This window comes from Dendropsophus ebraccatus, chromosome 11, assembly GCF_027789765.1.
Source record: "Dendropsophus ebraccatus isolate aDenEbr1 chromosome 11, aDenEbr1.pat, whole genome shotgun sequence".
Taxonomy (NCBI): Eukaryota; Metazoa; Chordata; class Amphibia; order Anura; family Hylidae; genus Dendropsophus; species Dendropsophus ebraccatus.
In genome coordinates, this window is record NC_091464.1 from 48,391,115 (window position 1) to 48,502,568 (window position 111,454).

General features: G+C 41.2%; 1 protein-coding gene and 1 non-coding gene across 2 annotated transcripts; both read left to right on the plus strand.

The window, feature by feature from the left end:
* The first annotated feature begins 11,177 nt into the window (after window positions 1–11,177).
* On the plus strand, window positions 11,178–11,368 carry LOC138768225 (U2 spliceosomal RNA). The gene has a single exon (XR_011358956.1). It is a non-coding gene; the product is annotated as a U2 spliceosomal RNA (small nuclear RNA).
* Window positions 11,369–32,355: 20,987 nt separating this feature from the next.
* Window positions 32,356–96,362, plus strand: ITGAE (integrin subunit alpha E). The gene is made up of 32 exons (XM_069944806.1): window positions 32,356–32,530; window positions 35,477–35,594; window positions 45,480–45,604; window positions 46,665–46,735; window positions 51,142–51,268; window positions 52,223–52,357; window positions 56,030–56,131; window positions 59,376–59,491; window positions 59,870–60,024; window positions 61,294–61,447; window positions 61,602–61,749; window positions 63,959–64,026; window positions 64,543–64,684; window positions 68,267–68,409; window positions 69,626–69,766; window positions 69,880–70,092; window positions 71,325–71,455; window positions 71,722–71,849; window positions 73,530–73,675; window positions 74,856–74,981; window positions 80,976–81,049; window positions 82,080–82,212; window positions 82,397–82,498; window positions 83,098–83,177; window positions 85,089–85,166; window positions 86,400–86,472; window positions 86,562–86,669; window positions 89,111–89,167; window positions 90,019–90,117; window positions 91,520–91,615; window positions 94,096–94,206; window positions 96,091–96,362. The coding sequence occupies exons 1-32, from the start codon at window positions 32,452–32,454 to the stop codon at window positions 96,142–96,144; spliced, it is 3,633 nt and encodes a 1,210-aa protein (XP_069800907.1). The 5' UTR covers window positions 32,356–32,451; the 3' UTR covers window positions 96,145–96,362.
* Window positions 96,363–111,454: the final 15,092 nt, after the last annotated feature.

Below are 111,454 nucleotides of genomic sequence, written 5' to 3' on the forward strand. Positions count from 1 at the left end.
ATTTTTGGTGTAGGTTTTTTTTTTATACTGAATGTTTAAAAAAAAGTAAAAAAAACACTACATTACACTACACTACATTGAATAAAGTTTTACACTACACCACTACATACCCCATATACCAATCCCTATATAAAAATGGCCCCCAGGGCGTTTTTGGTGTCGGACGAATACGCTATTATTGCCTTTGACACCGAAACAGCCAGTGAGGATGAATGAGGGGATCCTTTTTTCCTCCATTCATCCTCATCATCCAGTGATGTGTCTGGGGGTAGCGTAGCGTACGCTGCCCCCCAGACACGTCTTTTCCGCCAGTACCGTCCCAATAAGAGATGACGGTATGGCGTGAAATTCTACAAACTCTGTGAGAGTACCTCAGGTTACACTTACAGATTTAGGGTACGTGCACACTGCGGAATGGCGAAGGATAACCCTTTGTGCATTCCGCAGCTGGCACCCGCCGGAGGACTGATGCAGTGTGTCTCCACCCATGTCATAGACTCCATCCTATGCAGGAACGGATTCCATCGTCCGTCCAAAGAATGAACACATTGGACGGAGAGCGGAATCCGCCCGTGCATAGAATGGAGTCTATGACACGGACGGAGACGCGCTCCTGCGCCAGTCTGCCGGTGGGTGCCAGCTGCGGAATGCACAAAGGGTTATCCTTCGCCATTCCGCAGTGTGCACGTACCCTTAGAGTTTATGAAGGAAGGGACATCCGAATGCAGCCCCCAGATGCCCCCCCCCCCCATCCTCGGAGTTAGTGGGAAGATCGTTTGGGAACTGATCTTCCCACTGCTGGATAAAGGTTACCACCTGTATGGGGATAACTTTTATACCAGCACCCCCTCTTCTGGTCCCTCGCTGCCCGAGCTACTGTAGCTTGCAGCACGATCCGAAAATATCAGAAGCAGTAATAGAGCCCTAATATTTAGCAGCCATGGAGTGGACCCAGCGCTTCTGGATATGAAGGACCCCGTATCGCACCAGGAAAATATTTTCCAAGTGACGTCCCCCACACTGGAAAACAGGAGACCCCAGAAGAAGTGCAGAGTGTGGCGTAACAGGGGGATCAGGAAGGACACCATTTTCCAGTGTGACACCTGTCCTGATCACCTCGGCCTTTGCATACTGGATCTCTTCAAGGCGCACCACACGTCATTGGAGTTCTACATTTTCTACATTCCTTCCCTTTTTCCTATTTCAGGGGTCACGTTGATCCGGGGATTATTCTGATTGCCATTATGGAGTCGGGAAGGAATTTTTTCCCAGTGATGAGGCTACTGTCGTCTGCCTTACGAGGGTTTTTTTGCCTTCCTCTGGATCAACACAGGTTGAATTTGATGGACACCTGTCATTTTCAACCTTATAAACTAATAATTGGCCTAATACCCCCAAATAAATTAGAATTGTCCCTTTTCCCCAGCTAAGTAGGTATGGCCGCCATTCCCATTAGAGACTTGCCATGTTGCATTTAAAAGCCTCTGTGCGGCCAGGACAGTAGAAACCGCCCACAAGTGACGCCATTCTGGAAACTACACCCCATAAGCAATCTAACAAGGGGTGCAGTGAGGATATGGCCCCCTGGTGACGGCCACATTTGGGACGTGAAAATGAAAAAAATTTTTATTTTTTATTTTCACGGCACATGTTCTACATATGTGCCTGTTACCAGTGGGGTCCATGTGCTCACTGCACCCCTTGTTAGATTCCTTATAGGGTGTAGTTTCCAGAATGGAATGGGGGGTTTCTACTGTCCTGGCAGCACAGGAGCTTTGTAATTGCGACATGGCCTCCATCCTCCATTCCAGCCTCTAAATGGCGCTCTGTCCCTTTGGTGGCTTGCCCTGTGCCCATATGGCACATTATGTCCACATGTGGGGTAATTTTGTACTGAGGGGAAATTACCCTACACGTTTTGCTTTATTTCCCCTTGTGGAAATGGAAAAAAAATCAAGGCTAGACCAACATTTAGTGTAATTTTTAAAAAATTTTTACTCTAAAACATTGATCTTGTCTTGATTTTTTTCATTTTCACAAGGGGCTAAAGGATAAAAAAAACACAATGTGTAGAGCAACTTCCCCTGAGTACGGAAATACCCCACATGTGGACATAAAGCGCCATGCGGGTGCAGGGTAAGCCTCCAAAGGGAAGGAGCGCCATTTGTTTTTTTGAGGCTGGATTGGATTTCGAGGGGCCATGTTGCATTTAAAAGACCCCTGTGTTGCCAAGACAGTTGAAACCCCCCACAAGTGACCCCATTATGGAAACTACGCCCCTCAAGGAATGTAACAAGGGGTGTAGTGAGCATATGGACTCCACTGGTGAGGGGCACAAATGTGGAACAAAGTGGCGTGAAAATGTAATATTACATTTTTTACACTATAATGTTGGTCTAGCCTTAAATTTATCATTTTCACAAGGGGTTAAAAGAGAAAAAAAAAAACACAAAATGTGTAGAGCAAGATGAACGCCATGTCGCATTTACAGAGCCCTCGTGCTGCCAAAACACTGGAAACCCCCCACAAGTGACTCCATTCTGGAAATTACACCCCTCAAGGAATCTAACAAGGGGTGCAGTGAGGATATGGACCCCTTGACGACGGCCACATTTTTGCCGTGAAAGTGAAAAAATGAAAATTTTCACTTTCACGTCACATTGTTCCACATTTGTGCCCGTCACCAGTGGGGTCCATATGCTTACTGCACCCCTTGTTAAATTCCTTAAGGGGTGTAGTTTCCAGAATGGGGTCACTTGTGGGGGGTTTCCAGTGTTTTGGCAGCACGAGGGCTCTGTAAATGCGACATGGCCCTTGAAATCCATTCCAGTGAAATCCAGCTTCCAAAAGCCAATTGGTGCTCCTTCCCTTTGGACCCTCGTGCTGCGCTCGCTTGGTATTTTATGTCCACATGTGGGGTATTTCCGTACTCGGGAGAAACTGGGCTACATGTTTTGTGGTTTTTTTTTTTCCTTTTATCCCTTTGTGAAAATGAAAAATTTAAGGCTAGAACAACGTTCTAGTGTAAAAAATACTTTTGTCTTTTTTTCACGCCATATTGTTCGGAAAATCTGTGAAGCACCTGTGGGGTCCAGATGCTTACCGCACCCCTTGTTACATTCCTTGGGGTGTAGTTTTCTAAATGGTGTCCCTTTTAGGGGTGTTTTTTATGTTTTGGCACCCCAGAGCCTCTGCCAACCTGAAGTGGTACGGTCAGAAATGACCAAATATAACAGAGCCATTGAAATTCCCTGGGCGCTCCTTTATATCTGAGGCTTGTGGTTGCGTCAAATAGCGCAATAGGGCCACATATGGGGTATTTCTATAAACTGCAGAAACGGGGAAATAAATATTGGGGTGCATCACTCTGGTAATAGGTTTATAATTATGAAAATTATTGAATTACAATAAAATCTCTCACACACTTAGCTTTTATTTCTGTGACTGTTAAAGGGTTAAAAAACTTTCTGGATGTGCTTTTCCAGAGTTTTGCGGGTGCAGTTTCTGAAATGGGGTGCTTTGTGGGGCTTTCTAACATACAGTCCCCTCAAATACACTTTAAGGCTGGGTTCACACTACGTATATTTCAGTCAGTATTGTGGTCCTCATATTGCAACCAAAACCAGGAGTGGATTGAAAACACAGAAAGGCTCTGTTCACACAATGGTGAAATTGAGTGGATGGCCGCCATTTAATGGCAAATATTTGCTGTTATTTTAAAACAACGGCTGTTATATTGAAATAATGGCAGTTATTTACTGTTATATGGCGGCCATCCACTCAATTTCAACATTGTGTGGACAGAGCCTTTCTGTGTTTTTAATCCACTCCTGGTTTTGATTGCAATATGAGGACCACAATACTGACTGAAATATACGTAGTGTGAACGCAGCCTTAAACCTGAACAGGTCCCTAAAAATATCTGATTTTGAAATTTTACTGAAAATTTGGAAATTTGCTGCTAATGTTTTAGGCTTTCTATTGTCTAAAAAAAATGAAATATAGTTTAATAAATGCCGCCAAAATAAAGTTGACATGTTGCTAATGCTATTTAATATATAATTTATGTGGTATAACCATTTTCTGTATAAGCAGAAAAGTTCTAAAGTTGGAAAAATGCATTTTTTACAATTTTTCACATTATTATGGGTTTTTTCATAAAGATTCGTTATAACTATCGACTCCAATTTACAAGTTCCTGATCGCTGGCTATTAGGTTTAATTCCCTGGTCCCAGCTCCCCCTGACTGTTCCTGCGATCCCCATCCTGACTCCCTCTACTTGCTCGACTGTGTTACCTGACCCCTGGCTTTGACTTTTGACTATCTGACTGTTACTTGCATTTGTACTGTACAGCCAGTTTGGTTTTGACCCTGCCTGTTCGACTATCCCATATTGTGTTTGTTTGTCTGTCTTGTTCTGTGTGCACATATCCAGTGCAGGGAACGCCATCGTGGTTGTCCATGGCCACCTAGGGCCGGTTGAGGCAAGTAGGTAGGGGCAGTTGGTGGGTTCAGCGTCAGGGCTCACTGTCGTGTCTGTTCCCTACCTGCCCCGTCCTGACGTGTGTTTTATAATGTCATTTAGGGGGGTATTATTAAAAGAAAAACAGAAACTTTTATATTTTCTAGGTGGTGCATTGGCAAGTGTTTTTTTATGAATTTTATCCACTTTCTTCAGGGCCGTCTCTAGGACATTTTCTGGATAACCTCGTGCTCTAAGGCTATTAAGTTTGGCTTGTTTTAGGCAAGTTTCTTCATCGCTATTGATGCGTTTTAGACGCAGGAGCTGTCCATAGGGGATTGCATTTTTTACGGATTGTGGATGAGAGCTATTATAATGTAACAAAACATTGCGAGAAGTAGGTTTTCTAAGCCTTCTGTATATGATTTTTACAGTGACATCTAAGAAATCCAATTGTTGTCCTGTAAAAAAACATATTCATGTTATTTATACTCTTTAAATTACCAATAAACTCGCAAAATTCTTCATTTGAGCCTTCCCATACAATAAATACGTCATCCATGAAAGGTGAATAATACTTATTTTTATGTATGAAAGGGTTATTTAATGCATAAATATATCGTTTTTCAAAAATGGCCAAAAATAAGTTAGCATATGAGCATTAAACTGGCGTGCCCATAGCGGTACTTTTTGTACCATGTGTTATTAAATTTGAAGTTATTGTTAGTTAAAATGGACCAAAGTGAGTCACAAACAAATTTTTCGAAATATATTTCATTTTTCTGTGCTCCTGAGAAATTCATTGATCGCCTGTACACCTGCATCATGTGGAATGCTGGTGTACAGGTTCTCGACGTCAAGAGACACAAAATTGTAATGATCTTGCCATTCAATGTGTTGTATTGATTGTAAAAACTTTGTATCTTTAAGATAGGAGGGGATATGTGGCAGGAGGGGATGTATAAGCCAGGCCACATATTTTTAAAGTGCCTAAGTCACTGACCTGATCCCGGCCACAATAGGGCGGCCTGGGGGTCGGTCAGTGATTTGTGCACTTTTGGGAGGTAATACCATTTTGGTTTTTCAGGTGACAGTGGTATCAGTTTATTGGCAGTTTTTTCTGACAAGATACCTTCCTCAACAGAAATATGAAGTAAACGTCTAAATTTTTCCAGGGTTTTAAGTGTAGGGTCCGCAGGTAATTTAGTGTACACTTTGGGGGCACTGAGTTGTCTAAGGGCTTCTTTATCATATTGGGCATGTATAGGACAACAGTGCTGCCCACTTTATCTGCCCTTTTTACAATTAAATCGGGGTGATTTTTATAGCCATGTTAATGCCCTTAATTCCCTACTAGACAAATAATTCATTGCTTGAGGATATATGAAAGCTTTTATATAATTCATAACTGTTTTGGTAAAGAGATCTATAGTGCCCCCGGGGTCTACTTGTGGACAGAAGGTAGATCGATTACCTCCGCTAAAATAAATCTCCCTATTTACAATTTTAGATGCTACAATATCTGTGGAATCGGCTGTTTCCTCCAAAGTATCCAAACACTCTTTCTATTTGTGTAGTGATTTCAATAGCACTGAAACCTAGTGGTCCGATCCTACTTGGAGTCTCCCCCTCCCTCCCCCTAATTATGTAAATTAACTTTACACATAGAGCTCTATCTCGAATAAGGCTAAATCTAAGTTCTCTGCAATTCCAAAATTTAATCCCTTAGACCAGTGCTTCTCAAACTTTTTCTACTGGAGCCTCACCCAACAGACCAAGGCAATGCCTGGGCCTCACCAGACTGACCAAGAGGGTGCCTGGGCCTCACTATCTATCTGTGGTAAGAGTCCAATTAAAAGCTGAAAATAATGCTAGGGCTAGCTTTCACCCATCTTCCAAGCTCTATATACTAATAAAGCAAAAACAAAATAAATTAATAATGTTGTTAAAATGGAGATTTTTGCAGGCAGCAAAAGGACCGTGCAGATCATAGTTACTCTTGTGAAAACTGGCTCCTCAGCTGGGCCTCACCAACAACTAGGGGGTGCCTCACAGTTAGAGAAGCACTGCCTTAGACAGTACAGATAAACAGTCATCATCAAAGGGTACTCCAGGTAAATTCATGACATTTGTAGGCTCTATTGTCATCTCCACATCACATATTTCCTTTTTTTGGTTTTCTTCCCTGCTTGATCTTTTCTTTCGTCGTCCTCTTTGGGTTAATCTTCTAAAGGGATATCTTTAACTGTGCTTGTTTGTATGTTAGCTGCTCTAATTGTTCTTTTCTTTTTTTCCTTTTCTGGGTCTAGGTTGATGGAACTTGAGTCAGATTCACTCGTTCCCATGTCTGAATAGGGCGAGGTTGAATTTTTCCTATTTTTTGGGAAGCATCTTTTTAATTAGATTTTGAAGACCACGAAAAAATCTGCTATGTCTCATAATCACTCTTGTCTCTCAGGTACTTTTTGCGTTTCTTAAAGTCAAATGTCAGTCTATAAGTTGTTCCATGTTTCCAGTTTACTCTTCTGGATGATAATTACAGTTTCTCCTGCTACATATAGGTGTCAATATTAACCCGAACATCTCCCATTGACTTTAATAGGGTTTGAGTTCAAGTTCACTACTGATGGACTCGAACAAGAACATATTACTGTTCAATCATCACTAATTAAAATGGCCCTATTGTGACTCTTACAGCACTTTTTTCACCTGCTGAGGTTGTATGGGGCATCATTTTTTTGCGCCACAATCTCTACTTTTTATTAGTACCATATTTGTTGGACGTGTTAATCACTGTTTAATAATTTATTTATATGTATGAAATATAATAAAAAAAATCTGCAATCCTGACCATTTTTACTGTCTTATTCCCGTAGTTTACCGTGAGGGAATAATAATGTTTTATTTTAATAGATCGGACAATTACACACCTACAGTATATAATTATTTTTATGTGATTTATTTATAAAATGGAAAGGGGGGTGATTAAGAGTCTTATTGGGGGAGGGGCTTTGGGGAATTTTTTAAAAACATTTATTTATTTATTTACTTTTTTAGTCCACTTAGAGAACTATTACATGCTATGCCACGTTACTGGAGTCCCTATCGGTAAGTGACAGGAGCTTCTCCTGTCACTTATACTTAAACGGCGCGGTCATGGCGTGATTGCAACGTTAATGGCAGCCCACCATTGAGGGTGAGGGCCCGCTGCTGATAGCAGCTGGCCCCAACCTGCTATGAAGCAAGCTCAGCTCCTGAGCTCACTCCATAGTGCACCCCCCAGCAGGGCGTACATGTATGCTCTGCTGTGTTAAGGCTCAGGCAGGCCCACCGTTGTTAAGGGGTTGAAGCCAACTAAACATCCACACATGGCTATGTAAGTACTAAAGGTGAGCAAATTTACAGTAATATTGAAGCAAAGAGCTTTGTTAACTCTGCAATCTGCTCATCAGACGGCTGTCTTATAACTGACTGCTAACGAAATACTACACTGGAACAACTTGCCAAGCAGAACAACAGCAGTAAAGTCAGAGACATTTCCATAATAACCATGCATGTACCTTCAGCAAACTGGGGTTTAGTAGTCAAAGACCAACAGGGATGTCCCTGATGTCCCCAAATCATTGTAAACAATGCTTCACATGGGCCAATGGAAGACAACAATGGCTGTTGGATACAGTACATGGCAAAAGTTTGTCTGGAGTGATCTCCATTTCCTGCTGAAACATACACAAAGGTCCCCATTTGGCACAAACAGCATTTAGAGGAATGCAGTTGGTTAACTGCTCGAGTTCAATAGGCAGGTGAGGGCAATGTCATGGTTTCGGGAGAATTTTTCTTGCATGGCCTAGGACTGTTGGCTATTATACAACAGTTTTTGAACGCTATAGGGACCTATTAACTAATGACCTACAATCTATGTCTTCAGCACCTCTTCCCCAACCACAATGTCTTTTGTCAATAGGGTCATTGGTCTTAGATCACTAGGAACAGAACGGCAAATTCTCTAAACCACATTGACCCTAAAACTCACCAGACTGTAATCCGATTGAAGGTGTTTGGGATATGCTGGAATAAATTGTGAGATTTCATCTTATTCCTCACACTTCATATCAGTCTTTACAACTTGCACAATGTATAGCTGTATATCGATAAGTAACACAGATTCTCTGCTGGTTAGGAAATCAGGCCTGTTGGTTTTTCAGCAATTTCTTACGGCTTACTTTCTGTACTTAATTGCTATTTTATTATAGGTAATAAGTGGAGCTTCTGTCCATTGTAAATCGCTGCGTTTATCAAGGTGAGAGGTTAATGATTCGTTCTTCCTTTAGTTAGGTGTCGGCTTAATTTACTCTGTTTCCATTGTTGAATTAATTGAGAGAGGAAAAAACAGGACAGTCAATTTCCCTCTCTCTAATTACAGTCATTGACAATCATGCAAGTTCTTTCATAACTTAGCTGTGTAGACTGTGCGGAAAGCAAGAAACACTTTGAATCTTGGTTTAATTTACATAACTCTATCTGATATCTGATGACCATGTCCCCTACCATATTTCTCCTGTTAACCACAGATATAACAGATCTAAGGGTCCTATTACACGGGGCGATTATCATGCAAAAAATCGTTATATCTTTCAAATTTAAACGATAATCGTTCTGTGTAATTGCAGGCAATGATCGAAAAATCATTCGTATGTCGTTGATTGTTAATTTAGATCTGAACTTAAAATTATCGTTAATCGTTTGCTGTAATTCCACATTCATTTGCTCAAGTTCTGCATTTTTTCACTAATAGTTCAGTGTAATTGCACATTGTTCATTGTTTTGCTGGGATCAGATAGAATAAACGATCATAGTAACGATCGCAATAACGATCGTAATAACTATTGTATCTAACGATTATCGTTCTGTTTAATATGGTGAATTTAATGATAAACTATCTCGTTTGCGATCATTAATTGTTAGTCGTTAATCGTAAAAAATCTCTGTGTAATAGGACCCTAAGTTATAAGAAAAAAGTAAATCTTTTACTTAGGAATGGCTTTCCTTGATGCAATCTAGTCCCACCTTGGCAAAAAAAGGAATATACAGTGTATTGAAGAAAAAAGTTAACGTAAAAAAAAAAAAAAACTTTTAGGAAGAAAACTTTTAACTGGACCTTCGAACCATAGCCCCACTTGACGATACACTTATTTAGTCTGTGCCAGGACACGTGTATGAAATAGGCATAAATAGGCAGGTCCTTTCGAGTTAGAGGAATCGAGAAGGTGACAGGTGGCATTAGAGGTGGGAATGTAAAAAAGATTTTAGCCCAGAAAGAATGCCGATGGATACATGTTCTGGGTAGTCTGACCCCTCATGGTCTAAATGAACAGCGGAGCTTTGTTCCATTTCTTTAGTCTCCTCATGTGCATTGATTTTTAATTGCACTTTATTCTTTTTTAACTCTTGTCTTTTTGTATATTTATATTTTTTTAGCAATTTTGGTGATGGGTTGAATTAAATGTGATGTGGATTCCTACGGGTGATGGGAAGAAAAAGAACAGATTTTCAAAAAATCATGGATAGACACCATTGGAAAAGGAGGACATACAAACTGGAATATAATGGTCTTCAAATGTATCACTTGGCATGCACTTTATATTTATTATCACTGGCATCTGATTGTAATCAGCTGTCACTAACAGCTATGGTTATTTGGGACTGTTCATAATTATCGTTAGACTTGAGATATATGTTTATAATTATGCCCACACTCTATATATATACTTTGCACTTTAATATTGAACATTTTTATATTTATTATTGATTTGTATTTTTTATGGTTGTATTGACACAGTGAGATTTTTTGCACGATTGCACTTTTCTGATGTGATTTCACATGCATACGGTATGAATATACTGATGTACATTTATGCACTTTATTCATATATGTTTTCACTTAACTTGATATATTTCCTATGACCAGATGTATGTACATAGCCTCCCGATAGGGAACAATGATTACCATCCGTGTACGCGAGTCCGGGGAGAATTTGGCGCAGGCGCTCTTCCAACTTGGTCTCTTGAGTCGCTGTGCGCATGTCCGCCTGCGTTCCACCGGCGGACGTGCGTTCCAGTGACGTAGGCCGGGAGGAAGCTGCGTGATCCCTGGCCACTCCTTTGACCCGCGTCGTCCCCCGGAAGGAATCCTCAACATTAGTATATATAGTGCGCTAGACATGAGTTGTATATGCCCCTTGATAAAGCGATCTGTACGCGAAACGTGCGTCGGGGTTGCGGATACCAGACACCACGATGGGTAAGCGTCTTTTTACATTATCATTTACATTGTGGATATAGGCTGACATTGTTTTCAGCGATCCGAGGCTGTGTAGATACACTGCAGGGCTAGATGTATATTGATTGTGACGGTTACATGGTATAGTGGTATATGTAAAAGTTGTTACTAGAATTACGGTGGTCTGGCTATCAATCACTGCTGGATTCCCTTTTGCACTAGTTAAGAAAAAGAGTATTTTTTTATTGATTTTTTAATCATGTTTAATAAAAATTAATATATTTTAAATTAGCTTGGTGTGGTGTAATTGTTATTCTTTAAAAGCTAATCAACTATGTTGGACTAGTTATGGTATGGTCAATTATCTCCGTGGTGGTGAGACCAATATTGTTTGAGTGTCCATTGGAGCTATTGTATATAAAGGGAGAACTATCATCGCTTCTCGGCCTTTTAACTAAGATCAAGTGTAGTATCTCTTCTTATCAGTTTAATATCTGATACGTCCCCTATCTGGGGACCATATATTAAATGGATTTTTAGAATAGGGAGATGGAAAAAGGGCTTGCTCTGTCCTCTCCAGGCATTGACCTGGTATTGCAGTGCCTCCAGGTTCAGTGCACAAAAAAAATAAATAAAGGGAAAACTATCAGCAGGTTAGAAACATCAGAGTGCTGAGGATAAGGGTACTTTTTTTTAACCTTGGTGCTGGCCAGCCTGCCTGCCCCTCTTAATGAATTTTGGCAGAGAAGAACACCGCCCTAATATTAATTAGGAATAGGGATCAGCCCACTTTATTAGCATATGAAACAACAAATACAATATACAAATATCCAAAAAAACTGTGCTAAGGATTTAGGTAAGAAAAGTACCTTCATCCTTAGCGCTTAGTGCGTTATAAGGACATATCAGGAGGTTAGATGCTTCAAACCTTTAAAGTGTTTTCTTTTAAAGACAGAGGACGTTTTTGATATATGGAAGGGGGTGCACTGGTTAAAAATATTAAACTGCGCTTACCTCCCTGGTATCTTGGTGTTTTGTTCCTACTGTGCGGACATTCCTGGGTTCTGAGGTTGTGACGTTGCAGGTCCCCTTAGCCAATCAGTGACTGGGGTGGGAAATTACTGCAGCCACTTCCCGTAAACAACTTCCTTCCTTCCCTCCCTTTCTTTCTTCCTTCCTTCCCTCTCTCCCTTCCTTCCTTCTCTCCCTTTTTTCCTTCCTTCCTTCCTTCCTTCCTTCCTTCCCTTCCTTCCTTCCCTTTCTTTCTTCCTTCCTTCCTTCCCTTTCTTCCTTCCCTTTCTTCCTTCCCTTTCTTCCTTCCCTCCCTTTCTTCCTTCCCTCCCTTCCCTCCTTCCCTCCCTTCTTTTCTTCCCTCCTTCCCTCCCTCCCTCTCTCCCTCCCTTCCTTTCTTCCCTCCCTCCCTCCCTCCCTCCCTCTCTCCCTCTCTTCCTTCCCACCCTCCCTCCCTCCCTCTCTCTCTTCCTTCCCTCCCTCCCTCTCTTCCTTCCCTCCCTCCCTCTCTTCCCTCCCTCCCTCCCTTCCCTCCCTCCCTTCCCTCCCTTCCCTCCCTCTCTTCCCTCCCTCCCTCCCTCCCTCCCTTCCTTCCTTCCTTCCTTCCTCTTCCATTAAAAGGCTACCTGGCTTTTAGAAATATGCTTGTGTGCTAGATTTTCTCTTTCAAGTTTATGAGAAAATGAGGTTTTAACTTTGATTTCACCCAAAAGTTACCATAATCCGGAATTATCTACCAATTCATCATTTGCGACTTTTAAAAAAGTCCCACAAACAGGTGCAGGCCTACGTCTGGTCAGTACCAGGTGAATATAATTGCGCAATTTTTGCAACTTTTTACTTAGATACATTTACTATGGCAGTGCTACATTTTAATAAATCAGTCACAAGATATTGGAAAAAAATACACACCAATCCTCATTAGAATAGTTGCACACATTAGACTCCTTAACCCCTTCAGGACCGGACAAATTTTTGTTTTTGCATTTTCGCTTTTTCCTCCTTGTGTTCAAAAGGCCATAGCGCTTTTACCTTCAGACCCACACGAGCCCTTATTTTTTGCGCCACTAATTGTACTTTGCAATGGCAGACTTAATTTTTCCATACAATATTCTGTGAAACCAGAAAAAAATTTAGTGCTGTGAAATATAAAAAAAAGGAATTTGTTTTCATTTTGGGGGGGCTTCGTTTGTACATTTCCCAGAATCACGTATAAAATCTAACTTTTATTAGATATGCATTAAAAGTAAAAAATGTATTAAAACAAGTGTTCTACACATATGAAATCGGCACTTCACAACAGATCTAGGGTGTTGACCCTCTGATAGGCTGGTATACTTAGGGATAGATTAGCCCAGATATATAAGGATAAAACCAGACTTCAGAAAAAATTGAGATAAACAAGTATCTCTGTCTCAATCCAAGTCTCTACGCGTTTCACCCAGATATGTCCCTGGGATCATCAGGAGACCTTCACAAAACACAGTGGTTACTGTTTAGAGATTATATAGAATTGTTGTGTTTAAATAAATAGAAAAATCAGATAAATATAGAAAAGGGTAGGAGACAAGTGGGGATATATATAGTGTGTATACTCTGTGTGTGCGTCGGGTGTTCACCCTGGCCCGGCCTCCGATAAGCACTTGGAGCGACAGGTCAGGATAACCCCAAGACACAGACAAACCACACACAATACAATCAGGAGTACACTTTTATGGCTGCAGTATTACACGTCAGAAACTGTATGTATGACCAATAGGGATAGCAATGGCCCTCAGAGACAGTCCTTTGGGGTTCAGGTTAGATACCAGTATCCTATGATGTCACAAGCCACATGCAGATATGATAACATGCATAACCTCTACAATAATCTATGGCAACCATGCATATACTAGCTATGTCTGCCGAGTACTAGAGGAACATCCAATCCTGGAAGATGAAAAAGGTCTCATACAGCAGGTACAATCACAGAAACTGGCAAGTGCATGAAGCATATATACTGACAGTGTTTGCCAAGACAGCCATGATGATAAGTCACAGTGCAGATATGGTGCACTCATCCCCACAGGGATTACTCACTACCCCCAGCGTGCCCAGGATGGTGATTCTGGTGCCGGACTGCTAGGATGAAGAGGAAGTACAAATATCCACTGGGAGAGACCAAGTGAAGACAGGGGGGGAGGGGGGGATAACAGGGTAGCTGGAATAGATATATGGTACAGAGGAGCCACCTGCTATATACAGATAGAACATATCTCCCCTGTGTCTCAGTGTCTGGGGGGGGACAGCATGGTAACTGAAATAGATATATTCTACAGAGAAGCCGCCTGCTGTATACAGATAAAGCATGTCTCCCCTGTGCTTCAGTGTCTGGTGGTATAACCAGTCCCTCCCCCTCTGCTGTGTTAGGGTACTATTACACGGAAAGATAATCGGCCGAATTGGCCCGATTCGGCCGATTATCGCTCCATGTAATAAATGCAACGATCAGCCGATGACAACGATCATCGGCTGATCGTTGATATAGGTTAGACCCTATTTTCGTCGGGCGCTGACCACGCACCGCTGCGTGTAATAGCGGTGCGTGGTCGGCGACTAACGATATACATTACCCATTCACGTTCCAGGACTGCTCCTGCCGTCCGCTTCTCCCGGGGTCCCGTGCACGCTCTAGCTTCACAGAGGGCTGTCAGCTGATAGGCCGCTCAGCCAATCACAGGCCGCAGCGGTCCCAGCCTGTGATTGGCTGAGCGGCCTACCAACTGACAGGCCGCTGTGAAGCTAGAGCGTGCACGGAACCCCAGGAGAAGCGGACGGCAGGAACAGCCCTGGAACGTGGATGGGTAATGTATGCCAGTTTAGCAAGGGCTGCAAGGACTTCGGTAACAATGTCCTTGCAGCTCTGAACGATTATCGGGCCGTGTAATAGGCCCAGTAAACGAGCAACGATCTAGCAGATCGCTGCTCGTTTACAGGTATTATCGGGCCCTGCTCGGCCCGTGTAATACCACCCTAAGTGTACAAACACACACACCGTATACGCAGCGTATTTACTGCTGCGATACGCAGCAAATACGCAGCAGATTAGATCTATATAACTGAACACAGCATCAAATCTGCACCATCAGATCTGCTGCGTATACGGTGTGTGTGTTTGTACCCTAAGTGTGACTGTGGAACGCACTCAGCGTTCCACAGCCTTGCTGGATCTGTAGTCTCCTCCCTGATCACATGCTCCCTTAGTCACATGACCAGCAGGCAGATCAGTGCTGGAGCACAGCCTGCACTCCACCCCTCATGATAAACACATTGTCTGCCCCACTCTGGAATGCAGCTTGTGTTTTAAAACATAGTGATTGATATATAGTGTAGCTGGAGCCGGAGTGGATTCAGAGGGGATCAGCAACTGGAGAGGATAGAGTGAGAAGTGGACTACAGTGGACAGGGTTGTACAGTTGGTGTTCTGTATAAAATGAAATAGGCTCAAATAACAGCCTCCTAGATCAAAGTGGACATGATTTCAGGGATGGAATTAAATATGGAATAAAATAAACATAATTATGAAACAACATCCTTTATAAAATAAGGTACACATAACTATGGAAATATTACCATTCAAGAGGGCTAGGTGACCTATGAGGCTTCAGAGACCCTGTAGGGGTATATGTTCTGCCAGGTTATCCTGCTAGTAGATATTCCATTGGTGATAGCATATAGTGGTATCATGTGATGTTAGTGATCTATTGTAATGTTATATGATTCAGAGGGAGGATAAAGAGATAAACCGATAGAGACCCTCCCTACCTATCCAGGAAACTAAACTTCCCTACATCTTGGGGTCCCTAGTATAACCCTATAGATCCTATCTAATACGGAGCACTCGCCCTAAAAAGGGCGACCCCGTCCGGAACCTGCCCCTATAAGCCTACCATGTCCCTGTCCATCTAATATGAAAATAGAATATGGAAATCTCTTCTCCTCTCCCTGTCCATCTGTCTCTCCATTCTCCCCAGAGCTATTGACATCCGGAAAAGATTCACCATCAAAAAGGATACGTATAGAAATTATTTTGTTAGAAAAAATGGATACGAAAATAAACAAGCTTCCATCAGTGTGGGAAGATGAGTATGGGTTGGCTTAGCAACTTTACTTGCGAATATGCCAAAGGCTAGTCCATCCATCTAGAGGTTTATCAAAAACACATTCCTGTGAGTAACAAACCAAAGAGGCTTATCCTGTCTAGTATCTGACCCTTAGTATCAGTGCAATAGTGAATGGCCCAACAACCAGGAGAAACAAGCAGACGAGGAAGAACAAGGAAAAGACATGGATAAGAGAAAGGGCACAGAAAAAGGGGGGGGGGGGGGAGAATTTATTAAAGAAGACTGTTAATCTATAGTAGGGATTTAGATAAAGCAGGTGAAATCAAGTTTCTCATTTAAACCAAATGGTTTTTGAGATTTCAACCTGTAAATCCACTCGGACTCCTTACACAATAGTCTCTTGTCCCAATCCCCTTTCCGAACAGATGGCCTGAACCAATCGAGACCCACAAAATATATCTCCTTTGGTGTTGTTGTATGATGTTGTAACATGTGCTGAGCAAGCGGGGTATCTCTCTTGTTCTCTATGTCACACATGTGTTCGAGTACCCTCCTTCTCATTTCTCTAAAGGTTTTGCCTATGTAATTGCATGGACATGGGCAAACTGCTTGATAGATGACACCCTTAGTTCTACAGTTTATGAAGTCTCGAATCGTGTACTGTGTGTCTGTCACTGCCGATTTAAATGATCTTGTATTTCGTATATATTTGCAAGCACTGCATCTCCCGCACTTGAAGCATCCCTGTATTCTCCGGTCCAGCCATGTGCCACGTTGTTGTGGGAGACTATAATGGCTGTGGACCAGGCGGTCTCTGATACTGCGTCCCCTTCTAAAGGTAATGTTGGGGTAATCCTGCAGTTTATCTGCAATATCTGGGTCAGACCTCAGAATTGGCCAGTACCGATGTAAAATCTGTCTTATCTCTGGGGTCTGGTTATCAAAGGTTCCTATCAGTCTGATAAGGTCATCCTTCCTGTCTTTCTCAACCGGTATCATCAGGTCCGATCTAGGTTTTTGCAGTGCATTTTTGTAAGCCTGGTTCAAAATATGGGGGGGATAGCCACGATCCTGGAATCTCTTCTGTAGAGCTTTCGCTTCGACGTGGAAATCATTGTCCCGGGTACAATTTCTTCTCACTCTCAGATATTGACCCTTCGGGATCCCGCTTTTCAGGGTAAATGGGTGATGGCTTCTCCAGTGTAGCAAGTTGTTCGTTGCTGTTGGTTTCCGATATAGGGTTGACACTAGACCATGATCATTCTTAGTTATTCTAAGATCCAGAACTTATCATTGATCTCACTGGTAAACGTCAGTCCCATATGGTTGTTGTTAAGTTCGATCATAAACCTGGAGAAGTCATCCCTTGTACCCGTCCAGATAAGCAGAACATCGTCTATATAGCGGGTCCAGAAGGGTATCAAGTCTGTCCACCACTGTTCCTCAGGGAAGACCACAAGGTCCTCCCACCAGCCCAGGAGGAGATTTGCGTACGTGGGGGTACATGGGCTCCCCATTGCGGTCCCCCTGAGCTGGTGGTATACTCTCCCGTCATAGAGGAAGTAATTATGTGTGAGTACATATTGAATCAGGTTGAGGACAAAGGTGTTATGTTTCTCAAATTCTGATCCACGCTTCCTCAGATAATATTCAGCATCTTTCAATCCATCAGCATGTAGGATGGAACTATAAAGAGCTTCCACGTCTATGCTTGCCAGGTAATGGTCAGGGTCTACATCCATATGCTGTATTTTACGGAGGAGATCCATACTGTCTCTAGTGTATGATGGTAGGCTCTCGACATACCCCCTCAAAATTCTGTCAATATACTGACTGATATTTTGGGTAATTGAGTCGATGCCTGAGACGATTGGTCTCCCCCGTAATGGATGCAGGCCCTTGTGTACCTTTGGCAAGGCATAGAATGTAGCAAGCTGTGGACATCTGGGTAGGAGAAAAAGAAATTTGTTTTTGTCAATCAAGTTGTCCTGGAGAGCCCCCTCGAATAATGGTTTAAGTTCCCTCATGAAAATATCAGTCGGGTCCCTAGGCAAAACCGTGAAACAGTCCCTGTTATTAAGCATTTATCATATTTACATGTGGCTTGTGACTTCATAGGATACTGGTATCTAACCTGAACCCCAAAGGACTGTCTCTGAGGGCCATTGCTATCCCTATTGGTCATACATACAGTTTCTGACGTGTAATACTGCAGCCATAAAAGTGTACTCCTGATTGTATTGTGTGTGGTTTGTCTGTGTCTTGGGGTTATCCTGACCTGTCGCTCCAAGTGCTTATCGGAGGTCGGGCCAGGGTGAACACCCGACGCACAGAGTATACACACTATATATATATCCCCACTTGTCTCCTACCCTTTTCTATATTTATCTGATTTTTCTATTTATTTAAACACAACAATTCTATATAATCTCTAAACAGTAACCACTGTGTTTTGTGAAGGTCTCCTGATGATCCCAGGGATATATCTGGGTGAAACGCGTAGAGACTTGGATTGAGACAGAGATACTTGTTTATCTCAATTTTTTCTGAAGTCTGGTTTTATCCTTATATATCTGGGCTAATCTATCCCTAAGTATACCAGCCTATCAGAGGGTCAACACCCTAAATCTGTTGTAAAGTGCCGATTATATATGTGTAGAACACTTGTTTTAATACATTTTTTACTTTTAATGCATATCTAATAAAAGTTAGATTTTATACGTGATTCTGGGAAATTAAATATAATTTACACGTATTTTGACCGTGGTTACTGCACGCCCTTACGAGGTGGTGCATCTGTGATTGCTTCGTTTTTACACCTTTCGCCTATGGTAAAACTGACATGTTATGCATATTCCTTAAGTCAGTGCAATTACAATGATACATAACTTGCATCACTTTTATTTTATCTGACAGCTTTTAAAAAATTAAAACCCTTTTTTAAAAAAAACTAAATGTGTTTAAAATTGCTCTATTCCCAGCCTTATAACGTGTTTATCCTTTGGTCTATGGGGCTGTGTGAGGTGTAATTTTTTGCGCCATGATGTTCTTTCTATGGGTACCTTGCATATATGCCACTTTTTGATCACTTTTTATTACACTTTTTCTGGATTTAATGTGACAAAAAATTAGCAATTTTGCACTTTGGTGCATTTTTGCGCTTACGCCATTTGCCGTGCGACATCTAGAATGTGATAATTTAATAGTTTGGACAATTACGGAAGCGACGATACCAAGAATGTTTGATTTATTTATTTTTATTTATAAAATAGGAAAAGGGGGGTGATTCAGACTTTTATTAGGGGAGGGGATTTTTCTATTAATAAAAACACTCTTTTTCTAACAGTATACTTTATCTTTTAGTCCCCCTAGGGGACTTTCATTATTACTGCATTGATCTCCTATAGAGCCCCCCCCTCTGAACGCCCCCTGCCGCATCAGGATATACAGTTACGCCCTGATGCGGGAAGGGGTTAATAAATGTCCATTGTTCCATCCTTTAAACCCCACACTTGTCCATAATGACTACTAGAGATGAGCGGACCGAAGAAAGATTTAAAAAATTTGGAACGAGTTTGTGAAGATGGCGGCCGCACAATAAAATACACAAGGCAAAAAAGGGTATGCTCACCTGTCCACACTTCCCCAGTGTCCTCCTACTGGACTCCAGTGTCTCAAGCGGCCTCCAGTCTGCTCCCGAGATGAGAGTGAACCTTCTTAATCAATCACCGACTGACCAAGGCAGGACAGCTCCTCGGCCAGTAATAAGCTAAGCTGGCTGTCACTAATGAGATGAAAGTGAAAGCCTATTCAGCCAATCACAAGGCGCAGCATTGTCCCCTCTCAGTCAGTGATTGGCTGCAGGAGACACCCGAGACCACAAAATAAGGACACCTGTCGACACTGGATAGGTAAGTGGAAATTAGCAAACTTGCTGAACGTTTGTAATTGTTTAGCTGTTTTACAAGCTACAAACTGTGTCACAGGTGTGCAGACTAGCATACTTATGTTATACTGTTAAAAACCACAAGGCAGTACTGAAGAGTAGGACTATACCTCAGTAAGAGGAACGGAAATTACATACATCAAACTAGTTTTCAGAGATCCTTAAAAGAAATACACGACATATAAGGACAAAAATTGTACCTATAGTGTGAGCGGTTGGCTCAATAAAATATACATTTATCACATGCTATAATGAAGATTATGGGAATTGCATTAGACTTTACTGCTAGCCCTACACCCTGGCCCCACTAGTATACTGACACACAGGAATTAAGGTGGATCTGGCTGTACATTAAACTGGTTTGCCACTATAAACACAGCAAATGTGAGATGGAAATTCATTTTTTTTTACATATATTAACCCTTTTCCCTCCGCTTTTGTCCTTTTCCTAGCTTTATAGGTGCAATTACTTTTTAATACTTCTGTTGACAGAAGGGCACTGTTGTACTTTTTAACCCCTAGACGACCAAGGACGTACCAGTACGCCATGGGTCACTGTCCCCAGACGACCCTGGGCGCACCAGTACGTCCTAGGCTATGAAGCGTGCTCTGGAGCGGAGCGCGCTTCATAGGAGGTGGGGGCCGGCTGCAGTGAGCAGGTGGGCCCTCACCGTTAATGACAGGCTGCAGCGATCGCACTGCAGTGTGTCATTAACCCCTTAAACACCACGATCGCGGCGTTTAAGTGTAAGTGACAGGGGCAGTCCCCTGTCACTTACCGATTGGTTTAACAGACCACCGGAGGTCTGTCACCTTCCTCCATGCGGTCCGATCGGCACTCTGATGATTAAGTCTGCCACAGGCAGAGCGCCTATCAGACTGATCACTGAGCGCCCAGCAGAGCGCCTATCACACTGATCAATGCTATGCCCATGGCATATCAATGATCAGTGTGTATAATGTAATAATTGTATGTAAAAGTCCTCCCAAGGGGACTTAAAATGTGTAAAAAGTTTAAGTCACCCCACTATCCCATTATATAAATAAAACATATAAAAATAAATAAACAAACATATAATATACCGTAGCGCGCATAATTGTCCGATCTATTAAAATATAACACTCATCATCACTAACTGTGAACGGTGTAGACGAAAAGAGGGGAAAAAACGCCAGGATTACCGTTTTTTTTTTTTATAATTTTTTTTTTATTTTTTTGTTACATTATATATAAAAAATTTTTTAGAAAAGTGATCAAAACGTCCGATCTTCACAATTATGGTGTTAATAAAAACTAGAGATCATGGCTCATTTTATTAATAATTAATTGCAATTAAAAAAGGATTTCATTAAAAATATATATATATAACATTAAAAAATCTGTGTAAACCTGCATATGGTTGTGTTTAGACTGACCTTTAGAATAATGGTATGATGTCTTCATAAATAATATTTTTGGGGTTCCATCATACATGTAATGGTAGAATGAAAGACGCCATTACACAGTACAACTATTCCTGTAACAAACAAGCCCCCACATGGGCCTGTAGATAGAAAACTGAAAGTGCTAGAGGTCTTAGAAGGGCAGGAGGAAAAAACGAAAACACAAAAATGAAAATTTACGCGGTCCACTGGGTCATTTTGGGCTTGGTCCTCAAAGGTTCAATGGCACTGTTTTTTTTTTTTTTTTTTTTTACTGTGCAATGTACTGAGAAACTAGAAACAATGCAAAGCCTGCAGCAAGATACAGCAGTCATGGTGCACCAATGATTAGGTTAGAGGTAAGTGGAGGGTGCTTAAAAATGATCTAAGGGACTTAGGGTGGTATTACACGGGCCGAGCAGGGCCCGATAATACCTGTAAACAAGCGCCGATCTGCTAGATCGTTGCTCGTTTACTGGGCCTATTACACGGCCCAATAATCGTTTAACAAGAGCTGCAAGGACATCGTTACCAATGTCCTTGCAGCTCTTGCTAAACTGGCATACATTACCCATCCACGTTCCAGGGCTGCTCCTGCGGCCTTCTCCCCGGGTCCTGCGATCGCTCTAGCTTCACAATGGCCTGTCAGCTGATAGGCCGCTCAGCCAATCACAGGCCGGGACCGCCGCGGCCTGTGATTGGCTAAGCGGCCTATCAGCTGACAGGCCGCTGTGAAGCTAGAGTGAGCGCGGGACCCTGGGTGAAGCGGGCGGCAGGAGCAGCCCTGGAACGTGGATGGGTAATGTATATCGTTAGTCGCCACCCGTGCACCGCTATTACACGCAGCGGTGCGCGGTCGACGCCTGACAAAAATAGGTTCTAACCTATATCAACGATCAGCCGATGATCGTTGTCATCGGCTGATCGTTGCATTTATGACACGGAACGATAATCGGCCGAATCGGGCCAATTCGGCCGATTATCGTTCCGTGTGATAGTACCCTTAGGCAGGAAGCTTGGGACAATCCAAAGTGATTCTCCAAAATATCTGTACCATGAGCTAGACCAGAGAGACAGCGGGAGATTAGGGAGCTAAAGTGGCTCAAGAGCTGGTGTAGGATAGAGGGGTTTGGTCATAAGAGGAAAGGAAATATGGATAACTATATTAAGTGTATGTATACTAATGCCAGAAGCCTTAGTAATAAAACTGGGAGATTAGAACTGATAATGGCGGCAGAGGAATATGATATAGTGGGGATAAGCGAGACATGGCTGGATGATGGCCATGGCTGGGCGGTTATTCTGCAGGATTATAGTCTGTTCAGAAATTATCAGAAAAACAAGAAAGGGAGAGTGTTCTACCTATATGTTATATCCTGACCCCCCTTATAGGGGCACTCTAGCAAATCTTTAATTCAAATCAACTGGTTTCACAAGGTTATATAGATTTGTAATTTCTATTTAAAAATCTCAAGTTTTTCTATACTTATCAGCTGCTGTATGTCCTGCAGGAAGTGGTGTTTTCCTCCCATATTCTCTGCATATTGTAAGTGTTCTAGATGTTTTTAGAGCTAGAATGTTTTCATTCTCAGTCAGCAAGCAGAGGTCTAAACCTATACTACACACCCACCCTCAGTAAACAGATACCTGATATGCAGCACATAGCTACACCATGGGTGTGTCAGCTCTGCTACATCATCAGCTAGTATGGAATACATACTGAGGTGATCTCATGCAAAATCAGTGAAAAAAAAACTGTCCTGTGTTCCTGGCACTGTTAGAGCAGCGTGCGGCGTTTCTGGCACTGCCTATCCTAAAGTAATTTTCCGGACATGAAAGTTACCCATTATATCCCTCAAGCAGTAGGTAATTGTGCCCCATGTAGTAGCCACCACAAATAGTGCCCCACATAGCAGCCAGCCCTCCCGATAGTGTCTCATATAGTAAGTAGTCAGCCCTCCCAATAGTGTCTTATATAGTAACCAGCCCCCAATAATGTCTTATATAGTAGACAGCCTTCCCAATAGTGTCTTATATAGTAGCCAGCCCCCAATCGTGTCTAAAATAGTAGTTAGCCCTCCCAATAGTGTCTTATACAGTAGCTAGCCCTTCTAAGTGCCCAATATAGTAGCCAGCCCTCCCAATAGTGTCTTATATAGTAGCCAGCCCTCCCAATAGTGTCTTATATAGTAGCCAGCCCTCCCCCAAAGTGTCTTATATAGTAGCCAGCCCTCCCCAATAGTGTCTTATATAGTAGCTAGCCCTCCTAAGTGCCCAATATAGTAGCCAGCCCTCCCAATAGTGTCTTATATAGTAGCCAGCCCTCCCAATAGTGTCTTATATAGTAGCCAGCCCTCCCCAATAGTGTCTTATATAGTAGCCAGCCCTCCCCCAAAGTGTCTTATATAGTAGCCAGCCCTCCCCAATTGTGTCTTATATAGTAGCCAGTCCTCCCCAATTGTGTCTTATATAGAAGCCAGCCCACCCCAATAGTGTCTTATATAGTAGCCAGCCCTTGTCAATAGTGTCTTATATAGTAGCCAGCCCTCCCCGATTGTGTCTTATATAGAAGACAGTCCCTAAAGTATTCTTTTGTATAGTAGCCAGCCCACCCCAATAGATTTTTTTACAGTAGCCAGCCCTCCCCAGTAGTGTCTTATATAGCAGCCAGTCCTCCCAATAGTTAATATATAAAAAAGGTAACAGCACAAACTGCCAATGGGCAAAAAGTGAAAAGTCAAGACAGTGCACGCCTCACCAGATTGAACTCGGGCATCCGGACATCAAGCAATGTTATAAACGGAGACAGCACTTTGTGAAGATGAAAAAATCTTGTGGCTTTATTCACACCCCTGCGTCAAGCTTGAGAAAGGCTAGTGTGTATAGCCGAAACGTCGCAGGGGTGTGAATAAAGCCACAAGATTTTTTCATCTTCACAAAGTGCTGTCTCCGTTTATAACAGTCCTTCCAATAGTGTCTTCTATAGTAACCAGCCCTCCAAATAATGTCTTATATAGTAGCGAGTCCTTCCAATAGTGTCTTATATAGTAGCCAGCCCTCCCCAATTGTGTCTTATATAGAAGCCAGTCCCTAAAGTAGTCTCTTATATAGTAGCCAGCCCACCCCAATAGTTTTTTTTATTTATAGTAGCCAGCCCTCCCCAACAGTCTCTTATGTAGAAGCCAGTCCTCAAGAATAGTCTCTAAAATAGACACCAGCCCCTACTTTAGTTGTTCATGACTGCCCCCTAGCTTGGACTCCAGAGGCTGTAGGAAGCGCTCGTCGGAGGACGCACAAGAGGACTTCACCACATTGCCAGCAATGGGGCACTACTGAGATACTTCTAGGCCACAGGCTAAAAACTGCCTGCGGCCTATGAGAATATAGTATGGGTGGTCCAAGCAGCTCTACGGAGCACCCATATTATAATCTGCTGCAACGTCAGGTGGGCCAAATTTAACAAAGCAATGGAAAAGCATGGCGGGCCAAAAATAATGGCACCACGGACCAGATTTGGGCCGCAAGCCAGAGTTTGACAGGACTGTCATAGAGCTAATATTAGACTCCCCTCCTCCAAGCTGGGCTGCCCTGCTCTGTTTGGTTTCTGTCCATAAGATGGCAGACATGGAGGAGCATGTGACCATGCAACGCCCCCTGTTTCCTCCATTGGCATATAAAGGCTCAGTGATGGACACTGGGGGGGGGGGGGGGGGGGGCTGGTCACATGCTCCTCCATGTCGGCCATTTTATGGACAGGAACACCTAAAAGCAGGTCAGTATAGCCTGGAGGAGGGGAGTCTGATTTTAGCTGAGTGAGGTACACAGTGTTTGAGCGCCTTTTTTGCCAGCCAATCAGTGCAGAGCAGAAACGTCATTGCTGAGGTGTAGGAGTCTCATTGGCTGCTAAAATCACATGACCATGTCACATAAAAGTCACTGTGCTGCGTTCTGGGCGCCATTTTTTCCTCATTTAGCGTCCTGTATGGACGGCAATCGCAGTGTACCATCGTTTGCCTGCACGCTGCCATTTCCATTAATCACTGAGCTGCATTCTAGGCGCCATTGTCTCCTCACTCATTCACTCACTGTGCTATAAAGACGGCTATCACAGTGTATTATTTGCCTGCATGCAGCCATTTTGAGTAGTCACTGTGCTGCATTCTAGGCGCCATTGTCTCCTCACTCTCACTTTTCTGTACATACAGCTATCTCACAGATAGGGAGTGAGATTAGAGAGATTAGTGGGGTGTTTATCAAGGTTACACTAGCATATTTGCAACAAGCATTTTCCTGTCCATAGACACCATTGCAGCCATAGCAATACTTAGCTTTGGGATTACAGGCTGCATATTGGATTTGCCAATTCATACATAGTGCCCAAAAGTGTATTTTGGTCTGTAGCTGTATTCCTATAAACTGAACTGTGAACTGTGCATTATTAAACTCCTCCACACCTACAGCCCTCCAACTGGTACTGTAGGATTAAATAATTATTAACATGTGCTGGGGTGATTTGGGGCATGTGAGAAAAATATGCAGCAAGGTGGGTGATAAAAAGGAATGGAAAAAATAAAGACAAACACTGCATACATAAATAACATTTTTCTTATCAATAAAAAAACTCTTCCTTTGGCGTCGCCTTGCCAGCATTGCCTACATTTCTGCAAGCTCAAGTTGCAGACCTCTCAACAGGTGACTCGCTGCATAAAGACAGGTGGACATGCGCCGGCATGCTGCCTCCAATTCAAAGTCCATGGGTATTTCTGTTGAAATACAAAAAAGTTATATAATCAGTATAATAAACTATCATTTTTAACTTTCACTGCCTTGATTAACCCGATAATAACACACGGATGTGATTTAACTTGCTCTTCGTTTCAGCCCTGTTCTGATTGGCTGGCAAAAAAGGCGCTCGAACACTAACGCGAACGCTAACTCGAACAAACAGAAAAATGTTTGGTTCGGTTCGAGTTCGAGAAAAATCGAGATGTTCGACTCGAACCTAACTTTTCTCGAACAGTTCAATCAACACTAACCATGAAAAGGGAGCATTCTCTAACTCTAACTCTCTGCCACGTGGTGTTGTCACGGCTGATTCATTAAATAAGTTCAAGGGAGGCCTGGATGCTTTTCTTGAAAAATCTATTACAAGCTATGGGCACTAGATTACTTGTGATCGGACGCTGATCCAGGGATTATTCTGATGGCCATTAGAGTCTGGAAGGAATTTTCTCTCTGTGATGGGACAATTGGCATCTGCCTCATAGGGGTTTCTGGCCTTCCTCTGGATCAACACTTTAGGGTTTCTGTAGGTTGAACTTGATGGATTCGTCTTTTTTCATCCTTATTAACTATTTTACTATGTAAGGTCTACCACCTCCATGCGCCTTGTATAGCATTCATGTTGTATTTTGGTGGAATTACCAGAAGGGAGCAAAAGGCTTCAGCCCCCAGACTGCCCCTTTAAACACTTTTTGGGTGTTTAGTATGGTTTTGTTCCAGTAAAGACATGTCCACGTCCCACAAACATTTCCTCATACATTACTTCTCAGTTTAGATAAATGTGACCAAATATGAGTCATTCTACACAGCAGTGAACTACACATACTGTTACTGTAATCTGGCTATGGTACAGAAACTAATCGAATGACCTGTGGTTTGAAGAGATGTTCATTCTGAGACGCCTTATGTGACCTATGCTACACCCCAAATGAGCAAGCGATCACAGGGCTCTAGTGACGTGATCATGTACAGATAGTCATAATAAACTCAACTTATTGTCCAATAACATATCCACTGCCTTTTCTGCAGTTCCTGGAGCACTTGGATGGAATCAGCGAGTTATATCACCCTCATGCTTCATTTACAATATGGGAATGCATACTGTAAGGCAGGGATGGGGAACCTTCGGCCCTCCAGCTGTTGCAAAACTACAATTCCCATTATGCCTAGACAGCCGAAACTTTAGCTGTCCAGGCATGATGTGACTTGTAGTTTTGCAACAGCTGGAGGGCCGAAGGTTCCCCATCCCTGCTGTAAAGGAAAGGGAACCTGTCACTATTAAAATCCTACTCACTGGCAAAATGAAATAACCAGAATGATGATTTAATGAGGAAAGATTCAGTATGTAAGATAACTTACTGATTTAAAACCCTGCTTTTAGGCTTCGTCCAGTGGGAGGTCTCAAACAATAATTGACCTTACCTCCAGGAACATGAATACAAAGTTAGTTGCCTAGATAGGATTGCCTACTGGAATTCCCAGAAGAAGTAGGGATTCCCACAAAGCTATACAGTATATCAATCTGCTCAGCTTTTTCTGCTGTTTAAGGGTCCTATTACACGGAGCGATTTTTAACGATTAACTATAAACGATAGCAAACTAGATTGTTTATCGTTAAACGGAAATTGTTCACCATATTACACAGAAAGATAGTCCTTAGTTACGATCATCACTAGGATCGTTATTGTGATTGTTACTACGATCGTTTACTCCTCCTGATTCCAGCAAAACAATGAACAATGTGCAATTACACTGAACAATTAGTGAATAAATGCGAAACTTGAGCGAACGAATGTGGAATTACAGCAAACGATTAACAATACACCGAACGGTTAACAATAATTTTAGGTTTAGATCTAAATCAACGACATACGAACAATTTTTCGATCGTTGCCCGCAATTACACAGAACGATTATTGTTTAAATTTGAACGATATAACGATTTTTCGCACGATAATCGTCCCGTGTAATAGGGCCCTAACACTGCAGATCAGACTGCATGACCAACATAATATATTTCCTTTAACCTCTTAACTCTGCAGTAAGGTCCGGGACGTATTTTGTGCTATTAACTTTTTGAAACAAGTGATTCTAAGAGAGCCACAGTTAGGTACAGCAACAGGGAACAGGACCGACTATCAGGTACAGTAACATGGGTGACTATAGGTGTAGCAATGGGGAATAGGGGGCACCACCAAGTACAGTATTAGGTGACAGGGATGACTATTAGAGGCTAGGAAGGGGGTTAATGTGTGTTGTGTTTGTGTTAGTGCTTACTGTACTGAGGGGCTATTCTCCGCTCCCAGCTCTGAATTCTTCCCACAGACAACCAAAGAGATCAGAGACAGAGGAGCTGTCAGAAGCCAGTCCCTCTAGTCACTGTGATCGGTCTGTCATTACAGACAAACGAATCACAGTGATCCCCAGCCAAGGTGACTGGTTATAGGTCTCTGGCTGGTTTCCAGCACCTGTCACCAGTTGCTGACATCACTCAAAGCTAATCTGACGCTGCATAATTTCAGTTTGAGTAATTCATTAACATGTTAGTGGGAATACACTAATGCAGCAATTAGGAGTTGAAGCAGTTTTTTAACAAAAACTTTAAGTGCATCTGTCTTCCCCTTACACAGATGTTGCACATGTATTGTTCTCCATTATAGTATATGGGAGATTGGGAAACAGTCAAATGTCTTGTCTTTCCCTGTGGCATAATAAAGGACGTCAGTTGATTCTAGTTGGCTATAATACACAATGTTACTTGGGTTCACTATGAGTGAGGCTGGGTTCACACTATGTTTTTGCAATCTGTTTTATGCAACCCCCCCCCCCCAATAAAAAAAACTGTTGCATTTGTGTGCATCCATTTTTCTATTTACTTCCATCATAAGAAAAAGGATCAAAATGCATGTGACCATCCGGGGAAATGAAAGGAGAATCTAACCTGCTGGTGCCGAGGCAGTGCACCTAGGGGTGCTTCGGAGCGAGGATTACACAGGCCTTCCTCCTTAGGGTCTCCTACGCAACAGGGCGCTATCAGCAGGTTATATTCCTCTAACCTGCTGGTAGTTCCCCTTTAAGGAATGACAGTCTTTTATCTGTTTTCTCTATCAGTCTGGTGGCTGTCTAGCACTTGCATAACACTACTTGATTTTATCAAGTTTTCAATGTGTTTTATGTCTTATTTTCAGTATTAGTCTTCAGGAGCTCAGAATGAAACAACTACCGCATGATACATGATTCATTTTCTCTATACAGGATATTAATTACTGACGCATCCTATTACTAGAGGGAAGTACCCAGGCCCGCTTCTGCCATGAGGCAGAATGAGTATTCCGCCTCATGCGGCAGATTCTGCGCTCCTGCAGGGGGTGGCAGACAGCAGCCTTGCAGCCGCTTGCCTGTCCTGTCACCAGCGCTCACCACTGTACCCTGCCGGGCTCCCACGCAGTCAGCCAGCATCTCCCTTTGCCCTCTAGCCTGTGGTGAGTGTCGGCGGGGGCTACGGTCGGATCGGAGCGCGCGGGAGCACCGGGGGGTATGGGGGTGGGGGTGGGGGTGGTGGGTTTGTATTCCTATTAGGGCTGCATTCCCATGTCAAGGAATGACTATTTTCATATTACAAAAGGGGATACCTCCAGGGGGCAGCGATACTTACATGAGGGGCAATATCCGCCAATTTAGCATGGCGGGGTGGAATACTACAGGTGAGAGGACTTACGGCCAGGGGGCATGAGACATGGGGCACAATTACCTTAAGGGAGGGGAGGGACTGCCTACATGGAGTATACCAATTTACTGGGGGGGGGAGTAACTACCATGGGACTACTTACAGGGGGGATGCACAGAGGGGACCTACATACTATATGGGGACACAAAGGCACCTTAATACTATATGGGTCATAGCAAGGTCTGCTGTATGGATGCACAGAGGGGGCATAGAAGGGGCCTTTATTATATGGGTGCACAGAGAAGACTTGTGCCATATGGAAGCACAGAGGGGGCTTGTCTATTATTAGGAGGGACATATTGAGCATAATTGCTTATATGGGGCACAGACAGCCACTGATACTATGTGAAGCAATACACATGGAAATTTGTGTAGAGATGAGGACAATGTTGGGGTGAGGAGCCTAAAATGTTTTTCTGCCAGATACTGTGGAGAAGAGTCATGTCTGAAGACGTTTTCATGATGGCTGGGCAAGATGGAGAAGAAACGGAAGAGTGAAGAACTACGACTTGCAAAAAGGTCACAAGAAGAGATGATGGCCCTGTAAGTAACTGGATGTATCACTTAAAAAGTCTGCTGAATACAGTTGTCACTGCTGAGGGAGAATATTGGCCTTTATACAGTAGATTTTACGCAGTAACAGTACAGTAGTATTATGCAATGGCAGCGTGGAGTGAGGCATCACTGGTCAAGGGGGTGCCCAAATTGAAGTTTCGCACCAGGGCCCATGACATCCTGATACAGATATTTTACTCAACCATATGCTTCAGTTGCTATTCTTAGATTTGTAGTCCTTCATATTGGTGAGTGTTTAAACGAGGCTGTCCTGATAGGTATCCCACGAAGATAGCTCAAGGCCGGTGGCACGTATTGCACTTGCAATGTAAGTCCCAAGCCTGAGTACTCTGTGACGTCACAAGAGCTACAGATCGCTGTATGAGGCAAACTTCCTCAACGCGTTTCAAAGGTTACGACCTTCTTTCTCAAAGTTCAAGTTTATCAAACAGGAGTAAAGTAAACATAGAAGGATAGCTGAAGATATTGTATACCCTACTGGTATTGCCAATGCATTAGAAAGGGGCTGTGACTAACATACTAAGCTGCTTTCAAGTACTGGTTTTGTTATAGTGGCATTTCGGAAAGTTATTCCAGGACTATGCGCAACAGCTATGCTTACAGTTAAGAAATTCATTAAATTATTGTGATTATAAACAGTATGTGCCAAATCGTTATATTTCTTCTTGTTCCCCTCTTTTAACCTCATATTTGAAGGTATACATATATCAGGAGTGTTAACTAATGTATACTTCTGGAGAAAGGGGTCACTGAATGGGATTCAAGTAGGGTTGTGTTGTAGTCCATCTATAAACTGCCCAACACAAATAATTACAGCTCAGGTTTTAGTTCTGGTAAAATGGAAGAGGAGCTGGGATTGGTTGCTGTGGGAAGTTTACACCAGTCTATATTTTACACTCTTTGATAAATCTCCCCCAAAGAGATCAGAAATTTATGTACATGGTGATCCCAATCAGGTCCTGAGATACCAAACTGAGCCAACTCCATGTTCAGCTCAGGATACAAATTAAAACTTTCTTCATCTCTCAGTAGTGGTAAAAAAACATTATTATTTAATGTTTAAAAAGAAAAAAAGAAAAAGGCACACCAATGTGCTACATGCAGGGCTGGCTCTAGGTTTTTGCAAGCCTTTGGGCAACACAACCTCATCCATCATCCACTTTGCCATCATCATATTGTACACACAATGCACAATCACTTGAGACACCACTAAGGTTTATCTGACAGATTTTTTAAGCAAAAGCCAGGAATGGATTTGAGAAGGGGAGGAATCTCCGTTTTTCATGCATGACCTGTTCCCTGTTTATAATCTGTTCCTGGCTTTGGCTTCAAAAATCTGTAAGATAAATCTCTCTGTGCAAAGGGACCCTAACATACACAAACACACATTACTAATATAGACAATTAGGCTACATTGACACAGAACAAGGATGTGGAACGCCTGTACACGCACAGAACTACTATAAATATAACTAGAACACACATATAATACAAAACCAAATGCTATATGTAAAACATTTTATTTTTAATCTTTTATTTTTACTTTTTCGGTAAAAAAAAAAAAAAGTGTTCCTAAAAATAAGTTATTGAGGTTCCCTATAGTGTTGTGCACATATGCTCCCCATAGCCTCAGCTACAGATACTGAACCCTAAGCCTTCCTATAACACTATACCTGCAAAAATGACTAAAAAAATCAGCAATGGCAGTAACCCCCATGGCAGTATGTCAGTCACAGTTAACTCTAAGAGTGCCAGCTACATTTCTACCCACATTGATCATTCCTTTGCATGACTGCTGACATCATACACTGTCATTCAAATCTCAGGCAAATAGTCTTCTATTGCACTAATATGGGAATATTTAGCGATGTCAACTGCTTGGCCACTAGTTCTGCCTGGTGACTGTTTAAGACACTTATAGAAGCAATTTACATGTTTATATAGAGAGCACATTTACAGTTTCTTTTTGAAATGTAAAAACCAATTGTGGTGAAGATTTTAGCAGAATGTGGAACAGCAGTGACAAGAACACAACGTGTGTGCAGAAGAGAGACACACCACAAGTCTACTGGGGCTAGTAACCTAGTCTTACTTCTCTCATCTCTGATCAGTTCTCTGCGGACTGCACGCAGTACTGCAACATGTCACCACTGCCCTTCCGTGCCCTACTCAAGACTTGTATTGGAACCACAGCAGGCCACCTTCTACTTCTGCTACTATGTAAGAAATATTTTATATTGGCCGTCTTTTCATGTTTTGTTTTGTACATTGTTGACTGAAATGTACTTCTGTCTGTTCTGTTGCTAAAGCAGATGTTAAAAACTTGAATTTTCTTGTTTCGCTCTTATCTTTTCCTATCTTTTATTTTTCTAGCCAGTATTAGTTTGCACCATATGGTACAGTCTGTAGTTGTAGCTCCTCTGCTTTGTCCTGCTTACTGTATTGATTCATATAGCTTATATAATATCCATATTTTAGGCACTAGAAATAGATTTGCAAGGTGACAGAAGACATAGCCTCCCATGTAACTGCAGTAAAATTGGTGGCTCAAAGCTAACGTTTTGTTATTTTAGAATTAAGCACATAGTGCTAAAAAAACCATCAAGAAGGCTTCTCCTAGATGGACACTGCATCTTTATCTAATAAATATATTCTACCTGCATGTAGCAGTCCAGTTAATTCTGGCGTGGTCCATTTATTTTAGTATTATACTGTAGTGACGGTTACTATTTCAGGATCATGTAAAACAATGTTATGCTACAGGTCATTAACACTTCACCACTGCCAAGCAATTCCTAGTTATCTCCCTATTATTAAAAAAAGTTATATTATTGTTTGTAGAACCTGCTTAGACCAATTTTAATTTTATAAAGATAAGTGTACAATAAGGACAACCCCAGTCTCTATATATCTATTACAGGATAAGGACATCATTCTAAGCCAGAGACGGGTTACTAAAAAGTTGATTATTAGGACAGTTTTCTCTCTGTAATACCACATTGAGTCTGACTAGCCATGAAAAACGTCCCCTGGGGGAAAACAGCATAAATCTGGGGTATAAGGGCAGGATCTGCAGTGACTAGCTGTAAGCATACTATCTATAGCAGGGAAAGGGAACTTTTTTGGCTGAAAGAGCCATGAACACCAATTTTTTTTCAAATGTAATTCCGTGTGAGCCGTACAATCTGAATATAACTAAATTAAAAGTAAATGTCTGCATTTTATGTAAGACCATCTCTTTTAAAGTCTCTGAATTCTTTTTATTAAAGTATTGTATTGCCCCCCAAAAGTTATACAAATCCCCAATATACACTTATTACGGGAAATGCACATAAAGTGCTTTTTTCCCTGCACTTACTACTGCATCAAGGCTTCACTTCCTGGATAACATGGTGATGTCACGACCCGACTCCCAGAGCTGTGCGGGCTTTGTGGCTGCTGGAAAGGATGATGGAAGAGGGATGCTCAGTGTCCCTCCAGTGCCCTGTGTCCCTCAGTGTCCCCCTGCCATCATCCTCTCCAGCAGCCACAGCCCGCACAGCTCTGGGAGTCGGGTCGTGACATCACCATGTTATCCAGGAAGTGAAGCCTTGATGCAGTAGTAAGTGCAGGGAAAAAGCACTTTATAAGCATTTCCCATACTAAAGTTTTGCTGATGGCTTTGTAGTCCCCCACACACACTACCCCACCTGACCCCCCCACACACTACACCACCTGAGCCTCCCACCACCCCCACATGTACACTACCCCACCTGAGAGATGAGAGGATGGGGGACTTCTGCTGCCAGGATACCTGGGTGACCAGCAATATGGCCGCCACTTAACGAGCAGAGGTTGAACAGGAGTGTGGGGCCACTGTGGCTGGTTGTGGTGTGTAAGCAGTGGTTGGATGTGTGCGCCATGGCCGGCGGCAATGGCCCCATGCTTCTGCTCTGTGTTGATTGAAGGAGCACATCTAAGCACTATGTAGGGTGGGAGGTAGGTGAGGCTGCCACTACTGTCATTGCAGGACCGGCAGGCTGTGAACGGGTAGTGGGCAGGCTGCAAGCCATAGGTTCCCGACCCCTGATCTATAGAGAAGGGAATTCATGAAATTACTCTTTTATAGGCTTATTCTTGCTGTATACAATATACTTATTCAATAGTCTGTCGCCTCTACTCCCCCATCTTTATCACAGCTGGGCACTAATATACATTTATTTAAAAAAATGTTTTTAATGAAATATAAATATACCTTTTTATAGTGTGTTTGAATCGTGTTTCTTATGGACACTGGCAAGTTACCATTATGGCTAACAATGAATTAATGCAAATCAATAGAGGTGTTTTAAAAAGTATTAAAAGTGTCCAGTAATAAACAAGAAAATAACCTAAACAATCTAATAAACCAAAATGTAGCCTTGTTTAGCTTTCACACAATTCCCAACTTTATTGTTGTACTAAATATCTCAACTTTAAAGTGACTCTGTACCCAGAATCTGACCCCTCCCCCCAAACCACTTGTACCTTCAGATAGCTGCTTTTAATGCAAGATCTGTCCTGGGGTCCGTTCGGCAGGTGATGCAGTTATTGTCCTAAAAACCAACTTTTAAACTGGCAGCCCTGTGCCTAACAGCCGGGGCTTAGATTGTGTATGCATTAGGCTGGCACAACTTCTCTGTCCCTTCTCCCCACCCTCCTTATCATTAGGAATGTTTCAGACAGATTGTCTCCTATTCCTCAGCTGTGTAAGAACAGCACATGGGCTGGATCATTAAGGCACCTGTGTAATGTTCAGACAGGAAAATGTTTCAGTGGCATTCCTAATGATAAAGAGGGTGGGGAGGAGGGACAAAGTTAGGGCACAGATACTCCCGTTTGGCACGGGGCTGCAAGTTTAAAAGTTGTTTTTTTAGGACAACAACTGCATCACCTGCCGAACGGACCCCAGGACAGATCTTGGATTAAAAGCAGCTATCTGAAGGTACAAATGGTTTGGGGGGGGGGGGGGGGTCAGATTGTGAGTACAGAGTTGCTTTAAGGACAGATACAACATTTTACATACCTTTGCAAATTTGTAACTCCAAAATCCATGCAATAGAACAGTATTCTTTTCTAATATATCGGGAGACCTAACCATGATTCCTAATACTAATGTTATAATCTTTCCTTTGTTATGTTCTGTAGTGCTGGCTCCTTCCGAATGTTTTAATATTGATACTGGGAAGGTATGGAGTTATAGAGGGAAGGAGAAGTCCTTGTTTGGACAGAATGTAATGCAGTATAATCTCGGTCCTGATAAAGGGTAAGTCGATCACAAATAAAGGTTAATGGTTTGTTTTCATATTAATTCAGTTTAAAAAAAAAAGCTCCTATCATGCTCTCTCTTTCTTGCTCTCTCTCTCTCTCTCTCTCTCTCTCTCTATATATATATATATATACACATAAATATATATATAGTAACCAAGAACTGGTTTAGGCTATGTTCCGACTACAGTCATTTAATGGCCAAAGGGAGCCATCTAATCATAATGACAGACGCAAATAATGTTCATCATCATTACATACGTCATTATCAAGATGGCCACCTCTTCCCGGTTAAATTAGGTGGTAACACAGCCTAAGGTCGGTCAGACTGCTTTGAAGGGATACTTCACTTAATAAAATTTCTATTACATAATTTGGGCCCTTTGTCTAAAGCACATCCTGACTTACACCCTAAAGCTGCAGAAAATCCTCACTTCCTGGTCCACATGGTCTTGGCTCCTCATTTCCCCTCTCCCTTCTGAGCCTAAACTCATGTAATCCCTGTCTCTTCTGTTGCCAGCCAAGCTGTAACACCTCATCTCTAACCTCGCCCACCACTGACATCAGACCAATCAGTGAGCACCTGGCCAAGGGGCAGGGAAACAACAGAACAGTGACAGCCTCCAGAGCAGTATAGGGAACACTTTTTCATCTCTCTCTTTCTAATCCATCTATGTAGATGGACATGTGTCCCAGGGTAAGCTTGTCTGTCACTGTCAAGGATCAATTATTATCTCTGTCTGGCAGTTAGAGAATACTGGAAGTGCCAGCACACAACATTGCTAGTTCTCCAGCAGTGAGGGAGTTAAAGCGACTCTGTACCCACAATCTTTTCCCCCCTAAACCACTTGTACCATCAGATAGCTGCTTTTAATCCAAGATCTGTCCTTGGGTCCGTTCGGCAGGTGATGCAGTTATTGTCCTAAAAACAACTTTTAATCCTGCAGCGCTGTGTCTAACGGCCAGGGCTTATATTTGTATATGCATTAGGCTGGCACCACCTCTCCGTCTGTCCTCCCCACCCTCCTCACCATTAGGAATGATCCAGGAACATTTACTGCTGTTTGAGCTTTGCACAGGTGTCTTAACAATCCAGCCCATGTTCATTATGCACACAGGTGGGGAATAGGAAGCAATCTGCCTGGAGCATTCCTAATGATGAGGAGGGTGGGGAGGAAGGACAGAGAGGGTGTGCCAGCCTAATGCATATACAAATGTAAGCTGTTAGACACAGCGCTGCAGGATTAAAAGTTGTTTTTAGGACAATAACTGCATCCCCTGCCGAACAGACCCCAGGAGACATCTTGGATTAAAAGCAGCTATCTGAAGGTACAAGTGGTTTGGGGGGGTCAGATTGTGGGTACAGAGTTGCTTTAACAGAGCTGTTTTGTGAGAGAAAGTGCATAGAAGGATCTCGTGTGGAGACCAGTCAGTGTGTTGTGAGGTAAAAGCTCCTGTTGTGTGTGAGGTAGAAACAGTGACAGAGAAGGTCAGATTTATGTGAAACAAGGGGAGAGAATTCATCCTAGTGGGAATAAAATGGATTACAGGATGGGACTGGTGAAAGTCAGGTATCTGCTAGAAAGCATTTTATCATTGTCACCACTGATGTTTATTTTTGTTGGAGCTTACTGTATATTCCCTCAGAAACTCAAATAACAATATCCAACACTGCCATACCATAAGGGTGTCTGTAGATAACAGATAGATATTTTGTGTAAAACAGAAGCAGGTTGAGCCAGGGATGGGCAGGTTCTTGGCAGTTAGCTCTGAGGTGCAATGCATGCTGGGAAATGTAGTTTCCTATCTTGCATATAGATCGGCTGTAGCTCAGGAACTGTAGCTCAGGAACAGCGGCAGCTAGAAAGACAGAAGTCAAAATACTTGGGGACTTGTTGAGTAAGACCAGCTAGGTTTGGGAGAATTTCATTTTTTAGCTCCTTAGTGGAATACCCCTTTAACCCCTTAAGGACAGAGCCTAAAATGACCTTAATGACAGCGACAATTTTTATTTTTGCATTTTCGTTTTTTCTTCCTCGCCTTCTTAGAGCTATAACTCTTATTTTTCCATCTACAGGGCCATGTAAGGGCTTGGTTTTTTTTCAGGAACAAGTGGACTTTGCAATGTTGCCTTTAAATGTACCATAAAATGTATGATGGAACCCCAAAAATATTATGTATGGGGTAAAATTAGGGGAAAAAAATGCAATTCTGCAAATTTTAGGGGGGGATTCCGTGTTTATGTAATGCACTTTACAGTAAAACTAAAATTATTTTTATTCTATAGGTCAGTCTTAATACAGCTATATGCAGTTTATATAGCTTTCCTAGTGTTCTACTGTTTTTATCAACAGTAAAGCTTTTTTTTTTGCAAATAGGTATGATTAAAATGGCCCTATTGTGACTCTTATAGCGCTTTAATTTTTTCACGCACAGTATTTTTTGGGGGGACTATAACAAGCATATACATTTCATTCATTAACACTGATCATTGCCATGCCATAGCATAGCATCAATCAGTGTTATCTGCGATCATTGCATAGAGCCTGTGGCAGGCTTTATTTACTGATCGCACGTCTGACTGCTGGGAGAAAGGTAAGAGACTCTATGGGATCACATCTGTATGGGACCGACATCTATTTGACATACCCCTTTATTTGCTACTTTTTTTGGTTATACCATTTTTTCTAGGGTGCAGAGGGCAGCCGAGTATGCCTTCCGAGACATGGAGGGGCAGTGCCAAGTTGCAATATTGAATATTCAATCATGACTTAGCCCTACCCCCAAATCTCGGAAGGGGGGGGGGGGGGGCGGAAAATTTTTCAGAGCTGGAGATAAAAAGGTTTTATTTTCCTTTTGCTCCCTGGACAATCCATTTAAGCTACAGTACCAGACATAGCCAAAGACATAGAGTGTGCATTGATGACAGGTGCACACAAACCCCCACCAATCTTCCTCCCCTTTTGCCATGTTTATCACATCAGCATTTTTCTCATTCAGAAATGGATCCATCTATATTAAAAAGACGGATAAGCACAAACTGATGAGCAAACTGATTGCAAAATAAATAGTTTTTAATGGTCTGTTAGCATTTTGGCTTTAATAAAAACTAACTTTTGTACATGTTTGCTTCAGTCAGCATCCGTTTGCATATCAGTTTATATTCCATTTTGGTTTCTCACTTCTCCTGCACATGCTCTGTGATGACGGATAACTTGCAAACAGACTTGAACAGAAACACTTTCGTTTAGGCCCATCATTATTGACTATAATGAAAGAAGGGCTTTGTATGTTTAACATCAGTTTTTAAAACCAGCGGAAAAAAAAGGTGCATGAACAAATTATGTCCGTCCAAAAAGTGAATGTGATTTTCCTCTAAAAGCTTAACTGATCTTGTGACCTTACACACTGGGCTGAGCTGCAGTGAAGTTAGTTGGTTCCTTTAGATATAAGACAACATAATTTCACACTCACAAAAGTTAAAGCTTCAGTATACCAGAATGCCCACAAAGGTTAAAAATTGGGACAAAGAAGTAAAGTCATAGAACAAGAAGCTGCACTGACAGAAGCAGAAATAAGAACTGGGCGTGTTAACCTCGTTCTCTGCATTTGTCAGAACACAACATGTGGCTACCACTTATGGTATCTTACAATTCTTTCCTACAACAAGAGTTAAAATTAAATCATTTTAACTCATTATTATGCAGAATCCTTTAACCTCTTAATGCACTGGACTGTACTGTACAATGGAGCGTTTGAAGACAAGCTCAAAAGCAGAGCTTATGTCATAGTGCCAACACTCACAGCTATTGACTGACAAGGGCAATCTTGCCATGTCAGTCATTTAACCATTTAAATGCCATAATAAATGATCAGTTATCATGGTATTTGAATGGCTTATTAACCTTTTAATCCTGAGGTTTGGGGCCTCAGGTTCCAGCCGTGAGACCTGCTGTGTTCCTGCTGTCTGTGGTTCCAGCCATGTGTCCTGCTGTGTCCCAGCTTGCCTGTGGCTATGCCATTCCACTACACAGAGATAAGGATGCAATATAAGTAATGTATGTGAGCAAAGTTTACATGTGCTGAAGAAACAATTTGATTTCTTTTTCTACAAATAAATTAGAATGATAAATTATGACATTATGACAATGTTCCTGGTCATTGCTCTCAAGCTTTATATGCGTATGCAAAGTATAATATATTTTATTTATCTCTACAACTCAAGTTGTATCGCTGCACATGTCAGAAATGTAAAACTTGTCATTATGGCTGCAACTCTGCAAGATATCCAGGAAGGGTTAAAGGCAGAATATACTTTAAGCATTTCATGTTACAGATGTATTGGTGTAGTTGTGTAAATGTTGTGGTTTGTTTCTTTTGTGTCTTGTTATTCAAAGTTACCAGCTTGCGGTCTTGCTCAAGTAGCTATGAAAATAGAAATGATATGAGAAGCTGAAAGGCCAGAGCTTGTGGAATTTCTGGGTCCTAAAAAAGCTCTTCTGCGTAACGATGGCAGACGTAGCAGAGAGTGTGTCATCAGAAAATGACAGCATCTCTCTATGGAATTACCTCTTCACAGGTCACAGAGTTTGCTCAGAAATGTTTCATATTCCTCTTAAAGGCACAGACTCTGTCTATTGTCATCTATGTCTATGAGTCTTGATATAAAGCGTGTTACTAAATGCTTTTAAACATAGCTTAGGGAAGATGACAGAACAATCAGCCCCCATAACAATGTCCAAAAATAGAAAGAAAGAAAAAAAATGACAGTCAGAAAATAGAATTTTTTTTTATTCTAATCAGTAAAAGAAAATTTAGGTGATACATTCCCTTTAACCAGCTTTTCATTGCAACTGCGCTAAAAAGAACTGAATTCTCGACAGTCTTTGGGATGTTGACATTTTGGTGAGGCAGTCTAAATATTTGACATATTGTATACTGACTGCAGTGTAGACTAAGGGCCCTATTCCACGGGACAATTGTCGTTCGCATAATCATTAATGATAAACGATTTCAAACGAACAGCCTGAAATCGTTTACCCATTTACATGGAACGATAATTGTTACTTATGATCGTTCTTGCGGTCGTCTTGTCCTCGCTATTGCGTTCGGCACTACTGCGAACGACCGAACGTCTTATTCAATGCGAACGATTTGCGAAAGAGCAACGGTAAAAATAGGTCCAGGTCTTATTAAACGATGAATGATTTCTCATTCATCGTTTAATCGTTAACTACTATTCAACCGAGCGATTATTGTTTAGATCCGAACGATGTAACGATAATTCGAACGATAATCGTCCCGTGGAATAGGGCCCTAACTGTGACACAAATAAGTAGTGAATCTTACACAACATTGAAAGGTGTGTAGAAAGTTGAACCCTTTTTGAAGGCTTCTATGAAGATTTTATTTTAAGACTATGCATCCACACCGTAAAATAATAGAAATATAAAAGAAAAAAAAAAGAAAGACTTTCCCATTGACTTCAAGTAGCATATGTAATAGGAAATGTGTGACTGACAGCTGATTAAAAGGAAAGGCTGCACCTGGCCACACAATTATCGAGCAGATCAGCACCTATTGCATGGCGGGTCAGGCAGTCTAGTACGGCCTTTACACCATCACTACTAAATAGGCTGTGGCACTATATGTAGAGACACACCCCAACTGATAACATCAAGGTGCCAATTTATTCATTCTAGAAGTAAAAACAGAGAAAAAGCACAATACAGATTTCTAATAAAAGGTTTTTCTGAAATTTGATCCTCATGCATTTATTACAACAGTTGTCAGACAGATTCTAGGGCATCTGCTAGAGACTCAACCTTTCTTTAACTGTTGTTAGGGGAATTCTTTCTCTAGCAGCAGAGAGATCAAGACAGAACACAGGAAGTTGATAGCGTTGAGCACTGGAGCTGTGAGCACCCCTTTTGGTTTGTACTTCATAAAGAGTAGTGATGAGTGAGTACTAAAATGCTCGGGTGCTCGTTACTCGAGACGAATATCTCCCGATACTCGAGTGCTCGTTTTGAGTAACGAACCCCATTGAAGTCAATGGGAGACTCAAGCATTTTTGCAGGGGACCCAAGTTCGGTAGGGGGAAGGTCGTGTGAAAACCTGTTAACCTCAGAAAATGATTGAAACACTACGGAAATGGACAGGAAACAGCAGGGGCAGAATGTATGCATGCCTCTGAGGCTGCCTAATGGCACCATTATGTCTAATTCTGTGCAACAGCCTGGTTAAAACAGAGGTAGGCATATGGACCACCCAAAAAACTCAGCCTGACACAGCATGGCAGTGAGAACACAGGGAACCATTAACAGAGGTAGCATAGCATGAACCAGCCAAAAATTTGAGCCTGACACAGCATGGCGGTGAGGACAGAGTGAACAAGGTAGAAGTGGTAGCCAGTCAGCTTTCCAAAAATTATACCAGACCTAGCATGGCAGTGAGCACACAGAGAACCATTAAAAGTGAGTGAGGAAGCAAGTGAGCCTCCCAAAAATTAGGCCAGACACAGCATGGTATTGAGCACACAGAGAACTCCTGGGAGCAGCAGTAGTCAACATGGAGGCAAGGGCAGGCACACCAGTAGTCAACATGGATGCCAGTAAAGGCCCAGCGGTAGTCAACATGGATGCCAGTGAAGGCCCAGCAATAGCCAACATGGAAGCAAGGGCAGGCACAGCAGTAGTCAACATGGATGTCCATTACTGCTTTGGTAATTCCTGCCTTAAAAATGACTACAACATTGAAAAAAGGTAGAAGTAACTGGTGAAAGAATGGCATAGGACACCCGTAAGATAAGATGACATCCACAGATAATATGGTTTGAAATGGACAAGACAAGGAAGTAAGGGCAGGCACAGCAGTAGTCAACATGGATGCCAGTAAAGGCCCAGCAGTAGTCAATATGCCAGTTAAGGCCCAGCAGTAGCCAATAAGTAGCCTTCTACCCCCAGCACCCTTTCAATTTTCAATTTGACTGTAGCAGTTGGGTTAACATTCTATTGAAGTTTTATGCAGGTGTACTACAAATCCCAGCAATACAGTGTAGTACCCACTAGTTTAGGGGGGGCTGTACGGTACAATGTGGTAGTGGCTGGACCTAGATACACACTGTGATACCCCCTTACAACGAGCATTGAAGTTTTTTTAATGTGTACTACAAATCCCAGCAATACAGTGTAGTACCCCCTAATTTAGGGGGTACTGTACGGTACTATCAGGTACTGGCTGGACCTAGATACACGCTGTGATACCCCCTTACAATGAGCAGTGAAGTTTTATAAAGGTGTACTACAAATCCCAGCAATCCAATGTAGTACAGCAGGACCACCAGCCCCAAAATCAAAAAAGAGTACACTGAGAACTTCTTAGGGGTCTGTATGCAACACCTAATGTTCCCTTTCTGCCAGCAGCCGGTCACCACAGTGTGCTGGTTAGATTGTGGTAGCAGCACTGCAAGTCCCAGCCAGCAGTCTGTAGTAATACTATTAAAAAATGATTTGAAGCCCTGGAAAGGGCTGTTTGTTTGTATTACTAGTATTCCCTGCCTACTGGAAAGCTAAATCCTACACTGACGCTCTCCCTGAGAAGCAGCAGCTCTGTTCCTAATCTCTCACAGCATGTGTCTGAAGCGAGCACTACCGGCTGCGCGTTTTATATGGCAGGGTCATCTGATCTGGCCAACCAATCGCTGCTATCGACATGTATGGGTCCCACGTGATCGCAGGATTTACCAAAGAGTCTCCTGCATGTTTATTGGCTGAGAAATAGCGCACAAATTTACAGGAAACGGATGATGAGATTTTCTCAAGTATCAAGCATACTCGCTCATCACTAATAAAGAGGTATCTAGGATTTGAAAAAAAAAAATAAAGATATTTTCTTCAATAAACATCACCACTCTCATCCTAACTTTGTGGTATTACAGCTCAGTTCTATTGTACTGAATAGAGCAAAGTTGTAGTACCACACAAGCCTGAGAATATGGGTGGAACAGTTTTTTTTAGAAGCTGTTCTGGAATGTTTTAAACCTGGATAACCCCTTAAAATAACTATATAGTTGTGATCTCAGAAATTGTTAGTTGTGTTGTAGGTTGTGTTTAAAGTGTCCCCGTCGTTGTAACTTTCAAAATGTAAATCAACAGTAGATGTGAAATAAAGCAAGTTTTCCATTTACATTCACTATTATTTATTTTATTTATTTATTTTAGTTCTCATGCTTTAAAACAAAGCTTTACTTGTATCTAGGTTGGTTGAAAAATGAGACTAAATGCAAGACGTCCCGGCCAGTACAGAGTGTCATGTCTCACTACGTCCATCAGTCATATGACTGCCTTCTCTATTAGCGCTCAGATGGTCATCTGTGCTCACACAGTAGGCAATCATTTGAGTGACAGATACATTGAACCACGACACTCTGTACTGGCCAGGACTTCCTGTATTTAGTCCCTATTTTTCAACCAACACAGGACTAAAATGCTGCCTTCAGGAGACTGGACCTGCAGAAATGCGTTACATGATTACTGTCATTTTTAATAACTCTTGATATGTTATCCGACATATGAAAAGTTACTGATCGTACCAGGTCTTCATCCTGATACCTAATGTGATCCCAAAATACAGCCAGTAGGAGAGTGCAACATTGCGCTCCACTCCCTGACGGGTAGAACATCAAGCTTGTTTGCTTTATTAATGTCTATAGAGCTAAGGAGCTAAAATCTCCCCCTGCTGTATTTAGAGATCGCAGTAGGTCTCAGGATTGAGACACAGTGCGATCAGTAACTTTTGTTTTGTCTAATGACTTGTCAAAAGTTACTGCAATTGACAGTAACACTTTAAGGATCTGCTAATTTATCCTAAGGCTTTTTGATAAAAGTGATCTCACATCTTAGACTTGTCTAGCTTTTTATTTGTCTTTGTTTGATAAAATATCTACACATTTTGTCACTCACCATATTACTATGCAGCCTGCTGATATATATTGAAAGCATCTGGTTTGTCTGACACATAAAAGATAACATAAATGCTTATGGCAGCGGTAAGACAGCCACATCCTGTCTAATTCTGAAATGGTTTAAATTACTTTAGAAACTGAACCTTGTAGACCTTTATATAGAAGTTCACACTATGAAGATTGGCGGGAACTACAGTTCCTCAGCCCACTCTTTTCCTAAGTAAGGTATATCTAAGTAAGGTCAAATCTTCAAACATGTAACCTATTCTGTGTAAGTCGAAATCAAGAAAACGCTTGCCAAGAGAATTTTCTTTATTTCAGGATTGTCATATTGGATAATCTCTTGGTCACCGATCATTTTTCTAGGCTACAAATTTCTAGTTCCTAAAAGTATTGTTTGCATATTAACAAAGCCTGTAAAGCAGATGTGGTTTAAACCAAACAAGGAATTGGGAAATCCTCACTTTCCTCCCACGGTCTACGTCTACAACTGGCAGACGTGGTTGCCCAATGCTTCACTAAAGCCCCTATTACATTGGCCAATTTTCACATCAAGTGTGCTCATCGTTCCCCTGCCTGCTGCCGGTGCTATTACACGTGCCGATAGCAAGCAGGTAAGTGGGGGAGGGGGGCTGCCCGAGCGATCGGTATTACATGGAGCGGCAGCAGCAGATTGTTGCTTTCGTGGTCGTTTGTCTTTCAACATGCTGAAAGACACTGAAAGACAACTATCAGCCGACATCGTACATATCGGCTAATCATTGCCTTTTATTACACAAAGCGATTATTGGCCGTAATGGCCGATAATCGCTTGGTGTAATAGGACCTTAAAGCTTAGCATTATATTATATCATTGTCACTATAAATACTTTGAGTGTTCATATTGTCTAGTGATGTCTTCCATTCTTTTCTTTGCAGGGTTTATGTTTTCTCGCCATTAAAGGATCCTGAAAGCAGAACGTTTGAAGGGCTATATAAATGTGAACTTAAAGACAATGATCCACATCTGCAATGTAAAATGGAGAACATTAAACTGCCAAAAGGTATCCCCTATCTCCCAGACATGCCTTATCTTTCTATGACCTCCTGAGCCATTAAAAATATTTATGTATGGATCACAAAAGTGCAATTTGAACCAAATGAAAGCACCAGTGTTTACTGATGTGTCTAGTCTTACCTTTCCGTGAACGCAAAATGGTTAATTTACATATCAATGGGTAAGATAGATCAGCTAACACAGTGTCAAACGCTGCCTGTTCTGCCAGACATAACACAGATCCGAACATAGACTTGGTCACCTGAAAATACTGGCAATTTAGATTACATTGTCAGTCCCATTGAATTCCAATAGTTTCCTCTGAATCAAAATGCTAACATTTATAGTACATGTGGTTATTCCTAATGGGGGAGATTTATCAAACATGGTGTAAAGTGAAACTGGCTCAGATGCCCCTAGCAACCAATCAGATTCCACTTTTCATTCCTCACAGACTCTTTGGAAAATGAAAGGTGGAATCTGATTGGTTGCTAGGGGCGACTGGGCCAGTTTCACTTTACACCAAGTTTGATAAATCACCCCCAATATATTTATTTCTGCTGGGAGACAACACATGATGTCACCTGGGCTGATTTAGTTACCCGCATCACTGTATAAAGGTCCCATGCAGCTCGCGGCATTTACCGGCCATGGCAGCAGCAGCTTTATACAAGAGAAAATGAAGTTTTATTTCCCGGGCACACGGCAGGCAGAGGCGGGCAGGCAGTCATCTGGGCAGCTCCCTGTCCGTGTGTAGTCACTGCTGTCTGCCTGTCAGCATGCTAGGAGGGGATTATTGATAGGCAGAGAGGCTAATAACTGTGCAGAGGTGGCTGCAAGGAGCATTGTGTGCCATTAAAAAGGCTACATGACTTCCTGCAGGACATACTCCATCTGATAAGTACTGGAAGGCTTCAGGTTTTTAAACAGAATTAATTTAGAAGTTGTATTTTTTTCTCAGGAGTTCCTTTTAAATCTGATGAGCTCTGGTATGAGTAACATAGACAATAAATAATTCTATCTTTAGCTAATTTGAAACTTCATTTACATAGATCTCTTATTTCTAGGACAAGACCAGATACAAAAAATTGTCCCATATCCAATTGTTTCTCAAGTCAGAAATTCGGACAGCTTTATGGTAGGTTGTTCCAATCACCTCAATGTTATTTTTGGTCAGTCTATAACCTCCTCCTTTAGTCTACATTCACACTATTTATGCAGTATGTTTTTTGATCAAGACAATATAAGTCACAGATAATCAGCTCCCCATCCATGCACTATGATAATCAGCTCCCCATCCATGGGCTTGTGTTTGCACACAACAGAAGAACTGGACTTCACTTGTAACCGTTATTTCTGGGTCCTAACTGTGGCTTCAGTACTCAGATATCCCCAGGACTGTATGATAAACAAATGGTTGCAAGCAAAGGCAAAGCCTGTATCAATGCTAGTGGTTAGAAAATAAACAAACAATAGAAACTCACCACCTACTGATGATGTATAATCGATTGATGGATCACATGTATTCCTAATCTTTTGCTATATTTTTCCTAAACACTAAACCTTAAATCAGACACCAATAAGCCTCACTGTCCCTACAAATATTCTTTTGATTAACCTTACCTGTGAACTCACCCTAGAACTAGGACCCAGAGACAAGACCAAGACTGCAAGGAAATTAAGGAAATAAGCGGCTAGGTAACTGAGACAAAGAAGTAACTGCAAATACAGACACAAAGACTACATAAAAATGAAACGAGAACTAACCTCAAAACTAGACAAGAATAAAGTGCTAGAGACCACAAGAAATGCAGTAAACACATTCACAGAAAATACACTATAATCTGCATCATACTGCAAAATCCAAGAATCTTAAGAGAGACTTAAGCCGCTATTACACATGGCGACGAGAGGAAGCAAGCAAGCGCTGACCTGTCAGGTCATTGTTTGCTTGCTCCTCGTCCCCCATTCGCTGCCAGCGCTATTAAACGTGTCGGCAGCGAACCCTATTCCACGGAGCGACGGCAGCAGATCGCTGCTATCCAGCAGCGCTTACATTACATAGATGCAGGGCAACCTCTAGAGCAGTCATGTGAAACTCTGGCCCATGGTGACAATTTTTTTGGCCCGCCATGCAATTCAGAATTTGAATTAAATCTGGCCTGCCATGGTTACAATAGACAAGAGACCATTGGGGAGGGCTGGCTACTATATAAGAGACTATGAGGAGGGCTGGCTACTATATGAGACTACTGGGGAGAGCTGGCTACTATATGAGACTACTGAGGAGGGCTGGCTACTATATGAGACTACTGGGGAGAGCTGGCTACTATATGGGCCCTATTCCACCGGACGATTATCGTTAGCATAATCGTTAACGATTAACGATCTCAAACGACCGCTATTGCGAAAGACCTGAAAACGTTCACTCATTTCCATGGAACGATAATCGTTACTTATGATCGTAATTGCGATCGTTTCCTCTTCCGTATTTCTTCGCTATTGCGTTCGTATCTATTGCGAACGACCGAACGATGTCTTATTCAATGCGAACGATTTGCGAACGTTTTGCGAACGAGCAACGATAAAAATAGGTCCAGGTCTTATAAAGCGATCAACGATTTCTCGTTCGGTCGTTAATCGTTACTGCATTTCAACCGAACGATTATCATATAGATTCGAACGATTTAACGATAATCTGAACGATAATCGTCCGGTGGAATAGGGCCCTATGAGACTACTGGGGAGGGCTGGTTACTATATGAGACTACTGGGGAGGACTGGCTACTATATGAGACTACTGGGAAGGGCTGGTTACTATATGAGACTACTGGGGAGGGCTGGCTACTATATTAGACTATGGGGAGGGCTGGCTACTATATTAGACTATGGGGAGGGCTGGCTACTATATGAGACTACTGGGGAGGGCTGGTTACTATATGAGACTACTGGGGAGGGCTGGCTACTATATGAGACTACTGGGGAGGGCTGGCTACTATATGAGACTACTTTGGAGGGCTGGCTACTATATAAGAGACTATAAGGGAGGGCTGGCTACTATATGAGACTATTGGGGAGGGCTGGCTACTATATAAGAAACTATGGGGGAGGGCTGGCCAGTTTCACTTTACACTATGTTTGATAAATCTCCCCCATTATGTGTAGAGATATTGGGGGAGATTTATCAAACATGGTGTAAAGTGAAACTAGCTCAGTTGCCCCTAGCAACCAATCAGATTTCACGTTTCATTCCTCACAGACTCTTTGGAAAATGAAAGGTGGAATCTGACTGGTTGCTAGGGGCAACTGGCCCAGTTTCACTATACACCATGTTTGATAAATCACCCCCAATATATTTATATATTTGTAAGACAACATATGATGTCATCTGGGCTGATTTAGTTACCTGCATCACTGTATAAAGGTCCTATAGGTCCTATAGGTCCTATAGTCTATATAAGAGACTATAGGGGAGGGCTGGCTACTATATAAGAGACTATGGGGAGGGCTGGCTACTATATAAGAGACTATGGGGGAGGGCTGGCTACTATATGAGACTATTGGGGAAGGCTGGCTACTATATAAGAGACTATGGGGGAGGGACTGCTACTATATAAGAGACTATGGGGGAGGGCTGGCTACTATATGAGACTATTAACATACTTTAAGGTTTTAATAATGTCCCCCATTTCTCTTCTTTCTTCCAGATTATACAGATTCAAATCCTTAAGTCTTTCCTGATATGTTTTATACCTCACACCCTCTACCATTTTTGTAGCCCGTCTTTGGACCCATTCTATTTTATCGATATCTGAAACAAAGCATAAAAAAGATATATATCAAACACAGCATCTCCCACATTATACTACCCACAGCCCTCACATACTCAGCAGCAGGGAAGACTTGGCAATTTTGCTTTGATGCTTGGTTTTATTCCATTAAATAAATATTTCAATATATTTGTGACTCCTAGTGGACAATGCTATAATACAAAGCTAGGAACACAGACTCAAAAACTATACCTACTCTTGTGATATTTGAGTTTTAGGAGACTTTAATGCTCTACATTTGTGACTTATCAACAAAATCACATATACTGTATTCATGTGTTACAGGCGTTAAACCTACAATTGTTACCAGTGGCTTGCTCCAAATACATCAGAGAGATGACATAGATTTTGGGGGCTTATGACACACTTTTGAATTTTGAGAGCAGTTGTCATATATGTATCAAAGTCTAAAGAAATGATAGCTTATGAAAATACAGCACATTTAGGTTATATCAATTCTAGAGCAGCTTAAATTTACAATGTATCTGTGGGGCACATTTGTGAAAGTCTCCCATGCTAGTCACTTAAAGGTTTGGATACTGCTCTTGTGGTGTCTAAGCAGTTTTCTCAGCTCCCTTTGACTTTACCAGCAGAGCATTGATCTAACAGATCAATGCAATGCAAATGCATTTATCTATGTAAGCAATAAAATTAGTACTTATAATAGGCCTAGAGGGCAAAAAAGTGAAAAATCTTAAAAAATAAAAATAAAAAATCAAATACCCCCTTTTTGGTATTGCTGTATGTGTAATAGTTCAAACTATTAAAGCGCCTCTGTACTCACAATCTGACCCCCCCCCCCCAAACCACATGTACCTTTGGATAGCTGCTTTCAATCCAAGATCTGTCCTGGGGTCCGTTCGGCAGGTGATGCAGTTATTGTCCCAAAAAACAACTTTTAAACTTGCAGCTCCGTGCCCAATGGGAGTATCTGTGCCCTAACTTTGCACCACCCCTCCGTCCCTCCTCCCCACCCTCTTCATCATTAGGAATGCAACTGGAATATTTTTTTTCCATACTGAATATTGCACAGGTCCTTAACGATCCAGCCCATATGCCGTGCTGCCACAGGTGGGGAATAGGAGGCAATCTGCCTGGATCATTCCTAATGATGAGGAGGGCGGGAAGGAGGGACAGAGAAGTTGTACCAGCCTAATGCATACGCAATCTAAGCCCCGGCCATTGGGCATGGGGCTGCCAGTTTAAACGTTGTTTTTTAGGGCAATAACTGCATCACCTGCCGAACGGACCCCAGGACAGATCTTGGATTAAAAGAAGCTATCCGAAGGTACAAGCAGTTTGGGGGGTCAGATTGTGGGTACAGAGTCTGTCGCTTTAAGGTATAGCAAAAGTGAATCCACATGGTCAACAGCATAAATACAGAGAAATGCAAATTACAAAATTACTGATTTTTGGACACATCAAATCACAGAAAAAAGGAATAAAAACAAATCAAAACGTCACATATTCGCAAGTGGGCTACTGACAAAATCACAGTTCAGGGCACAAAATAATGATCCCTCACACAGCTCCTGGAAAAAATAAGCCTACATAAAGCTGTCAGTGGAAAATATTATTGGTCTTAGAATGCCAAAACTGTAAATTTGTGGGATGGGGAAAGGGTTTAAATCTAAATCCTCCTGATTTTGGCATGCTACATAATACTATAGCCTCCAGTTGAACCTCTTTGAAATATTCCTTTACTTTCATGCAGACTTGCCAGCAGTTCAAGAGACGGAAACAGAAAACCACAACTGGTGAATTAAATGGAGATTGTTCACTACGTATCAATGAAAATGGCTTTTTAAAGGAGCAGGTTTATCCAGATCTTGCAACAACTGGTATGTTTGGGCTTCTAAATGTGAATCAGTGTTAGGCCTTGTCTACATCAAAATTGGTGCCTCCTAGGCACAGATATATAGGTAGAATCTGAAAATTGGCTGCTAATATATCTAAGCCCCAGATGGGCACGGGCACCATTCAAATGTGCTATAGACATATATCAGTAGGTTAGAAACTTCTATCCAACAATATGCCTTCTGAGGAAGACAATGCTTTTCAGTCCCAGCCGAAACTCATATGTGCTTGAAAAATGACCCAAATGTAGTTACTAGCTGTCTAAGTTTGGGTCATTGAATTGAATTGAATGTCACCCACACAGAACTATATACATTATATATATATATATATATATATATATACAGGCATGAATTGTGGTGTGAACCTAGTCATAGATTTTTATAAATGTCATGTTGTCTACAGCAAACAATTTACTTCATTTTTACTTCATGAAGCTGTGAGACACAAAGAATATTTCTCAGAAACAGATTTCTTATAGAAACCCAATGTATAAAACATGGTTTCAAAGTGAAGTGGGATAGGAGCTAAGGACTACATTGGTGGGTTCATCAGCATCCCTGAAAGATGCTCGAACAGGGGATGTTTACTCCTTGTCCTTTTGATGGTTGCAGTGGGGAAGATTTAGATGGATTGATAACTAAGCAAGCACTTGCAAATCTTGTTAAATGAGGTTTTATTGTTGGGTGGTGCGCCAGTGGTTTTTGATAACCTTTTATGTCGATAGTAGTGAAATATGGATAGTGGAGAAAATATGATTATTCCAGTCATGTATGCCAAAATGGAGCTTACACCTATTCTGTTGGCGCTATACAAATAAATATATTGTTATTATTATACAAAATTCAGTTTCTTGTTTAAATTGTGGTTTTCTCTATAGGGCACTTTGATCCAGGCTTGGTTATAATGTAGATTTTATACTCTTATATCTCATGCAGTGTTTGAATTTTTGGAGAAAAAAAAGGACAACGGCAATAAAAACAACAACAATAACAACAACAACAGTAATAATGATGACAACAACAATAGTAACGACGACAACACTACCATGGATGGACTACTACTAAATAAAGGTGAATGATGTCAGGGGCTAGTGCTTGGAATCTTGAGACATAATGTAAAAACTGTAAATCTCTTTTAGAAGTGTGTAGTCTCTTGTATTAGGGTCTTGGTCACATGCATTTAATGCAATACTGCATTTACCAACCCCCCCTCCACCCAAACTGCTGGTACCATCCGTTTGAGAGTAAATCCTTACCTTGGTTAGGGTAAAAAAAGATTTTTAATCTGCAGCAGCCGAGTCAATGTGTTGTGGCCTAGAGTGTCTTTGCCCTAGGCCTGTGATGTCTCTCCTTTCTTTGTCTCTCCCTCTTCATCATTAGGAACGCCCCTGGATAGGATTTCTCCTATTCATTACTTGTCTAACCAGTGCACATGTGCCTTTACAATCCGAAGCGGCACATATGTAGTTTCAGACATGCAATGAATAAGAAAAATCCTGCCGGGGCGTTCCTAATGATAAGGAGGGAGGGCAGGGAGAAAGGAGAGACGTCACAGACCTAGGGCAAAGACACTGTAGGCCACACCACAAAGACTCGGCTGCTGCAGATTAACAAATATTTTTTTACTCTAACCAAGCCACTGGGCACATTTTGAAAGACATGGCCGGGAAGGACTTACTCTCATCAAAGAGATAGTACTTGTGGTTTATTGGGTGGGTTGGTGGATACAGTATTGCTTTAACATTAAGGCTATGTTCCCACACCCTTGAAATGACAGCTGTTTTTCTTGAATGGTTGTCATTTAATAGCAAATAATAGCCATTATTTTATTTATTTTTTTTAAAAAGGGCCTCACTATACAAACAACCGCCATTATTATAAAAAAAAGTTATTTGCCATAAAATGGCGCCTGGCTGATAAAAACAGCCATCATTTCGACAATGTGTAAACATAGCCTCACTGTGTAATTTAATTTGTATTTATAGCTTAGCATAGATTTTTACCTTAATTGATGACCACTATGACTCCTATAGAGGTTTGCTACCAGATTGTTTAAAAACAGCCCGTAATATGGGGTTGATACCCTTGAGTTCTGTACCTTTAAAAAAAAAAAAAAAAAAGTACAGACAGACTTTCAGAGACCCCATTTCACCTCCCCTTCACTGTCCACTGGCCCAGCCAGGAAGGCCCAAGATATTCCAAATCAAGCCTATTCCCCAGGCATCAATCTGCTCTAGGTTGGAGACTAGGGCCTACAGTGAGTTAAAACTTAGTTAATAACTACTGAGGAAAAAGACCACATCATAAGAATAGAAGACTACTCTAAACTGGACAAGCTCATCTCCCACTTTTAGCAGATGATGGTTGGAATTGAAGGTTAAAGGGCTTATCTACCTAAGAGCTAAAAAATAAAATGCTAAAACCAAGCTGATCTTACTCACCAAGTCCCCCTGAGTAATTTCCTGTCTTTCTAGCTGCTGCCATTACTGAGTTACAAGTTTTTCTGAAAGCTGATCTATAACCGAGATAGGAAACTACATTTCCCATCATGCTTCTCCCTGATAAGTCTGTTCGTGTACTCGCCCCCTTAGCTTTCTTTCCTGCCCACTCCTGTAATTACTAGAGATGAGTGAACCAGGTTTGGGTTCGAGTCGATCCGAACCCGAACGTTCAGCATTTGATTAGCTGGGGCTGCTGAATGTGGATAAAGCTCTAAGGTTGTCTGGAAAACATGGATACAGCCAATGACTATATCCATGATTTCCACATAGCCTTAGGGCTTTATCCAAGTTCAGCAGCCACCGCTAATCAAATGCCGAAAGTTTGGGTTCGGATCGACTTGAGCATGCTCGAGGTTCGCTCATCTCTAGTAATTACTATTGCACAGTAAACACAGGACTGTTTTTTTCACTGATTTTGCATCACATCAGGCCAATATGTATTCCATACTAGCTGATGATGTGTACCACCAAAGAACACTTCCTTCACATGGAAGAGATATTTGAGCCCACTACAGATAAATTAATCATTAATAAAGTTTACTTGAAGCAAATGTTATAAACAGACACCATTTAAAAAAAACTAAATTACGTAATATAAACATACAAGGAGGAGGACTACAAAGAACAGACACTACAAACAAAAGGAAAGGGAAAACCGACACGGTTCATGCATGAAATAGTTGGAAAAAAGACTAAAACATGTTTTGGCCAGTTAGTAGCGTATATTACAAAGTGCAATAGTGCAATATGCAATGGACAGACATAACAAAGGCAAAACATGTAGGATAAATCTGAAAATTGGCATAGTTCATACAGGGTTAACTAATCTAAGGTGCTGAAGGTAAATTATAAAGTGCAAATAGTGCTTAATATTCACTAGCAGTCACCTCAGATAAAAACCATAATGGTGATAAATGCCCAAAGTTAGCAGCTAAGTACAAGTATCATGCATGTATGCCGTGCGGCTCCCTTACCCACAGGAACACCCCAACGCCGTTTCGGTACACCCTTCGTCAGGAGGTGTATGATGGGAAGGTGAGGGGAGTATTTACAGAGGGAAAGACCAATCAAACATGTTGCCTCACAAGTGTGTATAGTTTTCCCATCATACACCTCCTGACGAAGGGTGTACCGAAACGGCGTGGGGGTGTTCCTGTGGGTAAGGGAGCCGCACGGCATACATGCATGATACTTGTATTTAGCTGCTAACTTGGGGTATTTATCACCATTATGGTTTTTATCTGAGGTGACTGCTAGTGAATATTAAGCACTATTTGCACTTTATAATTTACCTTCAGCACCTTAGATTAGTTAACCCTGTATGAACTATGCCAATTTTCTGATTTTTCTTACATGTTTTGCCTTTGTTATGTCTGTCCATTGCATATTGCACTATTGCACTTTGTAATATACGCTACTTACTGGCCAAAACATGTTTTAGTCTTTTTTCCAACTATTTCATGCATGAACCGTGTGGCTTTCCCTTTCCTTTTGTTTGTAGTGTCTGTTCTTTGTAGTCCTCCTCCTTGTATGTTTATATTACGTAATTTAGTTTTTTTTTTAAATGGTGTCTGCTTATAACATTTGCTTCAAATAAACTTTATTAATGATTAATTTATCTGTAGTGGGCTCCAATATCTCTTCCATGTGAAGGAAGTGTTCTTTGGTGGTATATATGTAATAAATTATGGGTTTGAGCATTTATTGGGTGTCCCTTGTAGACTAAAGAATTTTTTGGTTTTTGGCAAAGGGTCGTTTTTTGGTTTTAGCTGATGATGTAGCAGAGCTGATGCGCGCATGTTGTGATGCATAATGGGCATCTGTTTAACAGGGGTAGGGGTGGGGGTGTAGTGTAGGTTTTGATCTCTGCTTGCTGACTTTGAATGTAAACATTCTAGTTCCATCCAGAACATCTATAACGCTTACAATATGCAGAGCTGTGACACAAAAACAGGTACACATGCCTGCATTCACTGACAGCAAGCAGAGATAGCACTATAACTTTTCATAAGCCAGAAACCTGTCTATATGGCATGTCTCTGTGACATGTCAAAAGTTTTTTAGGGTGACAGCGACACTTTAAAATAAGCACTTTCTTGCATTTAGGCCTCATGGATATGGGTGCTCCATACATTGTCTGCACAGTATTGTAGTCCACCCATTCTTTATCACTGTATGATTAGCAAATCTCATCTCTATGTGTTACCTTAAAGCTGACAATTCTGACTCCTCCTTCTTTTAGGTGTCAATGTAATTGATGAACCACTGGAAACAAAGAAAGGCAAAAGACAAGACTTAAACCATAATAACAATAATAACGTTCCTGGCGATGATGAAGAGGGTGGTAGGTGTTTCTCTGTGAGCTGTTTACTTTATTCACTATGTTTCACATCCCTTTTTATACATCTAGATTTGTCAGTTTTACCTATTTACATGCTGACTGTAGAAGTGGATACAGTGCTACCACATATAAACTCAGCAAATAACTTTGATTATTCATACAGGAATCTTAGGATTATTGCTGAGTAGAGCGAGTGACAGAGCTTCATTCTGATGACCAGTATCATAGTCAGTCAGTATATAACTGGTCTATAGGACCAGTGCAGTTTCTAGGCCAATTTGGCCACAGGACAAATCTAAAAAAAAAGTGCCCCCCCCCCCATCCCCAATTGATAACAGAAAACCACTGATCACTGCTGAGTGAGGTGTGAGGTCTGGGGTGGGGGTGGGGGCTGTGTGACCACAACTCCCTTGTGAATAACAACAACTACAACTTTAGGAATGCCTTACACTTATGAAGCTCTCGGGGTATGCTGGAAGTTGTAGTTTGTGAGGGAACAACCCCTTAAGGTGTCTGTTTATTTGTACTTCAACTTCCAGCATATTCTAAGGACCGTGGACTGGACAGTAAATGCTGGGAGTTGTAGTGTTTGCAGCTGCTGCAGTTAGAGGGTCCCAGGTGCATTGATTTATCATGATTTATGCCTGCAAACAGTTGTAAATCATGGCAGAAATCTATACCTGCTCCGAAGCAGGCGCAGATTCCACTGAATTTATTAAGAGGTGTTTGATCATCATTCATTAATGAGTATTCCTAAAAACGCTCATTCCCCTATGGCCATATAAAAGGCCCAGCGATCAGCTGACAGGCAAGTAAATACTCACTGTGCTGATTGGATATTTTGGGTGGCCATATAAACTAAATGTGTATTTCCAGGAGAAAATACATAGTGCTTGAAAAGAGTGCCCCTTTAGGAGTGACTTTGATACCGCCCCTTTAAGAGCGACTTTGGTACTGCCCCTTTAGGTGTGACTTTGGTACCATACCTTTAAGAGCTAATTTAGCTCAGACTGTTTAAACGCAAATTTGACACAGGCCCTTTAAGAGAGACTTTGGTACATTCCCTTTAAGAGCGACTTTGGTACATTCCCTTTAAGAGCGACTTTGGTACCATCCCTTTAGGAGTTACTTTGGCCCTGTAAGAGTGTATTTGGCACCTGCCCTTTAAGAACAACTTTGGAACGGCCCCTATAAGAACAACTTAGGTACTATCTCTTTAGGAGGGACTTTGGTACCAGCCCTTTAAGAGTGACTTCGATACTGACTTCTTAACGTTGACATCCACAGCAGCCTAGAGTCCAGTTCACTCTACGGAAATTCCGTTCGGAACCCCTGCCACAACATGTCAATTCTTTGAGCAGAGAGGCGCGGAGAGCGGAGGCGTGCAAGGCCTCCTATTGAAACACATAGCAGGCAGGATTCAATTCTGTAGTGTGAATGGAGGTTCATAATGGTAAAGAAAATTGCTTGGTTACCATGACAATCTTGTGGAAATCTGTATTTTTGTCAGTGAGGACGAACCGTTAAGGGCCTGCCATCTTCTACATCTTCTATTGGCCAATTGGGAACTTGACTGCGTGACTGCGTAAATCTTGTCAGGCATTGAGTGAAAGACCTGAGAGTTTCTATTGTCTGCTACATTTCAGCTATTTGCATATGTGCTGTGATTGGCTGGTTAGTCTGTGCTATGTGCTGTTTGAGCTGTGCTAGACATTCTGCCAATAATTCCTATGGGAAATTTTGGGTCTTTAAACAAAAATTTCTCAAAAATAACAAACCCAATTGAAACAAAAAATACTTAGCACACCTGCCAAGGGCTTTGAAATGCAGTTTGAACTGAGTCTGTGCGCAAAGCAGTTTGGGCTGTATTAATTGCAGAAAAAAGCTGAAAGAAGAGAGAATACCGATTACAATATAGTGCTTTTTCAAGCACTATAAATATTGTTTTCCGTTGCTCATGTCCCTGTGTAAACAGGGGATGTGTGGCCAATAGTAATGTATTTAAATGGCTGCACTAACAATAAAGCAGCCTGACTGCACACAACTGCATAATAGACCATGTAAAAATACCCTTACTATAGTAATCTGTCACTTCTTTGGCTCCTTCAGTTTCTCTTCATCAGAAACTTTTTTATTGCAGCAAAGACATATGTTTAACCCTTAGGGCTTATTCACACGTCCTGTAAATTATGGGCCCTACGGATAGGGAAGCCCTGTAATGGAGTGTTTCCCCGCCCAGCATGATGTATCAATATCATGCTGGGAGCGGGGAAACTGTTTGAATCTCTGTGGCACTGTAATGACACAGCTGCTGCCCTGGGCACAAACAATGTCAGCCACTGCTGATGGGTGAGATGGGGGTGGGCGCCCCCTAGCTGTTAACAACCTGTGCCATTGTCTATCCCTCACAGTGCTAAAAACGGCCCTGTATAGGACCATAAGTGGACCATACTGATGGTATATCCCCAGCACATGGTCCACTTGTCTTCAGATCTTGATCAGTGATTCTAGGGGCTCTTTTAGACCTGCAAATTTCTCATCTGTTGAAGCCACAAATGAGTGCCACAAAAATCAGCAGAATTCTGGCTTGTTTTCTGTGCCTTTACACGGAAGGAGAAATAAAGGAGATGGGCTGCACAAATGATTCTTGTATCATTCATGCAGCCCTGGAAACTTACAGCACAAATATGTATATATGTATGCTATCAATTTCTAGATCACAGACAGTAGTCTATGTGGCACAAACGACAATGTGGGAGCCTTTATTTGTTAGTGGCTTTCCACTCTAATGCAGGGAGCCTCTATGTTATCACGGGGGAGTTGGACATCGATTATTTTTAAAGGAATTGTCTCATCATGACAGCCTCTTACTGTAATGAAGCCTGCTTGTGAATCTGTGGGTCTAGCTGCTGAAATGTCCTTTGATGTCTGGCGAGTATTAAATGATGGTCATTTACTGAAAGACCGTCTATATAGTATACAGTAAAGATGGTCAAAGTCTATCAGAGAGGTAACTGTTGATACATTGTGACTTTCCATTCTGACCTATAGAAAGGAGTCTTAAGCCAGGGATACCCTGATATATAAGATATTTTTATTGCTCATTGGGGTAGTCTCTAGGCTAAAATGTAATTTAATTTATTTTTTATGTATTATTAGTGGAAAAAGAAATGTTTTGAAACTTCTTATTAGCTACATTTCTATTTCATACCACATCTATTGTAACCACAGTTTTTAATCTTAACAGGAACGGAGATTGCCATAGTTCTAGATGGATCCGGAAGCATAAAGCCTTATGATTTCCAGAAGGCAAAGGACTTCATATTAAATCTCATTACAAAAATATGGGAAAAATGTTTTGAGGTTTGTAAGATGAAAAGATTTCATGAGAAAGGACAGATAAAGAGAAAAAGATTTTTTTTCTAATGTCATCGAAATGTACATGATTATATAGTTATATGTAACAGTTATACTACTAAGATACTTGGCATATACCAAGTCCTACCATAAGTCAGCCCCCTCCTAACTGAAAAAACGGCCGCTGGCTGTTGGTCCAAAGAGGGCTGCTAAAAAGCTGGACTTTTTTTTGACATTTTTCTCCAAAAGTGCTTTTTTGCCAATTTTGGGGAGCTGCCAAACGAGAGCCATAGGGGCTACAATTAAGTTTGAGGGCTCTTTTAAGAGAATGGCGGGAGTTCTATAAGCCCACCCAGCTTACCTTACCTGTTCTTTCTTTTTCAGTGTCAATTTGCTGTTGTACAGTATGGAGATGTCATACAGACTGAGTTTGATCTTCTGGACAGTCGTAAAGACAGTCTCCTTATTCTTGATAAGGTTAAGGAGATTCAGCAAGTTGGAAAAGTGACAAAAACAGCATCTGCCCTTCTTCATGTTCTGTAAGTAATGTATAAATGCTGGAGTCCATATACACAGCACCTCTGTCAGAATAAAGCTATTGACAGAAGTGCTGTGTATGGGGGGAAGCTGGTATGCAGGGCAGGTGTCCCCCCTGTGGCCCACTTTCCTATGCTCCTGCTATACCTTACAGTCTGTCAGCAGCACTTCTTCCCTTGGAAACACAAATGCCTGGATGTGGTAAAGTAATGTTCCCCAACCAGTTGTTGGCTCTCCAGGTGTTGTTATTAATAAATACTAAAATACTATTGCGCATTTGTGGCACCATCATAGCATTACTAAAACTTGGTACAAGAGTCAAAACCACACCACTGCCAATAAGCCAATGTGTAGGCCATATACTTATTAAGATTTTAATTTTGACTGGTCACAGAGGCTATCCTATATAAGACTGCCTTTCAATGTTTAGACATTTAGCAGCCTAGAGCAGACTACTCCTGTGGTCAAATTGGGCAGCAACTAGGGTCACGCGGAAAGCTTCATCCAAATAACAGGAGATTATCCTCTATGGGGGCTGCATTCCTCTTCAGACTGCCATCGAGATGGAAATGGCAATTCTTGCTGGGGTAGAAACTTAAACTAAGCCTGCAGATCAGCATCTTGTTGGGTGGATGTAGATTGTGTCCTGGGGATGGGGCTCCATAGGAGTTCTGGTTAGGTCCCCTTACACATTGCCATAATTTGAGGCCCCTGAATAGTATATGTCCTGTTATAGATTATGAATGCCCAGACAAAAAATAGGACATGTCATTATTATATGGAAGGTATCTGCAGCCCAGGCTCTGTAGACGTTTATTGGCCTCACAGTCTGTGATTGCTCCAAAATGTACATAGGCCATCAAAGTTTTTTTGCAGTTTGTGGTTTTACAGACTACAAAAGTACACAGAAGGGCCTAAGACTGGAGACTGGAGCGTATATGAGAGTTGGTCAAAAGAAGTGTAAACAATTAAGATTTCCATGCCACTTAGTGACAAGGGCTGCAATGGGAGGAACAGATAGAGTAGTTGTAGTGGTACATTCACTTTAAGGTGGGATAAGAAGCATGTGGAGGCACAAGAGAAAATAAGTTTTCCCAGGAATTGCAGAGTAGACATAGAATCTGCCTATATTGATGGCTCCCCAGCCTTCCCCCTTCAATAAAATAGTTGTTATAAACCATATTTATGAAGTTAGGTTTTGGAGGAATGGACTTGTTAGGTTACCCCCTCCCCCCTACAAATGCAAATTTTTTTTACTACTTATTTTACAGGAACAATATTTTCAATGAAAGTCTTGGATCTAGAGATACAGCCAACAAAATAATCTTGGTAATAACAGATGGAGATATCTTCATGGATCCAGTGAACATAACAACTGTGATAAATAATCCAAAGATGGAGACCATTGAACGATTTATCATTGGGGTTAGTACTAGTAAAGACATGTTAGCAGTTGTCATGTGTAGCAGAGCTGAGTTTGTGTAATGCTTAAAAGAAAATGCAAAAAGTTATACAAAAACACATTAAGAACATTCAAGTATTTCATGGTATTATTTACTATTTTTGGTATTCTCATTAGGTTGGAAAAATCTTTAACGAGACCAATGCCTACAGTCAGCTAAAACTGATAGCTACCGAGGAAAAAGACCACGTCATAAGAGTAGAAGACTATTCCAAACTGGACGGGCTTATTTCCTCCCTGCAGCAGAAGATGGCAGGAATTGAAGGTAAATCAACACTTTAAATGGAATGTGTCATCAGAAAATGACTAAGGCTGGGTTCACACTACCTTTTTGCAAACTGATGCATTTGTGTGCATCCGTTTTAATCTATTTTTCCATTGCCTTTTATTATTAAAAAAAATGGTTTTAAAATGGATCCTTTCATTTAACGAACACAAAAATGAGGCCAACTACGTTTTTGTGTACGTTAAAAAAAAAAACTGATCCGTTTAGACCTGTTTTTTTATTGGAAGTCAATGGAAAAACGGATGAATATGGATGCACACACATGCATCAGTTTTTTTCATCCGTTTAACATCTGTTTTTTGCCTTGTCTGTGGTGATAAGAGGAGGCTGCTGTAATATGGTCTGTACAGCTTGCAGCGACATGTGACACTACTAGAGGAGACAATAGCAGCCCCCTATGGAATGACCTCTTCAAGAGTTACAAAGTGCACTCAGTAATGTTTCACATTAATCTCAAGGGGACAGGGTCTGTCTAATGCCATCTATGTCCACAAGTCTTGCAGAAAAGCATGTCAGTAAATGCTGTTAAAAACAGCACAAGCAAGATGGCAGCCCCCATAACAATGTACAAAAAGTGAAAAAGAGAAAATCAGAAACACAAACCGATTGGAAAAAAAAAGAACCAGTTTTAGTTTCTGACTCTAATCAGTAAAAATTTAGGTGATACATTTACTTTATGTTAAACTATAGAGGAAAGCACAACATCAGTACTTAAAGAGATATTCATTTATTCATTTATGATATAACCACATAAATATCTAATAGATGCTGGTTCTAGCTCTGAGACCCAACAATATCAAGAGTAGAGATCCCCTGACCCCCATCCTTACTAGATCCTGATGTAAGGCGGTGTCCAACCTGGGGCGGTGTCCAACCTATCCTGTGGATAGGGAAAAAGTTAATTATTCCTGGAATACCCCTTTAGGCTGGGTTCACACTATGTATATTTGAGGCTGTATTTGGTCCTCATGTCAGGTCCTCATAGCAACCAAAACCAGGAGTGGATTGAAAACACAGAAAGGATCTGTTCACACAATGTTGAAATTGAGTGGATGGCCGCCATATAACAGTAAATAACGGCCATTATTTCAATACCACAGCCGTTGTTTTAAAATAACAGCAAATATTTGCCATTAAATGACGGCCATCCACTCAAATACAAGATTATGTGAACAGAGCCTTTCTGTGTTTTCAATCCACTCCTGGTTTTGGTTGCTATACAGCCTCACAAATACAGCCTCAAATATACATAGTGTGAACCCAGCCTTAAAGAGGATGTACCACCAGGTACATCCTCTTTAACCTGAAGCCACCGATCGAACGGCGCCGGTGCCGCGGTCCGTTTTCCGGACCGAGGTCCGGTTCCCGTGCACGGTGCTGTTCTACGTACTGGAACCAGCAGGTGCTCAGGCACTGGAGGTAGTCCGGCCCGCCCCAGTGGGAGGGAATTCCCTCCCCTGTATGACGCGGCCCCATTCATTCTAAGGGAGCCGCGTCATGGAGGGGAGGGAATTCCCTCCCATTGGGGGCGGGCAGGCCTACCTCCAGTGCTTGAGCACCGGCCGGTTCCGGTGCATAGTACGGCGCTGTACATGGGAACCGGGCCTCGGTCCGGAAAACGGACTGCGGCACCAGCTTCCCCGTGCCGGCGCCATTCGATCCGTGGCTTCAGGTTAAAGAGGATGTACCTGTAGGTACATCCTCTTTAACTGATTTCAGAAAGTTATATAGATTTGTAATTTACTTCTATTCAAATCTCCAGTCTTTCAGTACTTATCAGTTGCGGTATGTCCTTCAGGAAGTGGTGTATTATTTTCAGTCTTACTCTGCTGTCACCTCTGTCCAAGACAGGAACTGTCAGTAGAGCAGTAGAGAATCCCCATAGAAAACGTTTCCTATTCTGGACAGTTACTGACATGGACAGAGGTGGCAGCAGAGAGCACTGTGGAAGACTGAAAAGAATACACCACTTCCTGCAGGACATATAGCAGCTGGTAAGTACCAGAAGACTTTTAAATAGACTTTTAACATATTCTGCCATGTTTAGTGTTTAAAATGGACTGTGCAAAGCAGACAACTCCTTTAAGAAGTACATTCAATGTGATATTTTTAGCATGTTTAACTATCTACTATTTACCCTTTATTCATTTACAATTGAATAGTAAGGTAAAAATGTATTCCCTTGCAGGTACTAAAGGTGATTCATTGGAATTCGACTTGGCTGAAATCGGCTTTTCAGCACATTTGAAGGATAAGGTATGTGATTATGCAGGTTCAAGAAAAAAAATCAGCAGATAACATGGGATATGAACTATGAACTATACTATTTGTTATTTCCTTCTATTGTGGGAATAGGTCAGCCCAATGACAGATAACAAGCATTAATGCGATACTGTCACTTTAAAAAAAAAACTTTTGACGTGTCCCATGATGTTACTAGATGGAGCCAGGAGAAGCTGATGGCTGAGCGCTTCACTTCTGTACGTCCAGTCTTACTGCAGTCTGATTCTGTAGTAAGTGTGTGAAACCTGACTCCTTCAACTAGACAAGTATAGCAGCAAGCCAGGGAGTGAAACGCCTAGCCTCACACTTCTCTTTCCCCTGACACTACTATTATAACAATAAATCTTCAAAATAACCTTTATTTATATAGCACTATATATATATATATATATATATATATATATATATATATATATATATATATATATATATATATAATACATATAGATTAACCCCTAACATAAAATAAACAACCTTTTATCTGTGCAGAATACATTGGTACTTGGTACAGTTGGTGCCTTTGATTGGTCAGGGGGTATGATGGTGTATTCTACAGCATCTGAGCCACATAAAATACGCTTTCTCAATGAGTCATCCAAGCTTTCAAACACAGTTGACTACAGCTACCTAGGTAAGTACTAAAATATAGATATATTCAGCTTTGTTGCATTTATTTTTGATTTTAGAGATTGCGCTAAAATATAGAACTGCCTTAGTTGATTTGTATAATTAAGTTACTAACTTACTTCTGATTAAAGGGGTGGGTGACTTTATAGTAAAATTACTGAGTGTTCAGTATTGGGAAGTGTACTGACAGCAGTGTCCTGTGTACTGTACCTCATAGAGCTAAGTCTGCCCATAACCATTGCTATAAAGTGGACAACCCCTTTAATTTAATTAGGTTTTTGTAAGTGCTGTTGATGGTGTTAGCTGAAACTACTGTACTTGGCCAGCTGAAAATTAGGAGTCTAAAAGCTCAACTATACTATTTGTTTTAAAGGGGTACTCCAGTGAAAAAAAAATTCTTTCAAATCAACTGGTGTCAGATGGTTATATAGATTTGCAGTTTATTTCTTTTAAAAAAATCTCAAGTCTTCTTGTACCTATCAACTGCTTTATGCCCTGCAGGAAGTGGTGTAATCTTTCCAGTCTGACACATTCCTCTCTGCTGCCACCTCTGTCCATGACAGGAACTGCAGAACAGAAAAGTTTTTCTATGGAGATTTGCTACTGCTCTGGACAGTTCCTATCGGGGACAAAGATGGCAGCAGAGAGCACTATGTCAGACTGAAAAGAATACACCACTTATAATTTTCTGATGCTAGTTGATTTGAAATATTTTTTTTTCCACCTGAGGGCTCATTAATAAAAAGCAGCAATACTTTTTTTGCACATACAATAAAAAACCCTTCTCCATGCCACCATGTGCCAGTTTTATTTTGCAATAAAGGTTTTAATTAAAACTTTTTAACCATTCATTGGAGATGAAAGTCTAAGTACAACAAACATGTCTTTATTTCAGGGTTGTACTCACAGGACGGTAGAGTAGGCGGCTGCCCAAGGCGCCTTTGAGAAGGAGGAATATATGATAGACCCTTGGGACCTGCATCTATTCCCTAGAATGGGGGTTCCTGAACCCCAGTCCAGCCTTGTGAGGTGGCCTTTGGTGGGAACAGAGAGGTGGCTGAAATTACAGCAGCCACCAAGCTCATTGTGGTCTGCTGGTTTTGCAAGTCCCATATAGGTTAATAGGAGTAACAGTATCAGCATAGTTCACTATGCTGCCCTCATTCTGTAAAGCTCATGTTAGAAAACAGTTTAACTTATTGTGCTATATTGTTTCCACTTTTGGAAGAGTTACTGAAAGGTTTTTTTTCCACTTCGGGAAAATATCTGGAAAGGCGGCCGTCTCGTAACATAGACAGCTGCCTATAATGATCATGGTCATTATTAGTGTCCCTCTATATAACAAGAGGGCCGACTTTAACCGATATGTTCCCAAAGTAAGAACATAGACAAATAGTGGAACACGGCTAGTATGGCTGCTTCTGAATTTGAGGAGAGCTGGTCCCACCCCTGCTTAGACTATGTTTTTTTTTTTTTTTTGGAATGAGAAATTGAACCATCTTCTACCAACTGTGCACACATATTAGGTGACAGCATCTCATTAGACATTAAGGTGGCGCTGTCCTATCTCCCTTTCTTATATGATATACTATGAAAAACCATTTCACTTTATGTATATGTTTATATGTGTTTCTAAAGTTTAACCCCTAGGCGACCTAGGACGTACTGGTACGTCCTGGAAGTCTGTCCCCAGACGACCCTGGACGTACCGGTACGTCCTGAGCTATGAAGCGCGCTCCGGAGCGGAGTGCTCTTCCTAACAGGTGGGGGTTGGCTGCAATTAGCAGCCGGCACCTCGCTGTTAATGACACGCTGCAGCGTCACATTAACTCCTTAAACGCCGCGATCGCTGCGCGGCCGCGGCGTTTAAGTGTAAGTGACAGGGGGAGTCCCCTGTCACTTACCGATCGGGACCCACTGCAGTGTGACTGCGGGGGTCCTGATTGGTAAAACGGACCGCCGGAGGTCTCTCACCTGCCTCCGTGCGGTCCGATCGGCGCTCGGTTCTCTGAGCCTGCACAGGCAGGCTCAATGAGCGGAGCGCCGATAACACTGATCAATGCTATGCCTATGGCATAGCAATGATCAGTGTAAAAATCAAAGTAGTGCATGTACAAGTCCCCCAAAGGGACTTAAAATGTGTAAAAAAAAGTTAAATTCACTAACAAACTACCCCAAAACCCCTCCCCCAATAAAAGTTTAAATCACCCCCCTTTCCCATTATATAAATAAAACATATAAAACTAAATAAATAAATAAACATATAATATACCGTAGCGTGCGTAATTGTCCGATCTATTAAAATATAATAAGCGTAATTGCGAACGGTGAACGGCGTAGACAAAAAGAGGGAAAAAAGTGCGCGGATTACCGATTTTATGATACATTATATATTTTAAAAAATTAATAAAAAGTGATCAAAACGTCCGATCTTCACAAATATGGTATTAATAAAAACTAGAGATTATGGCGGAAAAAAATTACACCCCATACAGCCCCATATGTGAAAAAAATAAAACTGTTATAAGCGTCACAATAGGCCCATTTTATTAATAATTAATTGCCAAAAAAAAGGATTTCATTAAAAAAAATATATATAACATTAGAGAATCTGTGTAAACCTGCATATGGTTGTGTTCCGACTGACCTATAGAATAATGGTATCATCGCTTTTACCATATAATGCATTACGTAGACACAGGAACCCCCCAAACGTTCCCATATTGCATTCTTTTTTACGATTATATCTATTTATATCTTCATAAATAATATATTTGGGGTTCCCTCATACATGTTATGGTAAAATGAAAGACGCCATTACATAGTACAACTATTACTGTAACAAACAATCCATTACATGGCCTTGTAGATAGAAAACTGAAAGTGCTAGAGCTTTTAGAAGGGGAGGAGGGAAAAACGAAAGCGCAAAGATCAAAATTTGCACAGTCCACTGGGTCATTTTGGGCCTGGTCCTCAAAGGGTTAAAGCAAAAGAGTTCTTAAAGGTGGTTCTATGCAGATATTGTTTTCAAATGCCTCTGGGTGCTGTAAAAATAAAAAACCGAAGCAATACTCATAGGATAGGGGATAATAAGCTGATCGTGGTCAAGTCCAACTGCTAGGACTTTAAATGATCCCAAGAACAGGGACAACATTTTTCCTGGGGTGAAAGGTGTACACCGCACATATGAGAACAGCATTCCATTTATTCTCTATGGGGCCATTGAACATTTAAAGAAGTGAACTTGAATGAATAGAGCCCTGGTGGCACACCATTCATTGTTGTCCCTGTTTTTGGATTGGAGGGGGTCCCAGAAGTCTAACAACTTGAGATAAGAATACCCTTTAAACTAATGTGAAAATATTATTATTTCCTTATTCTTTAGCTTATCAATGGGATCAGTTATGATCAATTTAAGAGATCCTTTATTACATGTAAGGATCCGTCATGATTGTTTGTTTTTGTTTTTTTTACCACTGACTAAATATGGGTCTAGATACCCTCTTATAAAGAAAATACCATATATATAAAAAAAAATACAATTAATTATAGGATTTTATTTTTTATTGCTTAATATGGAAAACAGGATACAGTGTGAGCACAGCAAACAGAAAATACTTGTCCCTGTATATAGCTGGAGCACCAAGACATTCCAATGTTGGGAAAGTCCTTATCTTTGAAGAAGATTTTAGAAATTACCACCTCTGGCAGACCCTTACAGGTGAACAGGTAAGCAATGATTATCCATCTTTAGTCTTTTAGCGGGAACCAATCATGATAAAATCACCCCTGCAGCTATAAATAGATTACAAAGGCCCTGGCACTGTTTCCAGGGATGTAAGTAATTGATATGAGCGTTACTTACAGTATATGACCCAAAACATATGTTGTAAATCCTACCTATGTAGACATGGGGGTAGTCCTCAGCTCCTAAATAGTCACCACTGGCAGGGAAGCTGTTCGGCAATCATACCTCCTTGGGAGCGTCAGTGCTCAGGGACAGGCCCTCTGTCGCACTGTAGGCTCCTATATGCCGATGCTCCCAGGGAGGTGTGATTGCCGAAGGGTAGACATAAGTGAACCGGGCCGAGATGGCATTTGGCATTTGACTCCCACTGTCTTCCTGTTCCGTGGGGAAGGTGTAGACGAGCCAAGCCCCACCTGGAAAGCAGGGATACAGCCTATCACATAGCCCATCCTGCCAGTTGAGCTGTGTAAAGGCTCATCAAAAAAGTGCCTATCACCAAGTTTGACCATCTAAAAGAATCTTAAAGGAGAACTCAGGCGAAAACAAAAAATACAGTGCAGGCTGGGGGGTGATGGAAAATAATAAAGAATCTATACTTAACCATCACAGTTCCCCCGCAGCGCTGTATTAATGCTTGTGGACCCCCAATGGGCTCCTGAATATCCTGCTCTTTCAATGTCACAACCTGGCTGAGGAATGCCCACTCAGCTATTCAGTGACAGGGTGGGACATTGCTGTAGTCACTGACAGGCTGAGCAGGCACGCCCCGTCAAGTCTCGATGACAACGGAACATGGGAGAAAATGGAGACTGGAGGGTAAGAGCGAGGTGGTGACTAGGCTTGAAAGAACAGCGGAAATTCTTAGGTTCTATCGAACTCGAACCTTGCCTTCCTGGTCCGTGGGGAAGGAGGAGACAGCCGCCTGGAATTCCGGGATTCAGCCTAGGTAATAGGCTGTATCCCCGAATTCCAGGTGGTACCCAGGCTGTCTCCTCCTCCCTATGGATCGGGAAGGCATCAGGAATCAAATGCGGAAGGTTCGGCAAGGTTCGAGTTCGATAGTGATAGTCTTACTTGTCCCACACCCACCTGCCTGCACTTTATTTTTGTATTTATACTTTTGTTTTCTCCTTTAAGACAAGAGTTGAAAAGTAAGAAGTATTAAAAACCTTTTCTTTCGATTCTGTGGACACACAGCTTGGATCCTACTTTGGTCACCAGCTTTGCACCATAGATGTCAATAAAGATGGATATACAGATTTCCTTCTAGTTGGGGCACCATTTTACCATATCAAGGGTGAAGAAGGACGAGTCTACCTTTATAAGCTTATCAATGAGGTAAAAATGAAATTGTGTTACTACCATGTACGGCATGCTGACAAACAGAAATACAACTCTGGGGATTCACTTATGACTTTTACTTTTATGTTTCCAATGTTGTGTCTGTACAGAGGTCGTTCACACTTGTTTTAAAACTCGAACAACCGTACTATTCATTTGCAAGGTTTGGTTACTCCATAGCTCAGATTGGGGATGTCAATCATGATGGTTTCCAAGATATTGCTATAGGAGCTCCTCTTGAGGGACGTTTTGAAAATCCAGATTCTTTTGGCAGTGTCTACATCTATAACAGTATGGCAGATGGCATCCACAAAACACCTCAGGTATGAAAAAATATAAGATCACTGGGACTTGTAAACTTCTAAACCACAGCACTTTGGAACCTTTTTTTTTTTTAAAGGCATGTTTTGACTAATACAATCTATATGGAGTACACAGTTGGTGGTACAACAATGTAGGGTATTCCTAGATCTTACTCTAGGGATGTTCAACTTTGTATATTAGTAAAGCAAAGCCTAATTCACACACCCCAAGCTTCATATTCACACGCCTCTAAACCTAATATAAACCCCATTAGGCTCATAGTCACACCATCTAAGCCCAGCTTTAACAACCCTTTTTAAATAAAGGTCCTGCCCATCTGACAAATCCATCCATGAGACTTCCCCCTTTCCATCCTGGTGACCATGGGATCACCAGTTCAGGGTATCTGCAGTAGATGATGAAGCTTAGCTAATATAGCCAAATTTAGCAATATCAGCAAATCAGTAATAATAATAATAATTAATTTATTTCAATGTAAAAATGTCTTGGGGAACAAAATATGTCAAATAAAAAAGTAAGAATAAAGAAAAAAAAACTGAAATAAATATAACAAATAGAAATAAGAACATAAGGTCCAAACAATGCTTCTAGCCCCCACACCATATCCATAACTTATATAGAAGTGACTACAACACAAAGGGGGAGATTTATCAAAGGGTGTAAAATTTAGACTGGTGCAAACTGCCCACAGCAACCAATCACAGCTCCTCTTTCCTTTCACCAGAGCTGGAGGCTGAGTTGTGATTGGTTGCTGTGGGCAGTTTACACCAGTCTAAATTTTACACCCTTTGATAAATCTCCCCCAAAGGGCACACAACTAAAAATTTTAGCAGCACTTTGTGCCTTTAATAAAAACAAAACTACATACAATTGCAATTTTTCTCTATTTTCCCCAATATCACAAGCATTAACAAATTATGTAAAAATGGCCAGACATATATATGAAAAAAAAATTCAATCCGTTATTTTCTTTTGATAATGTAAGTCAATAAGAAACGGATTCTGCCGTATGGCATACGGCACCATCCATTTTTAAACAAAAACAAAAACACATTGTGAACCCAGTCTAACAGAATAAGAAGACGCTTTATAACTTTCAAATCAGTGAGTAGTAATAAATCTGAAAATACATGTCAGGAAGAGGGAAATGGGCCCAGTCTGGAAGTGATTATATTTGAGAGATATAAGAAATCCCCTGTGATTTTTAAATCTATGTTATATTCTATTACAGAGAATTAGATCAATGGATTTCACTCAGAAGCTGCAGTTCTTTGGCCAGTCTATAGATGGGGGCCTGGATATTACTGGAGATGGATATATTGATATCGCAGTCGGGGCCTTAAGAAATGTTATTGTTCTTCAGTAAGTTATTGAAACTTTGAAAAAGTCTAATATTATTTTCCTTTCAAAATGTTCCATGTTTTGACACTGTTGCATGTACATAAATTACCCTATAGAACCACCAAGTGATGTATAGGAAATCCAAAAAGGCTTAAAATAAAAGCAAAGTTACAGTATACTGCAACATACTGCACAAACATTTGAAAAGCAAAAATCAAAGCAACCTCGGCACCACCAGAAAACACCTTTTATCATCTGTCTGAAATATGTATTTATTTTTTTTACAGGTCCTGTCCAGTGGTTAAAATAAGGGCCATCATGCATTTTGAGCCTGATAAAATCCCAGTGACTCCTACTAACTATAACACTGTAAAGGCTAATCTGTGCTTTTTAGTAATACCTTTCAACCAAACAGGTAAGCAAACATATAGTATCACAAATACCCAAGGCTCTCTGGAGGCTTGTGTCTATAGGGGACCCCTTGGAGAGTTGCACTTGCTATGTTGTATATTTATACTATGGGGGACATTTATTAAGTCCGGCGTTTTTTACACTGGACTTATAAATGTCCCGGACATCTCCGGACTGCCTCTACATAAATCCCGTGCGCTCTGGTGCGCACCGCCGAAAACCTACGCCAGCTTAGCACTGGAGTAAGTTTTCGTCGTATCTTTTTGCGGAACGGATGGTGAATCGCGCGGACTCTCAGTCCGCGCCCTCCGTTCCGCCCCCTTCATACCCCCTTCGCGCCCCCTGGCGTAAAGTGCCGATTTGCTAATATTTTATTCGCAAATCGGCCATTTGCGAATAAAGTATTGCGCAAATTTCTGCCGAAAACCCCCGGACCGCACGATGATACATGTCTCCCTATATGTTAGTTCTAAAATTGTGCCATGTGCCGCAAAAAAAAACAAAAAAACTGGCAAGCCATTGTGTGGTTGTAGTTGCAGCACTGATTATGCTAAAGATGCACATCAGTATTACTGTCCATAGTCGTGAGGGGCTCAAGAGTGGCAATAAAGTGATTGTGCTACTTCATGTTTACTGTTATTTAGAGAATTTTTTAACATGTCATAGACAGACTTCCCTTTAAAGGGAAGACCCACTCACTATCGCAAGCCACTTGCTTAGCACGGGATCTCTGAATGGCGGATACCAAAGCCCATTATAGCTGTGACCTCCTCCAGAAGGGGGGAGTCATGGGAGTGGTTGCTGCGGGCGCAGAATTCTTAAAGGCACCAAATTAGGTGAGTGGCGATGGGTACTGTTGCTATGAGGCCCCATGAATCCTAGTTACGCCCGTGTGTGTGTGTATGTATGTATCTGTGGGTACATATGTATATGTCATACTAGGAGCAGCCAGGCTGGGAGAAGTCTTCAAGATAGCCTGGCCTGGTTACAAAGGAAAAGTGAATGATTCTGATATTAGATCTATTAAAATATAACAACCGTCATCGCAAATGGTGTAAACAAAAATAGGGAAAAACGCCAAGATTACCCATTTTTTGTTACGTTAAATATATATAAAAAAAATTATTAAAAAGTGAGCAAAACATCCGAGCTACAAAAATATGGTATTAATAAAAACTAGAGCTCATGATGCAAAAAATGACACCCCATACAGCCCCGTAGGTGAAAAAATAAAACTGTTATAAGCGTCACAATAGGCCCATTGTATTAATAATAAATTGCAAAAAAAGGATTTAATAAAAAAATATAAATAACATAAGAGAATCTGTGTAACCTGCATATGGTTGTGTTCGGACTGACCTATAGAATAATGGTTTCACCAATTTATATCTTCATAAATAATAATTTTGGGGTTCCATCATACATGTTATATTAGAATGAAAGATGCCATTACAAAGTACAACTACTCCTGTAAAAAACAAGCCCTCTAAGAGCTCTTAGAAGGGGAGGAGGAAAAAGCGAAAACACAAAAATGAAAATTTGCACGGTCCACTGGGTCATTTTGGGCTTTGTCCTCAAAGGGTTAAAATATATGTGGTGTATATTATGTATATACAGTATGTAGACAAAACAAAAATAACAATATAACCTCTAGTAATTCATCCACCTATGACTCAACTTTCAGAGCTTAATAAATCCCATCTTGATTACAAAATTGAGCTGGATGTCTCCATGGAGCAGAAACGATCAACTTTCCAAAATGAAATCTCTAGCAGAGGAAAACTGTACTTCACTCATCAAAACTGTACTTCATTTTTCCTGACAATACAGGTAATTATTGATTATAAAGTCTTATGTCCTAAAACCGCCTTAGAATACACAGTATGTCGCATGTTTTGTTGTAGCAAGGAGTTGAGAAATATTGCTCTTGCTTTTAGTGACACCCTTAAAGGGAAGCTATCAGCTTCCAGGTCCTACCTAAGGTGCTGACAGTGTGCTGTAGCTGGCAGTCCCCTTGTGAGCATGGTACCATTTGGTTATTTGTGCAACACTCTGGCACACCTCACCACTCCTTCCTTCTCCCTCCTCTTAATGAACAATGCTTCTTGCTAAGCTGTCAGCCAGTGTCTCTGCTGCCTGGCCTCCTGCTCACTCATCTGTCAGTCAGTGTCTCTGATTGCAGATCAGCCCTCTGTAGGCAGTTTATGTCTGAAAGAAACAGATATAGTTGAATCTGTAGGAACTGTGGTCAACGGGTAACTCACCTGTCTAGAGACCTGCCAGCAATTCATTCTTTGGTTCAAATCTTCTGTTATTTTTTTCTTATTATTATTTTTAAAGCCATATTCACACACAGTATTTTTGCTCAGTATTGTCAGTATTTTGAGACCAAAACCAGGAGTGGATGGAAAACACAGAAAGGATCTGTTCACACACTGTTGAAATTTAGTGGATGGCCGCCATTTTATGGCAAATAGTGGCCATTATTTCAAAACGATGGCCGTTGTTTTAAAATAATGGCAATTATTTGCCATTAAATAGCAGCTATTTAGAGGAGACCTAGAGAAGGAAACCAGAGGAGTGCAGACAATTGAGAAAATATTTGTTGTTCTTTAGATGTACAGCTGCCATATTCCCAAATTCCCAAATGAATCTCTGTTTGGGAGGCTTGGTTTGCTTATCTCTAACACAGGCATATTTGCTACTGGAAATACATTAGATTTCCAGTTTTATTTTGTGGCGAAAAGAAACTAGCTATTTATAGATAGCATCGGTCAGATCTAGCATGGGTCAGTGACATAAGAGCATGTAGCCTTCAGCAATCCTGTGATCCCTCCACTATGGTCCATACACAGCCTACCGTTGAAGTTTAGTGCCCCTATGAATTTGGTCCTAAAGGCAACTGCCTCTTTAGCTCCGACCACGCAATGGCACTCTGTTGCCATGTCCTATGTAACCTTATAAAATTTATACTGATTGTTCTCTTTTTTTTTTTTTTTTTACTTTACAGCCTTGTACCTATGATTGTTTCAGTGATATTGTAATCAAGGTATCTTACACTTTGATTTCTGACTCACAAAGAGATCTCCCCCCACCAGTGCTGGATTTCTATGACCACAATTATACTCATATTCAGGTAAAAACATTGGAAAAAAATATGTTGATATAACAAGAGAAGACTAATAATTGTTGACTTATCCAACATTATTAAATCTAGTGAATGAATTATCTATCTCTCTGTTTATTCTGTACATTTGGTATGAAGGCAGCATTTCACCACTTTAATGCTAAGGAATCTAAGAAACAGGACTATCTCATTTCCTGTAAAAACATAACCATTTTCCGGATTGGCTCTCACTTACTGGGACTTGTCCTATTCATTTGATTAGCTGGCAGGTAACACTACAGTTCCTCTGCAGTTCCTCTTAAGTTCACACCGTGTTATAGTGGGATACATTGAAGGGAAGAACTTGGGAAGCTCTGAAGATCTAATTGTCCATATATGGACAGTTCTATGATATGGGTATTACATAGTTACATAGTTAATACGGTTGAAAAAAGACACATGTCCATCAAGTTCAACCAAGGAGGGGATGGATACAGGGAAGGGGGAGGGATGATAGGTTCTATACATATGCATTTATATTATTTTGCTCTAAGAACTTGTCTAGGCCAGTTTTGAAGCCCTCTAATGTTGTGATCAGATCCTGTGGGAGACTGTTCCACAGATTCACAGTTCTCATGGTAAAGGCTTGTCGCCTCCGGAGATTGAACCTTTTTTTCTCCAGGCGGAGGCAATGCCCTCTTGTCCTTTGAGGGGGTTTTACTTGGAACATCTTTTCCCCATATTTCTTGTAGGGGCCATTTATATATTTAAATAAGTTAATCATATCTCCCCTTAAACATCTCTTCTCCAGACTAAACAAATGTAATTCTTTTAATCTCTCCTCAAAACTAAGATGCTCTATTCTCCTTATTAGTTTAGTTGCCCGTCTTTGTACCCTCTCCAGCTCTAGAACATCCTTTTTATGAATCGGGTTCCAAAACTGGACAGCATACTCCAGATGAGGCCGCACCAAAGCTTTATAAAGCGGTAATATTATATCCCTGTCCTGTGAGTCCATGCCTGTTTTAATGCATGAAAATATCCTGCTGGCCTTAGAAGCAGCTGACTGACATTGTGTACTGTTCTGTAGTCTATTATCTACACATACACCCAGATCCTTCTCCATCAGCGACTCTCCCAGAGTAACTCCCCCCAGGACATATGATGCATGCGGGTTATTAGTGCCCAGGTGCATAACTTTACATTTATCCACATTGAACCTCATTTGCCAAGTGGACGCCCAAACACTCAGTGTGTCTAAGTCATCCTGTAACATCTGCACATCCTCCATAGACTGTACTGTACTACAAAGCTTGGTGTCATCTGCAAAGATAGAAACATTGCTGTTAATTCCATTCTCAATATCATTAATAAACAAGTTAAACAGAAGAGGGCCCAGTACTGACCCTTGGGGTACACCACTTATTACCGGGGACCATTCGGAGTAGGAATCATTGACGACCACTCTTTGGGTACGATTTTTAAGCCAGTTTTCAATCCAGTTACACATTAAATTTTCCAAACCGATAGACTTTAACTTACCCATCAGACGTCCATGAGGAACTGTGTCAAACGCTTTTGCAAAATCCAGGTACACGATATCCACAGCCGCGCCGCCATCCAGGCTTCTACTTACCTCTTCATAGAAACATATTAGGTTGGTTTGACAGCTTCTGTCCTTAGTAAAACCATGCTGGTTATCACTTATAATACTATTAGCCACTACATATTCCTGGATGTAGTCCCTTTTAAGCCCCTCAAATAGTTTCCCCACAATGGACGTTAAGCTTACAGGTCTATAGTTACCTGGGGAAGTTTGAGAGCCCTTTTTGAAGATCGGCACTACATTTGCCTTACGCCAGTCCCTCGGCACAATACCAGTAAGCAAAGAATCACTGAATATTTTATACAAGGGTAGAGAAATTACAGAACTGAGTTCCCTAAGAACTCTGGGGTGTGATCCATCAGGCCCTGGAGCTTTGGTTACATTGAGTTTATTTAATTTATCTTGGACCATATCTATAGTAAACCAGTTCAGTACATTACATGTGTTAGCAGCACTGGCCCCACCCACCTCAGTACTGGCCCCACCCACCACAGCTCCATCCTCTTCTTTTGTATATACAGAACTGAAGAAGCCATTAAGTAACTCAGCTTTCTCCTGATCCCCAGTTATTAATTCCCCGTCGCCATTATTTACGGGTCCTACATGCTCTGACCTTGGTTTTTTTGCATTAATATATTTGAAGAATTTTTTGGGGTTTCTTTTGCTATCTATGGCTACCTGCCTTTCATTGTGAATTTTTGCTGCTTTTATTAAATTTTTACAGGTTTTGTTGACTTCTTTGTAATGTTTAAGGGTATAAACCCACACACCGTATATGCAGCGTATTTACTGCTGCGATACGCAGCAAACACGCAGCAAACACGCAGCAAATACGCAGCAGATTAGATCAAAATAAATGAACACAGCATCAAATCTGTACCAACAAATCTGCTGCGTATTTGCTGCGTATTTGTTGCGTATCTGCTGTGTATACGGTGTGTGGGTTTGTACCCTAAAGGCTAAAGTTGACCCCTCTGATTTGTATTTTTTGAATGCCCCTTTTTTCTCCTTTATAGCCCTTCTAACCTCGGTTGTAAGCCATGTGGGATTTGATTTTTACCATTTATATTTGTTACCCATAGGAATATATTTGGCAGTACAGTTATTTAATGTGGATTTGAAGATTTCCCATTTATTAGCTGTATCCGTATGTGACAACAGCCGCCCCCAGTCTATGCCCTGAAGTTCAGCCCTTAACCCAGGAAAATTGGCCCTTTTAAAATTAAGAGTTTTTGCCCTCCCAACATGTTTTTCTTTTCACACTTTAAGCTAAAAGTCACTATATTGTGGTCACTATTACCCAGGTGTTCATGGACAGTGACATCCCCAACCAGCTCAGCGTTGTTAGAAATAACCAGATCCAACAAGGCATCACTTCTAGTTGGCTCCTCCACAAACTGGCCCAGAAAATTATCCTGCAGGAGGTTAAGAAATTCCCTCCCCTTTGTGGTTTTAGCTGAACCGTAACCCCAATCTATATCTGGGTAGTTGAGGTCCCCCATTACCACTACTGTCCCCTCCCGGGCAGCCTGCTCTATTTGTCTATTGAACTGGCCATCTATCCCCTCAGTAATGTTGGGGGGTCTATAGATTACACCAAGAATAATTTTTTCACTCTTTACCTCCTTCTGTAGTTCTACCCACAATGCTTCCACATTATCACAGTCATCGCCCACTATTGCATCTTTTACACTCACTTTAATATCATTTCTGACATACAGACATACTCCTCCTCCCCTTCTGCCCACCCGGTCCCTTCTGAACAACGCAAATCCTTGAATATTGACAGCCCAGTCATGTGAGGAGTCCAGCCATGTCTCAGTCACACCAACCACATCAATGGACTCCTCCAGAACCAAGGCCTCCAGCTCCCCCATCTTGCTGGCTAGACTTCTGGCATTAGTAACCATACACTTTATATTACCATCGTGTTTACCCGCTTCATTATAAGAAATAGGATTTATTACTGTGCTGTGGCTACAATCATCCTCACTGTTCATCCGCAACATATGGATCTCCCTATGCACTGGTCTTATCCTCCCCCCACAGGACCCTTCTCCTCCCTCCTCATTGTTCTGTCCCCTCTCTAACCTATCTGCCACTACATTACATACTACATTGTCCTCCCTCCACATCCCTAGTTTTAAAACCTCTCCACCCCTTCTAGGATTCTGTCCCCCAGCACAGCGGACCCCCTTCCATTAAGGTGCAAATTATCTGCGGAAAACAGTTTGTACACCAATGAAAATTCAGCTCAGTGCTCTAAAAACCCAAACCCTTCTCCTCTACACCATGACTTGAGCCATGCATTTAACTCCCTAAGCTCCCGCTGTCTTTCCTGTGATGCGCATGGCACAGGCAGTATTCCAGAGAATACCACCTTGGAGGTCCTTCCCTTCAACTTAGCACCTAGTTCTCTAAAATTATTTTTAATAGACCTCCACCTAGCTTGTATCCTGTCATTGGTTCCCACATGGACCACGACAGCTGGGTCATCCCCAGCCCCCCCAAGTAATTTATCCACCCTTTCCACCACATGCCGAACCCTGGCACCAGGGAGACAGCAAACCATTCGGTTGAGGCGGTCTTGGCGACAAATTATTCTATCCGTCTTCCTGATTATGGAATCCCCTACAACCACTAACTGTCTAGGCCTACCTACAATACCATCCCGCCCACTACTAGTTGGACTGTTCCCCCGGCTGTTAGGGAGAACAGGTTCCACTAGTGCTGCCATTTCTGACACTGATGCCCTTGCATCACCACCTAACTTGGCAATTTTGCTTGGGCATACAGTAGGAGAAGTGGCCTTCCTTTTCTTGGATCCCTTACTGGTCCCTCTAACTACATTAACCCAGCTACTTACTTGGGCCTCCTGATCTATATCACCACCCTCCATCTCTAACCCACTAACTTCCTGCTCAGTGAGCCGAAGTTCCCTCTCAAGGTGGCCAAGTTCCCTCAGTGTTGCAATATGCTTCTCCAGATCTCTAATTCGAGCTTCTAGATGGGCAACATGCTCACATCTGTCACAGCGGTAATCACCCTGAAACTCCTGCTCCAGGTGTGCGTACATGCGGCAGACTGCGCTCTGAATGAAACCTTCCATCTCGCTAGCCATCATCCTCAGTGCAAAAAAAAACAGTGAAAAAGAAAGAGATTTAGCACTTACCAGAACTTTTAACTCCTTTTTTCAACTCCACTTATTCAAACCACTTGTCAGCAAACCACAGCAGTGAATATGTGTTGTAATTTCAAATATATGGGCAGTTATATGTCGAAACCTGGGGAAGTCGGATAGTTGGCTCTGTTCTGATCCATACTCTCTACCTCCTGAAAAGGAGAAGTATTGCAGACAGCCACCCAACAACAAGACATTGGATGGCTGTCAGTATCGTGAAAGGGGAATAAATTAGGAGAGAGTAAAGCAATCTGTTCCTCAGGAATCTTGAGTAATAGTGTCTATAAGTGGATGTGATGTCACTGGAGATTGCCAAGTTATCTAGGTGCCTGTAATGAATGCCATACTTTGGCATCATTCACCTTTCTAGACATACAGACTAAGTAACCAGAAACACATTGTGAACCCAGCTTTTTAAGGTGCCCATACACATTACAGGTTGAAGTTGATAAAAACAGGTTATAATAACTAAACTCATTGCTGACCTTATAAAGGGAAACTAAACAACAGGTTAGAAGACTCTAAACTGCTGTTATGTTCCCACAGCGCGTAGAATGCTTAGAATAAAGATCCATTTCTTACCTTCATCCTCAGAAAGTTGTACTACATCTTCAATTTAATTAACATGTAAATTAGGTAATTTGGTGCACTGGGGGTGGTGCTCTGCAGTAATGTTACTCCTGTAGAGATGAGTATTCATGCGGAGGGATGGATCGGTGCACTTAGGTCAGTAGTACCGCTCCCAGTGCACTAAACTGCCTAATTTTCATATTCATTTAACTGAAGATATAGTGAAAACAGTGCTGAAGATGAAGGTAAGTAAATTACCTTCATTCTCCGCGTTCAGTGAGCCAGGTTGGAGTTTTTGTCATCTTCTGGAAAGTAGTTGGCTGTGTTTGACATTTCAGGACATGTTCCCAGAATATTTCCAGAAAGATTAATCATTCTTCTATCTAATGCAAAAATGTTTTGCACTCAAGGAAAGAGAAATTATGTAATAAGTGAGGCCAGAGGCTTAGAAATATAGAGGTCTTCCTATTCTAGAATTCTGCTCTACTAGCATAGTTTATACCATAGTTAGTGGGGAATACTGTATAATGTTTAAAATATGGTCAAAAGTAAGAATGAATATGTGCACATAGGAAGGTACACATCCTATACACAGGATTCCACAAATGCAGATACTGTTAATATGTCCAGCATCATGACCGCTAACTCTGCCATTGTATTCATGTAGTTACCATATGAAAAGGATTGCAATAACAAAGAAACCTGTGTTCCAGAATTGTCACTGAGCACCCAAGTGTCCCGGTAAGACTGGAGTTGCGGGTGATAATACTGAAAAGTCAGTCGAAAATTTTTATTAAAGTACTGTATTGACCCCTAGAAGTTATACAAATCACCAATATACACTTATTATGGGAAATGCACATGAAGTGCTTTTTTCCCTGCACTTACTACTGCATCACGGCTTCACTTCCTGGATAAAATAATGATGTCACGACTCCCAGAGCTGTGCGGGCTATGGCTGCTAGAGAGGATGATGGCAGAGGGATGTTCAGTGTCCCTCCAGTGCCCTGTGCCCTCAGTGTCCCCCTGCCATCATCCTCTCCAGCAGCCACAGCCCGCACCACTTTGGGAGTCGGGTCGTGACATCACCATTTTATCCAGGAAGTGAATCTGATAAGGTGAATTCTACCTTTTCATCCACCTTATTCACAAGTGACTATCCCTGTCCAAATTGAATAAAGCTAAGTGCTAGCGATAAGAAGAAAACACTAGACACAAATAGTCAGTATTGCCTTCTCTTTCAGCTGAGATAGAAGTATACTACCCTTTATTTAGTTTCCCATTGATTATATGTTCCTTCATTATAGGCGGAGTTTCAAGTCACAAAGAGCATACATATAATACTGTGATTGGTTATTCCATAAATGGTTAGCTATTTCCTGTTCGGCGAAGTGAGCTGGGTAGTGGTTAAGTGTTATCAGTTATTAGACATCATCTTCTCCTTTTGTGAGTTCAGGTTGGGATCCTCTCGGGGGGCCAACATTCCTTGTAGACCAGCTAGAAGCGGTTCCAAAGCTGGAGACATTTGAAAGATTACAATGTTTTTCCAAAAGTATTAACTCTTCATGGTCACCTTCACAAAGCCTTGATGCAGTAGTAAGTGCAGGGGAAAAGCACTTTATACGCATTTCCTGTAATAAGTGTATATTGGTAATATGTATAACTTTTGGGGGACAATAAAATACTTTAATAAAAATTTTCGCCGGACTTCTCCTTTAAACTCTTAATGTCGTTGATTATATTAATCATCATATTTTCTCTTTCATTTCAGAAGTCAACTGGTAATTGGCTATAACAAAGATGTGATGGTGACGTTGTCCCTGACAAATGCAGGAGATAATTCTTACATGACCAATGTGACATTAACTTATCCAAAAGCCATGCAATTCTCCATGATTAAACCGGTAAATGAAAAACCAAAAGCATATTTTCATCATATGATATTGTTAGTCAGTGGTTGGCTGTTTTGTCCTTCAGAATGGTCAGTGTTTTCCTTTATGTTTTTGTATTTTATCTCACAAATTATTTCACTACAAATTACATTTTATATTTGTTGTTGTTATTAATGTTTTTATGTTTTACTTTTAGCCTAATAAGCCAGGAATTAAATGTTCTCCTCCCAAGGTCACTTCCTCAGCTAATTCTTCTATGACGTGTGGAATCCGGCATCCGGTGTTTCGAGCCTCGACTGTAAGTTAAACTTTTAAATATAAAGAAGATTTTTAGACAAAACAGATTGATGTGCCATCTACATTATTGGTCATGAAACACTGATCGACAGGGTGCCAACACCTGGCACTGCAATTAGCTGTTCAGTGCCCACACTACACAGTGAATGGGGCAGGAAGCAGTTAGCTCCATTCATTGTGTGGTGGCCAGGCCTGGTAATTTTGCATGTGTAAATCAACTGATTCCTAATATAAAGACATCATATATTCCAGCAGCTCAGGAACGAGGCAATATCCCAAAAACAAAATTTTTATAGAAGAATAAATAACTTTCCTATAGGTATACAACCAACCATTCACATGGGATGACATGTAATGTACACATCAGTTGCATTGCTCAAACCAAACGTAAATGTAATCTAGCCCTAGGGAAGCTAAAGTTTCTCTCAAGAAAGTTTTATGAACCTTTCCTACAACATGTGTGTTAGCCTCTGCACTGCCTACTCTGCTTTTTTTTTTTTTTAATTATTGTTATTTTGTGTTATTTATTATTAATTTATGGTCTAAAAGTTGAATTAGTTGATTGTGCTCAGGAGTAATAATCTATATCTGTTCCTGTAGGAAACATTTTCTGTTATTTGGCAATTAACCGAAGAGAAATTTTCTACTGCAGAGGCCACTATTTCTTATGTGGTTAACAAGTAAGTATATTCTTAGATTCTAAAAACCTTTACCATTTCTTAATATTTTCTAACCAGGATCTGTCCACTTCAGGATTCTGCAAAACATATAGTTTAAAGTGACTCTGTACCCACAATCTGACCCCCCCCCCCCCCCTCCAAACCGCTTATACCGTTGGATAGCTGCTTTTAATCCAAGATCTGTCCTGGGGTCCGTTTGGCAGGTGATGCAGTTATTGTCCTAAAAAACAACTTTTAAACTTGCAGCCCGTTATCAAATGGTTGTGGCCTAGATTGTGTATGCCTTAGGCTGGCACAACCTCTCTGTCCCTCCTCCCCACCCTCCTCATCATAAGGAATGCCCCAGGCAGATTGTGTCCTATTTATCACCTGTGTCAGCATGGCACATGGGCTGCATCGTTAAGGCACCTGTGTAGTTTTCACTGCAGAGGAATAGGAAAAATGGTAAAGAGGGCAGGGAGGAGGGACGGAGGGGTGGGGCAAGATTAGGGCACGGATACTCTAGGCCATGGCAGTTAGGCACAGGGCTGCAAGATTAAAAGTTGTTTTTTAGGACAATAACTGCATCACCTGCCGAACGGACCCCAGGACAGATCTTGGATTAAAAGCAGCTATCCGAAGGTACAAGTAGTTTGGGGGGGACAGATTGTAGGTACAGAGTCGCTTTAAGGGTTTCTTATTTTGACACACACTTATCATAAACCTACAATCTAAGGTTATGTGTCAAATCCATGGATGGAGGACCTTCATACCTCCAGCTGTTGCAAAATTACAATTTTCATCATTCCTGGACTGCCAAAGACAATGCTTTGGCTGTCCAGGCATGATGGGATTTGTAGTTTTTCAACAGCTTAAGAGTAAAGGTTCTGCATCTCTTGTCTAATCCCTACTCGAAACTCTACTGATATATTCATTATTCTCACTAGAGCCAAATGAAAAGCATCCAGAATTGGTGGAGGTCTGAACACTAGAATTAGCAGGGAGAAGAGCTCAGGAGATGTGTTCTATAGACTTTCTATAGAATCTGTCTCCCGCAGTGAGGATATAGATAAGGAGAGAAGCGCTTAGCCAAGTGCTTCTTCCAGATCATTGGGGGGTCTGAACCTATGAATAAGGGCTGTCTACAGCTGGAAATGTGGCAGGGATGCCTGCCGTGTCCTGATGTCTATGTGTCCATTTTTGTTCTTGGATTCATTTTTAATTGGTCCACTAAAGTTGAGGATTTTACCAGGAATACAGAATACTTCTGTTGCATGTTTCTAAGTGGACGTGTAGTAGAACATTAAGAGTAATGGCATTCACAGAAACACGGAATAGAGAACAAGGAATTGCATCACACCTCCAGCAGATATCTGGGAAATTTGGGATAAATTCATAGGTAAGGGGGGGGGGGGGGGACCAATGCAGTAAGATATTACACTGGTTCTCTTTGTACAGAGTGCACAGAGAGGACTGCAACACCATGTCATATAACCTGCCGTGTAGATATAAGTGAACATTTGATAATGCCATTTAAGTATGTAGTTGTGCTTCTGCATCTTATTAAGCAGGTAGGTGGATAAAAGTCTTCCTTGCTTTCTAGGAGTTACCTTGAGTGCATAGACATTCAAAGGGAGCAAATTGAAAACGTTTAAAAGGTTGTATATATATATATATATATATATATATATATATATATATATATATATATATGAATGAGAAAAAAACTTACCTAAGGATGGAAACTTTTTCTTCTTTTATCTATCATGTCTCGGGGCTTCCATGTACAGTATGTCAGATGTTTTCATGCTACTGTCACACAAGCTTATTATTGGTCACTGTGATAAAAAAAATGATTATACCCTGTTTAATAAATGCTGTATATAGAACTATTTTTCTTAAACCTTCTGTAAATATTGTTATTGATTTCAGCTTTAACAGCATCTCAGCCCCACTGTATCAAAAAACAGTGCTCCCAGTAAGATATTCCTTCAGCGCCGTCCTCTCTGTGTAAGTCCTTGGAGTGTGTCTTGCATAAGATGCTTTAATGGTATATTTAATACGAGAGTTGTAAAAACATAGGATATTCACATTCATTTAATAAGAGGAATAAATCATGAGCAACTTGCAAAAATAAAAAACTATTTACTTACTTGTTTGCAACCAAGTAAATAGTTTTCTATTTTAGCCAGTTAGTTGTGGTACTTCCGTATTCTAGCTCATAGCAGTATGTTAGTAGTACTGGACCGCATGTTCTTACCATTGGCATTATACACCTGTGCCTGGCTCTTTTTGAGGGTATCCCTATCCCAGACAGATATTGCTGGGAACCATTGTGCATGTGCTTCATTCAAGGCTTGTCCACAAGCAACCCGAGTTGGCAGCTGTGTGAGATGAACATGAGATAGAGCCTATCCCTAGCACAACTGAATCAGTTAAGCATTCATATGTTCACCTTTCTTATGGCTCCTCTTGTTGTTCATTCATATACTACAGGGGGCACCCCTCTCTCTATTTTCTCTGTCCTATGGATAGGGCATAACAAGATGATCACTGGGGGTATAATGGCTGGAGCCCACACTGATGCCAAGAACAGGGACAAAATTGTCCCTAGAATGAACAGTGCACACTATATACAGGCAGGCAGCACTCCACTGATTCTCTACTGAGGGGGCAATCATTTTAGGTTCAGCACCCGAGTTCAGCACTTGGAAATGTTCAGCTGCCCCATAGATAATAAATATAATGTTGGCCACACATACTACATGCGCACCATTCATTCCAGGAACATTTCAGATTGGTATCCTTTATCCTGTGGGTGGGGAAATACAAAATAAAAACAAAAGGGAAAGGCCCTTGTCTACAAGAGCACACTCTCCATAAGCATCAAAATGATATAGAAAATATAATACACACTCAACACCAATAGCCCTACAGAGCCATCTGTTTTATTCCAGCAGAGCTGCATCCATGTGTTTTATAACTGTAACTGGGTCATGTGATCACTAGTCTGACCCATAGAAAATCACAGTGTTTAATGTATTAGTAGTGGTCTGCAGGATGGCATCATCATGTATTAGATCTCTCTTGACCGCTCCCCTTATGATGGTCTAGAAAACCTCTTAGGTCATTTTTGACAGTATATAATTCATGCACTGACACTGGCATGCTGAATATCACTGGCACATGACTTGCTTCAATATCTATTGCCAATAACCATTTAACATTTATCTACTAATCTAGCCAACCTGCTGCACTTTTTGTGACAATACCACCTGACCGCACGCTGTATGAAGACGTCTATTACACATTTAATGTAAGTGTGCAGGATTCCTCACAGTTTGTATTAATGCAAGCAGATGATTTTTTTTACACCCATTTACAATGTTTTAATTCTGTCCACAGGTGAATGCAGAGAATCCATTTGGTGCTGAACTAAGCCTAGAGTTAAAGATCCCCATTATGTTTCAAGGCATTCTTATTTCGGAAATAAAATTTGTCCAGAAGGTCCAGGTGCGTTCCATGCCCATCGTCTGATATTTATTTTATATATATATATATATATATATATATACAGTATGTATTAACAATCAAGTAGCATTAAAAGGTTACTATGTTGTATGTGGTAGACAAACATAAAGGGGCATATTTATCATTCTTTTTGTGCCATTATTCTGGCATATTTTGTGTTTTTGCCCTGGGGCGTAAAATGTTATGCATCATTTATGAAGCAGTTTGCACTATTTTTTTATGCTAACTGTGCCATTTTAAATTTTTTTACCGTTGTGCTCTAAAGTTTATATACCCCAGCAGAATTTTTGCTTTCTTGTCCTTTTTTTCATAGAATATGAATGATACCACAAAAACTTTATTTTCACTCCTGGTTAGTGGTTGGGTGAAGCCATTTAATGTCAAACTACTGGGTTTTTTCCTCTTTTTAAATCGTAATGACAACCAAGAACATCCAAATGACAGTGATCAAAAAATTACATACTTTTGTTCTTAATACCGTGTATTGCCCCCTTTCACATTAATGACAACTTGAAGTCTTTTGTGGTAGTTGTGGATGAGGCTCTTTATTTTCTCAGATTTTAAAGCTGTCCATTCTTTTTGGCAAAAAGCTTCAAGTTCCTGTAAATTCCTAGGCTGTCTTGCATAAACTGCGCACTTTATATGTCCCCAGAGTGGATTAATGATATTGAGGTCAGGAGACTGAGATGGCCACTCCAGAACCTTCACTTTGTTCTGCAATAGCCAATGGCAGGTCGATTTGGCCTACTGTTTTGGATTGTTGTCATGTTGGAACGTCCAAGTACGTCCCATGCGCAGCTTCTGAACTGATAAGTGCAAATTTGTCTCTAGTATTTGCTGATAACGTGCTGCATTCATATTTCCTTCAACTCTGATCAAGTTTCCTGTGCCTTTATAGCTCACATATTCCCAAAACATCAGAAATCTACCTTCTTGCTTTATAGTGAGAATGGTGTTTCTTCATAGGCCTTGTCGATACCTCTGCAAATAAAACGCTTATGGTTGTGGCCAAACAGTATGAATTTGGTCTCATCACTCCAAATGACCTTGTTCCAGAAGTTTTGAGGCTTGTCTCTGTGCTGTTTGGCGTTTTGTAGATGAGATTCTTTGTGGCATTTGTGCGTTAATGGCTTTCTTCTGGTGTCTTCTCCATGTAGCCCATTTTTCTTCAAGTGCCTCCTTATTATGCATCCTGAAACAGCCACAACACTAGTTTTTCATCCCAAACTATTTTCCTGGCAGTTGTGGCCAACATTTTTGTTGGTCTATCTGTGGTTTGGTTTTTACAGAGCCTCTGATTTTTTATTTGTTAATGGTTCTGGAGTGGCCATGTGAGTCTCCTGATCTCAAAATCATTGAGTGGAAAAAAGGTTTTTGGATTACCATTCATATTCTCTGAGCACAACTGTAAATCACATGGAATGGCAGAACTGATGTTACGCTGTGCTACATAGCAAGTGTCAGACTAAGGAGCAGGAATGGTGGATCACACATTTTTCTTGATACCAAAAATGCATCCCCTTCCATTACTTTAGTACTTTGGTGAAGGAAGAGTAGGAATTTAAAACACACTTTGATGTGGTTTCTTGTTCAGTACTATATAGGCGCAGACTGATTGCCTCCACATAGACATTTATCTAAATGATAACATATTTGCTGTCACTGTTACAACAGTGGGAGTATAGAAGCCTTCCACATACACAGATCAGCCATAACAATATTGACATATTTTTTATTCAGTATGACATTATAGACCAATAATGAATTTCAAAGGAGGACATCCATGTTACTGCTACAATATAAAATTACATTCTAGAGAAGCCATTCATGTCTCATATCTTTGTGGCTACATAATGGGGAAAAGTATGAGACGAAGCACAAGCAACACAGAAAAAAATATATAAATGGATGGAAACTGGTGTGCACCTCAACAGACCTGGCCCTAGTCTACACATTCAGAAAAAAGTAAAGGCAGCAGTCCATTAAATCATCACTTACATCAGTCCATCTCACAATCCAAACACCACATCTCATATACACTAGGTCCAGTTTTATAGGAAGACACCTAACCTAGCAGTATATTTTTGGAATCTGGGACAGAAAATGAAGATTTAAGATAAACCCACAAAAAGACAGGAAGAAAAAAATGTTTTTATAATGATGGACGTAAGAAATGATTATTATAAGGACAGCCATGAATAATGATAATTAGTAGAGAGGAACGAATCATTTAAAAATGTGGTTTGCAACAAGAACCAAACTTAACAAATGAATACATACCTATCCTTGCTCCCCTGGTGTCCTCTACCGTGTCTTCATCCTCACACATAGCCAATCACTGGCCGCAGCGCTGTCTGTTTTCAGTTATATTGTGCAAACAAAGGCTAATTCCGCCATTAATAAGACCACATTTTTCTATTCAGAGTTCAACTCAATGTACAAATGATACCCAAGCACGAAGATGTGGAAAAGAATTTAACGTAAGTTTTATAGGACTTATATTGTGATTATTATAATATGTCTTAAAGTATTATTCTTATATGTACAATAAATACAAACTTTATAGTAATGACTTTGCCATAAGTGTTATAGTGAAAAAGCTGAATATAGCCTACAGCACTCACAGAAGTAGGTTTATAAAAGCCTAATGGGGATGTTGCAAACACACTGGAACCAAGGACCGGCCTTAGTGGTTATCGGCAATGTTTTCAGAACGTCATCACCAGAGCAGTGCCATCAAAATGATAAAAATCTCAGCAGAATCTGATGCACCCCATTAGAACAAACCGGGGCCATCATTCCTCATATGAATATGTTATATGAGATGGCATATGGGGTATAAATAAAAGCCAAGAGAGTAGTGTGAACAGAGCCTAGAAATGATATAATGTCAAATGTTATCACTGTTCATACACCTTATAGGGATTATTCAAGTAAATATTTTTAATGTAAAAAAAGGATAAAAGTTCTCAGCTGCCACAGATGCCAGGGCCATCTCCACTGCTAAGGCCTTTCTGTTCTCCAACCCACCAAACATGCAGGAAATGCCCGCTGAGTCCATTTCTGGCTGTGACCATAACCAGTGATTACTGAGCAGGCATTTCCTGTGCACTAGGATGAAGAACAAAACGCTCGGAGCAATGGGGAATCAGCAGCAGGTGAACACATTTTTTTATTTTGTCCCCTCATCCTGAGCACTTTTACTAAAAAAAATACATCACTGTGCCCATTAATCCTCCAGTCCCAACAACAAAAATAAGGCAAAAAACTGTGACATTCTGAACCATAACCATGTACAACAAAGTTTAATCTACCCACATCTGTTTATCAGAATGAAGACGCAATGTGCCTTTTTATCGAGTGCAAGGTCACATCTGGAAGGGAAGAGATAAAGATAGCATCAAGATTATTTTTGCAAGAACTTCATGAGGTAACGTTTCCTTATAGATTACAAATTTAACATCTAATTTAACTTCTTCCAATGTTGTTGTTTAAATTATCTTCTGTTATGTGTGGGTAACACTAGAATTTGACATAGCTGAACCTCAGAATGTGCATGGTAATGAAAAGCTATAGGCAGAAGAGTTAGATCCATATTCTCCCTCCATGGATCTCTTCACTTCCTGGTTTCTTCTCTGAACTATGACCCTGCTGTTCCCACAATCCTCCTTGCTTGCAGGCTTAGTGGAGACCAGTTGCCATTACTTCCTGGAGATTGCAGTTTAACTGAGTATACCTGGCCCACCTCAGTGGGTTAACCAGCGGGTAACCAAGGGCAACCAGTTATCAAAACAATGTAGGCATACGTGGGAGTAGTAAGCCTATCTCTTTAATAGTACATTATCAAAAATGCTTGTACATATTTCATTTCACTAATGCATCAGCCATTTTCCTAATGATGCAACCCCTTTAAGGGGGTTAATCAATGCTACAAAAACATGGCCACTTTCTTCCAGAGACAACACCACTCTTGTCTTCAGTTCAGGTGTGGTTTGCAATTAAGCTCTATTAACTTCGATGAAACTGAGTTATGCTACGTGTACATATAATAATAATTCGCCCAATCGATCGTTTAACGATTTTGTAGCAACGATTTGGTTTTCATAACGATCAGCGTTTAGACGAATAAATCGTTATAAAATTTGTAAGAAAATTCGTTATTGCGATCGTTTTTAAGATAGTTTAATATAGGGTGAATCTTTGAAAGACTGTTTACACAAAGCGATATGCGAATCTTTATTGAATCACGATTTAAGAAAATGTTAAAAGATCAAAATGAACGATTTTTCACTCATCGCTTGATTGTTTGCTGTGTTTACATGAAATGATTATCGCTCAATGCGATCGTTTTTGTGAAAAATCGAACGATAATCGTTCCGTGTAAACGCAGCATTACAAAACCTGCACCCAACCTGGAGATAAGAGTGGTGCTGACTTTGGAAGAAAGTGGCCATGTTTTTTGTAGCTAGGTATAACCCCTGTAAAGGGGGTATTTCAGCGATGTTTTTTTCTTTCATATCAACTGGTTTCAGAAAGTTATATAGATTCAAAATGTACTTCTATTTAAAAATCCCAAGTCTCCCCATACTTATCAGCTGCTGTATGTCCTGCAGGAAGTGGTGTATTCTTTCCAGTTTGAATCGGTGCTCTCTGCTGCCACCTCTTTCTATGTCATGATTTGTCTAGAGCAGGAGAGGTTTTCTATGGGGATTTTTAAATAGAAGTAAATTATATATCTATATAACTTATCTGACACAGTTGATTTAAAAGAAAAAGATTTTCACTTGTTAACCCCTTAAAGCCCATATTGTAATTTTATGTTCTATTTGTAGCTCGTAAAGGAAACACAAGAATTTAACATCACTGGAGAAATTCACTATAACAAAACCCTGTATTTAAACCTGAAGGAGTTGGAACACAAGGCACAGGTGAGGAGAAGAAAGTTATTACCTTTTCTAGATGTAACCCTGCCTAGGTATTAAATTAGATTGAATAAGACCTTATTGCAAGTTTGAAACATTGCATCTTTTCCACATTGACTGAATTAATACTTGAGGATTTCTTCCCCCCCCCCCCCCCAATATAATTTATAAAATTTTTAGTAATATATGAATCAAGGCATATGTACAATGTAAAGGATACATATCTGCGTATCACATAAATAAAACAGAAAAAAAGCAAACATAAGTTTTATCTCTATGGAAAAGGGAATAAAGAAAACAAAAAAGAAACAAAAACAATACAAGGGACAGAAATTTTTGCTCTGCAGGAATAAGGGAAAAGAAAAGGAACCTCTACATCATGACAAAGAAGTAATTCTGAGTGCGCATTTCTTTTTTTTTTTGAGGGTATTTGTTTCTACGCCGTAAACCCTGGGGTAAAACGGATATGTTATGCATGTTCCTCAAGTCGTTACGATTACAACGATATGTAACATGTATAACTTTTCTTTTATCTGATGACCTGTAAAAAATTCAAACCATTGTTAACAAATATATGTTCCTTAAAATCCATTACCAGGCTTATAACACTTTTATCCTGTGGTCTATGCGGCTGTGTGAGGTGTCATTTTTTGCGCCATGATGTTTACTTTCTATCGGTACCTGGATTGCACATATGCGACTTTTTGATCACTTTTTATTACATTTCTTCTGGATTGGATGCAACCAAAAATGCGCAATTTTGCACTTTGGAATTTTTTGCGCTTACGCCGTTTACCGTGCGAGATCGGGAATGTGATAATTTAATAGTTTGGGCGATTACGCGCGTGGCGATAGCAAACATGTTTGTTCATTTGTTTATTTATTTATATTTATAAAATGGGAAAAGGGGGGTAATTTGGACTTTTATTAGGGGAGGGGATTTTTTATTAATAAAAACACTTTTTTTACTTTTATTTTTACTGTAACTTGAAGTCCCCCTGGGGGACTTGTATATACACAGCATTGATCTCTCATAGAGATCAATGCTGTGTATATACACAGCAAAGATCAATGTACTCGGTGATAGATTGCTGTGGCCTGCTGAAGGCCACAGCAATCTATTGCCGAGCCTGGATCAGCGTCATTGTGACGCTGAATGCGGGCCTGGCCAGAAGACCGGATCCCCCCCCCCTTGATCGCATCCCGGGGGGGTGATCCGACCCACTAGACACCAGGGACATGCAGTACAAAGCACTTCAATGCAGCTGTCAGGTTTTACAGCTGCATTGAAGTGCTTAATTAGCCGATGCGGCAACGGGACCCGCGCCGGAGGCACTGCGCCGCGCCGGAGATTGCAGCCAAGCGCGGTGCCGTTCTGAACTCCCCCTGCTCCACCATGACGTACGTCATGGGACGCTAAGGGGTTAAACTGTTTCGTAACACTACTTGGTATTATACTGCAGAGGAGAGTGGCACCCTAGGAACAATTGAGAATTTTAATGCACTATGGAGTGCTGCTAATTGGTGAAGTATTTGGATTATAATGAAGAAAAAAATTTCAGCAGCACTCAGGATATAGGATGCAGGGGTGCCAGCAGTAAACACCCGATTCCAAGGTGTCTCCAATATACGTCAAAAATATACCGCAGCACGCCACAAATGCGATAAATAAAAGTGGTTTATTTGTCCATGTGAGGAAATGCAACGTTTCAGCTCAAGCAATATGAGCAGCACTGCTTGAAAAAGACTCATATTGCTTGAGCTGAAACGTTGCATTTCCTTACATGGACAAATAAACCACTTTTTTCATTGCATTTGTGGCGTGCTGCGGTATATTTTTGACGTGGATTATAATGAAGTTATTTATTCTATAGTGTTACCATATTTTACTCAATGAAGAAGTATAGGGCACCCTTATCAAACCAATGGGTAATGTGCAATAGAAAAAAAGGTTTTGTTTAGGGATAGATGCAATAGATTTGAATACAGAGGCTATAATGGCCATTGGCCAAATAGCTGCATTGGCATGAAAGGGAGTAAATGCATGACAGACTATTGATAAAAATTCTCTAAGAATATGATTTAGAGTTTTTTTTTTTTTTTTTACTGTGGTTTGTCCTCACATTTTTATGCCCCTTGTGGATTTCACCAAAACACAAAAAGATGTAAATGAAGAAAGATAAAGTAATATTTTGTCTATAGGAGGGATAGGATAGGGAACCTGTGGCGCTCCATCAGTTGCAAAACTACAATTCCTATTGTGCTTGGGTAGCCACAGTTTTTTAGGTCTTTATTAAATCTTTATTAAGGGAAAATCATAAAGTATTCGTATTTAAGAGTGGTTGTCATTTTCTCTCGGTGTAAGGTTATGTTCCTACATTTTTTTTATATGGCCGCCATGTAGAGTACATATAACGGCTGTATTCTGCAAATTATGGCCTCAAAATGACATAGCCTAAATGTTCTTTCATACTATTGTTTTTCAGCTATCCATTACAATTCTTAAAAGCAAAGTGATCAAGACATTGCCTGTTATCATCGGTAGTTCTGTTGGGGGAATTGTGCTTCTTCTTATTATTGTTATAATCCTTGTAAAGGTAAGTTACATCTAATAAATTAAGAAAATAAAATAATTTCTCTGAAATTCCTGTAAAATAATGGTTTGTAGTTTAGAAAACATAAGATTTATCAATATAGTATGATTCCTATGTAGAACAAAGGTCCTTCACAAAATTGAGCCCTGACCTGCTTTTTTTTACAGTGTGTGTACAGACTGACATTTCTCCATAGACTTTAATGTATTATTAGATTTAAAATACGGCCATGTTTTATACCTACTGTATTTTTTGTCATATTTTGCTTTTATTGTACACTGTGTGAACATATCCTTACATAGACCTGGAAGGAAAAGAGTAAGGGAGGAATTAATGTTCTCTTACACAGAGTACATTTCATAGTAAATTTCTGTCTATATTTTTCACAGTCTTGCGAGAGGAGAAGAATAAGGTTATGTTCACACATAGTATTTTGGTCAGTATTTGGCCAAAATCAGGTGTGGAATTGACAGAAAAATTATAATGAAAAGATTTGCACAATGTGGCTATGTGTCCACTTTAGGAACATATGAAGGGAAGGTGGTTGTCTTGTTAAATAGACGGCCGCTAATATAGATCATGTTCTTTATTAGCAAACGTCTATTTAACGAAATGTCCGTCTTTACCTGATATGTTTCCGACGTGAGAACATAACCAGTATGTGTTTTCGACCTACTCCTAGTTTCGGTTGAAAAATTACTCAAAATAGAATCAAAATACTAACCAAAATACTATGGGGGACATTTAATATTGAATCTAAAACGTGCAACTTTTCTATTTGTCTATTTTTACCCAGTTAAATAGGACTGAATAGGAGCTAAATTTAACAAAATATTCAGAAATTGGTAAAAAAAAAATAGTCGCAAAATAGTTACAAAAAAATTCACCTGGTACTGACCAGGTGTAGGCCTGCACCAGTTAAATAAATTGGGCGCAAATCCAGGATAAGACGTTTTTGCGTGAATACTCAAAACAGGCAGATTTAAAAAAAAGTTGCATCTAAAAAAAATTTGCCTGTCGAATACTGGTTCATAAGCAGAACTCCAATTATGTACTTAAAAATAGAGGCAAAGCCCTTGATAAATTTCACCCTATGTCTGAACGTAACCTAAGAGAAGAAGTACTTTGATTTTTTTTTTATGTGTGTATGTTAGGATGTGATTCAGAGACACAAGAGTAAGTAAAGCCCTGTCACTTAAACCCACCAAACTGTCCCTGCCTTTTGGAGTTGTTGGCTCCTTAACAGGCCGGCCCCAACCTGAAGACTGAATACTACACTGGAAACAGTGTAACACAAAAGACAGGGACAAAACAATACAAACACAATAAATATAGAGTCCACAAGCCTGGTCAGTAACTAATGGTCTTCGCAGTACGGAGTTAGAACCAAGGGAAGAGTCAGGAAGTCAAGCCAAGAACCAGTAAACCAGAGAAATCAAACTTGAATCAGCCTAGCTAGCCTAGGCACACACGAATGAGGCTCTATAGCAGGAAATGAGGAATGGACAGGCAGCCCCATATGTTGATTGGGGCAGGGACCTCAGCCTGACTGGTTGCTGAACTGCCAGTCAGCCATATACAAAATACATATAGGCGATCTGCCCGACCGGGGTACATTGCAGCCCCGGCTTTCTCAGGCTGGCTGCGCACTCCACCGCCTTTAATGTCAGGAGCAAAGTGTGCCAGCCCAGCGCCGGCTCCTGACGGTCTATTTCCTGCATGTACTGCCCCTATATTTCAGGTCAGATTAGTTAGCCTGCCTTATCATGCTGCTTATCAGACACATTTCATTTTGAAGGAAGTAACTGGAAGATGATTGTTTAGTGTATACTGAAAATGACTTACCTGCTTATAATGTCACTTATTATTTTACCCATGTACTTACAGTGTGGATTCTTTAAAAGAAAATATAAAAATTTTGATGAAAATGGAACGCAATGAAAATCAGTATGTTCAACAAAAAAGAAGATATATGGACTATTCTGGCTCCACACTCTATCCATGACCCATGGGCCCATTCCCCACACCTTGTTTGCTAAGGCATTTACTCAAACTGTGTTTGTGGTGCATATCGCAAGTGTTTGTCAGAAGGATGTTTACCATCGACAGATGCCTCTGAAGTGTACACATTTAAAGCAACTCTGTAACCACAATCTGTCCCCCCCAAACCACTTGTACCTTCAAATAGCTGCTTTTAATCCAAGATCTGTCCTGGGGTCCGTTGGGCAGGTGATGCAGTTATTGTCCTAAAAAACAACTTTTAAACTTGCAGCCCTGTGCCCAACGGCCGTGGCTTGGAGTATCTGTCCCTCCTCCCCGCCCTCTTCACCATTTTTCCTATTCCTCTGCAGTGAAAACTACACTGGTGCCTTAATGATCCAGCCCATGTGCCATGCTGACACAGGTGATGGATAGGAGAAAATCTGCCTGATGCATTCCTAATGATAAGAAAGCAGGGAGGAGGGATGGAGAGGTTGTGCCAGCCTAATGCATACACAATCTAGGCCACGGCTGTTTGACACAGGGCTGCAAGTTTAAAAGTTGCTTTTAGGACAATAACTGCATCACCTGCCGAACGGACCCCAGGACAGATCTTGGATTAAAAGCAGCTATCCAAAGGTACAAACGGTTTGGGGGGGGGGGGGGGGGGGGGGTCAGATATTGGGTACAGAGTCACTTTAACATTTCAGCACTGAGCTTGGCAATGTTCAGAAGCTACATAGAGAATGAATAAGGCACAGTTGGAGTTGGAGGGAAGAAAGGTGTTGGTGGGCCTATCTTAGTGCTAGTTTCTTTCTCTCCTTGCTTGTCTGGGTCCCCCCTTGGGGAAAATGGAATATGGATAAGGGAGCGGAGCGGAATGGAATATGGGGGTGCGGAGGGGAAGGGGAAGACCTTGACCTTGATTAAAGATATATTTGGTTATACCCTGGGGGGGGGTCGTTCCCAGCAGTTGGACCCATGGGCTATCCCTTTAAGAAGTACCCTTCTTAGGTTTCTTAAATTTGGCATTCATCACCTATAAAGCATTTTGATATCTAGTTCCACATTAGTCTTTACTTGTAAGTATGTTATCTGCTTATATTTCCAGGGAAAGAAAATTAATTGTCTCTTTTATGATGGAATTATACTTTGTTTTACTACAATGAACACAAACCTGGAGACTAAAGCAGGCTATTAGTGAAGCAGAATACCAAATCAAGAAAGTATCCAAGCTCCCCCTAGTATTTATGACATTACCTAGCTATCATCTGTGTAAATATACCTGCGCTTGGCCATTTATGTTGTATGAGTATCCATGTGTACAAGATGTATAGTATAAAATATGTACAGGTTTCATTTGCATTGGAAAACCTTTATTGCTTTGTTATAAATGTATTTTTACATTGTCAGTAAAGCCCATGTATGTATGTATGTATGAATAAAAAATGTATTAAAAGGAATGTGTCATCAGAAAATCACCTTAATTTAAATGGTGTTTTTATGTTAAACATATTTGTGAAGAATTTTTGGTGACATTGTTTCTAATTTTTCATTTTTCTATCTCTATTACAAAATAATCTTGTTGTTTTTATTCTCACCACTGAGACTCTCTGTTGTGTCTGTAGTGACTAGAGGAGGCTGCTGTAAAGTGATCTGTACAGCATTGCAGCAACATATGACACTAGTAGATAGAGGAGACAATAGCAGAGTCCAATGGAATGACCTTTTCAAAGGTCACAGAGCACGCTCAGTGATGTTTCACATTCATCCCAAGGGGACAGAGTCTGCCTGTTGTCGTCTATGTCCATGAGTCTTGCTGTAAAGCAAGGTACTCCTGCATTATTATTTTAATAGGTAATACAAATATTATTAGAACAGACATGTCACAAGAGCTGCTCTTTATATCTTCTCTTATATTTCCTCTTTATATCTGCTCAAGGCTTCTCAAAAGTTTCCCTTAGATTCATTACCTGAGTATAAATTGCTGATATATATATATACTGAATAACAGAAAAGAAAAAATGAATTTTAGGAACACATGGCCTTCTTTAGAACACTTTCTTCAAGAAGTTCTTGCTTCAGCACTGGTACAAAGTATTCTCATATTACATTATTAGTTGTCCTCAATATAACTGGGAGGTCACTCTGCAGCAGACTAGATGTTCTGTGTATTGCTGACTTGCAAGATCTGTAGAACCGGTTATCAAGCATAAATATATATAACAACACAGTAATATCACCTTATAATCTGGTACACCCAGAGAGAAAAGTACACCACGCCTAAATGCAAACAGAATGCATGGCCATGAGTAATATCCAGCTCAGCATGAACAATATAGGGCAAATGAGTAAGTTCCGGGCCTTCAGTAAGATCATCATAATGAAGGCATGATAATAAGCCATGTTTGTAGATTGGCTGTGTAAAATGCTATGGCTGTGAGTAATAGGAGAAGGCTAAATAAATATCTCTGGATGGACATCTCAGGTGGTTATCATGATCTATCCATCTTTCATCCTTCATCCTTCCAATGAAGATGTGTTTAAACAAATACCCTAAAGTCTCTTTTTTAAGGTTGAAACACACACCGGATCCACAGCAGAAAAATCCGCTGCGGATCTCTTGCTGATCATTTTCAATGAGAATACATACTGGTATGTAAGTGTCAGCCCCTTAAACACCCGTCAGACGGTACAAACATTACCTGCTCTGCGCCCTGGCTTGCTTCGGGGGCTCCGATTGCACTGATTGGCTGAGTGGGACATCCAGCCAGGAATCCTATGGCGTGGGGTAAGGGGGCTTTCACTTAAATATTTGCAGCAGGATGTCAATCCCACTGTGAGTATGTATTCTCATTGAAAATTACTGGCAAGGGATCCGCAATGGATTTGGCTTCAAATTCGCAGTGTGAGATCCCCTGCGGATGCAGTGTGTGTGTTTCTACCCTTAAGGAAGTCAGTTGATCAATTGGTATCATTTTAGAATATGAGAGAAATCTTTCCTTGGAGATTTTAAAGCGAACCAATCACTCTGATTTTTCTAGTAAAGCTACTAGCAGCACCCAAAAGATGTGCTCAAGTGCTGCCTTACCTTTTCTTCTGTGGTAACGCTATCTGCGCCTCACGAGCTAGGAATTAGTCATCTGGGCCGTGACTAGTCATGGCTCTCTGCCTGTCAGTGCACTCTGTGGGGGTGATTGACAGGAAAGGAAGCTTCTAACAGGCCTCTTTTTCTGTCAATCACCCCCACAGAGTGCACTGACAGGCAGAGAGCCATGATTAGTTCCCGTCTCTCTTCCTGCCTCGCGCTCTGGAATAAAAGACTGAGTTTCAGCAGATAGCATTACTACAGAAGAAATGGCAAGGCAGCACTTTAGCACGTCTATTGGGGGCTGCTAGTAGCTTTACTAGAAAACTCAGAGTGATGGAATCACAGATAAACAATGCTGAATAGAGCAGCAGTTCAAATATAAAGCGACTCTGTACCCACAATCTGCCCCCCCAACAATTGTACCTTTTGGATAGCTTCTTTTAATCCAAGATCTGCAGTTATTGTCCTAAAAAACAGCTTTTAAACTTGCAGCCCTATGTCAAATTGGCGTGGCCTAGAGTGTGTGTTCCCTAGGATTGCAACACCCCTCTGTACCTCCTAATCACTAGGAACACCCCCGGGCAGGATTTTTTCCTGTTCATCACATATCAGAACACTGCACAGGTGCCTTAACGATCCAGCTCATGTGCAGTGTTCACATCAGTGATGAATAGGAGAAAATGTTTCAGGGGAATTCCTAATGATGAAGAGGGCAAAGAGGAGGAATGGAGGGGTGTCGCAATCCTAGGACATGGGTACTCTAGACCATGCTAATTTGACACAGGGCTGCAAGTTTAATGGTGCGTTCACACCTACAGGATCTGCAGCTGATTTTCTGCAGCAGATTTCATCTAAATAACTGAACACAGCATTAAATCTGCTGCAGATCCTGTAGGTGTGAACGCACCCTAAAAGTTGTTTTTTAGAACAATAACTGCATCAACTGCCGAACGGACCCCAGGACAGATCTTGGATTAAAAGCAGCTATCTGATGGTACAAGCGGTTTGGGGTCGGGGAGGGGGTCAGATTGTGGGTACAGAGTCGCTTTAAATCGGGGGGACCATTCTTAAGATTGCATGAAGTCCCAGCAGTAAGACCTACAGCAATAAGTCAGTTATTTCTTACCCTGATGATAAAGCATAACTTGATTTGGTGGGGAAACCCTTTTAATATGTTTGTAAGTGACATGGGAGAAGGTTTGGTAAGTAAGGTTTGTCTTTTTGCCGATAAGCAATAGGGTTGATATTCCTGGAGGTGTCAGTAAAATGGAAAATGATGTAGCTTTGCTAGATAAGTGGTCAAAACAATGGAAACTGCAGTTCAATGTTTCCAAATGTAAAATAATGCACTTGGGAAGGAGGAATCCTCTATCTGAGTATCATATCAGCAGTTCTGTGTTGGCAAAGACTTTAGAAAAGAAGGATTAACCCCTTAAGGACAGAGCCTGAAATGGCCTTAATGACAGAGACAAATTTTATGAAAATGACCTGTGTCACTTTAGTCATTAATAACTTCGGGATGCTTTTACCTATCGAGCTGATTCTGAGATTGTTTTCTCGTGACATATTGTACTTTACATTTCTGGTAAATTGGAGTCGATATTTATAACGAATATTTATGAAAAAACCCCAAATAACGTGAAAAATTGTGAAAAAATGCATTTTTCCAACTTTAAAACTTTTTTGCTTATACAGAAAGTGGTTATACCACATAAATTATATATTAAATAGCATTAGCAACATGTCTACTTTATGTTGGCGGCATTTATTAAACGATCTTTCATTTTTTTAGACAATAGAAAGCTTAAAACATAAGCAGCAAATTTCCAAATTTTCAGTAAAATTTCAAAATCAGATATTTTTAGGGACCTGTTCAGGTGTAAAGTGTATTTGAGGGGCCTGTATGTTAGAAAGCCCCACAAAGCACCCCATTTCAGAAACTGCACCCCCCAAACTCTGCAAAAGCACATCCAGAAAGTGTTTTAACCCTTTAGGAGAGTCACAGAAATAAAAGCTAAGTGTGTAAGAAATTTGAAAATTTTAATTTTCTGTGCAGATTTTATTGTAATCCAATATTTTTCATATTTATAAACTTATTACCAGAGAAATTCACCCCAATATTGATTGCCCCGTTTCTGCAGTTTATAGAAATACCCCATATGTGGCCCTAATGTATTGTTTGACGGAACCACAAGCCTCAGATACAAAGGAGCGCCTAGTGAATTTCAATGGCTCCGTTATATTTGGTCATTTCTGACTGTACCACTTCAGGTTGGCAGAGGCTCTGGGGTGCCAAAACCTAAAAAACACCCCTAAAGGGACACCATTTAGAGACCCCTCAAGGAATATAACAAGGGGTGCGGTGAGCATTTGGACCCCACAGGTGCTTCACAGATTTTCCTAACAATATGGCGTGAAAAAAGAAAAATTTATTTTTTACACTAAAACATTGTTCTAGCCTTCAATTTTTCATTTTCACAAAGGGATAAAAGGAAAAAAAAAACACAAAACGTGTAGCGCAGTTTCTCCCAAGTACGGAAATACCCAACATGTGGACATAAAGCGCAATTTGGGTGCAGGGCAAGCCTCCAAAGGGAAGGAGCGCCAATTGGAAGCTGGATTTCACTGGAATGGATTTCAAGGGCCATGTCGCATTTACAGAGCCCTCGTGCTGCCAAGACACTGGAAACCCACATGTGACCCCATTATGGAAACAACACCCCTCAAGGAATCTAACAAGGGGTGCAGTGAGGATATGGACCCCACTGGACGGACACAAATGTAGAAAAATGTGACGTGAAAGTGAAAATTTCCATTTTTTCACTTTCACGGCACATATGTGCCCGTCATCCAGGGGTATATATCCTCACTGCCCCCCTTGTTAGATTCCTTGAGGGGTGTAGTTTTCAGAATGTTTCCAGTGTTTTGGCAGCACGAGGGCTCTGTAAATGCGACATGGCGTTCATCAACCATTCCAGCCAAATCCAACCTCCAAAATCCAAATGGCGCTCCTTCCCTTCGGAGGCTTGCCCCGCGCCCACATGGGGCTTTATGTCCACATGTGGGGTATTTACGGACTCGGGGGAAATTGCTCTACACATTTTGTGGCTTTTTTTCTCTTTGTAACCCCTTGTGAAAATGAAAAATTCAAGGCTAGACCAACATTATAGTGTAAAAAATTTAATATTTCATTTTCACGCCACATTGTTCCACATTTGTACCCGTCACCAGTGGGGTCCATATGCTCACTACACCCATTGTTACATTCCCTGAGGGGTGTCGTTTCCATAATGGGGTCACTTGTGGCGGGTTTTCACCGGCTTGGCAGAACAGGGACTTTTTTCATGCAACATGGCCCTCGAAATCCATTCTACCGAAATCCAGCCCCAAAAAGCCAAATGGCGCTCCTTCCCTTTGGAGGCCCGTCTTGCGGCCGCTTAGTGCCTTAAGTTCACATGTGGGGTATTTCCGTACTCGGGGGAAATTTCTCTACGCGTTTTGTTTTGTTTCTTCTCTTTTAACCCCTTGTAAAAATGAAAAAAACAAGTCTAGATCAATGATTTACTGTAAAAATTAAAAAAAATTTACACTACATGTTGGTCTATACTTGATTTTTTTCCTTTTTTCCAAGGGTTTAAAAGAGAAAAGCTCAAAGCGTGTAGAGCAGTTTGTTTTGAGTACGGAAACACCCCACATGTGGACATAAAGCGCCATGCGGCCGCAAGACGGGCCTCCAAAGGGAAGGAGCGCCATTTGGCTTTTGGAGGCTGGATTTGGCTGGAATGGATTTCAAGGGCCATGTTTCATTTACAAAGACCCTATGCTGCCAAGACAGTGGTAAACCCCCACAAGTGACCCCATTCTGGAAACTACACCCCTCAAGGAATCTAACAAGGGGTGCAAAGAGCATATGGACCCCACTGGTGACGGGCACAAATGTGGACCAAAGTGACGTGAAAGTGAAAAATTTCATTTTTTCACTTTCACGGCACAAATGTGCCTGTCATCAAGGGGTCAATATCCTCACTGCACCCCTTGTTAGATTCCTTGAGGGGTGTAATTTCCAGAATGGGGTCACTTTTGGGGGGTTTCCACTGTCTTGGCAACACAGGGCCTTTGTAAATGCGACATGGCATTCACCATCCATTCTAGCCAAATGGCGCTCTTTCCCTTAGGACGCTTTATGTCCACATGTGGGGTATTTCCGTACTTGGGGGAAATTGCTCTACACATTTTGTGTTTATTTTATCTTTTAACCCTTTGTGAAAATGAAAAAATAAAGACTAGATCAATGATTTAGTGTAAAAATTATAATTTTTTTTACACTAAATGTTGGTTCAGCCTTGATTTTTTTCATTTCCAAAAGGGGTTAAAAGAGAAAATAAATGCAAAACGTGTAGGGTAATTTCCCCTGAGTATGAAAATACCCCACATGTGGACATAATGTGCCATATGGGCACAGGGCAAGCCACAAAAGGGACAGAGCGCCATTTAGAGGCTGGAATGGAGGATGGAGGCCATGTTGCATTTACAAAGCTCCTGTGCTGCCAGGACAGTAGAAACCCCCCACAAGTGACCCCATTCTGGAAACTACACCCCTCAAGGAATTTAACAAGGGGTGCAGTGAGGATATGGACCCTACTGGTGACGGGCACATATGTAGAACATGTGCTGTGAAGATGAAAAATACTATTTTTTTTTCACTTTCACAGCACTAATGTGGCCGTCACTAGGGATCCATATCCCCAATGCCCTGCTTGTTAGATTCCTTACGGGGTGTAGTTTCCAGAATGGTGTCACTTGTGGGGGGTTTGTACTGTCCTGGTCGCACAGGGGCTTTCTAATTGCATCATGGCATCCTCTAATGGGAATGGAGGCCATGTCTATTTAGTTGGGGAAAAGGGACAATTTTAATTAATTTGGGGGTATTGGGCCAATTAGAAGTTTATAAGGTTGAAAAGGACAGGTGTCCATCAAATTCAACCTGTGTTGATCCAGAGGAAGACAAAAAAACCCTTGTGAGGCAGAAAACAGTAGCCTCATCACAGGGGAAGAATTCCTTCCCGACTCCATAATGGCAATCAGAATAATCCCTGGATCAACGTGACCCCTGAAATAAGAATAAGGGACAGAATATTGAAAATTTAGAACTCCAAGGACGTGTGGTACGCCTTGAAGCAGAGGCCGGGGTGAAGCAGAGGCAGAGGCCGGGGTGATCAGGACAGGTGTCACACTGGTAAATGCTGTCCTTCCTGATCCCCCTTTTGTGGCACACTCTGCACTTCTTTTGGGATCTCCCCTTTTTTCCAGTGTGGAGGACTTCACCTGGAAAATGTTGTCCCTGTATGATACAGGGTCCTTCATATGCAGAAGCGCTGGGGCCCGCTCCGTGGCTGCCGAATATCAGGGCTTTGATTACTGCTTCCTGGAAATCAAGGAATTTTCCCGGGTGGCCGGCACATCGGTACAGCACAAAAGCGTTGTACATCGCTGTTTGTACCAGATGTACGGCCACCTTTTTGTACCACGTTCTTGTTTTTCGCGTGGCGTTATATGGTTTGGAGACTTGATCTGAGAGATCAACTCCTCCCATATACTGATTGTAGTTTAGAATACAATCAGGTTTGTTCACCACGTTTGTGGTACCAAGTACAGTGACAGGGTTGACGCTATTCCTGTGAATTGTGGTCAGAATAAGGACATTGCGCTTGTCCTTATATCTGACCAACAACATGTTTTCACAGGCATAGGCCTTGCACGCACCCCTTCTCATCGTTTCTCTAACAGGTTGACTTGGTAGTCCTCTTTAATTTTTTCGGATCGTGCCGCAAGCTACAGTAGCTCGGGCAGCGAGGGACCGAAATAGGGGGATGCTGGTATAAAAGTTATCAACATACAGGTGATAACCTTTATCCAGCAGTGGGAAGATCAGTTTCCAAACGATCTTCCCACTAACTCCGAGGATGGGGGGGCATTCTGGGGGCTGAGGTACTCTCACAGAGTTTGTAGAATTTTACGCCATACCGTGATCTCTTATTGGGAAGGTAGTGGCGGAAATGGAGTCTTCCTTTGAAGCTCAGGAGGGACTCATCTACTGAGATGTATTTCTCTGGGATATACATCTCAGTAAATTTGGCTGAGAAGTGCTCTATGACCGGCCGTACTTTGTACAGTCGGTCATATGAGAGGTCATCTCGCGGGGGGCAACTTGCATTATCATTATAATGCAAGAATTTTAGGAGGGTTTCGAATTGTACCCGTCCCATGGCCATTCTGTAAAGTGGGGTATTATATATAATATCCCCACTCCAGTATTGCCGCATTGTGTTTTTTTTTACTAGGCCCATGTGCAGCAGGAGCCCCCAAAATGTTGTCATTTCGGCTGCATCCACAGGGGTCTACGCCATGGGCCTAGCAAAAGAAGAGGAGGGGTTCTGGGCCAGGAATTTGTGCGCGTACAGATTTGTTTGCGCCACCATCAAATTTATAAGGTCATCAGAGAAATAGAGCTTGAAAAAGTCTATTTCTCTGAGACCTGTGGGGTTAACCTGGATTCCCGCCGTTGCCATAAAGCCAGGAATCCAGGGCTGATGATTTTGGGAATCTGGGGTCCAGATGGGGTCACCTGTCTGGAGGACGGGGGGCGGTATGGGGTCACCTGTCTGGGGGACGGGGGGTGGGATGGGATGACGTGTCTGGGGGGCAGGGGGCGGGATGGGATGACTTGTCTGGGGGGCAGGGGGTGGGATGGAATGACAGGGGGCAGCCCGAGGCGTCCTCCTTGGATGCAGTGGTGGATAATCATCATCACTGGATGATGATGATGAGGATGAATGGAGGAATGAAGGATCCCCCCATTCATCCTCACTGGCTGTTTCGGTGTCAGAGGCAATAAGTGCGTACGCCTCTTCCACCGAAAACCGTTTCTGTGACATTTTTATACGGGGATTGGGGTGGGGGGGTATGTAAATGTAATGTGGTGTAGTGGTGTAGTGTAAAACTTTATTAGATGTATTGTAATGTAATGTGTGGTAGTGTAGTGTAGTGTTTTGTGTTTTACGTGTTTTTTACAGTAAGGGGGGGGGGAACCTACGTCAAAAAAAGAGTTGCTGATAAATGCCGCACGATGTTTGTTCGCAGGGATGGAGAAAATGATCAAAGCCCCATGCTCTCCGCCACCGGAGGTAGCGGAGAGCATGGGGCAGTGATCGGGGACCCCCCTGTGGGGTCCCGGAAGAGGAGATCAGCGGTATATACTATATACCGCTGATCGCCTGTTCCCAGTGCTGCCGGCACTTTTTATCCCCTGTCACCATAAATCATTTCAAACTAAACAAACATATTATTGGAAAAATTCTAGTTTTTCAATTTTACTGTCTTATTTTGAATACTTTCCTCCAATACCTGTGGGGTCAAAATGGTCACCACACTCCAAGATGAATTCTTTGAGGGGTGTACTTTCCTAAATGGGGTGACTTTTGGGGGGGTTCTATTCTGCTGACACTACAGAGGCGCTGCAAACGCACCTGGCGCTCAGAAACTTCTTCGGAAAAATCTGCACTGAAAATGCTAATTGGCGCTCCTTCCCTTCTGAGCCCGGCTGGGTGCCCATACAGTGGTTAATGCCCACATATGGGGTACCGTTCTACTCAGGAGAACCTGCGTTACAGATTTTGGCATGCAGCTTCTCCCCTGTTCCTAGTGAAATTGAGAAATTTCAAACTAAACGAACATATTATTGGAAAAAATCGAGTTTTTCAATTTTACTGTCTTATTTTGAATACTTTCCTCTAATAACTGTGGGGTTAAAATGGTCACCACACCCCAAGATGAATTCTTCGAGGGGTGTACTTTCCAAAATGGGGTGACTTTTGGGAGGGTTCTCTTCTGCGGACACTACAAACGCACCTGGCGCTCAGAAACTACTTCAGCAAAATCTGAACTGAAAATGCTAATTGGCGCTCCCTTCCTTCTGAGCCCTCCTGTGTGGCCATACAGTGGTTTATGCCCACATATGGGGTACCGTTGTACTCAGGAGAACCTGTGTTACAAATTTTAGGGTGCGGATTCTCTCATGTTCCTTGTAAAATTGAGAAATTTAAAACTAAACAAACATATTATTGGAAAAATTCAAGTTTTTCATTTTTACTGTCTAATTTTAAATACTTTCCTCTAATACCTGTGGGGTCAAAATGGTCACCACACCCCAAGATGAATTCTTTGAGGGGTGTACTTTCCAAAATGGGGTGACTTTTGGTTTTTTTTTCTTCTGCGGACACTACAGGGGCGCTGCAAACGCACCTGGCGCTCAGAAACTTCTTCAGCAAAATCTGCATTAAAGAAGCTAATTGGCGCTCCTTCCCTTCTGAGCCCCGCTGTGTGCCCATACAGTGGTTTACGCCCACATATTGGGTACCGTTGTATTCAGGAGAACCTGCGTTACAAATTTTGGGGTACTTTTTTTCTCTTGTTCCTCGTGAAATTGAGAAATTTCAAACTAAACAAACATATTATTGGAAAAATTCGTGTTTTTCATTTTTACTGTCTAATTTTGAATACTTTCCTCTAATACCTGTGGGGTCAAAATGCTCATCCCACCCAAAGATGAATTCTTTGAGGGGTGTACTTTCAAAAATGGGGTGACTTTTGGGGGGATTCTATTCTGCGGACACTACAGGGGCTCTGCAAACGCACCTGGCGCTCAGAAACTTCTTCAGCAAAATCTGCATTAAAAAAGCTAATTGGCGCTCCTTCCCTTCTGAGTCCGGCTCTGTGCCCATACAGTGGTTTACGCCTACATATGGGGTACCGTTGTATTCAGGAGAACCTGAGAAAAATACATAATTTGTCGGCTTTACTGCAGGGCGAACGGTATAAAGATAAATCCCCCTGAAATTAAATCAATTTTCCAGCACAAACATTGTTTTCTCTACTGCTACAATATTAGGGTTGTGTGTTTTTAGTGTGCCAACTACCCTGCTGACATCTGAATCTACTTCATCTTCAGGAATCCAATAAATTATTTAAACATCATCACCCTACGATATCATTTTACTTTGTATTTTATTTCTTGATAATAATTACCTATAATTTTGGACTTGAGCATTTGAGTTACAAACCAGAAAAATCTTAAACTGTACCTCCAGAGTTGCTCAACTGCCCCTGCAAACTTTGGCATGGAGAGACACAGTCAACGCGCAGTGAGTACCATGCATAAAGCCATTTCAAATTAATAGGACTTATGCATGAACACTCTGGGCACTGTATAGTTGCCCGACTGTAAAGGCACATGATTGTGTCCCCCATCCTGTACCTGCTGTTCTGGTCATCTGTTTGCTCTTCTGCTCTTTCTCAGTGTGGTTGTCTTCCGCTGTGCTGAGCCAACTTCCTGGGGAATCGGGTGCCCTCTAGTGCCAAGAGTACACCTGTTCACCTGTATTTAAAGGCTCAGCACACAAGTTCTAGTAAATTTTGAGCTAATCCCCTGAAGGTATTTATTGTCATCACCTCCAAACCCTTTTGCTGTTAGTTGTTAGTGTTATTTCAGTCAGCAACCACACCTGTACTTCTTGCTTTCTGCCATTTCCCTCGCTTCCTAGTAAAATTCTTTCCAGTTGGATCTTGTTTAGAGATGATCGAACCAGGTTCGGGTTCGAGTCGATCCGAACCTGAACGTTCGGTATTTGATTAGCTGGGGCTGCTGAACTTGGATAAAGCTCTAAGGTTGTCTGGAAAACATGGATACAGCCAATGACTATATCCATGATTTCAACATAGCCTTAGGGCTTTATCCAACTTCAGCAGCCACCGCTGATCAAATGATGAAAGTTCGGGTTCGGATCGACTCGAGCATGCTCCAGGTTCGCTCATCTCTAATCTTGTTCCATCCCTGGTTCTCAGCTTAGCTTCGGTCTGGTCAACGTGCATTGAAGTTTGTCGGCAGTTGTGGTTCATCTAGTCCCCGACTCCAGTTCCCCGCAGCAAAGCTCATCCTGCCTTGTGGCAGGCTCTGGAGCAAACTGGGGACTCCTTAGACTCCACTCCTTGGAGAGGGTACGCCAGCACTCCTCAGTGATCTGGGGATTCACCTCCTAGTACCTGGACCATCGGTTACACTTTAAGGATGGGTTCACACTACGTATATTTCAGTCAGTATTGTGGTCCTCATATTGCAACCAAAACCAGAAGTGGATTGAAAAACACAGAAAGGATCTGTTCACACAATGGTGAAATTGAGTGGATGGCCGCCATATAACAGTAAATAACGGCCATTATTTCAATATAACAGCCGTTGTTTTAAAATAACAGAAAATATTTGCCATTAAATGGCGGCCATCCGCTCAATTTCAACATTGTGTGAACAGATCCTTTCTGTGTTTTCAATCCACTCCTGGTTTTGGTTGCAATATGAGGACCACAATACTGACTGAAATATACGTAGTGTGAACCCAGCCTAAACATGCCTAACAGTTCAACTATTCCTGGATTAGAGCTGGTCCATTACAATAGTAACATAGACATTTATGTTTATAAATGGACTATGAATAATGATTGTATAGCCAACTAAAGGACAAGTCGACTTCATGTCAGACCTATCATATCTGTCAAGGATTTTTTCTCTGTAGTCCCATTTACGAGCTGCCAAACCAGTCATAGTGCATTCATGTGTATAATTATGTATTTATATCTATCTATGTAAACCAGCTTTTACTCAGCACCACACCTAAGACAAAACTGGTTGAAAGTCATTCTGTTATGACAATGTGTAGTGACATCACACTGTGATCACAGATCAAGGTTAAAAAATGAGTGCAGCATCAATAAAGACCAAGATTGTATATACTGGTAGAATCTTCAACACAATATAGAAAGATGGATGAGGGAAAATGGAAACAAAAGATCTATGCTTGCAAAGACTGTAATGTATAGAAAGGACAGACATGTAGCTTTGTTTCCAAACAAACCTTACTGGGAGTTCAGGTTATAAGGTTCATACAAGGATCATGGCTTCCATTATTACAGGGGCCTGTTATGATCTGAAGCATCTATTTGATTTCCTTTCTTTATTAAATTGAATAATGTAGCATGCTGCACAAAGGACATCAAAGAGCAATGAAAATGTGATCATTGACATCAATGACAACCATAAGGGTATATTCACAAGAAGCAGATTTGTTGTAAAAAACATCCATTTCTTACTCATAAATAGAAGACTCTGCAACCAAATTGCCCATACTCAAAATGGGTTTGTCATTTCAGTATTTCAGCATTTTAGTAGTTTATCCTTTTTCTACTATAGTGGCAGATTAGGCATACTCTTGACTTCAAGATATACTGGAGCTTGCAGTTCTACAGCAATTAGTGCTTTTCACTGTCAAGGCAGCACATATATCTTGTGGGAAACTAATGGTGCCTAGACCTCTTCAATAACTGTACAATCAAACCCAATCACTCAGCTAACAGTTATATTTCCTGTCGTCCACCTACAATTAAACGGTTAGCACAACATTTATGCATTGGCAAGGGGTAAGCTGCCTAACCCTTAAGTCCATGGAGATTCAGAAGGCCCCCATACACCTTTCCCTGTCAGCTAAAGGTTCTTCAGCTCAGAACGTCAGATGAGTGACAGCTTGCTTAGCCAATTGGAGCTGAGAAAGCTGCAAGTCATCTGACAATGTCGTTAAGGGGGAGGGCCTAACTTATGGTGACATCTACACAAAATGGCACTGACAGAACATCCTATGGTTGACAGGAATCAGGTAAGTATGACTTTATTATATTTCCGTGAGGGGAACGACATAGGAAAAAGGGGCAGAATGGTGATTGAAGAAAATTGCAAATGGCAAATTACATAACTTTGTTATGCACTGGAGTTGCCTTTTAAAGTAAAGGTGCCTGCATGACCCCTATCCTGCTGTTTCCTGAGCTCTAAATCTGCTGGAGCAGGACATCATTATAAAGAGCAAAAACAACAATACAGTAGCACAGACCAGAAGGTCTGACAGCTCCAGCCCAGGAGAGCGGTATAGTAGTATGTGGTCTTATACTGTTTTAATGCCAGGAGAGGCACATACTAAACTTTAATATTTCCCTGGAAAACCCCTTCAAAAAAGCTGTGGGTGACCCCCACTTTCAAGGAAAAGTGTTATTATTTAGAGCATATATAAAAGACCACAGAAA

What these genes read in the sequence shown, in the direction of transcription:
- ITGAE (XM_069944806.1), top strand. Translation starts at nt 32,452, where the DNA reads ATGTCACCACTGCCCTTCCGTGCCCTACTCAAGACTTGTATTGGAACC. An exon ending in GCATCCACAAAACACCTCAG is followed by an intron (nt 70,093 to 71,324) that starts GTATGAAAAAAT and finishes ATTCTATTACAG; the next exon opens with AGAATTAGATCAATGGATTT. An exon ending in CGGTGTTTCGAGCCTCGACT is followed by an intron (nt 82,499 to 83,097) that starts GTAAGTTAAACT and finishes CTGTTCCTGTAG; the next exon opens with GAAACATTTTCTGTTATTTG.